This window comes from Hypanus sabinus, chromosome 3 (genome assembly GCF_030144855.1).
Source record: "Hypanus sabinus isolate sHypSab1 chromosome 3, sHypSab1.hap1, whole genome shotgun sequence".
Taxonomy (NCBI): Eukaryota; Metazoa; Chordata; class Chondrichthyes; order Myliobatiformes; family Dasyatidae; genus Hypanus; species Hypanus sabinus.
This window is the reverse complement of record NC_082708.1, coordinates 146,726,198-146,848,093: the sequence shown is the minus strand read 5'-3', so window position 1 is coordinate 146,848,093 and position 121,896 is coordinate 146,726,198. Positions and strand designations below refer to the sequence as shown.

Here is a 121,896-nt window from a genome sequence, read left to right as displayed (position 1 = left end):
GTGGCACCTTCAATCATCATCACTGCGTCCTCCTTGCCCTCCTAATCCTTTGCTGGTGACACTGTTTCACCAACAGATCCCTTCCCCAAACCCGCACCGCGTCACCACTTTTTCCCACCCCAGTAAGTCCCTTCCACCTCTTGTCCAAATCAGGCCGAAATATCACGAAGTAGTACTTCTACTGAAGGGAAACAATCTTTAGGTGGAAACAATGAAGTTAATATTTTCCACATTATGCCACCGCCATCTTGGCACCTCCTCTGCCGGTTTCCAAACGCTTAAAGCCATCAGACAAGATCAGAGCTAGCCCTTTCGGCTCGTCGAATTTGTTTGCCGTTTGATCCTAGCCGATTTATTTTCGCTCTCAGCCCACTGCCACCTCCTCCCCTCAATCCACATCAACGCCGCCGCCGCCTCCTCCTCCCACTCCGGGCTCCGACGTCACTGAGCACCGATCACAGCCAGTACTCGCGAGAACGTAGTGGGCGAGTTCACGCGAGAGTCGGCCGGCGGTTGAAGCCGGCGAGGGAGAGCCGGGGAAAGAGTAACCGAGTGGCGGCGGCGGCGTCCGGCCCGATCATTCCGTCCACAGCCTTCGATTTGCCCGACCAGCGAGAGAGAGTGGAAAACAGGAGGATTTTAAAACAAAATGTCTGAAGTCGAGGAGAAGTCGAACTCATGCCCGACTGAAGGCCAGGGAGATACGGCGGGCTCACCGCCCGCGGAGGGAGGCGAGGACAAGGTAAGCGACTGGGGTGGGGATAGTCGCCGGTGTCTGGTGCGGGGCCGGGAGGGACGTCTCCGGGGAGGAGCTGGGGTGTCCCGCCTGTCGGCTCAGCCGTCAGTCCGATCCCACTCCGAGCCTGTTTGCTGCCGGTTTTGTTCCGCCAGGAGCGGGCGGCCACATAAGACAGGGGAGACCCGACGACATTTACTGGCTTCTCCCGCTGGTCTGTTCCCTCGGACCACCCAACTTCTGCTGCTACTTCCCACCACCATCGCCCCCAACCCTCTCGTCGAACAGTACCACCCACCACCCGGTCTCCTTAGCCATCCTCACCCCTTTCCCCTGGGAGGAGGGGAGCAGGGAAACGACCAGGTCCCCGCGGAAGGCCGGATGGCGGTGGTAGCGCAGGCGCATGCTCCACTCCGCGCTTTCCCTCCTTTGTTTGAAAATGAAAACAACCGCAGATGCTGGAAGTCTGAATGAGATAAGCGAATGAGTGAAACGTTCAGCAGATCGTGCCGCATCTGTGAAAAGTAAAACAGAATTGACTCTTGAGGTCGAAATCTCTTCGTCAGAATTGAGAAGTGGAGAGAGAAATTTAATGAAATAGGGGAAGTCTCTTACGAGGAGAGAGAAACTAGTGTAAACCTGGTCAATGAGTGAATGGGAGCAGTTAGGCTAAAAACGTAGACAAAGGAACCAGAGTCGTTCACTATCCCGACAGCTTAACGAGCTTCTTGATTGTCTCGTTCTGATAAATGGCCTGTTCCGAGCAACATGTAGCCCAGAAGCATCTGTACTATGCTTCACACGCTTCGTACATCATTTCACGTTACTCCCCACGCGTCTTTTATTCTCTTTGCAGTTTGTTTCCATACAATATATTTTATCACGATGCCTCAATTGCTCTTATTCCACATTTCTAACTTCTGAATCCTGTGATTAGACAGTTAAACTCTGTTGAGATTTGCATGGCAATGATTAGATTGACATGAAATTCACAGAGCATTGATAAAATATCCTGCATGAAGGTGAAGCATGAGGTCATTTACTGAAAGTTCTTTGGACTTCTGTGGTTAATATTTTCCCACCTTTCAATTTTGTGGAAATGATCAATTTCTTCATTCCACACAATTATTGTTCATAATCTTGCTGCATATACTATTTGATTCCCTTTGTGAATGTAATCACTTCTTAGGCCGCAGTTCTCTGTTCCCAGACCAGGGAAATTACATTTCATTTTCTTTTACCAGACCCTTGTAGCTATCATTAAATCAGAATAACTATTTCTAAATAGGACTATGTTGGTCTTGTCTAAATGGTTACTTGTTTAACCATTTCCTTCGTTCTCTGGATCATCCTGACAGTTCTATACTGACTCCAAAAGGCATATTCTATATCATTATCCACATCAATCTCCTCCAGAATGCTGTAGTTCATCTGATAATGCTTTCTATAAAACAACTTATGGTTAAAATATTTTGTCTAGTCATTGAGGGAAAACTAGTTCTGGCAGTGGCTGTATGTTTATATACTGGGTTGGTATCAAAGAATAACATGATCAGTAGTCAACAGCTGAAGAAGTCATTGATGTCCCACTTTCATATAGAAGAGCACAGTGCAGGTCCTTCCGCCTGTGATGTTGTGCCAACCTTTTAACCTACTCCAAGATCAATTTAATCCCTCCCTCCCACAGAAGCCTTTCATTTTTCTTCCAACCATGTACTTAATCTAAGGGTGTTTTATGTGTCCCTAATATATCTGCTTCTACCAACACCCTGCCGCTCTGTGCAATAAAAAAAATACTACCTCTGACTACCACTCTTTTATAATCACCTTATAAGTATGGCCCCTCATACTAGCCATTACCACTTGTGAAAAGGTGTTAACTGTCCACTCAATGCCTCATCATTTTGTACACCTCTGCCAAGTCTCCCACTCATTTTCCATTGCTCCAAGGTGAAAAGCTCTTAACTCAGTCTTTTTCTCATTAGAGGTTCTCTAATCCAGACAGCATTCTGGTAAATCTCCTCTGCCACATTCTTCCTATAATGAGGTGACCAGAACTGGTCACATTATTCCAGGTGTGATCTAAGCAGAGTTTTATAGAGGTGCAACATTAATTCAGAGCTCCCCAACTAAAGCTCAACACACTATAAACCTTAACCAATGAATCAACTTGCATATCATCTTTGAGGGATTTATGGACTTTGTCTCCAGGATTCCTCTGTTCCACCACACTTTAAGAATCCTGTTTGAACTCCCAGCTGCTACATCTTAGTCCAGTACTGCATTTGTCGATGTCCTGTTGTATCCTACAAAAACATTCTACACTATCAACATCACTAACCCACCATTCCACTTCCTTGTTGAATACCTTTATTATTATCACATCCACGTTCTACCTTGATCACTTTTTTGCCACTTTTAAATAATCACTCAGACTCATGAGGCATGGCCTGCCCCTTATAAACCCATATTGACTGTTGCTAATCAGACTATGCTTTTCTGTATGCTCAGAACCTGTCCCTGAGAATCTTTTCCAGTAGTTTGCTCACCACAGATGTAAGATTTTTTGGTCTATAATCCCCATGGTTATCATTGTAGTTTTTCTTGAATGAGGAATTACAATTATCATCTTCCTATCTTCTGGTACTACACTTGTGACCAGTGAAAACACAAAGATCATTGTCAACAGCACAGCTATCTCTTCCCTCCCTGCCTGTAGTAAGCTGTGGTATATCCATCCTGTCTGACCTGGGGACTTAACTATCCTAATGTTTTTTGAAAGTTCCAACATTGCCTCTTTCTTAACACTGACATGCCCAGTACAGTGCCTGTTCGACACTGACTTCACATTCTAGCAAATACTGGAGAAAAGTATTATTTTAGGTCTTCCCTTACCTCCTCTGTTTCCTTATTATCCCTAATCAGTCATACCACAACTCTGGTCATCCTCCTGTTCTTCATGTTAGTGTAGGACACCTGAGAGTTTTTCCTAATCTTACTCACCAAGGCTTCCTTATGCCCCTTTCTAGACCCTAATAAGACATGGGAGTGGAATGAGGCCATTCAGCCCATCGAGTCTGCTCCGCCATTACTAGCTGGCTGATCCCAGATCCCACTCAACCCCATACACTTGCTTCTTGCCATATCCTTTGATGCACTGACCAATCAGGAAGCTATCAACTTCTGCCTTAAACATACCCATGGTCTTGGCCTCCAACATAGTCTGGCAGAGCATTCCACAGATTCATCACTGGCTATATAAAAAAAAATTCCTCCTTACTTCTGTTCTAAAAGGTTGCCCCTCAGTTTTGAGGCTGTGCTCTTTAGTTCTGGATAGGAAACATTCAACATTCACCTGATCTAGTCCTTTCATTTGGTAGGTTTCAATGAGATCTCTCCCACCACCACCACTCCCCTCAAATTCTTCTGAGATCCAGTGAGTACATGCTCAAATCTGCCAAACACTCCTCATGTGTTAACACGTTCATTCCCAGAATCATCCTTTACAGAAGCAATGCTAAATTTTGACTTATTTCAACTCATCATTAGTCTCCAAGAACCTGAAACCTTATCCTTAATAACGGACTCCAGCACTTTCCCACCCACTGAGGTCAGGTTAAATGGCCTATAATTTCCTTTCTTTTGTCTTCCTCCCTTCTTAAAGAATGACATTTGCAATCTTCTGGTCCTCTGGGACCATCCCTAGAATCATTTGATTCTTGAAAGATCATGACCAATACATCTGTTATCTCTTTAACAACCTCTCTCAGCACTTTGGAATGTAGTCCATCACATCCTCCTTAAGACCTTTGAGTTTGCCTAGCACTTTTTCCTTTGTAATAGCAATGGCACTCGCTCCTGCTCCCTGACACTCATGTAACTCTGGCACACTGCTAGTGTTTTCCACAGTGAAGACAGATGCAAAGTACCCATTAAGTTCATCTGCCATTTCTTTGTCCCCCTTTACTACCTCACCAGCATCTTTTTCCTGTGGTCCAATATCAACTCTCACCTCCCTTTTAGTCTTTATATAACTGAAAAAAAGACACTTTTGGTATCCTCCTTTATATTATTAGCTAGTTTGCCCTCATATTTCCCTTATAGCTTTTTTTTTAGTTGCCTTTTAGCTTTCTTTTCATCCAAATTTCCACTTACTTTTGCTACCTTATATGCTCTTGGCATTTATGCAGTCCGTAATTTCCTTTCTCAACCACGGTTGCCTACCTCTGTCATTGAGAACTACTACTTCTAAGGGACGTATCTATCCTGGCCTTGTAAACTATTCACAGAAACTTCAGCCATTTCTGCTCTGCCGTCATCCCTGCCAGTATCCTCCTCCAGTCCACCTCTCTCATGCCCCTGTACTTCTTTCGTGGCTCCCTATATTTGCTGTTCAAGCCCCACCCATTTTCTTGCTTTTTTGCAGAAAAATCCCCTGATATAAATTCTTTATTATGTTATTAGATTCTTGTTTGGAATTTGACCCATTTATCCTAAATTTAGCTTCATTGAAATAATCTCATATCTATTTAGAGCCTTTCCCTGTTGCATTTTATAATCTTTATGGGTAGAATTTATATTTTGTTTGTTACAATGAAGGTAAACTCACAAGGTAAAGTTGAAACTGGTGTCATTTCTCAGCTCTTTTGTGTAGGTGATGTGTTTGTACATTACATTATAGAATCCTGACTGAAAAGCAGATAATGTCAAGGTTTGAGTGTGTCATTGATTTGGAGCTGAGAGCAGGGTTATGGCTAGTACTCAGTATGATGGTTGTAAAATGCAGATTATTTCTAATCTGTCAATATGTGTTGATAACAAATTTCAGTAACAGTTGTGAGGTATGTATTTGGATAGATTTAAGGTGACATATTGAGATAGCAAAGCAATCTTCTCAGAATATTAATACATAATAAGCAAAGTCAAGAGACTATAATATTTTAGGAAGTCAATGTAAGTATCAGGGTTTATTTCTAGCAACATGCTGGAAGAACTCAGCAGGTCGGGTAGCATCCGTGGAAACGTTGACTGTTCATTTGTTGCTCCAGCATGTTGCTTTGACCCCAGCATCTGCAGAGTATTTTGTGTTTGGGGTTTATTTCTGCTGGATGGAAAATGCAGCTCCAATCCCTACCTTGCTTCTCATCCAGTACAAGCCATTTTCTAATTGTTCTGTGTTGTCTCCTTCATTTATTTATCCCAACACAGTGAAAATTCATGGAGTTCTTGTGCTGCTATTTTTGCTTTTTTTATTCCCCAAGCCAAACATACCTTCAACTTCCTCTTTATCCGAGATAGGAACTTGCTTCTTTTTCAATACTTTTACCTGTTATGATAACTCTGTGTTCACTTTCAACTTTTTTGATTGTTTCCCTAATAGGCGCAAACATGCTTTTCTGATCCTTGTATTACTGGATGGTGTTAGTAGATCTTGCTCCTTTTGACATTGATTTACCTGCTTTAAATCTCTTGACTTTCTTTCTTCAATAAAACAGTTTTGTATCCTCTGCTCTTACTTCACATCCTCCTATTTGTTTGCATTTTCCCATGCTGCATTTTTCAGTCTTGCGGCTAAGTTTCTTTTCTTACTAGTACAGAAAGGGTTTCTTCATAATCATAAGTGCTGCCCTAGTAAATCTATGATTAACCATCTCATTATACTGCTTGTCTAACTGGATGAACAGAAACCCCCTTTAGCTAAATATTGGGAAGCCTGCTTTTAATCCCAGCCACACTGATTATTCCCTGATGGATGATCCCACCCTTCTTGGCCTGTGTTTTGAGACTGGTACTAAAGTGATCAACATCTCTTTTGCCCTGTGAGCTTCCAATCATGCATTTGTTCTTTAACTAGTTTTATAACATTGTTCTTCTTGAACTGCCTTTAATCTGTTAAAATTATAATGCTTTACTTTAAACATTTTGTTCTTATTTTTTGATTGCAATTTCTTGGCTAGCTCCTTATACCACCAGCTTCATTGTGTCCAAAACTCTGCTATTCATATGATAACTTGTACCATGTATCATTCCCCCTTGTTGACCCCACCTTCGGTGTCGATTTGTTAACATTTATGTAAGATTTTTCTACAACCCACTATTTCTCACCATCAGCACATCCCTACTCACCTTCCAGCTTTGCTGTTGTCCAAAATCTGTGCCCTGATTCTCTGAGTATCATTATTCTACCAAAGGTAATATTGTCTAGTTTTGCAATCCCCAGATTTTCAGCTTTTTAAAAAAATAATGTTCTTTCACTTCTCTAGCATAACACTCTGGCTCACATCTTAGTGGGGCATTTAATTATAGTGGAATTTACACCAAGCTGTGTCTAGTTCTGGTTGCCATTTAAAATGAAGGAGCTGTGGAGAAAATGTTTGATAACAAAAACAAAAATGGTTAAGAACAAGAGAATTTGCTAATTTTTGGTGAAAATTAAATAGAGATTCTAAACATTGCTACAACAGCACCTTGTACAGCACCTTATTCTGTCTGGGTAGTCTCCAGCCTGGTGGCAAGGACATGCATTTCTTGAACTTCTAGTGGGCCCCCCCCCCCCTCACCGTTCCCCATCCGCTTCTCCCTTTCACCTTTGCTTGGATTTTCAGTATCTGCAGGTTTTCTCTTGTTCACCTTATTTTCCTGCCAGCCCATCACCTCCCTCTGGTGCTCCTCCCCACCCTCCCCCATCTTTCTGGCCTTCTGTCCTCTCCTATTAAATTCCCTCTTCTCCAGCCCTGTATCTCTTTCACCAATCATCTTCCCAGTTCTTTACTTACAGTTTCACTTATCAGCTTGTGTTTCTCCCTCCCCTCCCCCCACCTTTTAAGTCTACTCCTCATCTTTTTTTCTTCAGTCCTGCTGATGGGTCTTGGCCCAAAACATCAACTGTATTCATTTCCATAGATGCTGCCTGACCTGCTGGGTTCCTCCAGCATTTTGTGTGTGTTGTTTAGAAAATAATTAACCTGTTTATTTGCAGTGCATTGCAATGGAAGCTTTTTGGACTGACTTGATATATAGCAATTAAGAAGAGAGCTGAGTTAAACTCCAATGCGATCATTTTGGTTAGGTCAAAAAACTTTGACAAATCCACTCATTACATCAGAGCTTCATTTAGAGCCCAATTGCATTATTAATATTTTTATGAACTATTTTTCTTCAGAATTTAGTTGCTTTGCCAGTTTTAAATGCACCATTGCACAGTACTCTAAATGGCATTGGCTTTGTCTCTAGCACATGTATTGCAATGAAATTGTCCTCAGACATTTCTTATATGTTCTCTCTAATAGAAGGAAAGTACTGAGGAAGCATTTACATTCAAGATGCCAAAGCCAGAGGTTAAAGAGGAAGATCCTGCCTATGAAGAAAAAATGGTAAATATAGTAAAGAGCATAGAGCTGTTCAGACAAGATTCAATTATCTGGTGTTTACTTTTTCTTCCTCTCAAAATCCTTCCTTTGAGTATTTTCAGCATTTAATGTTAATGGAAGATTATTAATTCATAGTAGATACTCTCTTCTTTGGCTGTCCATCGATTTCGATGTTGACTGAGGCCTGGGCAGGGTTGTATGGAAGACCTGCAGTTGCCCATTCTGCTGGTCTCCCCTCTCCGTGCCATCGATGTTATCCAAGGGCCGATACAGCTTGGCACCGGTGTCATTGCAGAGTAATGTGTGGTTAAGTGCCTTGCTCACGGACACAACACACTGCCTCAGCTGACGCTCAAACTAGCAACCTTCAGATCACTAGACCAACGCCTTAGCCACTTGGCCACGATTAACAATTTATCAGCAATACTTAATCAAGTGACTTTTAACTTGTATTATCACAATATTTGTAGGTAAGGAAAGCTGATTTCTAAACATTAGCATTTGACAGATGTCATTTTTGATTACATTGGGATTGATTGATCTCTAATAGAAAGGATTTACCTGGAGCATTGCAGATAGTTTTGTCCTGCCTGTTTTGGGATGGATATTCTTGCATTGGAGGCAGTTCATAATAAAAAAAATTAAGATTAATTCATGGTATGAAGATGTTGTGAACAAAGGTTGGGCCGACATTTGTTTTAGGAAAATGAGAAATGATCAAACTGGGAAAATATTCAGAGGAGACTTGGCAAATGTTTTTTTGTGTGGAGGGGTATAAAACCAGGGGTAAATGTTTCAAAAAAAATTGAGTCAATCTTGTAAGGTGGAAATAATAAGGAATTTATTCTCTGAGAATAACGAGACCTCAGAATTTTATATAGCAGAGATCATTAAAAGTTGAGTTACTAAAATATTAGACTAATATAAACTCATTTTTAGTTTATAAGGAAGTAGAGAGTTAGAGGTACTGATGGGGAAATAAAGCTCAGGCCATTGGATGAGCCTTGATCTTAGTAAATGGAAGAGGAGCTTTGGGGACCATTTGCCTTTTCAAAGTAAATTTATTAAAGTACAATTATGTACAAGCCTGAGATTTTCTTGCAGGTATACTCAGTAAATCCAAGAACCATAAAAAAATCAATGAAAGATGCCATAGGGTGGGCACACAACCAATATGCAAAAGGCAATGGACTGTAAATATGAAAGAAAATAAAAATAATGATAAATAAATATCAAGGACATGAAATGAAGAATATTTAAAAGTGAGTCCATAGGTTGTGGGTATAGTTCTGTGATGGGGCAAGCGAAGTTATCCCTACTGGTTCAAGAGCCAGGTGGTTGAGAAGTAATAACTGATCCTGACCCTGGTGGTATGGGTTCCTGAGACTGCTGTACCACATTCCTGATGGCAGCAATGAGAAGAGAACATGACTTGCATGGTGGGGGTCCCTGGTGAACTATGTTGCTTTCCTGTCTGTTGTACTTTTTCAAGTTATTCAGATATAGTACCCTCTTTATTTTTCCCACCAAAATCCTGTCCTTTCCTTCCCCCACCTGCATCTTCATATTAAAAAGAAGTACAAAACACGTTGGTGAGGGTATTTTAGGATTTCTTAAACCCCTTTTTTATTTAAAGTTTCTACTGAATTACAATGTTTTCTCCATTTATACTTGAATGATAGCTTGTAGTATTCAAATATTCTCACCCTGACCCCTCTCAAAGTTCCCTTTGGAATGAATGTTAGTATCTGACATACGAAGGCCAGTTGAATTATACAAATGTGATTTGGAATGTTATGTTTCAAAGTAGTGTGAATAGTAAACATGTTTCGCATATGCTCAGTAGAGGAAGGGTCTACATCATTCATTGTTAGCTTTACAAGTTTTCTGAACCTGGAAATATGGTCACCTGCAGTGGCTACGCAAGTGTATGAAAATGTAAACATAATTAATACCAAATAGGCTTACATGCTGCAGTATAAGTGGAAGTGACTTTCTCAGGGATTTTTTTGTTGCCATAACTACAAATAATCCATCCTGGTTACAGGGCAGTCTGATGTGGGCCAGATAGTTAAATGTCCCAGTGCACAGTATATTTTAATTATTAGCTTAAATTGTATATTTTTCAGTATCACAAGAGCTAGTGTGAAGATGATTTGTGATTTTCTCTTTCAACTTTTGTCCTTTTATTTCATTTTCAGACAATGGTCCAATTAAGACATCTCTAATAATCTATTCGGCATAGTTACAAAAACCGGCCTTTTGGTCCACTAATTTTTTGATGTCCATCAAGTACCCGGTTTTACACCAATCCTTAATTTTTCCTGCTTTTCATTAGATTCATCCCACTTATCCCATATTTTACCTAACACTTAACACTACATTGAGGTAATCTACAATAGCTGATTAACTTATCATCCTGCACTTATTTATAATATGGCAGGGAACCAGAGCATTTGAAAGAAGCTAGCATGGCCTGAGGAGAAAATGCATTCTCCAAATTGACAGCACCTGAGGTCAGGACTGAGCCCAGGTTGCTGTTAATGCAGAATTCTAACAGTAGTACCACTGGTATGAATTTTTTTTTTCTCAAGAAGGGTATTTTTAAATAAGCTGAAAATGGTTGGGTCTGGAACACTAGCCTGAAAATCTGCTATAGAGGAGTCCAATGGGTTGACCAATGCTGCAGCCATCTTTCTTCTGCAAGTGTTGAGCAATTTTCCTGATTTATTAGGTTGACACATTTTTATTGCAGGGCTTTGTCCTGATTCAATTTTGTAGTTTTGTAATATTCAGTAATTTTTTTGTAGTATTGTGATTGTACAGATTATTTTAACTTGTGGTAGCATAAGCAGATTTAAGTGAAATCATGATCGAGGGCATTCTATATGTTAATAATAGTAGCATTCTGTGAGAATGGGGCAATGTTGCTGAAGCATAAAAATAGTATAGATTGATCTCTTGGAAGGTTTTACCATAGCAATTCTATTATTGAAGGCCAAACATAACTGAAGATGTTTGGATGCAGGAGCTCCTTTGAAGCATCCTAAGCCCTATGGGTCAGTTATGTTGTCACTGAATTTATTTAATTTACTTTTTTAACCCAAAAAAATTCTATTTATAAATCTATCATTTCAGAAGGATTGTTTATTGAGAGGATCTTGAGCTTATTGAAAGCTGAAGTAGATATAACAATAAAAATACATTGTGGCAACCCACTTTCTGCGCAGGCGAACCGGCTCAAAAATAGCCAGCGCGCGGGGGGGAGACTTTGGTAATGCACCTCTGACGTCATTTCTGCCAGGAGAGGGCGGGCGCTAGGGATTTAAATGCCAGCGCCGCGAAGTTTGAATAAACTAGTCTCGGAACAACTTACCGACTGTGTGTCGTTATTTCAGCGCTGTGTGTAGCACATCGCTACATTGGTGACCCCGACGGTCCAAACGGGATTTGGACCAAAGATGACCGACTCTTCATCTGTTCACGCAGTTTCGCTAAAACTGCCAACTTTCTGGACGTTGCGACCACACGTGTGGTTTAGCCAAGCAGAAGCCCAGTTCCAGATTCGGCAGATATCTTCTGATTCCACACGTTACTACCACGTGGTGCGCGCCCTTGACCAGGAGACGGCCGCCCAGGTTGCGGATTTCATACTGTCACCCCCGGAAGAAGGCAGATATGAAGCATTCAAAGCGCTGCTCATTGGGACCTTTGGCCTCTCATGGCGTGAGCGAGGTGCCCGCCTGCTTCACCTGGATGGTTTGGGAGACAGACTGCCATCAGCATTGATGAACGAGATGCTGTCCCTGGCTGACAGACACAAGCCCTGCCTCATGTTCAAGCAAGCGTTCCTAGAGCGACTGCCCGAGGACATGCATCTGCTGCTGGCCGACGCAGATTTCAGTGACCCCCGGAAGGTGGCGGCCCAGGCAGACATGCTGTGGAAAGCCAAGAGGGAGAGCGTGGCGTCCATCGGTCAGATTACCAGGCCATGCGCCCAACAGCAGACAGGACCAGGCCCGGCAGGGGGGCGCACACAACACAGAGGCAGGAGTGAGGAGGCCAGTGAACAGTGGTGTTTCTACAACCAGCAGTGGGGCACAAAAGCCCGCCGTTGTCGCCTGCCCTGCCAGGGACAGGGCCAGCTGCCGCTAATGCCTTTGGCGGCTGGCCACTAGGACAGCCTCTTGTACGTCTGGGACAAACAGTCGGGACGCCGCTTCTTGATCGACACCGGAGCGGAGATCAGCGTCTTGCCCCCAACGGGGTACAACACCTGCAACAGGGAGCCAGGGCCGCAAATGGCAGCACAATACGGACCTACGGCACCCGCACAGTGCAACTGCAGTTCGGCGCCAGCCGGTTCACATGGGACTTCACGCTGGCCGCAGTGGCCCAACCACTCCTGGGGCGGGGGGGGACTTCTTGCGAGCTCACAGCCTGCTGGTTGACTTGCAAGGGAAAAGACTGGTACATGCCGAGACTTTCCAGACGTTCTCCCTGGGTGAAGCCAAGTTGCCGGCTCCACACCTGGACTCCATCACGCTGTCAGACAATAAATTCACCAGAATCCTGGCGGACTTTCCATTGATTCTGGCACCGCAGTTCATGGCAGCCATGCCCAGACACAGGGTGAAGCTCCACATTCCGACCCAGGGACCACCCCTCCACGCCCGCGCACGAAGGCTCCCCCCCGGAAGAGCTCCGCCTGGCGAAGGAGGAGTTCAAGAGGATGGAGGAATTGGGGATCGTACGGAGGTCCGACAGCCCATGGGCCTCGCCCCCTGCACATGGTGCCCAAAGCAGCCGGGGGTTGGAGACCATGCGGTGACTACCACAGACTGAATGAGGCTACCACTCCATGCCGCACATACAGGACTTTGCAGCAAACCTGCACGGGGCAAGAATCTTTTCCAAAGTAGACCTCGTCCGGGCATACCATCAAATCCCGGTGCACCCTGAAGACATCCCCAAAACAGCACTCATCACCCCGTTAAGCCTGTTTGAGTTCCTCCGAATGCCGCACATACATTCCAGCGGCTAATGGACGCAGTGGGACGCGACCTGGACTTTACGTTCATCTATTTGGACGACATCCTTATAGCCAGCAGTTGTCGTCAGGAGCATCTGTCCCACCTCCGCCAGCTCCACTCCTGCCTGAGTGATTTCGGCCTCACGATCAACCGGGGCAATACCTCTGCCTGCCAAGGTAGATGCGATCTGCCACTTTGCCCGGCCGAACACTGTCAAAGGCCTGCAGGAGTTCGTTGGTATGGTGAACTTCTACCACCGTTTCCTCCCCTCAGCAGCCCGTATCATACACCCTTTGTACACTCTGATGTCAGGTAAAGGCAAGGACATTACTTGGGACGAGGAGGCCGCGGCCACTTTCGTTAAAGCCAAGGAAGCCTTGGCAGATGCCACGATGCTGGTGCATCCCAGGATGGATGTTCCGACCGCCCTCACGGTGGACGCATCAGACACAGCAGTCGGTGGGGTGCTGGAGCAGCTCATCGAGGGGTACTGGCAACCCCTGGCGTTCTTCAGCAAGCACCTACGACCACCTGAACTCAAGTACAGTGCTTTTGACCAGGAGCTGTCGGCACTGTATCTGGCAATCCGGCATTTCAGGTATTTCTTAGAAGGCAGGCCATTCACCACGCTCACGGATCACAAACCATTGACCTTCACGTTCATGAAGGTGTCTGATCCCTGGTCGGCTCGCCAGCAGCGACATCTGTCCTACATCTCCGAGTACACGATGGACATCCAGCATGTCTCGGGAAAGGACTACGTCGTGGCAGACGCACTCCCCAGACCAGCTGTCCAGGCCCTGTCCCTGGGGGTGGACTATGCAGCACTGGCGGAGGCGCAGCAGGCAGATGACGAGATGCCCAGCTACAGGACCGCAGTCACGGGTTTGCAGCTGCAGGACTTTCTCGTAGGCCCAGGTGATAGGAACCTCCTGTGCGACGTGGCTACCGGCCAACCTCGCCACATCGTCCCAGCAGCCTGGAGGCAGCGAGTTTTCAACTCCATACACTGTTTGGCGCACAACCATCCGGCTGGTCTCCAGCAAGTTCGCGTGGCACGGACTTCGCAAGCAGGTCAGTGAATGGGCCAGAACGTGCACGCAGTGCCAAACAGCCAAGGTGCAGCAGCACACTAAAGCCCTGCCGCAGCAGTTCAAACCCACCCATCGGAGGTTCGACCACATTCATGTGGGTATCGTGGGCCCCCTACCAGTGTCCCAAGGAGTGTGGTACCTCCTAACTATGGTAGACCGGTTCACGAGGTGGCCAGAGGCGGTCCCGCTCACCGACACATCTGCCGATCCCTGCGCCCGAGCACTGATTGCAACCTGGGTAGCATGCTTCGGGGTACCGGCCCACATTACCTCCGACAGAGGCGCCCAGTTCACCCCCAGCCTGTGGTCAGCTGTAGCCAGCCTGTTGGGAATGCAGCTGCACCACACAACTGCCTACCTCCCACCGTCACTTGAAGTTGGCTCTCATGGCCCACCTGAGAGGACCTAACTGGGTGGATGAGCTTCCCTGGGTCCTGCTTGGAATTTGTACAGCGCCCAAAGAGGATCTGCGTGCCTCATCGGCCGAGTTGGTGTACGGCGCACCCCTGGCCATCCTGGGAGAGTTCATACCAGCCCCAAGGGGGCAAGAGGAAGAACCCGCAGCAGTCCTGGACAGGCTACGTGAAAGGCTCGTCAACCTGGCCCCTGTACCAACTTCACAGCACGGACGGACCCCGACCCATGTACCCAAAGACCTGCAGAACTGTAAGTTTGTGTTTATACAAAGGGGCGGACACCGGGCACCACTACAGCGGCCGTACGAGGGGCCATTCAAGGTGATCAACAACAACGGGTCCACGTACATTCTGGACATTGGGGGGAGAGACGAGGTTTTAATGGTGGACTGACTCAAACCAGCCCATGTGGACTTGGCGCAGCCGGTCAAGGTTCAGGCACCGGGGCGCAGAGGCAGACCTCCCAAACAGAGGCTGATCCAGACTGTGGACATTGAGGGGTGTATCACCAGTTCTTGGGGGGGGGGGGGGGGTTATGTGGCGACCCACTTTCTGCACAGGCAAACCAGCTCACAAATAGCCAGCAGTGCGGGGGGGGGGGGGGGGGAGACTTTGGTAATGCACCTCTGATGTCATTTCCACCCAGAGAGGGCGGGCGCTAGGGATTTAAATGCCAGTACCATGAAGTTTGAATAAACTAGTCTCGAAACGACTTACCGACTGCGTGTCATTGTTACAGCGCTGTGTGTAGCACATCGCTACATCTTATTTCCCCACTGAGAAGTGGTGTGGTGCTTTGGTTTGCAAAATATGCAATCAATGCCAGTTCAAGGTGCATTTTATTATCAAAGTACATATATGTCACCATATACAACACTGAGATTCATTTTTCTGTGGGCATACTCAGCAAATCTGTAGAATGGTAGCTATAACAGGATCAATAAAAGATCAACCAGAGTGCATAAGACAAACTTTGCTACTGCAAATATAAATAAATAGCAATAACTAAGGAGAAAATTAGATATACAGGTAGTCCCTGAGTTACGAATGTCCGACTTGAGAACAACTTGTACTTAGGAACTGAGGAAGGAGAACGCCATCCGCCATTTTAAGTTGTTGCCATTGACACTGTGTTGAGTGTATAACTTTGTATTTGGCTTAAATTTTCTTAGCAAGATTCACCCTGACTCCGCCCCCCCCCCCCCCCCCCCCCCCCCACCTTTCCATCCGGTTGGTGGCGCAGTTACATCAGCGCCGGGCTCGAGAATGGAGGTTCCTGTGTTTGATCCAGCGACAGGCTGCTTCCGAGCGTGCTCTCCATCCGTGTCAGGTTGACATCGAGCTCGCAACTCAACCTCTTTTTAAATAAATACTGCCACCTCCAGTTTAAATTCCCACGTGGAATATTGTGGAGGATCAAATACCCAAACCCAGCACAGCACCCACTTGTCCCATTTAACCTGTCTCAGTGCGGTGGACTTTAGGACCTGGGGAATTCAGTGTGGTAGTCCTTAGGACCCAACAGAGCTTGGGACCTGATGCCTGCAGTGTTCCTGTTCCATTGACGGGAAGCGATTGCGATTGAAAATAAAGCAGAAATAAAGCATTGGAAAGAGGTGGAACGTCATTGGAAAAGCGTTAGGCTACAGTCGGTCAACAATTGGAACAATTTTAAAGGATAAAGTGAGAATGATGGAGCATATGAAAGGCCCTACCCCATTGAAAGCTACAATTATTACTAAGCAATGCAGTGGCTTAATTATTGGAATACATACGTTTCTTAAATGTTTTATATGCATAGAAAGGTGAAATATATATTGTATACTAAGATAAACGTTTGACTAACTGATGCTAAATAATACCGGATGTACTTGTTCTGACTTGTGTACAAATCCGACTTAAAGACAGACTCAGGAATGGAACTCGTTCGTAACCTGGGGACTACCTGTAGTCTTTTAAGGTGAGATCATTGCTTGAAGGAATATTTCAATGATGGGTCGTGAGTTATCTCCTTCAATTCAAGAGCCTCATGGTTGTGAGGTAGTACTGTTCTTGAATCTGGTGGTTTTTGTACCTTCTATATGATGGCAGGAGTGAGAACATGATGTGGGTGGTGGGGATCTCTGATAATTGATTCTGCTTTCCTCCAGCGGCATTTCATGTAGATGTGCATAATGGTTGAGTGAGCTTTACCCATGATGTACTTGGCCGAGTCCACCACCTTTTTAGGATTTTTCATTCAAAGGCATTGGTGTTCCTATAGCAGGCCGTGATGCAGATAAATGTGTACAGGCACTTAATATAAAGTTATTTGTTCCAACATCATGTAAGTTTCAGTGCTATTGAAAGCTAATATGCGGTTCCCAATATAAAGTGGTCGCATCTGACGATGTCTGTTTGCGTAATCCAAAAGTAAAATACTGAAGATGATGAAAATTTAAAATAATACAAAGACATGGAAGTAAGGTTTTGATTAAAGATCATTAAACCAAAATGTTAACTATGCTATGTCACATGTCCTGTATTTCCAGTATTTTGTTTTTCATTTCAGTTTGATTAACTAATTTTTGTTAATAGTTCTACTTAACATATCTTGTTTTGTTTGTTTGGCAGAAAGCAGACAGAGCAAACAGATTTGACTATCTACTGCAACAGACCGAACTTTTTGCCCATTTTATCCAGCCCGCTGCACAAAAAACACCAACTTCACCTCTAAAGATGAAACCAGGGCGCCCTCGCGTAAAGAAAGATGAAAAGCAGACACTGCTGTCGGTTGGAGAGTAAGATATATTACAGGAAATGATTTTGTCTTGCATTGAAGATGCACATTCTGTGTAGCTCTACTTTGGAAACTTCACGCTTGAAAGGCATAAAGAATTGAGGCTTGATTAGAAGTATTTCTTTCATTTTTCAACTTTTTAGTACATTAGATCTTCACAATATATCAGGCTGGGATGAAAGAATAGAGAAATGTCATGTTAAGATAGGACATAAATGGAATGCTCAATAGGTTGACAGCTAGTTAAAAGTTCGGTGTAATTCAACTTTAAATTGTGGTTTCATAATGCAACTGATGGATTGAGGAACATTGGTTTTTATCAAGCACTCTGAATAGATTATAATCGGGAACTAGAGTACCACTTAAAAGTTACTTTCAAATTAACAAGCAGAATAACATCTGTCTTAAAGGAAAAAAAATAGTCTGGGAGACAAAAATCTGTTTACGTGCAGCCTTCCCACTAGAATGGGACACCACTGACCTTTGAGAAGATAGGCTGTGAGTTTCACAGTTGAAAGCCATTGGAAATTGGCAAGAAATCACTTCCATTGATTCTTTTCCAAAAATACAAAAGTGTACTATAAGGCCTTTAGTATTTTACCTTGACATTAACAAAATAAGCTTGCATTTATTAAAAGCACCTTTACTTTTGAAACTCCTACATGAAGAACTCTTGATTATTGTGGATCTGAAACTCTTGCCCCAATGTACTCTTCCCCTATTGACACAGTCATTCTACTAACTTGGTTTTCTATAAAGTAGGGTTTATTTGGAGCACAGCTATTGTGATATAGCGGAGCTACGTATGTTGATTTTAATGTCAATATTATAGGAATTATAGGGGTGTCAATATAAACCACTGAAGTTAGTGTACTTGTGCAAACATTCAGCATCAATAAGTGCTAAAATAAAGCAAATTGAGCAATGGTTATTACGTCAATAGAGTTGGTTTGTACTCTATTGTGATGTGCGGTTACCCAAGTTTTGTGGGAGGTGTGTTGCCATTAAGATTTAGTGTGAGTTTCCTAAAATTATATTGGGTGTTAATTACTGAGGACAGCTTTGTATTTTGAACGTGAGGGATGAACTAATTGAGGTGTTCATACAGTACTGTGCAAAAGTTTTGGTATATATTTATTGCACTTGTACTGCTGCAAAAAGAAACACATTTCACGACATGTGAGTGATAAGCCTGATTCTGATGTGGGTCTCTGTTGTGGACTTAGAGTGGAAAGGGGGCAAGGATAGTGGAATCATGTTTAGTAAAAGGGGAAGGGAGAGAGTGGAAAGCAACAAAGAGAAATTCTGTCATGATCAATAAACCAATTGTTTGGAATCAAATTACCTTACCTGGTGTATCAAGGCTGTGGCGTTTGCACCCACGCCACTCCTGCCTCTGGTTCTCCTCTGCCACCCCTTCCAAGGCAACTTTCCCCTTGCCATTGCCAGCATCATTTGCTCCCGCCAGATTTACAAACTCACTGTAGTCCACTTTCACAAATATATATGCTTACAACTTTTGCACAGTATTATAATTCTTAATTGACACTGTGAGGAAAAGGAGAAAAAAGTATTTGCTCGGGTTATTGAGCAATCCAAAACAAAAGGCCATGGTAAAATTTTGGTCTGGTCAATTTGAGAATAAAAATCCATCTTCATGTAAGGGGTACAAGAGTAACAAACATTTTCTGAACTGATCAAAGGATTTTTTCGATGTGTATATGTCAAAAAACGACACCCTTTTGTGATTAAAGGGAGCTAAACTAAGATCCGATTAACAGTGTAATCTGGCAGTTTTTAAAGTTTGAATTGTACAGTATTCACTGGTGTTCAGTGTCTTTTTTAATCATCTAAATATCTGAGAAATATAATTTCTTTCTGATCTATATTGATTATTTCATTTCTAATTTAGTTAAGTGTTTCAGAATATTGGCAGCCAAATCATTATAAAGATCATTTCTAGCTGTTTTTATTTATATTGACTATACTGTTATATCCTTTAGTCTTGATTGGGTTTGGAAAAAACAAGTATTTGTATAACAGCAATTTAAAAATTGTTTAGATTTCAAATTGCCCTTAGTTTCCATTTCCATAGTGCTCCAAAGATCTGTCAAATTTGGCTACAACCTTAATATAAACATCCTCCACTCTTGGATGTGATGTGTAATATTGGCTATTTTACATGACAGTAGACTTGAAGGATTTGAAATTGGCTGTATCAGCATCTCACTAAAAACATTAGAATGGAGTAGTGACTCATTGCACAAAACCATTCACTTTTGATTCTTAGTTATCGGCATCGTCGTACGGAGCAGGAAGAAGATGAAGAACTCCTGTCAGAAAATAGCAAGACAACCAATGTCTGCACAAGGTTTGAAGAATCCCCATCATGTATGTAAAGCCATTTTATTCATTGATCCATACATTTGTTAACATAGTTGTGTTTTCATTACTTCCAGTTGCTTTTACATTTATATTTTTGTTCTGTTATTTGATTTGCAAAATTAGTTTTTATTCAAAGTAGGCCAAATTGAACCGTTGGAGCACATAAATTGTTCCTCCCTTTGCACATATTGTCGTTCTGTCAAGGACATCTCTTGTGGATATCAACAAGTCATGTTGAGGCCACTGAATTATACCAGAATGTTGTCACTTTGACATCTTTACATTTTATTTTGAACTAGGAACATCAATAGTCATTGTCAACATTGAGCACTGAGGCTTTCAGCATGTAGCTCAAAGATTACCCTATTGTTATTGCGAAGTAATGCTTCACAAACCAGCCCTTTACTCTGACTTCAGTGCCACATTTTGCTCAGACTTGTTCTCGAGGATATCAGTGTTTAAATTGCTCCAGTATATTTTTCATGGAGCCATAGCTTCTAGCAAATGGGTGGAATCATCATATTAGTACGGGGCTACATCTAGAAATATTAATGAATGTGAACAGGGAATATTTAATTATGTTCTTGAGGGTCCTGTGATCAGTTCATTTATAATCCTGCCCATGCTAAGTGCCCTTTCCGGATGATGTTATTGAAATTCTGATAGCCATTTCTATGATAATATTATGGCTAACAAAAAACTCTTGCTCTTCCCCAGCACACCCCCCCCCCCCCACATCACTGTAGTTTTCTCACTTTCGTACTTGTCCTGATGAAGTTTATATTCTGCATCTATCTGTGTCCATTTATTTGGCTTTATGTTTAGCATTTAATTTGGATTGTGATGCGGTAATGTTAGTCTGGCATTGTAAAACACCATTTTAGCTTTGGAGTCCTTGTTTAAATGCCTGCTTTCTTTATTCAATCAGTAAAGTCGTAGCATCAAGAGATAATACTGAAACATTTTGCATTTTGCTGTCTTGGCTAAATAATTCTTGGTCATGAGAATGCTTTCGTATCCATCTAAACTGTATTTTGGGTATTTTTTTAATGGCTGGTGTTGCTAACTGTTTGGAATCTCTTCTACAGATATAAAAGGGGGTAAGCTGCGGGATTACCAGATCCGTGGACTGAACTGGCTCATTTCTTTATATGAAAATGGCATAAATGGTATCCTAGCAGATGAAATGGTATGTATCTATGTTAATTGTGGATGCTAGAAATGTTAATTGTGGATATTAACGGTGAAAAGCTTATTGAATTTAAGATGTGGGGTGGTGTTAAGTATTGTTTACATCATTGGACTGAAAATTCTGAGGCCTATTATACTGATCATTCAGATAGGATTTCAAGTCTAGTGATAATGAGACAGTTTTACTTTGTTCACATAAGTATGAAAGTGACTGACACAACCAAGCTGTAAATATAAAGATAAATACATCTGGGTTACTAATGTTCAATTAGGGAAAGGAAATTTTTAGTCTTTACACAACATGACTGACATGTTTCTCCATACCTGCAGCAATGATGAAGTGATTATTAAATAACTTTGCAAGCTGTTGGGTCTTTCCAAACTGGTTCTATAAAGTGGATTAAGCTTGCAACAGGATTAGCTGCCCATTTTTTATTTCAGTAGTGAATTTAAAGACAAACAGGCTTGATCCTGTCAGTTCTAAAGTCTTTAACATTTGGGAAATATTGCCAAAACTGCATGATCTGTACCTTAGACTAGTTGAGGTGCAATTACTGTATTTCTTACTGAATTACCTTTTAGAATAAAATATTATTTCTGCACTGAAGGTCCCTTAAAAATCTGAGGAAACTACTTCACTTATCTATGGATGTTTGGAAGAGATTGTCTTAAAATTCAGTACTAAATTTTAGTGTCTGAAAGCATGTGGATAATTGGTGTTTGGAACTCCCTCCAAAAAGTTGATGAAGTTAGGTTTATTCAGGATTTTGCTGCAATAGAACTTTGTATTGAGCAATAACGAGCCATGGCATGGATATGATATTAAAAGCCATTTAAGCCATGATTTAAACAAACAGGCTCTAGTCTAAGGCTGTATGAAAATAACTACATCTGGTTTACCAAACTGGCTTCGCGTATATTTTTGGAAATTTGTCATGTTATTCCCAACCAAAGGCTAGTGAGATATTTAATTGTACTTAATTTAACAGGGTCTTGGGAAGACTTTACAAACTATTGCTCTTCTTGGATACATGAAACATTACAGAAGCATTCCTGGACCTCACATGGTTTTAGTCCCTAAATCTACACTCCACAACTGGATGCTTGAATTCAAGAGATGGATTCCAACTCTTCGAGCCATTTGTCTAATTGGTGACAAGGAACAGCGGGTAAGATTGTATTATGCGCTAATGGATAAACCAGCAAATGTCTGTAGAGCTTGGTTGGTAGATTACCCAGAAGTCCTGATTTGATCAATGCAGGGTTAGCTGAACCGATCTGCAGAAGCACAGTTAACCCATTATAAATAAGGATAAAGAACTTCATCCTTTTTATTAGCCGACCGTGACATCTGCTAGTACTTTTGTGTTTATAAAAAAAAAAGTGTCGTGCTTGATTTGTTCATAGTGCATCATTAGCTTGAACTGATTTACAATAATTTTCTAAATTTTTATTCAATTAAATTTAACTACATTAAGTTCTGTCTTGGTATAGCTCTGTCGAGTAAGAGAAAATTGAGTGATTGATTAAAGAAACAACTTCTTGCTTTGTCAGGCTGCTTTCATCCGAGATGTCTTGCTACCTGGAGAGTGGGATGTCTGTGTAACATCATATGAAATGTTGATCAGGGAGAAATCAGTTTTCAAAAAGTTTAATTGGAGGTATCTTGTCATAGATGAAGCCCACAGAATCAAAAATGAAAAATCCAAGGTAAGTTTATTTTTTCTCCACTCTGTCCATCATGTCCACCCATTCCAGTAACCTAAACATAATGGTAATGTTTTTTGGTAAGCAGTTACTGAAAAGTGCATTAAGCTGATGCAAGCTTGTTTCACATTGGACAGTTGATCACACTGCTGCCATAACATGTAGCAAAAATACACAGAGAGAAACACATTGTTTATTCCAAGTATGAGTGCTTTTTCCAAGCAAAGTACTTCTTATTGGAAAGACAATGGCTAAATTGTATCTGAAGCATGAAATCTAAAGGATAACAAGAAAAAAAAAGTGGGGTGAATAAATGTAGCTGTACTAAGGAGAATGTGATGATGAAGGAATGAAAAACTACAAGATTGAACATTTGAGGGAGAAAATGAAGGATAATGAAACGTTCTGTGATGGACACAAAAGACAGATGCTGTAATCTGGAGCAACAAAGAATCTCCTGGAAGAACTCAGCAGATAGAGCTGCATCTGTAGGGAGAAAAGAGTTCAGTTGTAGCCTTGATTCCAAGCACTGGTGAAAATGCAGTTATCGTTGATAGAATGATTAAAAAAGAATTGTTTCAAAGTCAACCTTCCATTATCCATCCACTGTCAGAGCATTAATTGTATTAAAAATATTGAATCATTTTATCATTCGTTGTAGGTAGATTTTATAGCAATTGGTGCTTTGGTCTGAGATAGTCTAATGCAAGTGTTTTAACTTGCACCAATTGCAACAAACTAGCCCCAAGTTTTAGAGGTCATTTAAACACATTATTCATTCCTAATTTCTAGAATTCATGGGGGGGGGGGAGGAGTCTTTGGATTTTAAATTTGAAATCAGTTCTATTTTCTTTTTTTGTTCAGCCTAAGATATATCCCATCTGGTACGCATGATTTATCAACTAGCCTTTCTGATACTATCTTTCCAATATTTGTCCTATCCAATATCTTGATTACATTTTCCATGATAGTCCAGCAGCAATATCTTTCTAATTAGATGTCCTATTTGATCCCTCTTTTGTTTTTATTGCATGATTACTGCTTCCATGCTGTTTATAAATTCCCTTTTCGTTATTTCCTTTTTGTGTTTGAGCCTTGTTTCTTGAGCTTCCTACAATGAGCTAATTTCTCACGTGTTGTTGTTCTCTTCCCCCCCCCCCACACACTCAAATACCTGCCTCCTCCCCACCTTTTCTCATTTTTTTAATCCATGTTTTTGGTTTTCTAGGGTGATCTGACTTTAATTTCCTTTCTCCTTTATGAATCAATTCTGTAAAGCATTTATTCTGCAACGTATGGTGTCAATCATGCATTAAAAACATAGTGAAATCATGTTGTAACCATTTGAATTCACTCTGGATCTAACTATTATATTACTGAATGTGATTTTTTTAATGTCTTAAGCCAGTTTGTTTTTTGATGTTTTTGATATATTATTGCAGCTATCTGAAATAGTTAGAGAATTCAAGACCACAAATCGATTATTACTCACTGGTACGCCACTCCAGAACAATTTGCATGAACTCTGGGCATTGCTCAACTTCCTTCTTCCTGATGTTTTCAATTCTTCTGCTGTAAGTACTTAAAGGAAAACTTTCATTGAGATTAAGTGAAGCTTTCTGTGGTTGAGGTTTAATACACATCCATATCAATGGTGCTTGGTTGTAAAGCCTGTATTTTAAGATTGCAAGCACAGCACTGTTCCATGAAATTACACGTAGATAAGAGCTTGGAAGGGAGGTTATTTGTTCCATTGAATCCTTGCTAGTTCATTGTAAAAGCATTTCAGCAAATCACAGTACCCAGCTCTTACTAAGTACAGCTTTTTTAAAATACTTTTATGGTTCTCTTCTACATACTGTGACTGACTGTTTTTATTAATCACTTGGCAATCCAGATTTTAACTGCGCAAAATAGCTACACATTTCTAATACTCTTTATTAACAAGTACATTGATTCTGTATGCCCACCTTGTCCCTCTTCATGTTTATTCATAATACAATTTGAACAATTCTGCCTCCTTGTACAACAATTGAAAATTACATTCAAGACATGCTTGTGGCGATGTGTCCTATTTAAAAACTTGCTTAAACTTTTCACTTATGTATTGTTAACTATCCCGATATGGATGAAAATAATAACCCACATAAACACTACCTGTGGTTTTGCATGTCAGCCACACCTTGAATTTGTATGTTATTCTAATGAGATGTAATGCTGAAAGTACTTTAATGAGAAGCTGCAAAACAAAGTTTCACATTCAGATATGCAGCATCATACAGCATATTTTAAGAAAGGTGTGAATGGAGGATTTAGAAAGCAAAATATTGCTTTAATAAATAAATGATTTACTGTGTGATATAGGATATCAATTATTACAGCTAGTAGCAAATGTGGCCAAACATTAGATTTGGAAGAGCAAAATTATCTTCTTTTTTTTTAGGACTTTGATTCATGGTTTGATACAAATAACTGTTTTGGAGATCAGAAGCTAGTTGAACGGTTGCATATGGTAAGTGATTCATTTTAAATGACAGTGATACTAACTTATAGGTATGTAGATGTTATTATGATTTACCTTAATTTGAAGGAACATTCTTGCCTTTTTTAGAAAAAAATCACCTTAAACTAATTCTAAATAATTTTGGAGTAATGTATCATATCTTATGATGACTTAAATTTTGATGATTTAATATACCTAGATGTTTGTTTTATAGGTGACAAATATGTTTATAAATTAATTTTAATTATATTTTATAAGTTAGTCCTGGACTACTCATGGACACAGACGATAATTCGCCCATTATATATGTTAGCTTGAACATTGTGTGGTAGCTCTATTAATTATCTAGAATTATCCTTGGGTGTAGTAAAGTGCTCCCTTGTTGCTTAAACCAGTCTAACTTGCAACCCCTCCCTAAATGATAAGAACTTAAGAGAATGAGTAATAATTAAGATGTTCTTGCCTCCCTTTGCACATAACAAGATGCAGACTATTTCTGGGTAAAATAAACTTAGCACAAGATGATATAAACAGTACTGTTGAAATTAGCATTAATGCATTTGACCGTTGTTTCTTTTGTGGAACATTAGATGAGACAGTAGGGAGATGAAATTCTATAGTAGGGGTGGTGAACCTTTTTGAGAGCACGTGCCCAAATTGGCAATAACCTTAATAAAAGTTCTCATGTGCCATGATAATTTTGAGCAGAGATTATCATTGATTAATGAATTAGTAACCATGATCATGGGCTTTTTTTTTAGGAAAGAGGATGAATAATGTTGCTTATTTGCTGTATTCATTAGTTTTACTTTTAAAAGTTTAGTGGAGACTAAAAAATGAAGCATTTTATAAAACCTATTCAAAAATTATTAGTATTAATTTTCTAAAGACAATTGGAGATAACATAATTTCTACATAGTATTGTTATTGTACATCATGTATAACCTACCAAAGGGAGCCACAACGACAGGGTCTCTGGCACTGAGTCTGACACAATGGCTCAGAAGGGAAGAGTACAGAGGAGGAATACAGTGGTAATAGGAGATTCCATAGTTAGAGGGATCGATAGGAGAGTTTATGGACTCAATAGAGAGATCAAGATGGTTTGTTGCCTCCTCGGTGCCAGGGTCAGGGATATCTTGGATCATGTCCACAAAATTCAAAAGGGGAATGGTGAGCAGCCGGATGTCTTGGTGAATATTGGTACCAATGAAATAGGCCAGAAAAAAGAGGAGGTCCTAAAGAGAGAATTTAGAAGAGCTAGGTAGAAAGCTGAGATGCAGGACCTGTAGGGTAACAATCTCTGGATTGCTGCCTGTGTCACACCCGAGTAGGATGGGATCCAGAGTGATAGGGCTAAGAATAGGAAATTTGTTTTACAAGCAGAGGGAGTGAGACTGTTGGAAAGGACAGAAAGATGATTCTGCAAAATTGCAGTCAGTAGGATGGGTTGCAGTGTAAAAGGGGGACAAAATTGAAAAGAGTGACAAATACAGGACTGAAGGTGTTATATTTGAATGCATGCAGTGTACAAAATAGCTGACAACCTTGTAACACTGTTAGAGATTGGCGGGTATGAAGTGGGTATCATGGAGTCATGGCTGAAAGACGATTGTAGTTAGGAGCTTAATATCCAAGGATACACAACCTATTGCAAGGGCAGACAGGTGGAGGAGTAGTGGTTCTTGCAAAAATGAAACCAAATCTTTAGAAAGATGTGACACAGGGTCGGAAGATGTAGGATCATCGTGGGTAGAGTTAAGACACTGTAAGTGTAAGAAAAGCCTGTTGAGAGTTATTTGCCAGGATGTTACAATAGTCATGCAGGGTTTCAATATGCAGATAGATTGGATCCAGTTGATACTTGATCCCAAGGGAGTGAATTTATGAAATGCCTTCAAGATGGTTTTTCGGAGCAGCTTGTACTTGACTCCAGTAGGGGATCAGCAATTGTGAAATGGGTGTTGCCTAATGAACCAGATATGATTTGGGAACTTAAGGTAAAGGAACCCTTGGGAAACAGTGATCATAATATGATATAATTCACCTTGCAACTTGAGAAGGAGAAGCTAAAATCAGATGCACAACAGTGGAGTAAAGAGAAACGCAGAGGCATGTGAAAGGAACTGACCAAAGTTGATTTGAAGGGGACACTAGCAGGGATGACAGCAGAGCAGCAATGGTTGGAGTTTCTGGGAGAAAGTTGGAAGACACAAGATAGATGCATTCCAAAGCAGAGGAAGTATTCTATCAGAAGGATGAGGAAACCGTAGCTTCCAAGGGAAGTCAAAGCCAACATAAAAGCAAAAGAGAGGGCATATAATAGACCAAAATTGAGTGGGAAGTTAGAGGATTGGGAGATGTTTAAAAGCGACAGAAGGCTACTTAAAAAAACTTAAGGGGGAAAAGATAAAATAAGGTAAGCTAGCCAATACTATCAAATATGACACCAAAGGTTTTTTCTGATATATAAAGAGTAAAAGAGAAATGTGAGTAGATATTGGGCTGCTGAAAAATGTCTCTTGAGAGATAATAATGGGGGACAAGGAATGGCAGATGAACTGAATAAATATTTTGCAACAGCCTTCATGGTGGAAGACATTAATAGTATGCTGGAAGTTTAAGAGTGTCAGGGTTTTACTAGGGAGATGATGCTTGGAAAACTTGAAGGTCTAAAGGTAGATGGTCCTGATGGACTTCACCCAGGGTTCTAAAAGAGGTAGCTGAAGAGATTGCTGAGATATTAGTAATGATTTTTCAAGAATCAATAGGTTCTGTCATTGTTCCAGAGGACTAGAAAATTGCAAATATCACTCCATTCTTCAAGAAGGGAGATAAGCAAAAGAGAGGAAATAATAGGCCAGTTAGTCTGATCTCAGTGGTTGCAGTTGATTGTTAGGGATGTCGTTTTGGGAAACTTGGAGGCACCTGACAAAATAGGCCAAAGGCAGCATGGTTTCCTTAAGGAAAAATCTTGCCTGACAAATCTGCTGAAATTCTTTGAAGAAATAAGAAGCAGGATGGTCAAAGGAGAATCTTGGATTTTCAGAAGACCTTTGACAAGGTGCCACACATGAGGCTGCTAATCAAGATAAAGCCCAGGGTATTACAGAAAAGTTGTTAGCACGGATAGACCATTGACTGAATGGCAGGAGGCAAAGAATGGGAATTAAGGAATCTTATAGTCTCTAGAAGTGTATGGTCAAGCACTTTGGTAAATCCATAGATTATTTTCTGACGGAGAAAATTTAAAAATCGAGGTACAAAGGAATTTGGGAGTCCTCGTGTAGGAGTTCCTAAAGGTTAATTGCACGTTGAGTCTGTGGTGAGGAAGGCAAATGCAAGATGGTTAATAGTTTCAAGAAGGGAATCCAGAGTTTCAGAATCTCATTGTTGGGACTTCTATAGTTTGATGCAGTTACTGACAAATCCCCTTCATTATTTTCTAGTTTCAGCCTTTAAGTCAGCAAATTCTCTCTCCAAATTCATCTGCTTTGTAAATCAGTCAGTTGTATTAAGAAATTATCGAAATCAATCCACTACAACATTTTGAAATTTAGTTTGTCTAATGTTATTTGCTTGATTTATGAATTTTGCAGTTTCCTTTTATGATTGGAATTTAGTTTATTTTTAAAGAAAATTGTTCAATAGTTGAACCAGTGATACTCAAAAATTGCACTGGAAAGCTCTGGAAGTCTGTCATTTCAGGAATTTGAATATCTGTCATGTGTTTACTTAGGTTTGGGAAATATTTAAAACTGCAATTTTCGGCTTCACGCTTAAATACATCCAGTTTGTTTTCAAAGGCTTTTATATTATCAAGCATAACATCAGTGCTTTGCCAGATCCCTGTAATTTGGTGTTCAAATGTGAAGAGATATCTACAAATCCACACAACGTCATATAATTCTTGATAAGTACATTTTCAACAAAAACAGAAATTTTTCATCTAAACACTCAACAAATCATTTAAGGACAAGTACATGAGTAGCTGTGTGCATCAAATTCACCTTGCTTTGTAAACTAAAAGTTTTTTGAAACACACCTAGAAATAAAATTAAATACTTTGGTTATAATTTTTGTTACTTCCTTATGGCCAGCTTTTGCACAAAACCTCTTTGTGTACTATAGAATGTACATATAGAATATAGAATATCAGTGGATGCTCAAAATTTTTAGCAAATAGTTTGACAAAACCTGCCTCTTTACCAGTCCTGTTGCCCGCACCATCTGTTGTCACAGAAAGAATTTTTGAAAGGTTAACTTGTCATTTATCCTCACATTTGTCTATGTGGCACCCTGCCAGCGTGAGACATTTCCTGTGAAAACATCTCACTGCTGTTGGGTGTAAAATATCATTCATTGCTTCATTTGGCAGTTAATATGAACATTTTTTTAATCATGAGTGAGGTTTAAACAATCCAGAACAGCATTGCATACTATTGCCATCTTGGATATGTGTGCCAGTAATTTGCCACCTGTAACTTGAATAATTCCAGAGATAATATGTTGTAGATCTCCAATATTTATTTTTGTCCTTTTGGCCATTGATCCCCAGTGTCAGCAATGTGGCCTATCAGGCGTGTCCATGGGTTGTCTTGAATTCCAATTATGAATTAGATACTCAGGAAGTGTTTGGGCACTGCCACACTTCTGGTGGAACTGTTGTTAATTATGGAGGAGGGAAATTTCTGAGCTTCAAATTCCAAAACACTTGTTTGGTATTATGGGGTAAACTAAATGGGTATTTTGATTGTTGTTTTTTCTTTAACTTTTTTTCTCATTGCCTTTTTTTCACTTGCTGAAGTAGGGCTAAATTTGTTCACACTATAAGTCTGACTCTGGTCACAGTCTGATGTCTATATCCTTTCTGTCCCCCTTGATAACATTCTGATTGTCCATTGATCCATCAAGTCCACATCTTACTGTCTATAAAGTGCCATTATTGCCTCAGTTATGTTCTAATGTTCTTTTTCCAACCACTTTGCACCAGTATAATAAACTGGAACCTGAATCCCACCTGTACCAAATTCAAGACTATTAATCCTGGTTGGGAAACAACATTTGCAACTTGTTCTCTAGTTATAGTGGTCCCTTATTTAATCTCCTGAGATCTCCATCCTTTTGTTTGTTCCTCGCTGTGCCTTTTCAACCAAACTCTGAATTCTCTTTAATTCTGCCTCTGACCAGAATTTTTGTAATGTTTAATATTTCTTTTCATGATGTAGTACTTTTAATATGATCTTTTCATGATTAAGTACTTTTGAAGTATGAGAAAAGACACTGAAGATTCTCTGTGCTCTACTTAATATAAAAACTAGGTTGGGGGTCTGGGTTTGTTCTGTTGAAGAAAACTCATAAATTCTCACAAATGTATCATTCTAATTATACTCAAACTAATTCCGACTAATTGGCATTGTCTATGGGCGCCATTGCGAATTTCCTCTGCTTTAGAGGCTGTGATCTTGCAAAAGAATAGATTGCACCTAACGTGAAATATTTTTGACCTGAATTTTGACCTGTATGTGGGTGTGTCCATTTGACTGAATTCTTAGCCTATATCTACAGAAGTACTTGAATCCTTGGCATGGTAAAATATATCTTTTCTAATGTTTATATATAGCATTTGTAATTGCTTTCTTTTACTTGCCTCCATTGGCACCATCTGTGTGTAAAGAGTATGTATTCTAACCTGAATTAGGTATTACGACCCTTTCTTCTCCGACGTATTAAGGCTGAGGTAGAGAAGAGTCTACCACCAAAAAAAGAAGTCAAAATGTATGTAGGCCTCAGCAAAATGCAACGGGAATGGTGAGTATACAACCTACAAGTAATGACATATTGCATAATGAAGTGTGGTATAATTTTGCACAATTTATTTTGCTTTAGTCACAGTCATACAAGGCAGAAACAGACCACTTGGCCCACCATGCTTATCTGCACTCATTCTAATTTCTAATATTCTGCTCGCTACCTTCTCTTCCTTTGTGATTTAAGTATTCATTTACATACAGTGCAAATGTCACCACCTCAGACCATTCCAGATTCTAGCCACACTGCTTGGTGGTGGGAGTGTGGGAATGGAACATTTTTCCTTCGATATCCTCTAAACCTCTTTCCTTTAACTTTTATTGACTTATTTTTATTATTATGTATTAGAATGCCACATAACAACAAGTTAAGATAAACCCGATTCTGAGTTTCATGACATATGATGGTGATAGTAAGCCTGGTTCTGATTCTTGATTTTTATTAAACTGTGCTGCCTGGTTTCGTTTGTGGGAGAGAATGTTTCTCACCACTACTTTTTGTTCCTCTCATTTTCTATACTGATCCCCTTTCAGCCTCCTCCACTCAAACAAAAATACTGTCAGTCTCCCCATTCTCTCCTTCATAACTGAAACAGTATCTTGTGTTCTCCAGGATGCTTGTATTCATCCTATAGTATAGTGTGACAACCAGAACTGCACACACTACTCTAGCTGTGGCGTAACCAATGTTCTGTATAGTTGTATCACAACTTTCCTGCCCTTGTTTTTATGCCAGTGCTAAAGGAGGCAAGAATCTTGTTTTTTTTCTTCACTTTATCTATGAAGAACCTTGCAGAACCTTGGGTTTGTACGCCAATAATCCTCTTCCCCTTTATTGTCCTGGATCCTATCATTCATTGTGTATATTGTAGTTGAATAGTTCTGCCAAAACTGTTGCTTCACACTCATTGGGATTAAATTTTATCTTGTTCCTGCTCATCTTTGTAACTCGTCAGTGTTGTCCTAAAAAATAAGGTGATCCTATTATGAAGATCATTTTCATACCACATACAAATTTACTGGCCAGACTTGACACTCACATTGATTCACTTGTGCGTATAATATTAAGCAGTGAGGATCTCAAGACCAATACCTGCATACATCACTAGTCTCAGGCCTCCAATCAGAAAACAGCTTTCTACGATTTCTCACTCCTTCCCCCCCCCCAATTACTAAGCCATCTTGTAATCCAATTTGCCCTTAATCCCAAGAGCTCTTAACTTTTTGGATGAGTCTCCTCTCTGGGACCTTGTCAAAGCCCTTGTTGAAGTCCAAGTATGCTTCTTCAACCACATTATCTTCAATACATTTCATTATATCTTTGAAAATTTTAATCAAGTTGGTCAGACAGGACTCCCTTCCCCCACCTATAATAAAATCCTGTTGACTTTCCTTGATCATTATCTAATGTTCCACATGTAAATTAATCCTGTCACTTAGAATTATGACAGCAAACATTATAACCGGTGATGTTAAACACACAAAATGCTGAAGGAGCTCAGCAGGTCAGACAACATCTATGAAATGAATAAGCCATCATCCTTTTGCTTGCTTATAATTAGTGGGCTTATTCCTGCTGCTCATACGGAATAAAAGTACCACATCTGCTGTCCATGCATTATCCAGTGCCTTAGCTGTGGCATCGTGTCTGAGCCCCAACAACCTCCTTCCTAAAGCTTTCATTTAGCCCTTATCCAAGTATTCTGGCTCCAACCACAGATTGCCCCTCTATTGCTCAATGATTTACACTTTTTCCTGGGCCCCACTCACTTTCATATTTTTGGAAAGGTGTTGGCCCTGGACAGTCACTATTTCACTTTTGAATGACTCCCGCTTGACAGTTGTAGGCTTTCCTGTAGGGAACTCTTCCAGTCGAATATTGTCAGATCTTGTCTTGCCAGTTTTGAAATCTATCTTAAAGTTACTGTCTTCAAAATGTATTCCCACTGATATGCCAACCACTTGGAGCTATGTTCCCTTAGATGAGGCCAAATACTGCCCCTCTTCAAGTAAAATTAGCTCAATTTTGCAAGCTTCATTGTAGTCATGGAAAAGGACAATGATGGGCTTCTGAATTTGAGACAGATACACTTCAAAACTGACAAAACAAGATATGACAATGCTTAACTGGGAGAGCTCCCTATGTGCACTGTCAATATTCCATCCCTTCAAGTATTTCACACCAAAACATTGAGAACATTTGAGGACTGAGTGAACCCAGTGTACTCGGGAATAAAATTATGATTCCATACTGTCCCCTTTCTTTGATCTGTATATTGTTTGTATTTGACTAGTCACTTGATTGATTTCTCTAGGTAGTACCCCTGTTTTTAAATGCGTGGATTTGGACCTTTCCCAGAGTAAAGTCATAATTTCAGTTTTTTAAACATAACTCCATTAAAGTTGCAGGTACTGAGCTTAGCTTCAAAGTTCAAAGTAATTTCTTTTTATTGAAGTACATATACGTCACCATATATAACCCTGGGATTTGTTTTCTTGAGGGCATATACCGTAAATTCCGGACTATAAGCCGCTACTTTTTTCCCACGCTTTGAACACTGCGGCCTACACTACAGTGCGGCTAATGCATGTTTGTTTTTCATGCCGCCAAAAACATTTTGCCTCGTAACAGTAGACCAATAAAATTGATGAGTAGTTCACAGAGGTCCAATGAAATTGTACGATAAATCAAGCGCACTTTCACAATTAAATTATTGTAAATCAGTCATTTGTACTCACCCCCATCAACATGGAAAACACTCGAAGAAAAGCATATGATGCAGCTTTTAAGTTAAAGGCGATCAATCTGGCGGTTGAAGAAGGAAATCGAGCTGCTGCACATAATCTTGGCATAAATGAATCGATGGTGAGACGGTGGAGACACCAGCGTGAAGAACTGAGTCAATGCAAAAAGACGACAAAAGCTTTCAGAGGTAATCATAGCAGATGGCCCGAACTTGAAAACTTTCTTGAAGACTGGGTTAACACACAGAGAGCAGGCGGCCGCAGTGTTTCCACTGTGCAGATCAGACTGAAGGCTAAAGCAATCGCCACCAAAATGAAAATCGAAGATTTTAGAGGTGGGCCATCGTGGTGTTTTAGATTTATGAGATGAAAAGGCCTGTCCGTCAGGGTACGCACGACTCTGTGTCAGCAGCTCCCTCCCGACCACGTGGAAAAGCTTGCGAACTTCCGCACATTCACTCAAACAAAGATAGCGGAGAATTCCATCGGGCCAGATGATATCATAAATATGGATGAAGTACCTTTGACGTTTGACCTGCCTCTCACTCGGACTGTTAATAAAAAAGGTGACTCGTCCATCACACTGAAAACAAGTGGCCATGAGAGAACGCATTTTACTTGTGTTCTGAGCTCTACAGCATCCGGACTAAAGCTTCCACTGATGGTGATTTTTAAGCAGCTGACAATGAAAGTTCAGTGAAAGCTGCCATCAAGAGTACAAACTCAATTCCAGCTGTGATTCCTGGAGGCACCACGAAGTATTTGCAACCACTGGACATCAGCGTGAACCGGGCATTTAAAGTGGCGCTGCGCGTTGAGTGGGAGGCTTGGATGACGAGCGGCGAGAAATCCTTTACCAAAACAAGACGCATGCGAAGAGCATCTTTAACTCAAGTCTGCCAGTGGATCCTAAATGCGTGGAGCCGTGTCACAACATCCACCATCACCAACGGGTTTCGAAAGGCTGGACTGCTGCGTGATGAAGAGGACCGCGTTCGCTCAAGTGAGAGCGACAACGAAGAGACTGAAGTGAGTGACGAGATCCTGAGGTTGTTCAATTCGGACACTGAAGGACTTTGATGGTTTTAGTGCACAGGAGGAAGATGAAGAAGGCGATCAATAACTTTTCCTGGTAGGCTGCAGTATATATATTTTTTTTACCAGTTGTTAGGAGATATTGGAATGTTGTTCGTGCACTGTTCAGTAAAAAAGTATACGCAACGTAATTTGTGTGTTACCGATACGTATGTATATTTAAAAGTAGCTGTGTTACAGGCACTGTTCGAAAAAAAGCATTTGCAATATGTATTTGTTTATGTTACCATACGGATTTAATTAAAAGTTAAAAAATCCTCACGTGTAATATCTTTCTGTGTAAATATCTCATATTACAACGTGGGACACCTGCGGCTTAAAATCTGGTGCGACCTGTACAAGTACAAAATTGATTTTCTTTCTAAAATTAGAGCATGCGGCTTTTAATCAGGAGCGCTCTGTAGTCCGGAATCTACGGTACAGTAATTCCAAGAGAAACAGTAGAATCAATGAAAGACAGTAGCCAACATGACAGACAAACAACCAATATGTAGAGTACAACAACCTACGCAAGTACAAGAGAGAATAAATAAATCAAGCAAGCAGGCAATAAATGTCAAGAGTAGGAGATGAACAGTCCTTTGAAAGTGAGTCCATTGATTGTGGGAACAGTTCATTGATGGGGCAAGTGAAGTTAACCTCGGACTCGGAACCTGATGAACTCCTGATTCTGTCAGTGTGGGTCGTGATGTTTCTGTACCCCTTTTCTGGTGGCAGCAGCAAGAAGAGAGCACGGCCTTGGTAGTGGCTGCTTTGCATTCCTGTGACAGTGGTCTGGCTAGATGTGGGTGAGGCGGCCTTATCCTTGATGGAGTGGGTTGTATCCACCACATTTTGCAGGATTTTCTGTCATTGGTGTTTCCATACCAGGCCGTGATGCAACCAGGCAGTATACTCTCCACTGCACATCTCCACTTCTCATCTCCCTTAAATTTGAAGATGCAGCACAGTAACAGTCCCTTCTGGCCCAACAAACCCACGCCACCCAACTACACCTATGTAATCGATTAACCTACTAACCCATATGCCTTTGGAATGTGGGAGGACCCCGGAGCATCTGGTTAAGGGGAAAACCTATCAATACTTTGCATACAGCAGCAGAATTGAGCCCTGGTTGCTGGCGCTGTCATTATGCTAACTGCTACACTACCATGCCACCTCCATCTGGGTAGTCTCCAACCAGACAGCATGAATATCGATTACTCCTTCCCTGATTAAAAATTCTTCTTCACCCCCCTCCCCCATACCCCACTCTGGCCTCTTTTCTCATCTGCTTATCACCTCCCACTGCGTTCCCTCTTCCTTCCCTTTCTCTTACGGTGCACACTCCTCTCTAGCCCTTTACCTTTTCTGCCCACTTGCTTCACCTGTCACCTTCAAGAAATCCTCCTCCTCCTCCCCCCACCTTTTTATTCTGTTGTCTTCCCCCTTCGTTTACAGTCTCGCAGAAGGGTCTTGACCCAAAATGTCAACTGTTTATTCATTTCTGTAGATCTGCCTGACCTGCTGAGTTTCTCTAGCATTTTGTGTGTGTTGATTTGAGCCAGATAACTTCTTTTCATGTAATAAATGTTTGTCCCAGAATAATTATTACACCTTTTTTTGAGTACGCATTTCTTAATGCTTTCTTCCAAGTTATATCCAGATGCAGTAACACATCCTGTCTGCCTCACTTTTCTACCACTTTGTAGAATGTACTTTCTGTTGAAGAGGGGAGATGCATACTGAGCGCTAGATACAGATCTGAGGGCCAAGATGGGACTCTAGACTTTGTCCTAGTTGCATTCTCAAACAGTTTTAACCTATTGAGTATTCTCCTAAAGAGCTATAGAAAACAAAAATCACTTCTCTAAATTTGAGTTAACTGTAATATTTCTTACAGGTACACCAAGATTTTAATGAAGGATATTGACATCCTTAATTCCTCAGGGAAAATGGACAAAATGCGTCTGTTGAACATACTGATGCAGCTACGCAAGTGTTGCAACCATCCCTATCTATTTGATGGAGCTGAGCCCGGCCCACCTTATACTACTGATACTCACCTCGTGGTTAACAGTGGAAAGATGGTGGTATTGGACAAATTGCTGCCAAGAGTGAAGGAGCAAGGTTGGCTGAGACCCTGTTTGAACCTGTTTATTATATTATTGATCTTTTACATAAAATGCAGTATCTTCTGGTCCTGATAGGATATGTTTTAAAATGGTTGCAGGAGAATTTTAGTCCTGTATTCATAAATATGGTATTCATAAATTTTCATAAATACTATAAATGTAAAGGAGAAATGGAGGATACAATAGATCCAATATTCTTAGGTATAAGGCAGAAGCAAAATAAAATTGGCCATAATGCAGGAAATTAGTTGAAAGTTTTCTATTATGTGAGAAGTGCTGGAATAGCGGGTTAGATTTTTTTTTTGTTCAGACTTGATTAGCACACTGAAAAATGCCGACATGTTTCTTTGGAGATTGCTTTTTTTTAGTGGAACATTAGAGTGTTGTTTTTTAAGAGGCAGATTCAACTATGAAGTCAGATTCTCTCTGAAGTATGATTCTCAAGTGCTCAAATAATTTTATATTCCTTGAAACAAGGAAGTTGGTGAAAAATTAAATAGTAGCCTAGCCCATTTATCCAAAAGATGCCAACAAATATGGGACTTCACCAACCTCCACCTCGCCCCCACCCCCCCAGATCCCTGATCATGTAAATGTGAATGGTCAGCTTTACCAGGCTTCCAATGCATAATACTTGCAGCATATCACAAGACCAAAAATTAGTTGTTGGGTGGGAAGATTTGGAACCAGTAAATGAAGATGGCCAGAATGTTTGGCACAGAAAATCTGTAAGACAAGGTTAACAAAGACTTGGATCGTGATTACTTATTCTACTTTGAAAGTATCTAAAGTACAATGCTTGGAAATTGTTTTTCTTTAGTTCATTGGGTTGCAGTCAACATAGTTTTCAAGGGCTTGATTTAAATTAATAACATGGCTGATAATCAGACATGACATCCTACCTCAAGAAACAGATATGTAATGGAAAGTGTTTAGAGGAGTATTTTAAGATTTTGTTTGAGTATGAAAGCTGGGCTTGTGAATGCAGGAGTCAAGATTAAAGATGAAACCAATGTTAAAAGTAGTATGAGTGCCACATAATATTTATTTGGATAATGAACATTTAGTGGTGCAGATGGGTATCCTGAATTTTCAAGCAAAGTTGAAACTTTAAATCATTAAACTTTTCAACTCCCTATGGAGCTGACTGATTTAGGACCAGAGAATAAATTTTACAAGATAGTAGCCCATCCATTCTCTGGTCTAAATCCAAAAGGCAGTTGGATCAGTATTTGTTCTTCAGATGATTGTTAAGAGGTTGGGAGAAGGAAGAATAGATGTTTGACTGCAATCATTTCTTAATTTGTGCTCTATCCCTGTTGCTCAAGTTATGTTAAGGGCAAAAAAAAAATCCACAAGTTAAAATCTTCCAATTTTCTCTTAATCCATACATTTGGATATATTGTTGTTTTAAAAACAAATTCACAGTCAGTTCAAATACTATGAGATGTATATGCAGTGAGTTAATTGGATTTGGCTAATTTATACTCAACACTTATTAATTAGCTTGCAACAAAATTTTTAGAATTTCTGTCATTAGCATGAGTGAAGAAATTTATTTGTTCTATCTTTCAATCAGTATAAATCTTGAACCATGTCATAATCCGTGCAATGTTTCACATTAGATTTTCTGATATTCAATTTTTATAGGCTCGCGGGTGTTGATTTTCAGCCAAATGACAAGAGTGCTGGATATTTTAGAAGATTATTGTATGTGGAGAAACTATGAGTACTGCAGACTGGATGGGCAGACTCCACATGTTGAGAGACAGGTATATTTCTGGTCTAGTACCTTCCAGAGTTTGGTGTTTGTTTTTGTAAAGTTCCCATCTTAAATTATCCAAAGCTCTATATTTTTATGTTGGAACCTCGGCACGTTTGTCAGGGGATAGCTTTAGCGCTTGCATTATTAATGACCAGCATTTTAAACGAGGCTAGCACTTGCCTAACTTCTGCCTTGGATGGACATGATATCAGAGTATATCCAAAACAGCAGTTCAGCCTGACCTCATTTTATAACCAGGCTCAGTATATCAATGTTGCAGTTATGAACCTTGTTATACTTCATTTATAGAATTGCTGTTTGTATTTTGAACAAAGACCCATGAACATGTAATTTGCAATTACTACCTTTTTGTACTTTCACAAGGACAAATTTCAAGTAAATTGTGACAATTATGCCACATTCTGCTGTGTAGTTCTCTGGTTTGATTTTTTTTTTCTCTGTCATCCCCTCAGGATTCTATTAGTGCATTCAATACTCCTGGAAGTACTAAATTTATCTTCATGTTGAGCACCCGTGCTGGGGGTCTCGGTATAAATCTTGCTACAGCGGATGTTGTAATCCTATACGACTCTGACTGGAACCCTCAGGTTGACCTGCAGGCCATGGTAAGTTATTAAGGAGTGGATTTTCAGGGGGGAAATTGTTCCGTAACCCGTGACTATAAGGTGAATGAATTCTAGCAGTTAATTAGAAGCGTACAGATATTTTCACCCTTCCCTACAAAGGTTGGATTATTAAGTGTTTGAAGTTCCTTTTTTTTTGTTTTGGAATTTTTGAGCAATGCCATAATTTTAGTGTATGATCTGGAGATGAATGTAAAGTTTTATCTTCTGAATATAATAATGAGATAAAGAGTGAACTCCTTTAAAGTTCTTAGATCCCGTCACAGAGTTATACACCAGAACTGCAACTTTTGGTCCACTGCTCTATGCTGACCAAGATTCCCATCTAAGCTAGTCTTGTTTAGCCAAATTAGTGGGAAGTTTGTAAAAGTGTACAGAAGGCAACTAGAAAAGCCATAGAGAGAGAAAATATGAAGTGTTGGGTAAGTTGCTATCACTAAGGAGATGGTGCTTGAGAATCTGAAAAATCTGAGGATAGATAAGATGGACTGCACCTCAGAGATTATGGAGACATAATGATCTTTGAAGAATCACTGGATTCTGGAATTGTTCTGGAGGACTGGAAAATTGCAAATGTCACTCCACTCTTTGAGGGAGGGAGATAGAAAAAAAACAAAATTATACACCAGTTAGCCTGACTTCAGTAGTTGGGAAGATGGTGGCGTCCATTGTTAAGGATGAGGTTATAGGATACTTGAAGTGCATGATATAGCAGGGCAAAGTCACCATGGTTTCCTTGAAGGGAAATGTTGCCTGACAAATCTGTTGGAATTCTGTGCAGAAATTACAGGATAGGCATAGGAGAGTCAGTGGATGTTGTTTACTTGGATTTTCAGAAGGCCTTTGACAAGATGCTGTACATAAGGCTGTTTAACAAGATAAGAGCCCATGGTATTACAGGAAAGATACTGGCATGGATAGAAGATTGGGTGACTGGCAGAAGACAAAGAGTGGGAATAAAGAGGACATATTCTGGTTGCTGTCAGTCACTAATCGTGTTCCGCATGGGTCAGTGTGGGGACAGCTTATTTTCATGTTATACACCAATGATTTGGATGATGAAGTTGACGGCTTTGTGGCCGAGCTTGCAGACCATACAAAGGTTGGTGGAGTGGCAGAAAGTGTTGAGGAAGCAGGGAGTTTGCAGATGGACTTGGACAGATTGCGAGAATGAACAAAGTGGCAGGTGGAATACAGTGTAAGAGGAAGTGTATGGTCATCCACTTTGTTTAAAGGAATAAAGGCATAGATTATCTTCTAGACGTGAGCTTGTGAAGTTTCTGGCATTCCAGTACACAAAATGGAGCGTTCAATGGCTTCTGGAAATAATAAGCAATTGAGCAGCATCACTGTAAAGTGAAACAGTTCATATTTCTGGTTGATGGTTTGGAATCTTGAAATCAGGATATTTTCTGTTGTAACAACAACTGTAAGAAACTATTCTGAAAGGGAACAAATACAATAAATATGAGTTTCGATTTTTTTTCCAAACTCCCACACCACTCCCCTTCTCAATGCAGCAGCTCTTCATTTTACCTGGGAGTATAAAGATAATCTTTTATTCTTTCACACTTTCAGCAGTTTACTGAAGCACACGTAGCTAGGAATTTATATTACTTATTGCCTGTGTTTAAAAACCTTTTTAGGGTTGAGGGATTTTTTTCATAGAATTTGCTATAATTTATATTTTAAAACTCATCTGGAATATATGGTAATGTTATTTGAAAGTAACTTTCCTGCAATTCTTTTTAAGGATCGAGCCCACAGAATTGGTCAAACAAAATGTGTCAAAGTATTCAGATTTATAACGGACAACACAGTAGAGGAAAGAATTGTGGAGCGTGCTGAAATGAAACTTAGATTGGACTCTATTGTAATTCAGCAAGGTTGGTGTTTGCTTATGTTTGGGGGGGGGGGTGGTGGTGCTAGAAAGAGATCCCTGAAGGTTTAAGAGGTACAAGTTCCAGAAATCTGACTAAAAGAAAACTTGTTAACATTTCTGCCTTTACATCTGCCATGGCTTTATTTCTCATGCTAGAAAAAGTGTGACTTGGATCCTTTGTTTTTATGATGGGAATCATGCATGCATCAAATGGCATATCATACTATTCCTATTTATGACACTAGATTATCAATTTTAAGAGTTAGTTTCTCTGATTCCCAATGAAATTTTATCATGATCCCAATGAAATTTTATCATGAATTGTTAAAATATTCTGAAATCTTGTATTTTACTAAACTGTTCTAAATAGATTAAAATTTTATATTTATAACTTGTATAAATGCAAATAGCCCTCTGTACGACCACAGATTAGTGTGTCAATAACCAATTAATATATGCTTTCCACTGCTGTACCTCAATAGATCGCATTTCTCTAGCACTCCTTGGCCTGTTACTCATGCATTGACTTTCACTTTTATAAATTAATTATGTAACTATTCTTTCAGGAAGGCTGGTTGATCAGAATCTAAATAAGCTGGGAAAAGATGAGATGCTGCAGATGATTCGTCATGGTGCTACCCATGTGTTTGCTTCCAAAGAGAGTGACATTACAGATGAAGATGTTGATGCTATATTGGAAAGGGGTGAAAGGAAGGTAAAATCAGCATATGAGTGCCCCAAGTATTGCTCGTCTAAATCTGTTGCTCTTGATACCTTTTGTTGAGTCTTCCCACAATAGTTTGACATGGCTCAATATCTCAGTATTTGTCATTTTAATCTATAGTTGCATAAGTTACTGAAAACTGTGTATTCAGATTATTAATGATGTAGATCTCTTAATTTAACTTGGCCTCATTTGCCAATCATGCCAAGTCATTGATGAAGGTATTATTTTCAGTGTAAACCTTTGGAATGAAGAAACCCAGCTTGAATTTAACTCATGAAGGTGCGGGTTGTTTTGATAGCAACTGGTATTTCAGTCACCCCTGTTGTATTGTATTTTTTATTTTAATTGACTCATTGCTATTTGGTTATTTAGTGTTTTAAACTGCAAGCCAATACTGAAGAATGTAGACAACAGGAAAACTTTGCCATTGGTTTATGTACTGTATTGCTGATAGTCCTGCTTAGCAATTAATCTTGCTTTTTTTGTAAAATGGATTAACAGAGCAAGCTTAATTACTGTCTGGAAGTTACACAAAAATGATACCACAATCATATTGCGTAATTCAGTGTAAAGCTAAGTGACTTTGTAACTAGGCAAATAATCCAGACTCCTGGGCAATTTAATTGGCTGGCAAATTATAATATGGATATAGTTTATTTATTAGTAGGGGAGGATTGCAATGTTAACTATGACACCTCCAAAAAAAGGCTCACTTCAAGGACAGTTCGGAATGGGCAACATATTTCTAGCATTGTTTGAGAGTGCCCTCACCCCATAATCCTATAAATAAATTTAGGGATTGTCTTGAATCCCTAAATATTTTAAATGACACAAAATCATAGGGTGGATATGATCCAGTGCTACGAGGAAACTCAAGTATATGGGGGAAGAAAAAAAATGCTCTCCAGTGCAATAGCACTTAACTGTGATCCTGAAAGCTTTTACATTAAACCTTGGTATCTTTCCACATAGAGGACCCACCCCCTCCAATCATCTCTGGGAACTAGAGAACTCCATCTGGTGGTGTGTTTATTTACAACTTTCTATGAAAACAGCTCATCTTTTTGTTTTTTTTAAACTACAGACAGCTGAACTGTCAGAAAAGCTTGCAAATATGGGTGAAAGTTCCCTCAGAAACTTTACCATGGAATCTGAGGTCAGTGTGTACAACTTTGAAGGCGAAGACTACAGGGAGAAACAAAAGGTGAGTTTTGTCTTGTTTGTGCTTTTACTTTTAAATTCAGTGTAGTATATAAAACATTTTACTAAAACACTTTTTTATCCACAGATGGCTCTAACTGAATGGATTGAACCCCCTAAACGAGAACGAAAAGCCAACTACGCAGTTGATGCATATTTCAGAGAGGCTCTTCGTGTCAGTGAACCAAAAGCACCCAAAGTAAGTCTGATTATTGGTGAAATGAGACCCTCCCGTTACCTGTGTGTTTCTTTACTGTTTAAGGATTTTTGATGTGATAGAAATATATATTATATAGTGGTATTGTCATTTCCATACTGAAAAGCTCACCATTAAAAGTTCAAAGTAAATTTATTATCAGATTACTTTACCAACTAACCCAATTTGTTGATGTAGAAATTTGGAGAATCACCTGTTTGTCAACAAATTCATAAATACCCAGCTCTGTAAGGTCCAACAGTATTGTTGGTTTTCAGCACACCTAACCAAAATGAAGGCAAAAGTGCATTCAAGACAAGTCAGGGAAATGATAAGAGAAGCACAAATCTGGGGAAGCGTACAAGACCATCTCAGACACTGAACATACCTCGATTTCAATGTAGTCCATTGTGAAAAAGTGGGGGGAATAATATGAAATGACTGCCACATTGCCTAAGTCAGGCTGCCCCTCAAACGTGGACACCGGAGAAGAATTGCACTTGAGAGAGGCTACAATCACTCTGAGTGAGCTGCGGAAGACTGGCTGTAACTGGAGATGAAGTTCATGGCTCCATGATCTCTAAGGCCGTGCACAAACTGGCAAGGAAGAGACCCTGGCTTTTTTAAAAAAAAAGAGCATATCTTTGCTCATCAAGGCAAAAGCATCTCTTAGAAGATGCTGTAAAGACATGGAGGAAGGTCTTGTGGTCAGTGAGACTAAAATGGAACTTATTGGCCTCAACAAACAAAATGTAATAGTGCACTTCAGCCAGCTTAACACTATCACGTTTGTAAAGTATGCTGCAGGTGTTATCATGCAATGCGGTTGCTTTTCAGCAGCAGGGATTCTAAATCTTGTCAGGATTGATGGGAAGATGAATGCTGCTAAGTACAAAGATCCTGGATAAAAACCTGCTAGCCTCTGCCAGAAAGCTTAAACTTGGGAGGAAGTTTATCTTTCACCAGGACAGTGACCCAAAGCACACTGCCAGAGCAACCATGGAGTGGCTTCAAATGAATAAAATTGATGTCCTTGAGTGGCCCAATCAGAGTTCCAACCTTAATCAAATTGAACATCTCTGGCAAGACCTCAAGATTGCTGTCCATCGCCACCGTCACCAACATCTTGCATCTTGGCACATCTTGAACAATTTTGTAAGGGGGAATGTGCAAAGCCAGTGGAGACTAATCATAAAAAAACTGTTTGTAATCGCTGCAGGAGGTGGTTCACTGCTGACATTTCAGTTCTTGAATTTTTAGTTTTTCATGCTTAACTATTTCCCTTTTTTTTGGACTTGACTATGGGGGGGGAATAAAAATTCTCAGTTAACTTGATCAAAATTCCTGGTTGTAATACTCATTAATCTCAACAAAGGGTTGGGGGCTGAATGCATTTACAAGGCACTGTATGTCAATATAGAACCCTGAGATTCATTTTCTTGCAGGCATTCACAATAAATACAAAAAATACCATAGAATCAATGTAAAACCACACACAAGACAAATAACCGAATGTGCAAAAGACAACAAACTGCAAATACAAAAATAAACAAAATAATGATAATTAAACAAACAATAAATGTCAAGAACATGAGATGGCGACCTTGAAAGTGAGTTCATAGTTTGTGGAAACAGTTCAATGTTGGGGGTCAATGAAGCTATTTCCTTTGGTTGAAGAGCTTGATGTTGACGGGGAATAACTGGTCCTGAGCCTGATGTTTTTGATCCTGAAGCTCCTGTGCACCTTCCTCTTCCTGATGGCAGCAGTGGCCCGGGTGGTGGGGGTTCTTGATGCATGTTCTTGTGTTTTTTTTTGTATGTTCTCTTGTATTTCTTTTTCTCCTCAGATACCTTGTTTGTTCCTGTCTGCCTATACCTGCTATGCACCTCCTTTTCCTTAACCAGGGCCTCAATATCTCTCAAAAACCAAAGTTCCATAAACCTATTATGCTTGCCTTTTATTCTGACAGGAACATATGAGCTCTACTCTCAAAATTTTACTTCTATAGGCCCCCTCCACTTACAAAGTACACCTTTGGCAGAAACCAACCTGTCCCAATCCACGCATGCCAGATCCTTTTTCATACCATTTGTCCAGTGGCCTTTTGTGCCTTTTGTCCAGTTTAGAATTGCAACCAAGGACCAAACCTATCCTTTTTGACAGTCACCTTGAAACTAACGGCATTAAGCTCATGAAATGCAAAGTATTCCATTACATTTCCCCAACAGGAGACCTAGTATCTCGGGGCTGATGCAAGGAACTTTCCTGAACACATTTGACAAACTGCCATCCTGCCCATTTATGGTATGAGAGTCCCAGTCAATATGTGGAAAGTTAAAATCACTTACGACCACAACTTTGTATTTCTTACAATAGCCTGCAATCTCTCTACAAATTTGCTCCTCTAAGTTCTGAGGTCTGGTCTATAATATGATAGATACAATTTGCATAGTTATATCTTTCTTATTCCTCAGTTCAAACCATAAAACTTCACTAGACGAGTTCTCCAGTTTGTCCTGACTGAGCATTGCCATGACATTTTCCCTGATCCTTGAGTCCTACTCTCCTCCCTCTCTTCTGGCCATGGCAACGTGCCTTTGTCTGCTTTAAGGTGCCATAGCTGCATTGGCAGGTAAGTTTGCCAAGTCCTTCAGAAGATTGTTGCATTGCTTGTTCGTTAAGCTAGTTTAACAGTATGTTACTTATAGGGAAAACACAGGCTGCAGATTGCAGTGATAGTAATTCAGAAGAGGTATATCTAGAAGTTTTGTATGCATCCCACAAAAGGTTGCCACGTGTCAGTAGCACCATTTGTACCAGAGTAGCATTTTAACGATGTTTTATCTGTATTTTAACAACTTTTGTTACATAATAGTCAAGATTCTTAAAGTCTAGACTGTCCCTTCATTTCTAGTATCAGCATAGGTTTTGAATAAGAAAAAAAATCTCTGTGAAACAGCTTAACATAGAGCTTAATTTTTCTATGATTCCTACAGTCCTAAAGTTCTGAGGAAGGGTCCTTAACCGTCAACCTGTATTGCAGTTTGTTGTCGTTTGCACACTTGTTGAACGTCAGAACTTGGAGTGGTGTTTCATTGATTCTATTAAGGTTATTATTCTATTATCGATTCATTGAGTATGCCCACAAGAAAATGAATGTCACAGTTGCATATGGTGACATATGCAGTTGCAAGAAAAGGTCTGTGAAGGTCCCTTTGCAATTACCTGGTTTTCTGCATTAATTACTCATCTAGGTCACATTAATAGACAAACACAATCTGCCTAAACTAATAAAGCACAATTGTACTTTTCATGTCTTTATTGAATACATTGTTTAATCATTCACAGTCCGGGCTGGGAAATGTATTTATTAATGGATAGAACCACCTTTTACAGCAAATAACCTCCGCCAAACATTTCCTGTAGCTGTTGATGAGACTTGCACAACAGCAAGGAGGATTTTTAGACCATTTACCATACAAAACTGTTTCAGTTGATCAATATTTCTGGGATACGTTGCATGAACAGCCCTCTTCAGATCATGCCATGGCATATCAATTAGGTTGAGGTCTGGACTGTGACTTCAATTCTAAAACACACATTTTCTTCTTTTAAAACCATTATGTTGTTAATTTACTCTTTTGTTTCGGATCACTGTCATGTTGCATCATCCAACTTCTGTTGAGCTTTAGGTGACGTACCTCTAACTTGACATTCTCTTCTAAAATGACTTGATACAATTTTGACACGAGGAAATCTGCAGATGCTGGAAATTCAAGCACACACAAAATGCTGGTGGAATGCAGCAGGCCAGGCAGCATCTATAGGAAGAACTACTGTCGATGTTTCGGGCCGAGACCCTTTGTCAGGACAGTGCTTCTACCTATAGATGCTGCCTGGCTTGCTGCGTTCCACCAGCATTTTGTGTGTGTTGCTTGATACAATTTTGAATTCATTTTTCCCTCAACGAGTACAAACTGTCCAGGTCCTAAGGCAGCAAAGCAGCCCCAAGCCTTGATGTTCCTTCCACCATGCTTCACGGTTGGGATGGGGTTTTGATGTTGGTGTGCAGTGTCTTTTTTCCTTCAAACATAGCAGTGTGCATTTTTGCCAAATGTTCACTTTTGTCTCATCTGTCCACAGAACGTTGTGCGAGAAGCATTGCAGAGTATCCAGCTATTCTTTTACAAACTCATCAACACTATTCTTGTTCAGTGTTTTTTCTTATTGTGGATACATGAATGACTTTAGCAAGTTCTAGATTTTTCTACAGGTCTTTTCCTGGTATCCTTGGGTCCTTTTTCACCTCCTTCAGCATTGCATATTGTACTTGTGGTGTGATCTTTGCAGGGTGCCCACTCCTAGGTGGAGTAGCACCAGTACTGAATTTCCTCCATTTGTAGACAACTTTTCTTACTGTGGACTGATGAACACTCAAGTCTTTAGAAATGCTTTTGTAGCCTTTTCCAGCTTCGTGCATCTCTACAATTCTTCTTCCAAGTTTCTCTGAAAGTTGTTTTGATCGCGACACGGTACACATAAACAGATCTTTCCTGAGAAGAGCAGGCTCTGTCAGTAACCTGACTTTGTCCGCCTCTTTTATAGGGCAATGCACCTCTATAACCCACACCTCCAATCTCATTTCATTGATTGGAACACCTGACTCCAAATAGCTTTTGTAGAAGTCATTACCCCAGAGGTTCACATACCTTTTTTTGAATGTAGACTGCGATTGTTTAAAATGGTTACTCATATTGTTGAGAAGTACAGTTCTTTGTGTGGTATTAGTTTAGGCAGATTTTGTTTGTTATTATGACTAGGTGAAGATCAGACCACATTTTATGATTAATTAATGCAGAAAACCAGATGATTACAAAGGGTTTGTGAACTTTTTCTTGCAATAGTGCTTTGATAATAAATTTACTTGGAACATTGACCTGAAATGCTGACTGGTTTCTGTTTTCATAGAAGCTGTTTGCCTCAGAGTTCTTGGACCATTTCTGCTTTGTGCTGTACAATCAATTGTCCTTTGTGTTTGGGGCATAAAGAAATTGTAGATAATAAATGCTGTGTCTCCAGACACAAGATGTAGTAGGCAAATGCTTGGCTGGTGTCTAGCTGGAAAGGTACTAGATCCAGTGTTGGGTTTGGAGAAAGGCTGCAAGGGTCTCATTGGACAATGCTTGTTTACGTGTCCCTTTTTTTGCATAACATTATGTCAAAGTTGTAGGCAGGTGACCAAAACTGTCTAATTTAGAGTACTGCGTGCGGGTTTGGTCACCTACCTACTGAAAAGTTGTGAATAAGATTAAGAATACAGAGAAAATGTTTAAGGATCTTGCCGGGGCTGGAGGGTCTGAGTCACAAGGGAAGATTGAATAGGTTGAACTTTATTCCCTAGAACACAGGGAGATTTGATAAAGTATAAAAATTATGAGGGGTATAGATAGGGCAAATGCAAGCCGGCTTTTTCCACTGAGGTTGGGTAAGACTACAGCTAGGGTGAAAGGTGAAATGTTTAAAGGGAACATGAGGGGAAATTTGTGTCAGGGTGGTGGGGGTGTGGATCAGGCAGCCAGCACAAGTGGTGGATGTGAGTTTTGATTTCACTGTTTAAGGGAAGTTTGGATAGGTACATGGTCTAGGTGCAGGTTGAAGGGGCTAGGCAGTTAAAATGGGCTGACATGTACTAGATGGGTTGAAGGGCCTGTTTCTGTGCTGTAGTTTTCTGTACCACTATTTTGTTTTTAATATTCTTTTATCTTGCCAGGCTCCTCGGCCACCAAAGCAGCCCAATATTCAAGATTTCCAATTCTTCCCCCCTCGGCTGTTTGAACTGCTAGAGAAAGAAATTCTCTATTATCGAAAAACTATTGGCTATAAGGTAAAAAGTTATCCTTTCCTAGAAAATTGCTTAATTATCTCAGTGATGAACATAGTCTCGTTTTTTTGTTAATGCTAACTACTCAAGTTCACAGTACTCACAGCAAAAGCAACCTTCAAAAATGAGGAGAGATGGTCACATTAAAGTTTTGTTTTGGTGTAAACTTGTACTTCTGGCAAATTGATCCATAGCTGCTCCATAAGTGGCCAGCAGGTGGTGCATGAGATTGGCAGAGCTATTTAATTTTTTCCATCAACCACTTCATAAAATACATCTCTTTGAATGAGCTGTTTGCTCATGATTTATTATTTGAATATTTCAATGGCTGTGTGGTGAGATAACTGTCTAAAGATACAAAATTGTGATTGAAAGAGTTGAGGCTGCAGAATTTACTTCTAGGTTTAATGGTTGACTGGAGTAGATTAAAGTCCAGAGAGATGGAGATGACAGAACATGATCGGTAAGTGCGGTAGTTCAGTTTGCTGGATGAAAGAAAAAGAGAAGAGTTAAATTTGTTTTCATGTTAGAAATCAATAGAATTTGAGTAAATTTTAAAAGATTATAATATTTGAAGGTTTCTGATTTGTGTTCAGAGACATGGGTGGAAAGAAAACAACGAGAGGCTAATTTAAAACTTTTTGTGTTACTTTGTATAGGTGCCACGTAATCCTGATCTGCCAAATTCAGCTCAAGTACAGAAAGAAGAACAGTGCAAAATTGATGAGGCTGAACCCCTGAACGATGATGAGCTTGAAGAGAAGGAGAAGCTGCTGACACAGGTACTGTTAATGTTCAAGTGTGTTGGAACTTCTCATAAAAGACGGTTAATGTTTGAAATGAAACGGCGCCATTTTAGAGCAGCCTAAAACATTAACTATTTCTATTACCATAGATGCAATGTGTCCTGCTGCGTATCCCTGGCATTTAATTTTATTATGCATTTCTAGTTACTACATTTTTGCTTTCATTTAAAAGATGGAAGTTGTTGGCCCAGCCAGCATTTGTTGTCCATCCACATCTGTCTTTGATACAGAATTATCACCTTGAATTACTGAAGTCTATGTGGTGAAGGTGCACCTCTATCTGCTGTGTTTAGGAGTGACCATGGTGATTACATTTCCAAGGCATGTGACTTGGAAATCATCTTGCAATAGGTAGCATCTCTTTGTGGCAGTTTTGCTTCAAGGGGTTAAGATTGTGTGTGTGTTTGAGAGTAAGATAGCTAATCTGTTTAAGATTCTGATTCAGACAGAAGGGGTAGTCATGGGCAGAAACGTGGGTCCCAGCTTTGCTCGACTCTGTCAGCTACGTGAAACAGTCTATGTTCCAAGCTTACACTGGTGACTGTTCCACACTTTTTCTACGCTACATCAACAATTGCATTGGTGCTGCTTCTTGCACCCGTGCTGAACTTTTTGACTTCATCCACTTTGCCTCCAACTTCCATTCTGTCCTCAAATTAACTTGGTCCATTTCCAACACCCCCCCCCCCCCCCCACCCCTTCTCAATCTCACTGTCTCTATCTCCAGAGACAACTTAGCCACTTATGTCTATTATAAGCCCACGGACTCTCACAGCTACCTGGACTGTACCTGTTACTTGTAAAAACACCATCCACCATCTCAGCTGCATCTGCTCTCAGGATGAGGCTTTTCATTCTAGAACAAAGGAGATGTCCTCTTTCTCTTCCTTCACCATCAACGCTGCCCTTAACCACATCTTTTCCATTTTATGCATATCTACTGTTACCCCATCCTTGTGCCACAATACTTCAAGCCCTTCATGTACGACGCTTCCAGTAAATGTTACAAATGGGTGGAGTGAGACCCCAGTAATCCTCTTGGCAATTTTACTATCTCCTGTAGGGTCCTGCAGTCCAATGCCTTGTGGCTTCTCTGCCCCACAATGATGCAACTGGGCCAGACACTTGATGAAGCTCCTGTATAAAATTGTTAGAATGGGGATGGGGAGACTTGCACAATCACCTCAAAGTGTAGACACTGCTATGCCTTCTAGCTCGTAATACTGCATCTTCAGACATGAGAGTTTGTCCTGAGAGGTCAGCTTGATCCTATGGTACCATTCTTGCTCCTGAGTTGAAAGATCTTTACTTCAACCTCCAATATAAAGATTAAAGTACAAAGTTTAAGCGGCACATGTGTTGAAACGGTAGCTAAGCCTATATCTACCCTTTAAGGTGGGTTTCAAAAATCCCGTAACAGCACCTGAAATGGAACTTGGGCTTTCCCTTTGTGGTCCCCTGGGTGTATTTATGTTTCAGCAAGTTTTGCAAATCTTTTCTTTCATTGCTTTGAGAATCCCTTAGTTGTACTGAAGTTAGGTGTCTTTAAGTACAGTCTCCATGTATTTTCATAATTCTTCAGGCTTCAAATGTGTTCCATCACTTCACTCCACAAATTGTTCTATTAACATTGGTCTGTTGACTTGTATATTTTTCTTTAAATATAACTCTGTATAAATTACAGGGATTTACTAGCTGGACGAAAAGAGACTTCAATCAGTTTATCAAAGCAAATGAGAAGTGGGGCCGTGATGACATTGAAAATATTGCCCGTGAAGTAGAGGGAAAAATTCCTGAAGAAGTGATTGAATATTCTGGTAAGGTTTTTTCTGCCTGTATTTAACACGTTTAATGTGCACAGTATGTGCCTTTCTTCTTGTTTGTTTGCACTTTTCATAACCCATTATGTCTACATTTTGCTCAATCAATAATTTGTTACTTTACTGATTGATTACTGTCTTTCTCAGCTGTATTCTGGGAGCGATGTAATGAGCTCCAAGACATTGAAAAAATTATGGCACAGATAGAAAGGGGAGAAGCTAGAATCCAAAGGAGGATCGGCATTAAAAAAGCATTAGACACCAAGGTACGTTCATTGATTCCCTTCTTTGGTTTTAGAGCTTGTGTGTATGCATTTGTATTCCGTTGTTCCTATTTTTCAACAGCAATATTTTGTCCTTGTATAGATTGCCCGATATAAAGCGCCTTTCCACCAACTGAGAATTGCATATGGCACAAATAAAGGCAAGAATTATACAGAAGAGGAGGACAGATTCTTGATCTGTATGCTGCACAAGTTGGGCTTTGATAAAGAAAATGTTTACGATGAACTTAGACAATGTATTCGGAACTCTCCACAATTCAGATTTGACTGGTTCCTGAAGTCAAGGACTGCCATGGTAACTGCTTACAAAGATTTTGCTATTTAAAGTAATTGATTCTTTATTTTTGTTAATTGGTTGACTTTGTCTACATCAGGCTATGAAATCATATTTTCAATAAAACATTGAAGAATTAAATTCATTTGTTGCTTCATTGGCACTTCTAGGAACTCCAAAGGCGTTGTAATACATTAATCACTCTAATAGAAAGAGAAAACTTGGAACTTGAAGAAAAGGAGAAAGCAGAAAGAAAAAAACGTGGACCAAAAACAGCATCGGTAACTTTTAACCACTATATGTTGTGCATTGATTATAGGGGCTATGATGCTTGAGAGTTTGTCATGTGAAGCTTCAATTCAGGGATAGTCAGAGGCTTTTCTCTGGAGTTGAAATGGCTAGTACAAGAGGGCATAGTTTTAAGGTGCTTGGAAGTAGATACAGAGATGTCAGGGGTGATTTTTTTTTACGCAGAATGGTGAATGCGTAGAATGGGTTGCTGGAGACAAACTATAGGATAGCCACATGGAGCTTAGAAAAATAGAGGGCTATGGGTACAGCTTTGTGGGCTGAAAAGCCTGTATTGTGCAGCATTTCAAATGTTCAGAGTAAGTTTATCAAAGTGCATATGTCACCATATACAACCCTGAAATTCATTATCTTGGGGGCATACTCAGTCAATCCAAGAAATGTAATAGAGGTAATGAAAGATCATATCCAACAGGACAAACAACCAATGTACTCTCCTGATAGCAGCAACGAGAAGTGAGCGTGACCTGGGTGGTGGTGGTACTTGATGGATGCTGCTTTCCTGTGACAGTGTGTATAGATTTGCTCAGTGGTGAGAGAACTTTACCTGTGGTAGACTGAGCCGAATTCAAAACTATTAGTCTTTCCAGTACAAACGCTGTTCCGGCTGTTGATTGAATTTGTAGTTTTTATTTGTTTGCACTTTTTACAAAATCAAAATAAGGCACGTGTAATAGAGCTAAGTTATGAATTTTTACTAATCAGAGACATCACTCTTTAGCGAGGCTGAATTGATTCCCTTTTAATCAAAATTTTTAACAGCCTGTGCAAGGGATATGGGAGCTGATAGAAACTGCTTTAACAGTGGAGTCTAAATAACGGCACCTGGGCCAACTGCTTTTGTCACAGAATAAAATTAGATGTTGGCAATTGCCATTTTTATTTGAATAGATTGTACCACCTAGTGGAGTGAATCTGTACTACTGTTCTGAACTAAGAATGCAATGGTACCTTTTTTTACAGAAAAGTACGGTCTGAGTGGTTTACTAGGCTATTTAATAAAATTGCTGTGATAAGAGATCAAGGTTTGAGGACAATGATTCTGACCTAATGTTTTTCTTTTGTAACAGTATAAGCTATCTCTCCATTCTATTTTTAATTGAAATTGAAAATGTACATTGGCATGAAATTTATTGATTACTTCAAACACCAGAGGTCATGAGTTGGGGGGGGGGGGGGGGGGTTTAAGTTTAAGGGGAACAGGAGGGCATTTTCTTCATTCAAAGGGTTGAATGTATGGTATGAGCTGCCAGTGTAAGTGGTGCATGTGAGCTCAATTTCAATATTCAAGAGAAGTTTGGAAAGTAACATGGATGAGAGGAGTATAGAGAGCTCCGGTCCCAGTTTAAATGGTTCCACACAGACAAGGTGGGCCAAAGGTCCTGTTTATGCTCTGCTTTACTATGACTATGCCTTTTGTGAATCAAGTAGACGGCATTAACGGCTGCCCACAGAGTACAAATAGATTTGTTAAAATGATCATCCAAATCTTTTTTTTCCCAGGCACAGAAACGCAAATTGGATGGTGGACCAGATGGACGTGGCCGAAAAAAGAAATTAAAACTTTGAATCATCTATGCACATCATGTCTGCATAGTTATTGTATTTCAGTTCTGAGGATGTACAAAGGCTTTGATAGAAATCTCATGTGGTATTCCAACATCATTCCCACTGTGCTAGTAGGAATTAATGTAGGCTAGAGTTTATTGAATTTTGAACAGCTGTGCTGAATATTTTTTACCATGTAATAAAATGGTTTCCATTCAAATCTATGGATTATTTCTACACTTTTCAGTTTTATAGTGAACACAATACAATTTTGTCTTGTTGCCTGGGGAGTTGTGGTTTTTATTTCTTAAACTGCATTTGAAATGTATCCAAGACCTAGCAGGGTTTCTACTCATTCATTTGTACTTTGAAGTAAAACATTTATGATGTGGGAGGAAGACTCGTGTTAAATCTTTAAAAACCACCCTAAAGAAAGGAGCCATTAATCTATATATGAATTGCAGGTATGAAAGCTTTTGTATTCTAGCTATGAATTTGGGAAAGAATTAAGCTAGTTAAAGTCTTCAGTTAAAATTATTCAGTAATTAATCTCTTCTTTACTAAAATGTCCAAAATAGCAATGCAGCAACAAGGGACCATTTGATAAGGTCCTACTTAGGAGATTGGTGGGTAAAATCAAAGCTCAGGGCATTGGGGGGGGGGGGGGGGAGACATTGACATGGATAGAAAACTGGTTGGCAGATAGAAAGCAAAGGGTAGCGGTGAATGGGTGTTTCTTGGAATGGCAGGTGGTGACTAGTGGGTTGCTACAGGGCTCTGTATTGGGACCACAGCTGTTTACAATTTATGTCAACAATTTGGATGAAGGCATTGAAAATAACATCAGCAAATTTGCTGATGATACTAAGCTGGGTGGCAGTGTGACATGTGATGAGGAGGTTAGGAGAATTCAGGGTGACTTGGGTAAGTGGGCAGATGACATTTAATGTGAATAAGTGTGAGGTTATCCACTTTGGGATTAAGAACAGGAAGGCAGATTATTATCTGAACGCTGTAGAGTTAGGTAAGGGAGAAATACAAAGAGATCTAAGAGTCCTTGTTCATCAGTCACTGAAGGTGAATGAGCAAGTGCAGCAGGCAGTGAAGAAGGCTAATGGAATGTTGGCCTTTATTACAAAGGGAATTGAGTACAAGAGCAAGGAAATCCTCTTGCATTTGTACAGAGCCCTGGTGAGACCACACCTGGAGTATTGTGTACAGTTTTGGTCTCCAGGGTTAAGGAAGGACATCCTGGCTGTAGAGGAAGTGCAGCGTAGATTCACAAGGTTAATTCCTGGGATGTCTGGACTGTCTTACGCAGAGAGGTTAGAGAGACTGGGCTTGTACATGCTGGAATTAAGGAGATTGAGAGGGGATCTGATTGAAACATATAAGATTATTAAGGGATTGGACAAGATAGAGGCAGGAAATATGTTCCAGATGCTGGGAGAGACCAGTACCAGAGGGCATGGTTTGAGAATAAGGGGTAGGTCATTTAGGTTAAGGAAAAACTTCTCCCAGAGAGTTGTGGGGGTCTGGAATGCACTGCCTCGGAAGGTAGTGGAGGCCAATTCTCTGGATGCTTTCAAGAATGAGCTAGATAGGTATCTTATGGATAGGGAAATCAAGGGATATGGGGACAAGGCAGGAACCGGGTATTGATAGTAGTTGATCAGCCATGATCTCAAAATGGCGGTGCAGGCTCAAAGGGCTGAATGGTCTACTGCTGCACCTATTGTCTATTCCATTTGATCTGATCTTGGTTTATTCATAAGTACGAGGCTCCCAACATTTATGCCATGGACCAATACCATTAAGTAATGGCTATGCTCCATGTGGAGCCCCTGTTTGAGTTGCTGCTCACCCTTTGACACTGGTTTGAACCATGTTTCCATTTCTTCACAATTTTCCCCTGGACCTCTACCCACATTTCCTGTAATGTACTGCAGAGAGCTCTTTAGGGGGCTTTGTCTGTTTAATGCACAAAGTCCCATGGCTACCACAAGGATGATCATTCAATTCCACAAAAGGGTTAGTATTCAAATGAAGTTAATGACAATGTTTACTTTTGAAGATGCAGCATATGCCGTAACTTTAGTCATCTCAATTTTAAAGAAAAGACATCAATATGATAGTATCTATTCTTATTAGTGAATGTCCCATAAATAAGGACATTTCCACATCGGAAAATGAATGCAGTACAGAAATCCCTTTATTCATTTTTACAAAGTGGTAATACATTCCAATTACATAAGGATCATTGAATTAACATACAAACCGTCTAGCATTCTAAAAGCAAATGTAACATTTCCCTTTTGGAAGTGAAGGGTTGTCATTTAAATTAAATGTGAAGATCCATTATAATGCCTGCACAATGTAAACATGACTTTGAGAACAGTACTTTGGTGCTGTAGATACTTTTCTTGCTTCAAGGCTGGTGACCTGGGTTAACAATGTTTCTCAATCCAGTAATGGCTCAGCACACCACAGCAGCTGAAATGTGTTGTGTTTTGGAATGTTAAGGAGTCTTTTTTTTGGGGGGGGGGGGGGAAGAATGACACTTAAAACATCAAGTTTGACAAACAACTATTAGTCAGGGCCTCTCTCTAAAGTGACTTGTGCATTAAATGAACATCAAGAAAATATTTTAAGTACAGAAAATTTCTTCAATACTTGATAATAAGTGGATCTTTAACATTGCTGAGAAATTTAGTTTTAAAATCAATTGCTTAAGATTCAATATTCCCACAAAAACAATTATATTACTCAAGCATTCTAAAACCAGTCCCGACAACAAAAGCTCTATGCCATTTTCCCCCCCAGTAAAATGAAGTACAGCACTTTATATTTAAGCCACCTAGTATAGCATTCAAAAGCATTGATAACTTCATTTATTCTAACACATTCTGACATTTGCATTTCTCGTAACAAACCACTGAAGTATTATCACCTTAAGTAGCAGATAGCCCTTTCTGAATTCTAAACTTAAACCTATATATAAGATTTAAGTTTGGAATTAAACTTTAAGGGCTCCTTTAACAAAAAACTGAAGAAAGATTTTAACACCCTTAGTCTGAGAAGACAACTAAAGCAAGGTTCAGAGAGAGCACAACTGAAAGCTGTGGCCCCCAGCCTGCAGCTTTACGTTCACCAGAATTCAATTTTAATATTCAATTCTATTTTCTATATAAAAACCAATAGAGGGAGATAATTAGCAGTGCAAAGCATTGCATTAAGGGAATACAATTTATCATTTGAAAGCCAGGTTTCAGCCATTGTAAGTAATACCAAGATTAAAGTGCCAGGGCAATCCTGACAATTTCTCCCAGAAAGAATGTATGAGATAGATTAGTCTTTTTTTGTAAGACTGAACACCAACTCATTTTCCCTGCCAGTTCAAATTAGAAGATAAACAATCACAAATAAACCATACGGTTAATAACAGAGCAATTTCTCAAATCAGTAACATTGCACACAAAATACTGATACTGGCATGAACTTTCATTTAGGCTAAGGATTTCAAACAGTGATCACTGCCATCCTAGGAATGGCAATATAGTATTGTAATTCTCAACACTGCCTACTCTAAAGGAGAAAGTTTAGGCTTTGTTTTTATAATGCAATCCTCCCAAATCAAACAATGGTTTGAAGCAGACAAATTACAGATTTTAGATATCTACATAAGTCTGATCAGATAGAGCAGGAAGCCACAAAACCCACTGAAAATATTTATACAATTCTTGCCTTGGCCAAGTCACAAGACAAATTAAGCAGTCAATACATGCACAAGCAGATTGTGTTGATCTAGATCTCACCACCACAAAAGTTCAAGTGAATCACATAAGAACAAGACACATTCCACCATGGTGAGGTTAGATGGCTAAGAAGTTGGTAGCTGCATTGAGTGGAAATAACATTCACTGAGTTTTGATGTGTTCCTAAACCTAGCATAACACAATGTGTACTTGAGTACAAACAAGCCATTTCTAATCTAAGATAGGGTCTACATGGGCTCAAGGTCCTCCAAGATAAACTGATAACGGAATATCTGATCTCTGTAGCTTTGTAGTACATCATGTTGATGATACACCAGACACAGTTACTAGGTACTGGAATTCTTCCCAACAGAAATCTCTATACCAAAGTCTTAATGGACAAGAAAATTCTGGCTAGAGAAGCATTAGAAATTCATCAGCAATCTGCTCTGTAACAGTTATCCCAAAGTCCAATCCAAACAAGAAAAAAAATCTGCAAATGCTGGAAATCCTTGCAAAACGCACAAAATGCTGGAGAAATTCAGCAGGCAGGGCAGCATCTATGGAAAAAAGGGTCTCGGCCCGAAACATCGACTGTACTTTTTTCCAAAGATGCTGCCTCGCCTGCTGAGTTCCTCCAGCATTATGTGTACCCTGAAATCCAGATGTTTTCTTGCATAATTATTGAGTTCAATCAAATCTTGATTCCAATCTAGCTTCACTAAAATTTTGGGTTCAGGTAACTTCCTTAATAACAAGTTTGCTCTATATATGACAAACATAGGACTTAACAGATAAGGAGAAACAGTTCTAGCATTCAATATTAAGAGGAAGTTTCTACAGCACCTGGTTAATCTGAAAGATAATCTATACATTCCTTAATTTGATGTAGTGTACAATATAAACAAGCTTTTCAGTGGTAGCAGTGACAGATTGGACAGGCACAGGCTAAAGCATCTGATACAAGTCTTCAATTGCAAATGCTTCCTTAAACACACAAAGGCCATCATTATTTCAGTCGAGCATTTATAATTACTCTTAAACAAGCAAGCTTCTCAAATAAGCACAAACATTAATGAGGTGAAATGACTTTTGCATTCCAGTCTTCAAACTTTCCAATCTCTCAGCTCTGCCTATTTATGATTCAATATAGAGATTTGAACTCTGGTGGAAGGTTTGCCTATTAGAAACTTGTATCACCATAAACAGGATGTGGTAGAACTGTTAATAGGAGACACGTCCCTCTCATATCCATTAACAGCTTTTACAAATGCTTATTTAAGAGAAATCTGTTTAATATTAGGGTTAAGATAATTTTGACAAGTAAACAGGAATAAATGACCAGTGATAGATCATGGGGTAAGAAAGTAGAATGAGAGGTAGGCATTGAGAGATTGAGCAAAGTATTGGAGGCTGGAATGGTGAAAAAGCAGAGATTAAATTAACCTTTTGATTTAGTCAATACTTCAATACAATTTCAAATATCACCAATTCACAATGAAGTTAAAAGATCTATCTTGTTGCTCTGCAAAATTGACACTTTTTAAAAACCAAGTAGATTGTAAACTCATGATTACCAGGAAATTGATTAATGAAACACTGATATACTGGCCAAGTGAAAAAATTAAAATTCCAGTGAAATTTGCATACCCATGTTAACAAAATGTACACAACTTGTTCATTTAATTCACAATTATAGAAAAATATACTGTCACTTTCTGTATTTGCCAAAAAAATAGATTCCCATTAGATTTTCCAAAATATTTTCTTCTTGTAAAGAACATAAGAAATAATAACCCAGATAATGGTAGCAACAAGATTCTGGGCCAAGTGTTCCCCATGTGAACGATCATTAAGCATTTTCCATCTGAAAGGAAAGTAGTGCTCAAACACCTCGTGTCCAACGTACACCAGAATAGAGTTCATCCCTAGAGATTGGAGAAAACAGAAAAGATCATTCAATGCTTCAGAGCTGCAATCTGACTGTTAACCTGGTGACTAGACAGCTGGTGATTAAGTGCAACACCAAGTCCAAGTGATACACATTTCCCCAAATTGCCTTAAAAACAAATACTCAGTAATTCTGTGCTTTGCCCTATTATCCAGAAAAATGTTCTCCATTGGCTTCCTTCTCCCACTGGCAAGACATGGGTTTAAGGAGAAAGGTAGGAGGCTTAGAGGACACCCAAGGAGCAATATTTCCCATAGAGCAGGGGCGACTGACAGTGTGGAGGCAGATAATTTCATGGCACTTAAAAAGGATCCAGCTAATTTCTTGAATCGGCAAGTCATAGGCAATGGATTTAATTATGGGTAAATGGGATTGATACAGATACTGTAGGTTCAAAGGGGCTGCTTCTGAGCTGTAAGATTTTATGACTAATCTTTCACCAATGAAAAATCTAAGGGGAGGTGTTGAAAATTGCAAGTTACCCAGATTCACACACCAAGGTTCAGTTCTGCTGGGAAAACGTCTGGCAATGCACCTTATTTACGTCCTTTATGATCTTAATATCCTCGTATCATGTCATGCCTCTTAAGTTCTAAGGAGAAAATGTCCTGGCCTATACAGCCTCTTCTTGTAACCCTCCAGTTTCAAATACGTCCGTGTGACTCCTTTCTACAGGCTCTCTTGCTTAATCACAATCATCCTATAGGGCCACGACCAAAATTACACACAGTATTCCATGTGCAGTCCTGTCAACATCTTGTACTGCTCTAACATGTCCCAACTCATACTCAATGCCCCATTTGTTGAAGACAAGTGTGACTCATCCTTCTTCAGAAGATTACTTTTGTTAAGGGTTGAATTAAGCTGACTTATTTCTTACATCCTTCACACAAATGAGTAAAAATCTTTACATTATGTCTCCGTCTAAATGTGCAATGTGTGATTTATAGTAATTTGTAATAAATAATATGTACAAGAAGACAGTCAATATAGCATAGAAATACAATTGCATCAGTGTGAATTAATCAGTCTGATGGCCTGGTGGAAGAAACTATCCCAGAGCTTGTTGGTCCTGGCTTTTATGCTGCAATACCATTTTCTGGATGGTAACATCTGGAACAGTTTGTGGTTGGGATGACTTGGGTCTCCAATGATCCTTCGGGCCCTTTTTATGTACCGGTCTCTGTAAACGTCCTTTTACAGTGGGAAGTTCACATCTACAGATGCGCTGGGCTGTCCACACCACTTTCTGCAGAGTCCTGCAATTGAAGGAAGCATAGTTCCCATACCAGCCAGTCAGGATGTTCTCAATCATGCTCCTGTAGAAAGTCCTTAGAATTTGGGGACTCATACCAAATTTCTTCAAACATCTGAGGTGAAAGAGGCGCTGTTGTGCTTTTTTTCACCAGACAGCCGGTATCTACAGACCATGTGAGATCCTCAGTGATGTGTATGGCAAGGAACTTGAAGCTGTCAACCCCAGATCCATTGATGTCAATAGGCGTTAGACTGTGTCCGTTCACATGTAGTCCACAACCAGCTCCTTTGGTTTTGCAACGGTGAGGGAGAGACTGTTTTTCTTTGATACCACTGCGTCAGGGTTATGACTTCTTCTTTGTAGGCTGCCTCGTTATTATTTGAAATGAGGCCAGTCAATGTAGCATTGTCAGCAAATTTTCTGTTCTAGTAAGTCCTTCCTGGTTTTAACATCAAGGCAATCTAGTGTTTATCCAAGCCTGTCAGTGCACTCTCCTTAAAAAAGTCCTACTTGAAGGGGAACTCTCTCTTAGTTCACCTTCTGCTGTCTGCTACCTGTACAGCAAGTGACAATACCTTCGTGCATCACTGGCTCTTCACACCAACCTAGCTGAAAGATTTTAGGGACAGTGGAGAAGGGCTTAAGATAGAGGGTGGGGAGAAAACGGGTGGGAGCATAGTAAGCAGAAAGGTTAAGGGAAAAAAGGCAATAGAGGCTCTGGAATAGTGCAATGATGGGATCTTCCATACCTGGGTAGTAAAGTGGAGCTCCAGTCCAGTGTTTCTTTATATCCACCATAAAGTAAATCAGCAAGAGAAGAATGTAGGCAAAGGAACTTAGTGTTGTAACATAAGTGATGGACCTATATGAGAAAGAAAAGCATATTTATTTACAAAAAGTGGCAGATATCATTCTGAAAACCACTTGCTCTCCTGCTAAGACATAGTGATAAAATAGGATCCCATTTCCTTTGTACGATTAATCAGCCAACACTAAAATGGAAAAGAGTGGACTACAGATTGCAAAAAGCTTGTTCAAGATCAATATATCTACAATTCAGTTCAAACCAATAAAGAGTACTGGCATTTAAAATAATGAGGGGGAATCTAACTGAAATCTATAAAACTACTAGAAGGCCTAGATAGAGTGGACATGGAGAGGCTTTTCCTAGTGGGGGGGGGGGGAGTTTAAGGGTACAGACACAGAATACAAGGAAGTCCCTTCAAAACAGAGATAACGAGAAATTTCTTCAGCCAAACGGTGCTGACTCTGTGCAATTCATTGTCACAGGCAGCCAAGTCATTGAGTATATTTAACAGGAGGTTGATAGGTTCTTGATTGGAAAGGGTCTTAAAGGTTATGGGGAAAAGGCAAGAGAATGGGGTTGGGAGGGATAATACATCAGCCATGATTAAATGGTGGAGCAGACTTGATGGACTAAATGGCCTGATTCTGCATCTATGTCTTATGGCTTTATGGTCTGATAAATTGTTTCTTTTTCCAAGGCAAGCCACTTTTTATTGTCATTTCGACCATAACTGCTGGAATAGTACACAGTAATAACGAGACAACATTTTTCAGGACCATGGTGCTATGTGAAACAATACAAAAACTACACTGAACTACGTAAAAACACAAAAACTACACTAGACTACAGACCTACCCAGGACTGCATAAAGTACACAGAACAGTGCAGGCATTACAATAAATAATAAACAAGACAATAGGCACAGCAGAGGTCAGTAGGTTGGTAGTCCGATGGCTTGAGGGAAAATCTGTTACATAAATAAACAGCTGAATGGCGGCGCCCGGGATTCTGTCCGTTTCTGTACTCACACCGAGTATTCCTGTACCACAGATGTAGTCCAATTTAATGTCCATTGGAGAGCAGAATGGACGGGAGAGCCAGCCGGCTAGGGCTTGCTTTTCTCCTGGCCCTGACTCCTGCCCACTCGCCTCGCTTCCGCTTCTTCGCACATTGCATACGACGTCCCCACCTCCGGCCACTGACATCAGACAATTCCAAGGACTGCAGACCCAATTCCCTCAGCAAGCTGAGGTCGCGCAATCTAACCAGCAGATTTTCTTCAAAGGTTTGTTTTTGGGTGATCTCTGTATTGTAGCAGCATCTGGCGATGGTAGTCGCTCTGTTATCCATTGCCCTAAACCCTAATTGTGCCTTAAAATTAAATTTAACTAAATTAAAGGAGCACCAGATCCAAAAGGCTGCTGCTGCCATGTGCCACGCTGCCTACAGGACTTCCAGAGGTTAGAGTTGAGGAGGGGAGATCAGTCATTACTTATTCATGTCCCTCATAAGCTAACTGCACCTCCAGCCATGTTTAAAGGTGCTCACAACCAAATCATAATGATACAGGAGTCTATAGATGCTGGGATCTAGAGCAGAAAAAAAAACAAACTGGAGTAAGAACTGAGGGGATTGTGTAGAATCCAAAAGGGGAAAAAATTTTCGATGCAACAGGAATGACCAAATCATGTCCAAGATACAATTCTTTAAAGATGTTCATCTTAAAATGTCTGTTCATATTAGAGGCAAGATTCACAAAATATGTACTTAACACTATTATCCTACAAATCTAGGACCTCTAGGACCAAGCTCAATCCTATTGCCAGACTGGATACCAAATTATTATCATACTACCTGCCACCTAATTATACACAAGGCAAAAGATCTTCAATCTAAAAACAAACATGCTGCAGAAATTCTATGCCTACGCTCCCAAACCCATTTCTAAAAGCTGCTTCCTCAACCTCAGTTTCACTGTCCACCTTGAGAAGCTGTTTCAAACCCATTTCAAACCCATATTCATGTAACTTCCTCATTCCTTAAGTTTAAAAACTTATAAAATCCATCAAGCATCATACAACACCCCAACCCTCAACAATCCTTCAGCAACTTCTAATACACCTCTATCTCCACCACTAAAACCCTAATCTATACACACAAAACTCTAATAGTCATATTTGTCAGCTACCTGAATTTTAGAAGGTCCAACGTATCAAGCACTCTTACATTGGCCAGTCTTCCTGAAACCTATCTCGTTTCCTCATTTTGAAAATTGTCAATAGTTACTGTGACCTAGATTTCAAAATCCTGACTCTTCTCATCATATTGTTTGCAACCCACCATCTATGTGGGATCCACTGTCTCTTCCTGCATCACCTATTCTAATCACCTTGCTCAAAAACACACACTTCTTTCACACCCCATGACTGGTCAATAACCCTTCACTATGCAAAACCCCCAATCCCAGATTTCTCCAGAACACTCGGCCATAACCGACTCAATTCTCTCCATCTTCATCTGCACCTTGCAGACCTCATCTGCCATTCAGAAGTGAGATTCAGCTTCCATCACCCACTTTGGTTGGACACAGGCCACAAAAAGTGAACAACAACATATAGTCCTGGCATAACTGTAAATAGTTACCACAGCCTATTGCCAAAAGAACTCTGGTACCCCCAGCTCTAATTGGGACAACTCATTCCTCTTTGCATTGCTAGGATAGCAATCTAGATCACAGCATCACTAAACTTGCTACAGTTAGGACAAGTTAGTTATTCACTCAAAAATTGCTTCTACAAATGTATCGGTCATACTGTGGAAATAGTGCCAATACTCGCAGGAGTTCTGCCATCTCATGTTGAAAACAACAACATACATACCACAAGTTCTTGTTGACTGGAATGAATCCATCGTCTTTAGAGCATTTTGTAAGGATAGCTGAAATAACACCCTGCAGACATCAAATCAGATCACTGGGTTAGACAAACAAGGAACATTTCAATAACCAGATGTTCTCTACTTGATCTAATGAAAAGTCTTTTATGTTATACACTTACTTACCAGCAGGATGCTCCAAAATAAAAATCTAAGCATAATCTGCTTGTTTTGACCTTTGTAAATAAGAAAAATCTTTCCAGCCTGCAGAAAAAGAGAACTATGACAAACTGTACCGTATACTTTTGTGAAATTGCACATATTGAAACAAAAGATGAGATAGGCTGTATACACTTGTCTCTGTACTCAACCAATGGCACACTAGAAAGCTACTTACTTTCACATCCCCTTATCCAAGATGTGCTGGCATTGGAGAAAGTCCAGAGCAAGTTCACAATAATTATTCCAAGAATGAAAAGATCAACTTATGAGAAGCACTTGATGGCTTTGGGCATATGCTCACTGGAGTTTAGAAGAATGGAGGTGGGGGGGTAGGGGCGTGGGTGAAGAAACCTCATTGAAACCTATCAAAAATCAAAAGGTCCAGATCGAGTAGATGTGAAGAGGATTCATCCTATAGTGGGCAAGTCCAAAACCAGGGGGTACAGCCTCAAAATTGAGGGACATTCATTTAGAACAGGGATGAATTTCTTTAGCCAGAGGGTAGTGAATCAGTTGCATTCATTGCTACAAACTGCCATGTCACTAAGTATATTTAAAGTGGAGGTTGAAAAGGATAATAATTAGCCACAGTGGAATTGCAGAACAGACTATGACAAATGGTCTAATTTTGTTCCAACGTCTATGGTCACATAACAAAGTGACTGAATTTCAAAGGAACATCATGAGGTCATAAAAATAATCCAAGTCTATTTTTTTTCTCCCCATTCCAAGAACAAATAAGCCCATGCCATGTAAGCATAGGTTATAGGTTATTCTCATGCTAACCTTTTTAAATAGTTTACCACAAATGTATCTAACTTTGTGCTAAACTATCAAAAATAAACTGAGTGTTCTGATTTGAGGAAGTTTTAGAACCCCAGGTGGGAAGAGACATCAGCAGCAGCTGTCCACTAAATTTACTATTGACTAGGAGTCATGAGGAAGCTCTACCAATTGTGATGATTGAAGTGACTTCTAATGCTTTACTGCTGGAAGCCAACAAAAGATTAAATATCTTCTTCAAACTGCAACAATCTGTGGAAACAAATTATAAAGATTGCACAAAGATCCACATGGGTACATCTCACATCAAGACAACTAACTGCTTCCGGACTCACTGGACAAAGAGCCTCCATAGTCAATGTAACTGAAAATTGTTGATACCTGTAGTCCCAGAAATGTCATCACAATTGAATTGATTAGTCCCAGCAAGTTCTCTGGATCAAAAGGCACTGTTGTCTTATAAAGTATCTTAAAAAGAAAAAAAAACATTTGGATGTTGATTACAACCCTGGTAAAAAAAAAGCCTTGAAATATTTCAGAACAGAATAAAAAGGCATCATCCACAGTCTTAACATGGAAAGACCACGTTAGCAAAGATTTCACAGAACATGGGTCATGCTCAAATGGTTTATTTAATTGTGCTCTGGTGCTCCTCTTTAAATTCTTCCCTTTGTGGCTATTCTTACAGTAACTTCCAGGGTGTACCTTTATGCACAGAGTTTGACTGAAACCAAAAAACAGCATTTTCAACATTGGAGTAATTATCTTCCATTAGTTTCAGTCAGAATGTAATTAGCAGAAAACAGTAACGTGAAATAGATCTTGACCACCCTCCTACCCCCTTATTTCTTACCATTTTTTCCATCATGTATATTTTTTGCTTGGTAATTCAACTGGAAGATCCTTCTCAACATTTGGCAATCGCTAAAGTACAAACCCCATTTCCAGAAAAGTTGGGATATTTCCCAAAATGCAACAAAAACAAAAAATCTGTGATATGTCATTTCAAGTGAACCTTTATTTAACTGACAAAAGTACAAAGAAAAGATTTTCAATAGTTTTTACTAACCAATTGTATTTTGTAAATATACACAAATTTAGAATCTGATGGCTGCAACACACTCAACAAAAGTTGGGACAGTTAAAATGAGATTGAAAAGTGCACAGAATATTCAAGTAACACTGGTTTGGAAAACTCCACATTAAGCAGGCTAATTGGTAGCAGGTGAGGTATCATGACTGGGTATAAAAGTAGCATCCATCAAAGGCTCAGTCTTTGCAAGCAAGGATGGGCCTTTGTGCCAAAATTTGTGAGAGAATTGTTAGTCAGTTCAAAAGGAACATTTCTCAATGCAAGATTGCAGAGAATTCAGAGACACCTCAGTGCGTAAAGGGCAAGGTCGGAAACTACTGTTGAATGCACGTGATCTTTGAGCCCTCAGGTGGCACTGCCTAAGAAACCGTCATGCTACTGTGACAATTATAGCCACCTGGGCTCGGGAGTACTTTGGAAAACCACTGTCACTTAATACAGTCCGTCGCTGCATCCAGAAATGCAACTTGAAACTGTATTACACAAGGAGGAAGCCATACATCAACTCTATGTAGAAACGCCGGCGAGTTCTCCGGGCCCGAGCTCATCTCAGATGGACCGAAAGACTGTGGAACCATGTGCTGTGGTCAGATGAGTCCACATTTCAGCTGGTTTTCGGAAAAAAAACGGGCGTCGAGTTCTCCGTGCCAAAGATGAAAATGACCATCCCGATTGTTATCAGCGAAAGGTGCAAAAGCTAGCATTTGTGATGGTATGGGGGTGCATCAGTGCCCACGGCATGGGTGAGTTGCATGTATGTGAAGGTACCGTTGACTCTGAGGCGTATATTAGGATCTTAGAGAAACACATGTTGCCATCAAGGTGACATCTCTTCCCAGGACGTCCATGCTTATTTCAGCAGGACAATGCCAGACCACATTCTGCATGGGCTACAACGGTGTGGCTTTGTAGACACAGAGTGTGTGTGCTTGACTGGCCTGCTGCCAGTCCAGATCTATCTCCTATTGAAAATGTATGGTGCATCATGAAGAGGAGAATCAGACAACGGAGACAACGGACTGTTGAGCAGCTGAAGTCTTATATCAAGCAAGAATGGACAAAATTTCCAATTGCAAATCTACTACAGTTAGTATCCTCAGTTCCAGAACAATTAAGAAGTGTTACTAAAAGGAAAGGTGATGTAACAACAATGGTAAACATGCCTCTGTCCCAACTTTTGTTGAGTGTGGTGCAGCCATCAAATTCAAAATTTGTGTATATTTACAAAATACAATTAAGTTGGTCAGTAAAACTATTGAAAATCTTTTCTTTGTACTTTTGTCAGTTAAATAAAGGTTCACGTGAAATAACATCACAGATTTTTCTTTTTATTGCATTTTGGAAAATATCCCAACTTTTCTGGAAATGGGGTTTGTACTATTTGGGCCCAATTTCTTGCAATATTTAGAGTTATTAAACTAGGGTCACTTATAAGTTCCTCCAAACATTATTCTCTAGCCCAGCATTTATAATCAAAATAGAACACCCATTTATACTGATACAAGGGCCACACTAATCAAGTCCAATAAAAGACACGTCAACCATAGAGATTTGTATCTGCCTCAAAAATATAACCATTGTTGAGTCTCATTCAAACTAGAGATACTAAGGAAGCAAACTTCCTGCAAAGAGTCTAAGCAGTACTTCAGGTGACGCACCATATTGAAGTTGTTTGCACTGCAGCAGAAACTGAACAGTTCTTCAGAGTCCTACAGCACAGAAATGGACCCTTTTGGGCAATATGCCCTTGCCAGCCTTTTTACCTATTAACACAACCTCATTTGCCCATACTAAGTCTGCTCATTCAAGGCCTTGGTTGACAGTTTCAAGTTCCTAGGTGTAAGTGCCACCAACCTGTCCTTGGGTAAGTAGCAGGATTCCTGCCATTCTGGTTATTCTCTTTTCTCCTCTCTCCCATCAGCAGAAGATATAAAAGCCTGAAAGCATGAACCACCAGACTCTGATAGTTTCTATCCCACTATCAGACTCTCAAATGGACTTTTCAGCTCCTGTTTACATCCTGTTGTAGCTTTGAACAATTTTCTTTGCTCTCCACAACATCACCAGCTTTAATGCCATGTGCAAAAGATCCAATTGTATCTCCTACTTTGACAATTAGGTTATAAATATTTGGCCCTGGTCCCAGCACGAATCCCTGTGGTACTCCACTGTCTACAGACTTCCAGTTACAAGAGCATCCTTCCATGAGGTATAATTTTAAGGCGACTGGTGGAAACTATGGAGGGGATAAGAGTGGAAGGTGTATGGAACGTGCTGACAGGGATAGTGGTAGAGGCAAATACACTAGGGACAGTTAGAGAGATAGGCACATGGATTATGGGAAAAGGGAGAGAAATGTGGAGGGAAGTTTTAGTTTGAAATTAGAAGAGGTTAAAAGGTTGGCACAATATTGTAGGCTAAGGACCTGTACTGTGTAAAAATGGTCTATGTTCTATGTTAACTACCAAGCCAAACCTTAAAAATCAAATGAGAAATATACTGTGCCATCACAGAAAACAAAACCCTCTTTCTGATTAACCACAGAAGTGAAACTGTGCTTCCATAAAAAAAAGTGCAATTCTTAAAATGTTACTGAAATATAAAATCCAGCAGGTTCTTACCGCACAAGAAGGGTGTTGGTACATATGGTTCTCTCCAAAGACCAAACGATCAATGTAGCCTGCTGCTCCGCCAGTGCAGTTTGCAAACTGTCCAAAGTCTCCAATCCCTCCAGGGCCAAGGTAACCCCTGGCAAGCAACACAGTCCTTGATTTAGATACAAATTTAACAGCTCCAACAACCTGGTTATGATTGTGAGCTCCAGCACTCTGTGTAGATTTTGTACATGCTCACTGTGATCATGTGGGCTTCCAGGTACGTTAATGGTGCACTGTAAATTATTCTCAATGTACATGGGTGGCAGGAGTATTGGAGGGAATTGATAGGCATGCAAGAGAATACATAACTGAGAAAATAAGGGTATGGGACCAATAGGAATGCTAAGACCACGCATAGCCTTGATGGACAGCACAGCCTATATTTTATGATATAAAATGAGGATTTGGCAGCTCATCCTAGAAAATTAGAAAACCTCAATCTTGACTTGGAATTAAACAATCATACAAAGCCTGGAGCAAAAAAAAGCAAGCTGCTAGAGAAGCTCAGAGAGATAACTGACATTCCAACTTAAGACCCTGTATCAGGACTAAGAGTGTAAAGCAGACAGCCAATCTCTTTCATTCTTACACTATCGTCCTGATGTAGGGCCACTATCTTTTTAAACAGAAAATAAAGTCAACTCTGACATCAAGAAATTAGATTTTCTTCAGGTGATTAATATTTGAATGAACTCCAGAATAAAATATTGGAATCTAAAACACAAATTATAAAAAAAAAATCAAATGGCATAATGTGGGAATCTGGCTTGCTGTGTAATTAACCTGTAACAGCATTTAAGAAGAAGAACAGCCCTTAACTCGGCAGTGGAGTTATCAGAGCACCGTCTTTTGATGGTGTTTCCGTTGCAAGCTATTCTTGTTTTTACAAGGCCAAGTTGTTAGCTTGACGCTCAACCTGACTTGGTTTCGAACTTGGGAACCCTCGCCCTGGAGTCTGGCACTGATATTATTGCGCAACCAAGCAGGTAAGCATTTAAGAACATGGAACCAATTCACCATTGCTGATACTCATGATTTTGTACCAAAACAATTGGTGAATCTCTCTCTCTCTATATATATATATATAGATACAAATATGTTAGCAGCTGCAGTACACAAGCAAAATTAATATCTCTAATCGAAAGAATAATCAGGAGGCAGAAAAGCAAAAAACTTTTACCTAACCTCCTGCACAATCAGGGGTGTGTTTTCTTGAATAGCCTCTTCAAACATTACAACTGAACAATCATAGTATCAACATACTAGAGCTTGTCACATTACTACAGTGTGGGAACACCCACACACTATTGTAGTTCAAGGGGAAAGCCTCACACCACATTCTTAAGGCAAATCTCTGCCACATCCTACAAAAAACCATTAAAATAGGTTGCAGTCTATGTCTGGAGTCTATGCATTACAGAGTGAAGATGAGGGAAGGGGGTCAACAGAATATGGGTTAGTTGGGAATGTAAATCATCAATAGTAATTGAGAATAACATTATTTGGATTACTTAAATAGCAGCATGATGACTGTAAACACTACAGGGCTGTTAGGCTTTCCCAAAGTCAAACGGATTTAGTAACTGGATAACTATGAATAAAGGTGGCCAAATTCCTCCTTTACAAAAAAGAGGGTGTTTCTTAAATGATAGCTTGGTCTTAAGGACAAAGGATAAATCAGTGGGGACAGCTCTGTTAAATACTGTATATCAACACACTCTGGATCCCCATTCCTACTCGTCAGCCCCAGATAACTTAAAAATATAGTAACACTGGAAATTTATCAGTGTACAGGAGAAATAATATTGACAGGATGGAGGACCACCTCCAGCCTTTAAGTGCAGCTTAAGAACCAGTGGAACATGGTCATCCTGCTTCTCACCTCGCCTATTGGTAAACTTAATACAGTAGAAAAGAAATTAGTTATTCCACTGCAGAAATCACAAAAACAAATACTTACTGTGGACAACCTGGTACAGGTAACAGTAATGTCAGACATAGCCAAGCACACTCCAATAGCAAAATAAAGATCCACTGGGGCCAGTAGATCAAAACATCCCTGGCTGGAGACCATAAGTTGTCCTATGAAAATTAAAAAGCATATAAAAAACAAGGCTATTGCAAGAACAATTTGTGCCTTTAAGGACCAAGAATCATTAGCAGAAAACTTGAATGTGGCCAATCATCAACAACCTCAAAAATCAAAAATCTTCCAAGTCCAAACCACTTTCCAGCACTGCATAGCCTGTAGAAAACAGAAGTTAAGCAATCATACACTAGAGATTTTGCAGAGAAAATGCTGGAACTCAGCAGGTCAAGTAACATCTAAGGAAAGGAATAAAGAGTCGACATTTTGGGCCAAAACACTTCCCAAGAAAAGGGTAGTCTTTTTGTCCCCTATAGAAAGAATATAATGCAATTTCATGGTCACTTTTGCCGACATCAATTCCTCATTTGTCAATTTCTTTCAAATTAGTAGTCAAATTTTCAATTGAGGTACTGAACTCACATTCAAGCCTATGGATAATTAGCCCTTTAGTCTATTTCTAAATGATTATCCCCATGCTCTTAGTACTGTGACAACAGTAAAACCATTCTCCAAACAGAAGTTGCAGTGAACTTGTATTGGATTAACTGCAGTATGCCGAAAAGAGCCAGACTAACAATCTACAATTCATTATGCCATCACAACCTACTCAGTGAACTGAGTGCAACAATACAAGTACAAAATGCTGGAGGAACTCAGGTAGTAGCTATGGAAAAAAGTACAGTCAACATTTTGGGCTAGACACTATTTTTTTCTGTATATGCTGACTGGTCTGCTGAGTTCTCCCAGCATTTTGTATGTGTTGCTTGGATTTCCAGCAGCTGCAGATTTTCTCTTGGCAGCAATACAAGTGGAATGTTAATTCTTTTAGCCAAATTCCCGCTTTCCTAGCCAAACTAACTAGGTAGGAACAAGAGCAGTACCACAGAAAATGTTAAGAAACGCCCTCTTCCAGCAATTTCACCCAATGCCCTTAAGCAAGACTTGTAGGAACAGTTGCCAATTTCATGCAGAAATTTATGGCTATATTTTTTATTCATAACTTGAAAATGAGATTGCTTAAAATATACACACACAACAAATAGAATAATTTGCAAAGAGGCAACTTTACAAGTTTCAGCATTGGTGTCCCAGAACTGAAACCATAAAAATAATAAATCTGAACCATTCAACCACTAAAGCAAGGTAAGGAGAAATGTATGAAAACAATTTTTTTTTACCAAAGCAAGACTTTCAGGATATTCTTTTCCACACAAAAGCTCCAGGACAGCAATCACACCATATGAAAGACCTAGCCTCTGAAGTACACCTGGAATCCTCAGAGTATCCCAGGAAACTACAGGGAAAAAAGCAGCAAAGAATTAGAGTTCCTCAGACTGCCAATAATTAATAACTTTGCCAGTGACATCACTCTGCCTGGAATGAGTTCTAAATATTCTTAATCCTACAAGCTATCAAGGACAGTGCACATCTGTTTCAAAAATGGTATTTTCATGATTATACTAGTTCTCCAAATATATTTAAACTAAATATGCTTCTAATCAGCTACTTACCCTACTTACAGTATGTTACAAAATATTTTGGATAATACAATTTTAAGTTGCCTTGAAGCACCTGTACAATACAATTTATTTCTCTTTATGATAAACTAAAGACTGAAACTGAAAATATTTCTGTTTACTTACAGTACAGGTCCTTTAGCCCATAATGTTGTATTGACCTTTTTAACCTACTCCAAGGGTAATCTACCTTTCCCTTCCACCTAGCCCTCCACATTACCATCATCCATGTGCTTATCTAAAAGTTTCTTGAATGTTTATAATGCATCAGCCCCTATCCCCACCTGTAACATAGTATTCCATGCACCCACCACTCTATTAAAACTAACATCCAGAATCAGAATCAGGTTTATTATCACTGGCATGTGATGCAAAATTTGTTGACTTAGCAGCAGCTCAATGCAATAAATATAGAAGAGAAAAAATAATACATAAAATAAAAATAATAATAATGTAAATCAATTACAGTATACATATATTGAATAGACTAAAAAATGTGCAAAAAACCAGAAATACTGTATATTAAAAAAAGTGAGGTAGTGTCCAAGGGTTCAAAGTCCATTTAGGAATCGGATGGCAGAGGGAAAGAAGCTGTTTCTGAATCGCAGAGTGTGTGCCTTCAGTCTTCTGTATCTCCTACTTGATGGTAACATGAGAAAAGGGCATGTCCTGGGTGCTGGAGGTCCTTAATAATGGACACTGCCTTTCTGAGACATCACTCCCTGAAGATGTCCTGGTAACTTGTAGGCTAGTACCCAAGCTAGAGCTGACTAGATTAACAACCCTAGGCAGCTTCTTTCAGTGCCCCCCCCCCCCATACTTCCCTCCAATCACCTTAAAATTATGCCCTCTCATATTATCTATTGCCACCCTGGGCAAAAGGCAGTGGCTGTCTACTGTATCTATGTCCTATTATCATCTTGTATACTTCTATCAAGTCACCCCTCATCATCTTTCATGTCAAAGAGAAAAGCCCTAGCTCACTCAACCTATTCCAATAAGAAAAGTTCTTTAATTCACACATTGTCCTGACAAATCTCTTCTGTACCTTCTCTACAGCTTCTATAATCCTTCCTATAATGAGTCCGCCAAAACTGAACACAACATTTCAAGTGTGTTCTAACCAGAGTTTTATAGAGCTACAACATTACTTCACAGCTCTTGAGCTCCATCCCTTGAAGGCCAACAGACCATATGCCCTCTGAACCACCCTATCAACTTGCACAGCAAACCTGAGTGATCTACGGAAGTGAAACCCAAGAGCCCTTGGTTCCTCCACACCTAGAATCCTGCCATTGCCTTCAAATTTAAACTTGCAACTCACTTCACACCTCTTTGGGTTGAAAACTCCATCTGTCACTTCAGTCCAGCTCTGTATTCTGCCAGTGCCCCTTTGTAACATGGATCACTATTCACAGAACACTATAACATTGAAACTGCCCTTTGATCTATCTAGTCATACTGAACTAACTTTATGACCAACAAAATATGGAGGCATCTTCACAAACTCCCACAGCCTCTAATGATCCTTTGACTTCAATCTCTGAAACCAATATTGACAGCATCCTTCAGGAGGGTGAACCTGTGGTGGTCAACTAGCTGGAGTGTTTACTGAGATCTTTAACCTCTGGCTTTGGTAGTCTGAGGTACCCACCTGCTTCAAGCAAGCTTCAATTATACCAGTGCTCAAGTACCGGTGTACATTGTAACCCACCTCAATTACTATCATTCAGTAGCACTTCGATCCACTGTAATGAAGTGTTTTGAGACAGTGGTGAAACACTTCAACTTTTAAAGGAATGACTTCGATTTGGTCTAGTTTGCCTCATGTCACAACAGGTCAACAACAGATGCCATTCCACTGGCTCTTCACTCAACCTTGAAACATCTGGACAGTGAAGGCATGTACATCAGGATGCTGTTCATTTTCTACAGCTCAGCATTCAATACTATCATCCCCTCAAAACTGATCAATAAGCTCCACGACCAATACCTCCTTGTAAAATGGATCACTGATTTCCTCACTTGCAGACCCCAATCACTTCAGATTGGTAACATCAGCTCCTCCACAATCACCAGCAGCACAGGTGCATCACAAGGCTCTTTTCCCTTTACACTTACGACCGTGAGGCTAAGCACAGCTCCAATGCCATATTTAAGTTTGCGGAAAACATACTGTCATTGGCCAAGTCACAGCAGATATGGTTGCATCACTGTCAGATATGGAAACAGCACTGCTCCCGAACGGAAACATCTACAAAAGGGCGTGGATACAACCGTGTTCATCATGGGTAAAGCACTTCCCCACAATTGAGCATATCTACAAGCAGTGGCGTCGCAAAACACAGCATCCATTATTGAGAACCCCTACATTTAGCCCACATTCTCTTCTCACTACTGCCATCAGGAAGGTGGAACAGGAACTTCATTATCCACACCACCAGGTTCAGAAACAGGTATCATTCTTCAACCAACAGGCTCTTGAACCAAAGGGGATAACTTCACTCACCCCAACACTGAACTGTTCCCACAACCTATGGACTCACTTTCAAGGATTCTTCATTTCAAGTTCTTGATATTTCTTACTATTATGTTTTTTTATTTATTTTTGTTTTGTACGGTTTATCTTTTGCACATGGGGCTGTTTATCTGTCTCGAGGGCAGTTTTCATTGATTCTGTGGTGTTTCTTTGTTTCTGCTGTGAATTCCAGCAAGAAAGTGAATCTCAGGATTGTATATGGGGACATATGTAGTTTGTTAATAGATTTTCTTTGAACTTGGTCCTCAATTTCCTGTTCCCTCAAAACTACCTTTTACTTCTGTTGGGAAAAGAGAATCCAGTTAGTCTTTACTGGCAAATTAGACCTGTAAATATGCAAGACTCCTACACTGTAAACTGTAGTAAAGTGGCCAAGATCATGAACTAGCAGACAGCATTCTGGACCTATTGGTCAAGCAACACTGGCTTGAATCTCAAGATGACAGTTGAGAAACTGAAGATTAAGTAACTAAACATCTATTTTTAAAAATGTTAATCTCAGGAAAAATAAACCAGAGATTATAACTTTAAAACTAAAATGATACTATAAGGATAAATACTAAGTTCACAGACAGCATTAACCCATTACCTCTAAACACAAGAGCATGGATTTGCGGATCAGTAACTGAGAATCATTTTCCACCACCTTTTGACATTCCAACAAGTCATCACCTTCATCATGTTCCTCATAAATCTGAGTACCGTAAATTCCGGACTATAAGCCGCTACTTTTTTTCCCACGCTTTGAACACTGCGGCCTATACTACGGTGCGGCTAATGCATGTTTTTTTTCATGCCGCCAAAAACATTTTGCCTCGTAACAGTAGACCAATAAAATTGATGAGTAGTTCAGAGGTCCAATGAAATTGTACGATAAATCAAGCGCACTTTCACAATTAAATTATTGTAAATCAGTCATTTGTACTCACCCTCATCAACATTCGAAAACACTCGAAGAAAAGCATATGATGCAGCTTTTAAGTTAAAGGCGATCAATCTGGCGGTTGAAGGAGGAAATCAAGCTGCTGCACATAATCTTGGCATAAATGCATCGATGGTGAGACGGTGGAAACGCCAGCGTGAAGAACTGAGTCAATGCAAAAAGACGACAAAAGCTTTCAGAGGTAATCATAGCAGATGGCCCAAACTTGAAAACTTTCTTGAAGACTGGGTTAACACACAGAGAGCAGGCGGCCGCGGTGTTTCCACCGTGCAGATCAGACTGAAGGCTAAAGCAATCGCCACCAAAATGAAAATCGAAGATTTTAGAGGTGGGCCATCGTGGTGTTTTAGATTTATGAGACGAAAAGGCCTGTCCGTCAGGGTACGCACGACTCTGTGTCAGCAGTTCCCTCCCGACCACGAGGAAAAGCTTGCTAACTTCCGCACATTCACTCAAACAAAGATAGCGGAGAATTCCATCGGGCCAGATGATATCATAAATATGGATGAAGTACCCTTGACGTTTGACCTGCCTCTCACTCGGACTGTTAATAAAAAAGGTGACTCGTCCATCACACTGAAAACAAGTGGCCATGAGAGAACGCATTTTACTTGTGTTCTGAGCTGCACAGCATCTGGACTAAAGCTTCCACCGATGGTGATTTTTTAAGCGGCTGACAATGAAAGTTCAGTGAAAGCTGCCATCAAGAGTACAAACTCAATTCCAGCTGTGATTCCTGGGGGCACCACGAAGTATTTGCAGCCACTGGACATCAGCGTGAACCGGGCATTTAAAGTGGAGCTGCGCGTTGAGTGGGAGGCTTGGATGACGAGCGGCGAGAAATCCTTTACCAAAACAGGACGCATGCAAAGAGCATCTTCAACTCAAGTCTGCCAGTGGATCCTAAATGCGTGGAGCCGTGTCACAACATCCACCATCACCAGCGGGTTTCGAAAGGCTGGACTGCTGCGTGATGAAGAGGACCGCGTGCGCTCAAGTGAGAGCGACAACGAAGAGACTGAAGTGAGTGACGAGATCCTGAGGTTTTATTCAATTCGGACACTGAAGAAGAGGACTTTGATGGTTTTAGTGCGCAGGAGGAAGATGAAGAAGGCGATCAATAACTTTTCCTGGTAGGCTGCAGTATATATATTTTTTTTACCAGTCGTTAGGAGATATTGGAATGTTGTTCGTGCACTGTTCAGTAAAAAAGTATACGCAACGTAATTTGTGTGTTATATTTGTGTGTATATTTAAAAGTAGCTGTGTTACAGGCACTGTTCGAAAAAAAGCATTTGCAATATATATTTGTTTATGTTACCATACGGATTTAATTAAAAGTTAAAAAATCCTCACATGTAATATCTTTCTGTGTAAATATCTCATATTACAACGTGGGACACCTGCGGCTTAAAATCCGGTGCGGCTTGTACAAGTACAAAATTGATTTTCTTTCTAAAATTAGAGCGTGCGGCTTTTAATCAGGTGCGCTCTGTAGTCCGGAATCTATGGAAATTTTAAGGCTGACGTGGGCAACTCAGTTGTTTTTCATTTATAAACTATGCAAAGACGAAGTATAGTTTTACAGAGATTTGAGAATTATTATCTGTCTCGTGTCAACAAATCTAGTTCAAAATAGCAATTCTATACACTGGTGAAAGCATCAAGTATAAAGTTAAAAGTCTGAAGTGAGTTTTATATTTTGTCTTTCCAGTGGAATAAAGGAAATTACAATGGCATGAGAGGAGAACTGGCCAAGGTCGACTGGAAAGAGACACTAGAAGGAAAGGCAGTAGTGCAGCAATGGCTGGAGTTCCTGCAAAAAATAAGGGAAGTGCAAGAAAGGTATTCCAAATAAGAAGAAATTTTCAAATGAAGTAAGGACACTACCGTGCAGTGAAAATTAACAAAATATTTAAAGTATTCCATAGATTGAACGCTAATATTATTTTTGCACAGGAGACCCATATTAGGAGGGAGGATAATCAACGTTTTTTTAGGTTCTGGAAGGGTCAACAATTTCACTCGAATAGTACTGCCAAAATTAGGGGTGTGTCTATTTTTATAGACCCCTCAATTTCGTTTACACATCATGAAATTATTTCTGATCCACAGGGCAGATTTTTGTTGATAACTGGTTCACTTTTTAATCGAAAAGTCGTTCTAGTTAATATTTATGCTCCAAATTTTGACTGCCCTGAATTTTTTAAACGTTTATTTACTTCCCTTCCTAATCTGAATGAATATATGTTGATAATGGGTGGAGATTTTAATTGTTGTTTGAATCCTTCGATGGATAGATCTAAACCTATTCGAACTCTTCCGAATAGATCAGCTTTACTTATTAATTCTTTTATGGTTGATTCGGGAATTACTGAAATATGGCGGTTTCTGAACCCTAAAGAATTTTCATTTTTTTCACATGTATATCATAGTTATTCTAGAATTGATTATTTCCTTATTGATCATCGTTTATTAACAGATGTCACTGATTGTAAATACGATTCTATTGCCATTTCGGATCATGCACCTTTGAAGTTATCTATCAAGATCTCGGACTCTTCCATTAATACTAGATCTTGGAGACTCAACGCTACTTTGCTTCAAGATCCAGAATTTATTACCTTCATAAAACAACAAATTGACTTATTTTTTTCAACAAACTATACCGAAGAGATTGATAGAGGAATACTTTGGGACTCCTTCAAGGCTTTTATCCGTGGACAAATTATCTCATATTCCGTTGGTAAAAGAAAACAAAGATATTTAGATATAGCTTTATTGGTAGATAAAATTAAAGAAATTGATAAGATTTACTCCGTTACTCCTACCAAAGAACTTTATAAGAAGAGAGTTGAGCTTCAAATGGAACATAGCTTATTATTATCTTCTTCAATTGAGAATCAATTAATCAAGACCAGGGCTCAATTTTATATTCATAGTGATCGAACTGGTAAATTGTTAGCTAATCAATTAAAAGCTATTTCGACTAAGCGACAAATTATTAAAATTCGTAAACAAGACAGTAATTTAACTACTGATCATAAAGAAATCAATAACACTTTTCAAGATTTTTATAAATCTTTATATCAATCAGAATTTGATGGTGACCTGTCCATGAAGGATAATTTTTTTAACAATTTGAATATTCCTAAACTGATAGATGAAGATCGTAGCTTGCTTGATGCTCCTATCTCTATGGCCGAAATAAGAGAGCCTATCTCATCAATGAATTCAGGGAAAGCTCCTGGTCCTGATGGTTATATTGTAGAATTTTTTAAAACTTTTTCTTCTTTGCTTTCTCCTTGGCTATGTGAAATCTTTAATGATGCATTTGTTAAGAAGAGATTACCTCAATCTTTTTATGAAGCTACTATCTCTCTAATTCTTAAAAAAGATAAAGATCCTACTTTATGTGCATCTTATCGCCCTATATCATTATTAAATGTAGATTCTAAGATTCTTACAAAAATTTTAGCCATTAGATTAGAAAAGGTACTATCACAGATTATTTCAGAAGATCAAACTGGTTTTATTAGGAATCAGTATTCCTTTTTTAATATTAGAAAATTGATTAATATAATTTATACTTCATCACCCACAACCCCAGAATGTGTTATCTCATTAGATGCTGAAAAAGCTTTTGATAGAGTTGAATGGACATACTTATTTGATGCATTGAGAAACTTTAATTTTAGTCCTAATTTTATATCATGGATTAAATTAATATATTATAAACCTGTTATACAATTATACAAATTATCACTTTATGCTGATGACTTGCTGTTATATATTTCTGATCCTAATAGGTCTATTCCCGCTACTTTATCCTTGTTGGCTCAATTTGGTAGTTTTTCTGGTTTTAAATTAAACTTAGATAAGAGTGAATTATTCCCCTTAAACGCGCAAACCTTATTGAATGACAGGATACCATTTAAAGTTGTTACTGATAACTTTATCCATTTAGGTATAAAAATCACCAAGAAATATAAAGATTTATTTAGATTGAATTTTTTACCTATGCTTCATCAAATTCAACAATTTACTACAAGATGGTCTCCCTTATTCCTATCATTAGTTGGTCGGATTAATGCTATTAAAATGATGATTTTACCGAAATTTTTATATTTATTTCAAGCCTTACCAATTTTTATTCCTAAATCTTTTTTTGACAACATTGATTCAAAAATTTCCTCATTTGTGTGGCAAAATAAAAACCCCAGGTTAAGTAAAAGGCAATTACAAAAATCTAAAAAAGATGGTGGTTTAGCTTTACCTAACTTTAGATTTTACTATTGGGCGAATAATATTCGTAACCTAACGTATTGGAAACTAGATTTGGACTCACCATTGTGTCCACAGTGGGTAAATTTGGAATGTAGTGAGGTAAAGGGATATCCTATATTCTCCGTTCTTGGCTCTTTTCTTCCTGCTGATTTAGTTAAATTCAATAAACAGATATCTAATCCTGTTATCAAACATACACTACGAATTTGGTTTCAATTTCGTAAGTTTTTTACTCTGAAAAACTTTGTTCTTGATAGCCCTATTTTACTTAATTTTTTTTTTCAAACCTTCATTGACAGATCAAGCTTTTAGCATATGGAAAAGGAAAGGTATAAAATGTTTTTGTGATCTTTTTTTTGAAGGTACTTTGATGTCTTTTGACCAACTTTCCAACAAATTTAAATTACCTAAATCTAATTTTTTTAGATACTTACAAATTAGAAATTTCTTACATAAAGTTCTACCATCTTTTCCCAATTCAACTCCATTGGATTTCTCAGATTTGATTTTCACCTTTAATCCTTGTCAGAAGGGATTAGTAGCTTTTATTTATAACATGATTATGAAGATACAACCAGAAATATCAGATAGAATTAAACAAGAATGGGAAAAAGAACTTCGATACAATATATCAACAGATAAATGGGAAAAAATTTTACAAATGGTTAATTCCTCTTCTGTATGTGCTAAACATGCTTTAATACAATTTAAAATTGTACATAGAGCTTATATGTCTAAAGATAAGCTTGCTCGATTCTATTCTCATATTAACCCTCAATGTGACAGATGTCATTTAGAAGTGGCTTCATTGACCCACATGTTTTGGTCATGTCCCACTTTACATAACTATTGGAAGGACATATTTGGTGCCATTTCCTCAATTTGGAATATCGATTTAGAACCTCATTTTATTACTGCAATTTTTGGTATACCAAATGAGGATGGTAATCAGTTTTCCCCTCCAATCAGACGAATGATTGCTTTTGTAACATTAATGGCCAGAAGGTCTATATTACAAAACTGGAAAGAAGTAAATCCTCCTACCACGGTCAGTGGTTTTCTCAAACTATTTCTTATCTGAGTTTGGAAAAAATTAGAAGCACTATTTTTGACTCATCAATTAAATTTGAAGAAACCTGGGGACCGTTCATTCGACATTTTCATATGAATTAATTTGGCCTTTTTCAGACCTTCTCTCCTCTTATTCTTGTTCAGGTATGGAGTTCCGGAGTTTTTTTTGACACTATCATATACTTATAAACTGTTATTATTGCCCATGTTAGTTTAGTTTAGAGATTTTTTTCAATATATATTCTCTTTTATCTATTTTCAAATTTTTTTTTCCTTTTCTTTCGATGATTATTTTTGTTTTTTTTTATATATAATTATATAGACTTGATTGATTAATGTACTTTTTTTTGTTGATGTTTAATAGGATATTATTATCCTATTACTAATGTAATTTCAAGTCTATTGCATTTATAACCTATTCATTATTATGTTATGTTTTTTCTTATATATATATATATATGAAACTCAATAAAAAGATTGAAAAAGAAAAGAAAGAAAGAAAGAAAGAAAGAAAGAAAGAAAGAAAATTAACGGTCTGAGGATGGATGAATCTCCTGGACCTGATGGAATGCACTGTCAAGTTCTGAAGGAAGTAGCTGGAGAGATTGCGGAGGCATTAACGATGATCTTTCAAGAATCAATATATTCTGGCATTATACTGGGTGACTGGAAAATTGTAAATGTTACTCTGCTACATAAGAAGGGTGAGAGGCAGCAGAAGGAAAACTCTAGACCTGTTAGCCTGACATCAGTGTTTGGGAAGTTGCTGGAATTGATTGTTAGGGATGGGATTCAGGCACATGCCAAAGCCAGCATGGTTTCCTGAAAGGAAAATCCTGCCTGACAAACCTACTGCAATTCTTTGAGGAAATTACAAGCAGGGTAGACAAAGGGGATGCTGTAGATGTGGTGTACTTGGATTTTCAGAAGGCCTTTGACAAGGTACCACACCTGAGGCTGCTAAGCAAGATAAGAGCCCACGGAATTACAGGGGAGTTACTAGCATGGGTAGAGCATTGGCTGATCGGCAGAAAACAGAGTGGGAATAAAGGGATCCTATTCTGCCTGGCTGCTGGTTACCAGTGGAGTTCCACAGGGAATTGTGTTGGGATCACTGCTTTTTACAACATATGTCAATGATTTGGACTATGGGATTAATTGATTTGTGGCTCAATTTGCCAATGATACCAAGATAGGTGGAGGTACGGGTAGTGTTGAGGAAACAGAGAGCCTGTAGAGGGACTAATATAGTTTTGGGGAATGGGCAAAAAAGTGACAAATGAAATACGATGTTAGAAAGTGTATGGTCATGCACTTTGGTGGGGAGGGAATTCAAAATGAAGAGATGCAAAGGGAATTGCAATTGTGCAGGATACCCTCAACTTTAGGTTAACCTCAGGTTGAGTGGGTGGTGAAGAAGGTGAATGCAATGTTGGCATTCATTTCTAGAGATATAGAATATAAGAGCAGGAATGCAATGTTCAGGCTCTAAAAGTATTGTGTGCAGTTTTGGGCCCATTATTTAAGAAAGGATATACTGACATTGGAGAGGGTTCAGGGAAGATTCACGAGAATGATTCCAGGAATGAAAGGGTTACCATATCAGGAGCGTCTGGCAGCTCCTGGGCTGCGTTCCCCGGAGTTCAGAATGAGGTGGAATCTCAAACATTCCGAATGTCAGAAGGCCTGAACAGATTAGATATGGCAAAGTTATTTCCTATGGTAGGGGAGTCTAGGACAAGAGGGCACAACTTCAGGATTGAAGGACGTACAGTCAGAGGGTGGTAAATCTGTGGAATTTGTTGCCACTATTGACTGTGGAGGCCAAGTCATTGGGTGCATTTAAGGCTGAGATAGAGATGGGCTCTTGATTAGCCAGCACATTAGAGTATGGGGAGAAGGCAGGGGAGTGGGGATGACCGAAAGAATTGGATCAGACCATGATTGAATGGCGGAGCAGACTCGATGGGCCAAATGACCCGCTTCTACTCCTTTATCTTAAGGTCACACTTGTATTGACATTGCATTCGCATATTTTAATATCCTTTCTGATTTCAATTCAAAGGGTGTAGTCATCTGGATTCAGAGAAGAGACTAAGGAATCCATTGTGGAAAGGTGAGAAGTCATTGGCAAATGCAATGTTGGATTGTTGTTAAGACCAAAACAATCCACTAATGTTCTTCGAGGAAGTAAACCTACCACTTCAACACTAATCAATCTACAAATGACTTCACTTACATATTGTGCCCTCATGGAAGCCAGAGATAGGCAATGAATGTGCAGCATTCCCTGCATCAGCACTCAGTTCAAGTCTTTCTTAGAAAACCATGATTTCTCCTAATACAATGAACTCAGATACAAGTCCTCTTTAAAAAAGTATATACACTAATCCATTGCATGTGTGCACTTTACACCAAACAGTTCAGTGTCAACAGGGAAAATCACCCATTACCGCCTTTCCTTTTCAGGTTTACCCATTTCAGTTGCTGACGTACACATACCCATAAATGATTAATGCACGTATTTACTATTCATAAATTGAGGTTTCAAAAACCATGACTCTGAAGGATTATTTTCACTAATTCTAAAAGAAAATCAAACAAAATTTTAAGTAAATCTCTAAATCAGCACTTACGTGGTCCCTTGCAATAATTTGGGTTAATGATAAAGATGCCAAGCAAAAGAAGTACGGCAGTTCTCCAAGCAATTTTAGTCAACAGTTTCCACCTGGAGCGGTTAACCTGTAACACCGAGTTCAAGGACAGCGCAATGGAGGTTCCCATGATAAACACAAACCTAGGGCAAACAGGCATAATAGTATGTTGAAGAATCAACAATTTATTGCTTTCCATATACAGTACATACTGTAGATACACATTACACCCCATTCTTCTTAAAGTTGCTTAATAGCTTAAAACACAAAATGCCTTCTGTGCTGTTAAAATGCGTAATGTGTGCAAAAGTTAGTGCTGGAAATATGAATTCTTAAAAAAATCAAATTTCTTAAAATACCATTCCCATATCTGATGAAAATCTTTCCATTGATACTGTTGAACCTGAGTATTCACATTTGCTTAATTTATCTTTAAGAAATTTCAAAATTACTGCAAAGTTGACAGCAACTATATGCAATGTAAATATATCAATCGATGAAAGTCTCCCATTTGCACTTTTTATGATTTTACCAAGCTATTCAGTAACTTCCTCAAAAACTAATACAGGAAAAGCAAGATACCTAGGCAGCAATGTTCTTAGGGACATTTTATGGTTCACATCAGTCTACACAAGAGTACAGATTAATGTTCTATCAAAAAGACAACACCCCTGAACCCAGAGTAGAATTAAGCTTTCTGATATAGATGCAACATGCTACCAACAGAATTAACACCAGCCTTACTTATAACTGCAAGATAATTATTAATCCAAGACATCACACTCTTGTCTAAAGCAGAAATAACTTTAAAAAACTCTTACCAAGGGAAAACTAAATCTGCTACTGTTAATCCTGTCAGGAAAGAATTCAGAAAATATTAGCATTTTATGTGGAATTACAACATTATAGATTGATAACGAAGTCACACATAAACATGCACAAACTAAGTGAGAACTATTTGCCCATGTTGTGCTTTGAAGAGTTGACATGGTACCCGTGAAGGGGCACCACCACTAACTGAAGCAATCATTGTCAACAAGCTGCATTTATAAAATGCCTTTAACACAGAGTGGCTGGGTGGAGATGCTTCTCTACCAAAGGAAGTACAAGGTGCTCTTCCCTCCACTTGCCTGCAGGTCACCCTTGGGCAAGGTGCAGCACCTGCTTAGCCCCCCCGCCCCCCCCGCCGATCAGGGCTACGTGAGGCAATGGGAGCAGGTGAAGCACATCACAAGTCCTTGTTATGCGACCACTGATACCAGGCGGACAATCTCTGAAAAGGATTGAAAATGGCTGAACATCCACATCTATAACTTTAGATAATATTCCAAACACATCCGTCCAAAAATTGTTTAAACTTACACATGACCAAAACAAAAGAGTTAGAGTAGCCACCTCTGTGTTATATCTGTCACAAATAGGGCTTATATTAGGAAAAATATGCGCCAATTTATCTTTGGACAAATAGACCCTGTGTACTATCTTAAACTGAATTAAGATGTGGCATGCCAGATAGATGAATTATTGACTAAATAATAAATTTTACTCCATTGATTGTCTGAAAGTGAATGCTGAAGTTCTACTTCCCAGGTGCGTTGAACCCTATCATTAGGTGACACGCGAGCAATCATTAACTGTTTATAAATGATAGCTATTAATCATGTGGATGTGGATGTTCAACCTAATTCACTTACAGTAATTTTTGGGATTATTCCAGAGGAAGCAAGCAATGTGTCTGCTTCCGCTCAACATGTGATAGCTTTTTCAACTTTACTGGCTAGGAGCGCTATTTTGCTACACTGGAAAGAATCTAACCCACCTACTGTTTTTTTTATTGGCTCTCCTCCATTATGTCATGTCTAAGCTTGGAGAAAATTAGAAGCCGGACATTTGATACATCCTTTAATTTTGAACAGGCCTGGTGACCCTTTATTCAATATTTTCACAATTTGATTTAATTTATCTATCTATTTATTTATTTTTCTTTATTCTCTTTGGGGAAAATCCTTATCTGTGAAGGTTCGGAGATGACTGGAAGGATGTTTTATTTTCTCTCTCTTTTTTTAAATTTTATCCTCAATTGGACTGCCCAATCTTTCTTTTTCTTTTTTTCTTTCTCTTTTTTTTGCTTCAGTTTAGTTAGTGGGGTTTTTTTCCTTTATCAAATAAAATCTCCAAACTTTCTTTTTATGATTGCTACGAGGAGTCGTCGTGTTTTTTTTAACCATTGTATATATAACAGCGTAATATTTTACATATATGATTTTGACATTATATACTTTGTTTTTATTATTGCTGTTTATATGTCTTTTATATTATCTGTTTGCTAAACTCCTCCTCTGATTTGTATATTTTTTATTTGAAAATCAATAAAAAGATTGAAAAATGAAATGAAATGGCTGGGTCATCAGTCTTATAAAGACACTGCCCAGAAGGGGGCGACGACAAACCACTCTGTACAAAAATTTGCCAAGAACAGTCATGGAGAGACCATGATAGCCCATGTCCTATTACATGGCACATAACAAACATCTCAAGACGTTATCTTTAAAGACACTGTGCAAGGAACAAGACCACAATGAAACATTATGATCAAAAACCTATCAAACACGTAGGTTTAAGGAGACTCACAAGGACAACAGAGGTAAAAAGGCAAGCTTGGTTAAGGAGGGATTTCCAGAATAATTATCGATATTATCAATATAATAATTGAGACAGGAACATGGTAGGTTTTAAATAACAAAACAAGCCTTCAAAATTTGCATTGCAAAGAGCAATTTATTCACAGTATGAACTTGCACCAGAATAGTGATTACAGTCACAAGAACACAGCAAAGTGTCTGACCCACCATTCCAACTTTCATGTTTGAAGAACCAGTATCTCCCACCTCCATAGTTAACAAAGATCATGATCACCAAAGACAACCTAGGAGAACATACAGTAAAATAGTTACATTCTAACCAACAACCCCATTCAAAACAGTTCTGCCCCTATACCTTGAATCTGGTGAAAAACAGGGTCACAGAAACAAGACATACAACATGGCTCATAAAACTCACTTTTAATCATTCTATATCTGTATTTACAACAGGTTAGAGATCAGTTACTTGGGGATTCAAATACATTCATAATTCTGAGGTACAGAAACACAACATATGTTACTGTGACCAGGCTGATTCACCCACCACACCAAGCTCTCAGTTGCAAATTAAGAAAAACAAATTAAATTTCTCTCTTCGGCCTGACTAAACAACCAAAGCTATCATGTATCCTGCATGAGATCAACTTGTAAACTATCAGAAATAATACAGGGAATAACATTACATTACTCTTGTAAAAGGGGATTACATTACGTATTTCCTGACCACCTTCTGGCTCCCAAACAAAGAATCCTGAACGATGAAACGCGCTACATTCAGTTTTCATTTACATTCATCTACTGTGAAACAACCACCGGACATGCAGAGTTAATGTTTAGGTGATTTCAGCAGGTATACTGGGAAAAACAGCCCCATGGTGGAATGATTGATGGCAAGTTCCACTGTCACTACAGGATTTTATATATTTGGCACTGGCCAGCCAAGTATAGGATTACAATTATTGTTAACTGCACGTATAAGCCAATATATACTCTACAGCACAGAAAATAAACCAAGAGTCCAACTAAACCCATCCCAGCTATCTCATCTTAGCACTTGAAATTTCTATTCCTTTTTAATTTATGTACCTATATAGCTTTGCCTAACAACATGTCAAATCCTTTCTATGGTAGATACTGCACATTCTAAATCAATTCCTAATAAACCCACTCATAAAATATCATAAACTTGTAACCATTAAATTTAGTATATTTTACATGGAACTATTTGATCTACCCTGTCCAATACATCCTTTAAGATCCTCCATCAGGTCTCCTCAAATACTTATTCTGAAACAATCAGCCCTAATCTGTTCAGTCTGTCTTTCTGAAATCTCTCAATTCTGAAAACTCACTGCATTCAAATAGACTACCAAAAATCAAAACAACCATTCACACAAAAAAAGGAAGTTTGATTTGAGCTAAGAACGAGGAATAAGCTTAAGATTAGATTTTTAGGTGATTTCAAGAAGCACATCACACATAAAATAAAGAATCATCAATCTTCCCACAGAAATAAAGTTATTTATTTTTTAAACTCCCAAATTGACTGATCTTTGTTTCGTTTAGATCTGTACGGTCAGGGAACCAAGAAAAATTTAGTCATAATTTAATGGATAGCAGGAAAGCAGAAGAAGCTCAACAGCCTGCTCTTGAGGTTATATGTTCAGAGTATAATGACATCAAGCCAAAGGGAAGACATCAGCTGGTATTGTCAGTTCGGTAGGACTTCAAGCGGTTCAGAGAGGGCAGGGGAACAGGGAACCAAAACCAACCGTTCAAATAGTGGACAAAGCTAAGTAATAGCAACAAAGTAACTGTAGCAGTATGCTCTGCGACATAACAGGCACTAGATATCAAGATTATGTAAACCTGTGACAGGAAGCTTCCCTACAAACAGCATGGGGCAGAGAAAAGAATAACTTGTACAGGTTTTGCTCAAATGTACTTTAGGAATATTTACAATATGAATTTTAAAATATTCAAAAAATGCAGTTACCCTCGCAAAGTATCTAGTGAACGAAGCCGCTGAGAGCCTGCACTATGTCCAGGGACCAGGTTATTTTGACCAGTGCTGTCGCCCACACGAATTGGTGATCCCAGCTCCTATGAAACAAAGCATACATATATACTTGATATTAAACCTGCTCTAAATATAATTGCAAAGAGGAAGAGAAATCATGCTATTTCCATAAACAGATGCTATTTTTCTATCAAAAAAAGAATATTTCCCTGCCTGTTCAGAACATGAAGAACTACTCATAACCAAAAAGGTTCATCAGTCTGAATGCAGCAGTAAACCAAGTTCTCACATAGCAGAAGATACCTGCAGCCCTCCAGCAACTGGCAAATTCATACCAATGGTCTTCCAAATGCTCACTCATACGTATAGGCTAAACATTAGTGAAGCTTTCTTAAGCTATGAAGGACCTGTACTGGCTTTGCATGCTAATAAATAATACCCTTCAAATTCTAACTATAAACATTATCTATACAAACACCCATGTTCTTCCTACCTTTATGAAATCTGAGATAAATTTGCTCATTACTTACAGAGTTGATTAACCGTTCCATCTCCACTCGACTTGATAGACGAAACAACAAGTTTTTAAAAAGAGTTAGCCTGGTGGAAAAATAAACCGAAATTCAGCATTTCCCCACTTCTTTATTCTGCATTTACATTAACATTTAAGGTACTTTGATGTGTACCAGGATAAGAAAAGTTTAAGGGATATGAGCCAAATGGATACAAAAGCTTAGATGGGAATCTTGATTAGCTTGGACCAGTTGAGCAGTAGGGCCTATATTGATGCTGTATGACTCTGTGGCTCAAATGATAGAACTTCATCTCCTGCATTACGTAGTTACATTGCCTTGGAGTTTCCATGTGTTATTGTTTTACAACATTGAATCACAGTGGATTTAATTTGGCTTTTTTTGACACGGATCAACAGAAAAATACTCTTTTGTCAAAGTGAAAACAGATCCCTACAAAGTATTAATTACCAATATAAAAAACAAAACAATTTATTGCACAAGTATTCACTCCCATTAATACAACACAAATTTTTACTGGTGTACCCAACTGATTTTAGAAGTAACATAATTAGTTAAGTAAAGATCTGTTTTGGGAGAGCTGTGTGTAGAAGAAGTGTTTCAATTTATTGTAGTAAAAATACACCTGTATCTGGAAGGTCCAACTGCTGGTGAGTCAGTATCCTGGCAAAAACTACACCATGAAGACAAAAGAACATTCCAAACATTGTCGCAAAAAGGTTATTGAAAAGCACAAGTCGGAAATGGATATAAGAAAATTCCAAGTTAACAAACATCCCTTGGAGTACAGTTAAGTCAATCATCAAGAAATAGAAAGAATATGGCACAGCTGTAAATCTGCCTGGAGTAGAGCATCCTCAAAGAAATGAGGGACCATGCAAGATGGCGACTAGTGAGGGAGGCCACCAAGAGACCTATGACAACTCTGGAGGAATTACAAGCTTCAGTGGCTGAGATGGGAGAGACCACGCATACAACAACTGTTGCTTCACCAATCACAGCTTTACAGGAGAGTGGCAAACAGAAAGCCACCAATGAAAAATACTCACATGAAATTTTGGCTAGAATTTGCCAGAAGGCATGTGGGAGACTCTGAAGTCAGCTGGAAGAAGGTTCTATGGTCTGATGAAAACAAAACTGAGCTTTTTGGCCACCAGACTAAATGCTACATTTGGCATAAGCCAAACACCACACCATCCCTATCGTGAAGCAGGGTAGTGGCTGCATCTTGCTGTGGGAATGCTTCACTTGCAGCAAGCCCTGGAAGGCTTTTGAAGGTAGAGGGCAAAATGAATGCAGCAAAATATAGGGAAATCCTGGAGGAAAATCTGATGTAGTCTGCAAGAGAACTGTAACTTGAGATCAGATCTATTTTCCAATATGATAATGACCTGAAGCATAAGGTCAAAGCTACACAAGAAAGCCTTAAAAACAACAATGTTAAGGTCCTGGAGTGGCCAAGTCAGAGTCTAGACCTCAGTCCAATTGAGAATTTGTGGCTGGACTTGAAAAGGAATGTTCACTCACGATCCCCATGCAATCTGACAGAACTTGAGCAGCTTTGTAAAAAAAAGGGGAAAAATTGCAGTCTCCAGACGTGAAAAAACATGAAAACTTGGAAGTTCATGTTTCACTGTCTTACAACATTGAATCACAGTGGATTTAATTTGGCTTTCGTAACACTGATCAACAGAAAAAGACTTGTATCAAAGTGAAAACAAATTTCTACAAATTGGGTCTAAATTTATTACAATTATTAAACACAAAATAATTGACTGCATAATTACTCACACCCTTCAAGTCAGTATTTAGTAGGTGCATCCTTGCCAGCAATTACAGCCTTGAGTGTGTGGGTAGGTCTCTCTCAGCTTTGCTCATCATCTTTATAAAACTGGTGGCCTCCTTTACTAGTCCCCTTCTTGCACGGTCAGTTTTTGAGGATGGTCTACTCTAGGCAGTTTTACAGCTGTGCAATATTCTTTCCATTTCTTGATGATTGGGTTAACTGCACTCCAAGGGATATTCAGTGACTTAGAAGTCTGCTTGTATTCATTTCCTCACATGTGCTTTTCAATAACCTTTTCGCAGAGTTTCTTGGAGTATTCTTCTATCTTCATGGTGTAGTTTTTGCCAGGATACTGACTCACCTGCAGTTGGACCTTCCAGATACAGGTGTATACAATCAATTGTAACATCTTGACTGCGCATGGTGATCTCCGTTTAACCAAATATGTGACTTCTAAAACCAACTGGCTGCACCAGAGATGATTTGGTGTCATATTAAAGGGGGTGAATACTTATGCAATCAGTTATTTTGTGTTTTATATTTGTAATTAATTTATATCACTTTGTAGAAATCTGCTTTCACTGACACAGAAGAGCCTTTTTCTGTTGACCATGAAAACTTCTGGGGGAGCGGGGGGAATACTTTGAAAGGCACTGTGGATGACATTAGTTGGCTAGTCATTTGATTCAGAATGGGCCTGTCCTCTGAAGGCAGAGGGTGGTAGTAGATGGTGATATTCTGCCTGGAGGTCAGTGACCACTTAGGTTTCGCAGGGATCTGTTGTGGGACCTACTACATGGATTATAGATCATGTCTTATGAAAATAGGTTAAATGAGCTACAGCTTTTCTCTTTGGAGCGAAGGAGGGTGAGACTTGATAGAGATATACTGTATAAGATGATAAGAGGTAATGATAATGTGGAGAGCTGCTGCTTTTCTCCCCAGGGTGGAAATGGCTGATATTTTTAATATGATTGGATGAGAGCATAGGGGGAGAATATAGACACTGTACATGCGAACATCTAACTCTAATTTTGCCTGAAGTTCACTGGAAGCCGATTAAACTATATTTCAAATGTGACATCCTTTATACATGCCTTGCAGCATTTCATTGTTACTTAAGAGGAAGACTGTCTCACCCTGTGTACCATCACATCCCCGTCATGAAGGCATTTTAGAAAACATTCAATAATTGGGAAAAATGTGGTAACAATGGAGTTACTTTGTTCATCATCACAAGGACCTACATATAGTTACAGAAATTGCAAAATCAGCAGAGTATTCACATATAACATATAACAATCACAGCACGGAAACAGGCCATCTCGGCTCTCCTAGTCCGTGCCGAACTCTTAATCTCACCTAGTCCCACCTACCTGCACTCAGCCCATAACCCTCCACTCCTTTCCTGTCCATATACCTATCCAATTTTACCTTAAATGACAATACTGAACAGGCCTCTACTACTTCTACAGGAAGCTCATTCCACACAGCTATCACTCTCTGAGTAAAGAAATACCCCCTCGTGTTTCCCTTGAACTTCTGCCCCCTAACTCTCAAATCATGTCCTCTCGTTTGAATCTCCCCTACTCTCAATGGAAACAACCTATTCACGTCAACTCTATCTATCCCTCTCAAAATCTTAAATACCTCGATCAAATCTCCCCTCAACCTTCTACGCTCCAATGAATAGAGACCTAACTTGTTCAACCTTTCTCTGTAACTTAAGTGCTGAAACCCAGGTAACATCCTAGTAAATTGTCTTTGCACTCTCTCTAATTTATTGATATCTTTCCTATAATTCGATGACCAGAACTATACACAATATTCCAAATTTGGCCTTACCAATGCCTTGTACAATTTTAACATTACATCCCAACTTCTGTACTCAATGCGTTGATTTATAAAGGCCAGCATTCCAAAAGCCTTCTTCACCACCCTATCTACATGAGATTCCACCTTCAGGGAACTATGCACTGTTATTCCTAGATCTCTCTGTTCCACTGCATTCCTCAATGCCCTACCATTTACCCTGTATGTTCTATTTGGATTATTCCTGCCAAAATGTAGAACCTCACACTTCTCAGCATTAAACTCCATCTGCCAACGTTCAGTCCATTCTTCTAACCGGCATAAATCTCCCTGCAAGCTTTGAAAACCCACCTCATTATCCACAACACCTCCTACCTTAGTATCTATAGAGTAGTCTAAATCTCAAACCTCTTTAGCTATACTTCAGTACAAACAGCTGATGCTTGGATATTGGTCAAGAGCAGAAATGGTTTATTAAGGCACGTGGAACTGAAAAACTAAGCTTAATTATTTGGATAAAGATAGTAAAATGAAATTCCAACAGAGGGGATCAGAAGATTTGAAATTTGATTAAATTGTTTGGGAAAAATTATGGTTAGTTGGCAGCTAACAAAGTGCAAGTCTAATCATAGGAGTAGTTAGCACAAGACCATAAGACATAGGATCAGAATTAGGCCATGAAGCCTACTGAGTCTGCTCCGTCATTCCATCATGGCCAATTTATTGTCTCTCCCAACCCCTTCACCTGCCTTCTCCCCATAGCCTTTGACGCCCTTACTAACCAAGGACCTATTCACCTCCGCTTTAAATATGCCATAGCAATGTATTATATAGACAGTTATTAAAATGTGGAATGGCTAACCAGGAAACAGTAAAGGAAAAATAATCTATGACAGTTTTTGAAAGCTTACTGATAACAAAAGTTTGACAGAGATCGTAGAAGTGGAGATACAAATGCATATTAGAATTTACAATTCTGCTCACCAAAGGAATCTGTTTTAAAGGACATACTAAATGGACTCATAGTTTGTGAAGTACAGTCAGGAGACTAATTGTAGGTACCAGCTAGTATCAAAGACATTAGTCTGGCTTGATTTTTCTGTACAACATCAAAAATTCATTCATTGAGTAATTCTTAAATTTTCCACTTACCCTTGTATGAACTTTCCTAAACACATGAGAAAGACGATGCCAACAAAGACGAGGAATGCATATAAAATTGCTGTGGGATAAACACAGTAAGTTAATTTTAAATCAGTAAAGCACTGTATAAAAAATTCTGAATGGGGGAGGGTGGGAATGGTAAACCAGAAGGAGAGAGAAAAAAAAACGGGTTTTGTACAGTCGCTTATAGTTAACTTAAGTATATCGTACCAGCCTCTAGTGTATAGATCTGAAACATACGACATACACTGTCCACTTCATTAGGTACACTTTCTCATTAATGCAAATATCAGCCAATTATGTGGCAGCAAAATGCATAAAAAGCATGTAGACATGGCCAAGAGGTTCAGTAGCTGTTCAGAGCAAACATCAGAATGTAGAAGAAATGTGATCTACATGGCTTTGACTGAATGATTTCAGACAGGGTTGGATTTCACCCAAACAGGGTGATTTAAGTATCTCAGAAACTAATGATCTCCTGAGATTTTCATGCACAACAGTCTCTAGAGTTTACAGAGAATGGTGTGGAAAAACAAAAAGCATTCTGTGAGCAGCCTTGTTAATGAGAATGATATTAAAAGAATGGCAAGACTGGGTTAAGCTGACAAGAAGGTGACAGTAACTCAAATAACCATAGTGGTGTTCAGAAGAGCATCACTGAACTCTTAACACATCGATCCTTGAAATGGATGAGCTACAGCAGGAGTAGACCATGAACATCCACTCAGTGTACAATTTGTTAGGTACAGGAGGTAGCTCATAAAGTGGCCACTAAGTACATATTCTGCATATTGCTGTATAAAGAAAGCCTGCTCTAATCTTGTGTTAAATAAAAATACCTTGTTCCTGTTCTTGACAGAATTTGCTCTAAAACAGATTAAAATGCTACCTCTCTTTCTTCGCTTCCTATAAAGAACATTCAGCTTCTGACTTTAATATAAAATGAGGCAACACTTGTACATACGAAGATTGCTGTTGATGGGCGCTTTGTCGGTAACGATGTTACAGGTCACTGTCCCACTCGCATTACTCCGATTGGCCTTTCTCACCCATAAGGAATAGTGTCCAAGCTCCCCAAAGCTTTCATGAACCCTGCAAGAGGCATACAGAAGGGCAACTATAAGAAATCAATCTATATTTACCTTCGGTGCTCAACCATTGAAATGGTTTTATTTTGTATTTGCATGTTACATAGAAACATAGAAAACCTACAACACAATACAGACCCTTCAGCCCACAAAGCTGTGCCGAACATGTCCTTACCTGAGAAATTACCTAGGGTTACCCATAGCCCTCTATTTTTCTGAGCCCTATATACTGTCCAGGTGTCTCTTAAAAGACCATATTTTATCTGCCTCCACCACCATCGCTGGCAGCCCATTCCACGCACTCACCACTCTCTGCATAAAAAACATACCCCTGATATCTCCTCTGTACGTACTTCCAAGCAGCTTAAAACTGTGCCCTCTCATGCTAGCCATTTTAGCCCTGCGAAAAAGGGCTGATTGAATCTTTACATTGTACATGACACATTTAATAAACGATGCTCCAGTATTTTCTATTGTATTGTTCTTACTTTGAAATATAAATATTTGCACTTAAATTAGTTAAAATCAGTATGATGATAATATTGAAGGAATAATTATGACCTTACAAAATAGGAACAGAATTAGGCCATTTGGCCCATCATCATCTCCTCTATTTCTGATTCATTTTCCCTCTCAGCCCCAATCTCCTGCCTTCACCATGTATTCCTTCAAGCCCTGACTAATCAAGAATCTATCAACCTCTGCCTTGAATGTACACAGTGACTTGGCCACCACAGCCACCTACAGCAAAGAATTCCACAGATTCACTCTCCAGCTAAAGAAATCATCTGACATTCCAATTTACAGTTCTCAATCCATCTTTTGATTACTTGTCTTCACACTTACTTTTGACTTGCCCCATTATATGTCACATTACCTTTAACCACCACATTACACAATTTTCCGTTTGTTTCTTCCTCCTCTTACTCTGCATTTTAAAACCCGTTTGACTTCTAACTTGTTTCAGTTCAAATAGGTTATCCATCTAAAACATTACTAGTTCCCACTCTATGGATGCTATATATAATTTTTAAAAATGGAGTAAGTGGTGCACCTTCTCACTATTCGACTGCTATGAGAAGCAGATCTTTGACCTCATCCATTTTGCTGCCCAAACCTCTTTTCTCTTGATTCCCTTGCAATGCAAATATTTATTACACTATGTCTGAAAACTTACAGCTTCCTAAAAATTTCAAGGATTCACAGCCCCTGGAACTTATTCTGTAGAGTAATCATGATCTGAAGTTCTGCCCATGAAGGGCAGCAGCAGTTTCAATGGCGATATTCAACAGAAATGGACAGATAGCTGAAGGAGAAAATAATTTCCAGAAAGAGCTAGGAACAGGATTGATAACATTGCACTTAAACATAGAAGACTTGGTTTTGAAAAGAGAAAAACTGCATCTACTCTACAGTTCTAAGAAATATTCTTTCAGTTCTAGGCAAGTGGCCCCTTAATCTGAAACAATATCATGACCACCAACATGATACTGTTCCTTCCAACCCCACCCAAGTCTGAAGAAAACAGGCCCTCAGTCACTAAACTGTCGAACTAAAAATCTGATTTATCACATCAGAATCAGGTTTATTATCACTGGCATGTGGCATGAAATTTGCTAACTCAGCAGCAGTCCAATGCAATACATAATATAGAAGAGAGAAAAAATAAAAACAATAATAAATACGTAAATCAATTACAACACATGTAGATTAAAAACGTGCAAAAAAACAGAAATACTGTATACTAAAAAAAGTGAGGTAGTGTCCAAGGATACAATGTCCATTTAGGAATTGGATGGCAGAGAGGAAGAAGCTGTTCCTAAATCACTGAGTGTGTGCCTTCAGGTTTCTGAATCTCCTATCTGATGATAACAGTGAGAAAAGGGCATGCCCTGGGTGCTGGAGGTCCTCAATAATGGACACGGCCTTTCTGAGACATCGCCCCTTGAAAATGTTCTGGGTACATTGTAAGCTAATACCCAAGATGGAGCTGACTAGATTTACAACACTCTGCAGCTTCTTTTGCAATCCCCACACCATTCAATAAATTCCAGGTTAATCTTTTACAGCACTAAGCAGCTGTACTGACCAGTAACACTATTGCCTTATAATCTAAAAATCTTTCAGATTCTTGCATGCTCTGTTCCTAACTGCCAGAGTTACAAACTCAGGGCCAGAGCAGGCATCAAGATTTCCCTCAAGACAGAGATAAAACAGACCTGACCTCACCAATATTATCCTTACACCAATACCCTGCAAGCCTGCTTTCTCAGTCTTTGCATTACTTCCTCCACACTCACAACTGCATGGTCAGATTCTAATCAAACTCCATTTATAAATTTGCAGATAACATCACTGTAATGGGCCAGATCTCAATGATGAAACAAAGAACAGGAAGGAAATAGGGAAGGTTTGTGGCATGGCGTCAAGACAACAACCTCACCCTCAACGTCAGCTAAATGGAATTGCTGGTCATTGACTTCAGGATATAGGGTGCAGAATATACCCATCTGTGTTAAAGCTGAGGTGCAGGAGGTTGATAGTTCAGGTTTCTAGGTGTAAATGTCACCAACAAATTGCCCAGGTCCAATCACATGAAAGCACACCAGCGCTTTTATTTGCTCAGAAGGCTAATGAAATTCAGCACTTCCTTAAGTCACCTAATTTTACAAATGCACCACAAAAAGCATCCTATCAGATGCAGCACAGATTGGTATCGCAAGGGCTCTGCCTAAAAACACAAAAATATCAGTCAAAATGCCGGAGGAACTCAGCAGGCCTGGCAGCATCTATGGAAAAAAGTACAGTCGACTTTTTGGGCCGAAACCCTTCAGCAGGACTGGAGAAAAAAAGATGAGGAATAGATGAAAGGTGGGGGTGGGTGGGAAGGGAGAGAGAAACACCAGGCAATAAGTGAAACTTGGAGGGGGAAGAATGAAACAAAGAGCTAGGAAGTTGATTAGTCAAAGAGACAGAATGCTGTGAAAGAAAAAAGGGCGGGGAGTAGGCAATGGGCAAGGAGATAACATGAGAGAGGGACAAAGATGGGAAATGATGAAGGAGAGGTGGAGGCATTACTGGAAGTTTGATAAATCGATTAAAAAAGGATAAGTGCCAGGAGGGAGATCTGTGGGGAGTCAAATGGACAAGGGAGTCATGTAGGGAGCAATCCCTGCGGAAAGCGAAGGGGGGGGGGGGGTGGAGGGAAAGATGTGTTTGATGGTGGGATCCAGTTAGAGATGGCAGAAGTTTTGGAGAATTATGTGCTGGATGTGAAACTGGTGGGGTAATACGAAACCTATACCTGGTAGCGTGGCGAGAGGATGAAGTAAGAGTAGACGCATGAAATGGAAGAGATGCGGTTCATGAGTGTTGCTGATGGTGGGGGAGGAGGAGGAAGGAGATTGAAAAACAAGTACATCTCCTTTGTTCTAGAATGAAAAGCTTCATCCTTAGAGCAGATGCGGCTGAGACAGAGGAACTGGGAGAAGGGGATGGTGTTTTATCTTACAAGCAGAACAAGTGTTTTACCTGCCCCTACACCACCTCCCTCATTACCATTCAGGGCCCCAAACAGTCCTTCCAGGTGAGGTGACACTTCACCTGAGAGTCTGTTGGGGTCATATACTGTGCTCGGTGCTCCCGGTGTGACCTCCAGTATATCAGTGAGACCTGACGTACATTGGAAGACTGCTTCACCAAGCATCTATGTTCTGTCTGCCAGAACAAGCAGCATCTCCCAGTGGATACCCATTTTAATTCCACTTCCCATTCCAATATGTCCATCCATGGCCTCCTCAACTGTTAGAATAAGGCCGCACTTAGGTTGGAGGAACAACACCTTATATTCCATTTGGGTAGCCTCCAACTTGATGGAATGAACATCAATTTCTCAAACTTCCAGTAATGCCCCCACCCCTTCACCATTTCCCATCCCCTTGTCCCTCTGTCATGTTATCTCCTTGCCTCCCTCTAGTGCTCTTCCCCACCCTTTTTGCTTCTGTGGCCTTCTATCTCTTTCACCAATCAACTTCCTAGCTTCATTCCTCCCCCTCCAAGTTTTACCTATCGCCTGGCTCTTCACTTCTCTCTCCCTCCCCCTTCAAATCTATTCCTCAGTTTTTTTCCCCTCCAGTCCTGCCAAAAGCTTTCAGCCTGAAATGTTGACTGTACTTTTTTTTCCCCATAGAAGCTGTCTGGCCTGCTGAGTTCCTCCAGTATTTTGTGTGTTGCTCAGATTTCCAACATCTGCAGACTTTCTCTTATTTGTGACTTAATATCAGAGTGCTGTGAACTAAGCCAAAGGAGCAAGTCTCGTCACATTGAGTTTCACTTGAACCAATAAAGTTCGGTTTAAATAGAATCAGCCACTGCAGCACAAGGTTAGAGTGGCTCAAGCAGCTTCAGCAAAAACAGGTAGAGGTTTAGATGAGTCTCTGGCAAATTTCGCTTTCTTATTATTATTGCACAGGTAGGGTGTTGAGAATGGAAGCCAGGGCATGATGCTGGAAGTCATGGAGATCTCTACTGTCCCTGATGACAACACCTGCGAGTAGTGTATCCAGCCGCTGCTCCTTGCAGATCATATTAGGAAAATGGAGCTGGACCTGGATGACTTGCAGATCATTTGGGAGAATGAGGAGTTGATAGACAGAAGCTATAGGGAGACAATCACTCATAAGTTGCAGGTAGCTGGGTGACTGTCAGGCGAGGAAAAGGGAACAGCAGGCAGCACAGAACACAAATGAGAAAACATTGTATGCAGATGCTGGATATACAAGCAACACACACAAAATGCTAGAGGAACTCACCAGGCCAGGCAGCATCTAGGAAAAGAGTACAGTCGACATTTCAGGCCGAAACTCTTAGGGGCAGGACTGAGCACTGAGGACTCAAGTACATTGCTTTATATACTGTTGCTAAGGACAGGAGCAGAAGAGGGGGAGCACCCTACCAGGGAAAGCCACAGTGATCAGGCACTGAGTCTGGGTCTGTAGCTCAGAAGAAAAGGGGCAGAAGAGGAGAGCAGTGGTAATAGTGGATTCAATAGTCAGGGGAAAAGACAGGAGATCGTGGATATGAAAGAGATGGTATGTTGCCTCCCAGGTGTCAGGAGATCTCAGATCAAGTTCACAGTATTCATAAGGCAGAGGAAGAGTAGCCAGAAGTCATGCTACACACTGATACAATTGGTATTGCTCAGAAAAGGGATGAGACCCTAAAGAGCAAATACAGGAAGGAAGTTAAAAAGCAGAATCTCAAAGGTAGTAATTTCAGAAATGCTGCCAATGTTCTCTCTAAGGTGCGCATGCACAGATTTTTTGCTACTAGTGCACAAAGTAATTGCACAAAGAATTTGCGTCATGATAGACTTTAGGACCTGGGAACTCACCACTGCCCACAGCTGCTGCTGACTGAAGTCGGGGTAATTCAGTGTAAATATAAATTTGCAGAGTGTGAAATAAACACGATTTAGACATTGATCCATTAATTTTAATACATTAGTGGCATCAATCAACGGAACAGAAGGTCTGCGAATTCAGCAGCAACCACGAGTGGCTATTCCTGAGCTCCCTGGCTCCCCCAGCTGCTGAAGTCCATTCTCACAACACAAATTATTTGTGCAGTTCTTTTGTGCACTCTTGGCAAAAGATATGTACATGGCAAACTCCTTAGAGGGAACATTGATTGCTGCCTGTGCCACACGCCAACGAGAGCAAGAATAGGATGACAGAGCAGATGAATGTGTGACTAAAGAATTGGGGGGGCAGGGTTTCATGTGGATTGTTGGGATTTCTTCTGGAGAAAGTATTTCATACAAAAAGGGACAAGTTACACCTGGATTTAGAAGAACAGATGTCCTTATTAACAGATTTACTAGAGCTGCTAGGGTGGGTTTAAACTAGGCTGGAAACCAAAGTGATAGGTAAGAGGATGGAACAGGTAATGTATATGTATAGAGGCTATAAGGGAGGATAGGGGGTGGATAGGACATAATTGTAGTCAGTTGGATGGGTTGAAATGTGTTTACTTTAATGTGAGAAGTATCAGGAACAAAGGTGATGAACTTAAAAGCATGAAACAGTATTTATAGCTATGATGTTGTGACCATTACAGAGCCTTGGCCATCAAAAAGGCAAGATAAGCAACTGCAAGTTCCAGGGTTTACATGTTTCAAAAGGGACAGGGAGGGGGGTAAAAAGAATGGGGATATGGCATTGCTAATCAGGAATAGTCTGCTCCACTGAGTCAGACTGGTGGAGGTCAGAAACAGGAAGAGAACAATCAATCCACTGGAAGTATTTTTGAGCCCCTCCCCCATTTTTGAGCCCACTCCCATGGGAGGGAGTGGAAAGCATCAGAGAGACATTCTCCGATGATCAATAAACCAGTTGCTAGGAATCAAATGATGTCTGTTGTCTCAGTGCTAGGTATATCTGCACCCATACCAACCCACCACCCATGACACTCCTTTGCCATCTGTTCCACATCCCTCCCACAGTGCTCCACCCTTGCCATTCCCAACCTCCCTTTGTTCACACCAGATTGACAAACTCTCTGCTCCACAGCAACAAGTACAGTACTATTGCAAAAGTCTTAGACACCCTAGCTACATAGTGCCTAAGACTTTTGCTAGTACTGTAGGTTACCATATGACATCGACAGCATGCAGAGCAAGGCTAAGAGTAGCAGCTGGAGTTCAATCTGTAAAAGTACGAAGTAATATGCTTTGACAGCACAGTACATTTAATGGCAGGATTCTTTGCAGTGTGGAAGGGCAAAAGGATCTTGAGGTCAAAGTTTAGGAGGGGAGGTTAAGTTTAAAAACTGCAAGGCAATGCTGCAGCTCCACAAAACTCTGGTTAGACCACACTGGAAGTACTGTTTTACAGTTTTAATCACTTCAAAGGAAGGATGTGAAGCTTTAGAGAGTGCACAGGAGATTGTCCCTTCATCACCCTGTACACCTCTGTAAAGTTTCCTTTATTCTCCTTTGCTCCAGAGGAAAAAGCCCTAGCTTGCTCAATCTTTCCTCGTAAGACATGCTCTTTAATCCACGTAGCTCAAGGACAGCTTCTATTCTGCAGTTATAAGACTCTTGAATGGACTTAAACAAGAAAGATAACTCCAGAATTCTCAGTTTACCTTAATATGCCTCTTGCACTTTGCAAAACACTTTCTCGGTAACACTACATTTTGTAGTGAAAGTTTGGTACTTCAATGTACTCGTACATAGAACAATATATTTGAATGGCATGCAAATTAAAGCTTCTCAGTATACTTCAATACTGTGACAATAATAACAAACAAATTAACAGCCATTCTTAATTAAACTCCGCAAACTTTAATATGCTACTTATGTACCAATAACCTTCAGAAAATCACCCTAAAGTGGATAAAACGCTACACCATGTCAGGCTTTCTGGCTCGACTCGAGGAAATTAATTCAGCAACATTCAAGCATGGACTAATAAGTGGAAAATAACATTCACACTAAGTTAGTACCATCTCCGATAAGCACCATTCACCCTTGATGTTCATTTGGAATACTATTACCAAATTCCTTCAAGAAATACCTTGGAAGTCACCAGTGACCAGAAACTCAAATGGTGCAACAATATTAACATTGTGACAACAAGACTAATCAGCAATTAGGTCTTCTAGTGAGTGGCTCGCCACCAAAACCTCAGGCTGTAAGATAGAAGCAAGAAGGTGACAGAATATTCTCAATCTGAACAAACAAATGTTGCACCTACAACTCTTAAGAAGCTTGACACATTCAAGCTAAAGCAGTCTGTTGCACTGCCACTACCCAAAACATGTTTATCCTCCACCACAAGTGCACAGCAGCTGTTATGTGTACTATCTATAAAAGACATTGCAGTTATTTACCAACAGTGCCTTGATAGCACCTTCCAAACCTGCCACTGCTGCTACCAAGACCTCGGGCTGCAATTGCATACAAACACCATCACCTACAGTACATGCAACCTGACTTGGAAATATCTCATTGGAGCATCATCATTACTGACGTTGCACTCAAGGAGCTGATTGTGGATTTCAGGAAGGGGAAGATGGGAAAACACACATCAGTCCTCGTGAAGGAGTCAGCAGTAGAAAGGGTGAGCAGCTTCAAGTTCCTCGGCGTCAACATCTCAGAGGATCTACCCAACATGCTAATGCAATCACAAAGAAGGCACACCGGAGGCTGTACTTCATTAGAAATTTGAGATTCAATATGTAGCAAGAGACATTAGCAAATTTATAAAGTAGCGTGGACAGCATTCTGACTGGTTTCATCACTGCCTGGTATGGAGGCTCCAACGCACAGAATCAAAAAAAACTTAATAACAGGCACAAGCCTCCCCACTGTCAACATCATCTTCAAAAGGTGGTACCTCAAGATGGCAGAATTCATCATTAAGGAGCCTCACCATCCAGGACATGTTCTCTTCTGATTTCTACCATCCGGCAAGAGATGCAGGAGCCAAAAGATGCACACTCAATGTTTTAGGAACAGCTTCTCTCACCATACCACTCCCCTCCCCCCACCGCCATAATCACACTTCAGAATGGCCTGTGAACCCACAAAAGCTACCTTATTATTTTGCTCTCTTTTTGACTTATTTTTTATATTTCTCATTGTAAATTATATTAATTTTTAATGTATTGCACTGAACCCAATGCCACAAAACAACAAATTTCACAACACATGTCAGAGATAATAACCCTGATTCTGATTATCACTGGGTCTAAACTTAGGAATCACCCCTCTCCTACTCTTCTGCTAATAGCACTGTGAGTGTATCTTTATGAGAAAGACTTCAGTGCTTTCTCAAAGTACTGAAGTCCATTCATTGTCCATTGGGAATTGGGAATGGACAATAAGTAACAGCCATACCAACACTACACATAGCCAAGAAAGAATTTAAAAAACTAACCTGCACACCTCATCTGTGATGTTCAACTGCAACAAAACTGCATGTTTAGTGTCAATGGCAAATGTTGAATTCCCAGGGGGTTTTTGTTGAAGTCCCAAATGCTTTTTTGGAGGCACACTACCAAGTTTCTGAAACTTGCACTGAGAAACAGGATGAGAAAATCAGAAGGAAAATGTTAGCTATTGATTCATACTTGGCTTCACAATTTAATTTAATGTATTCTAAACCCTATGACTGAAGCTGTAACCAAGACTAAAATCAATCAAATTAGCAACAAGAAAATTAAAACATACTTAAACACACCACAAACCATTTACATATGTATTTCCACACTATTTAAATTGGGTCAATTCAACAATTTACAGGCGACTCTACATTACATGCTCTGAGGTGGGAGCGGAGAAGGGGTCACATTCTAGGAAAAACATCCATTCAATCTCTATTTTCTGTAACGCAAAGCCACATCTGTGCACGTATCAAGAAAAGTGAGTTGCAATAATATTGATGTTTTTATTCCATTATCTCAAATTTTTATTCCATTATCTGTTATCTGAAATGTTGTAAAGCAGAATTTACCTGTTACATTGCACATTTAGAAATCGTAAAGCACCATACAAGTGCTTGATGCTGTCATTCATGGGGGTATTAGGACAGATGACAAGAAGGTTGGAAATGAGGTTGGTTTAAAGGAGTATCTTAAGAGAAGGAAAAGTTAGATGGGCAGAGAATTGCAGAGGTTTAAAGTGAAAACTCACATGGGACTTTGTATTGACAAAGTGATGGGACACTCAGAAATAAACAAGAAACAATTAGAGAAGCAAAAGTTGGATGTTTATAGAACCTGCAGGAATCAGTGACACAATTCTTATTGGTAAATGCCAGCAAGATTGGCACTACACTAATTAAAAGCAGCACACAGATGGGAATCCAGCAGCAGAGCTTGATATTACTGGGATTTCCTAAAATTTTACACTGGGGAAAAGTAGGTTTTCAAATCCTGCACCAGGTCAACCTATGCAACAACTATTGCAACTCTGATTTCTTTGAGCACTGGAGGGATGCAGAGGAGAAAGAAAACAGAAAACATTAAGTCCTTCTTTTAGAACTATTTGTGTTTGTGTTTTATTTCCCCAAGCTGCTTCATTTGTTTTTAAAATTCAATTGTTTAAAAATGTCTCAAGTGTTTAGTTCAATTTTATACAATGGCCACTTTATTAACCACTTCCTGTACATAATAAAGTGGCAATTAAGCACATGCTCAAGGTATTCTGCTGCTGTAGCCCATCCATTTCAAGGTTCGACATATACTGCCTTCAAAATGCTCTTCTGCACACAACTGTTGTAACATGTGGTTATTTGAGTTACTGTCGCTTTCCTATCAGTCTACCCATTCTCCTCTGACCTGTCTCATTAACCACTCAATAGATCTTTTTTGGGGTTTTTTTTTGCACCATTTTCTGTAAACTCCAAAAACTTGCCTGTGAAAATCTCGGATGATCAGCAGTTTTTGAGGTACTCAAAGCAGGCCATCTGGCACCAACAACCATCCACAGTCAGTCACATTTCTTTCCCATTCTGATGTTCAGTCTGAACATCAACTGACCGTGCTTTTATGCATTGAATTGTTACCATATGATTGGCTGATTTAACCATAACATAGGAGCAGAATTAGGCCACTCGACCCATCGAGTCTGTTCCGCCATTTCATCATGGCTGATCCATTTTTCTCCTCAATCCCAATCATTGCATTTCAATTCCTCACTACAGACTCCACCTGCACATAAATGTCTAGGTAATCTTGAACAAGGACTCCCAAATACGTTTGTGCCTCAGAGTTTTGTATTTTCTCTCCATTTAGAAAATAGTTGATTTTCATTTCTTCTACCAAAATGCATGACCATGTACTTCCCAACACTGTATTCCATCTACCATTTCTTCACCCATTCTCCTAATCTCTCCAAGTCCTTCTATAGTCTCTCTACTTCCTCAAAACTACCTGCCCCTCCACTTATCTTCATAGCGTCTGCAAACTTCGCAAAAAAGCCATCAATTCCATCATACAAATCATTGACATACAATGTAAAAAGAAATCGATCCCAACACAGACCCCTGTGGAATACCACTAGTCACCGGCAACCAACTAGAAAAGGCTCCCTTTATTCCCACTCTTTGCCAGCTGGCTAATTTATCTATGCTAGAGTCTTTCCTGTAATACCATGGGCTTGTAGCTTGTTAAGCAGCCTCATGGGTAGTACTTTGCCAAAGTCCTTCTGAAAATCCACAAAATCAACCAATTCTCCTTTTTCTATCTTGCTTGTTAATTCTTCTAAGAGTTCCAACAGATTTGTTGGGCAAGATTTTTCCTTGAGGTAACTATGCTGACTATGGCCTACTTTATCATGTGCCTCCAAGTACCCTGAAATGTCATCCTGAATAATCAACTTCAACATCTTCCCAACCACTGAGGTCAGACTAACTGCCTATAATTTCGTTTCTTCTGCCTCTCTCTTCTTGAAGAGTGGGGTGAAATTTGCAATTTTCCAGTCTTCCAGAACCATTTCAGAATCCAGTGATTCTTGAAAGATCATTACTAATGCATCCACATTTTCTTCAGCCATCTCTTTCAGAACCCTGGGGTTGTACACTATCTGATCCAGGTGACTTATCTACCTTCAGACCTTTCAGTTTCCCAAGAACCTTCTCTCTAGGAATAGCAGCTTCAAACATTCATGACACCTGACACCTAGAACTTCCACCATACTACTAGTGTCTTCCACGGTGAAGACTGATGCAAATCACTCATTCAGTTTTTCCATTATTTCTTTGTCCCCATTATTACCTCTCTAGCATCGTTTTCCAACAGTCCAATATCCACTCTCACCTCTTTTACATTTTATGGATCTGAAGAAAACCTTGGTATCCTCTTTAATATTATTGACCAGCTTACTTTCATATTCCATCTTTACCTTCTTAATGACTTTTTCAGTTGCCTTCTGTTGGTTTTTAAAAACTCCCCAATCCCCTATCTTCACACTAATTTTTGTTCTATTATATGTCCTCTCTTTGGCTTTTATAATGGTTTTGACTTCTCTTGCTAGCCAAGCTTGTGTCATCTTTAGAATACTCCTTCCACCTTGGTTTGTATACATACTGTGCCTTCTGAATTGCTTCTAGAAATTTCAGTCATTGCTGCTCTGCCATCATCCCTGCCAGTGTTCTTTTCCAATCAACTCTGTCCAACTCCTCTCTGCCTCTGTAATTCCCTTTACTGTACTACTGATATATCTGACTTTAGCTTCTCATTCTGAAATTTCAGAGTAAATTTAATCATATTATGATCACTTTCCCCTAAGGGTTCTTACACCCTAAGCTCTCTCATCAACTCTGGTTCACTGCACAACACCCAAATCAGAATAGCTCTTCCCCCAGTGGGCTCAAACACGAGATGCTCTAAAAACCCATCTCATATGCATTCTAGAAACTACCCCTCTTGGAATCCAGCACCAACCTGATTTTCCTAATCTATCTGTGTATTGAAATCCCTCATGACTTAGTAACATTGCCCTTTCGGCATGCATTTTCTAGCTCCCATTGTACTTTGTAGACCACATCTTTATTACTGTTTGGGGGTCTGCATACAATTCCCATAGGGAGTTTTTAAACCCTTGCTGTTCCTTAGCTCTATCCACAATGATTCAAAACCTTCCAATCCTATGTCACCTCTTTCTAAGGATTTGATTTCATTTTTTCCACCAGAGCAACAGGCTGCCTTCCTACCTGTCCTTTTGATACAATACGTATCCTTAGACATTAAGCAAAGATTAGACAGTTGTATTAACCAGCAGGTGCTGATGTTTAGTCTAAATAACAACTGAACCACTTGACCATGTCTGTATGCTTTTATGCATTGAGTTGCCACGATTGTCTGTGTAGATTTTTTTTAATTAAAAAGCAAGTGTACATGTGTACCTAATAAATTGGACACTAGCAGTGTTTGAATGTTCTGAACGTCAGCAACATTGAAAAATATCTAGAAACTTCCAGTCCAGCTTTGGGATCAGGCCTCCTTCAGATTCCTCACCAACATTCAGATAACATAAAGGTATCAGCAAAGTACATTTGTTTCTCCTTCCCATCTTGCCTAGTTAACACTGGGTGTGGAGCCACCAGTTGTGATGGACATATGCCAGCAAAGTCTGCCCCTTAAAAGTTAATCAGAGGCAGATAACTTCAAAAATGATGACATCTCCAATTTAAAATTAATGGGAGTAACACAGGGAATGCTCTTCAGATAACAATAATTTTCTTTATATTATTTTCAAAGTTCTTTCAGATCAAAACATATGTATTTAGAAAGTAACCAAATCACAAAACAGAAATAGATTTTGTTATGGCACAAATGGTAGCTACAGTATGATACTGACACCTTTTTTTAGCATTCCCTTTAACCCATAGAACTACAAACTATTTCCCTAAAGTCCTTTTCCAATTCTGTTTTGTAACTACCAACTATTTCCACTATCTTTACATGCAGAGCAGAATATTTATACTCAAATATAAAAAATTATTTTCACATCCTGCTTATTCCTTTAGGTTTTCACTTTGTTTATGCTATCTGATACTTGAATCAGCTACAAATGGAAACTTTTTTTTCCACTTACCACTGAAGTTATCAAGTGGTTCAATGGTTCAGGTATTTTCAGTTACTTTCAGAAACGTTAAGATCAGATTACATATAAATGGAGGATAGAATGCTGTGAAACACATTCAACTGTTGCTAAAATTTTAGCAAGTTGCCAAATTTGAATGCAGCTAGTGACACTTTCCAACTTAATCTGAAAAAAGTGTACCTATGATGTAACCCTTGCCTTAGTGATTGCACAAATGTACTTTGCTTGAAGCCTTGTAAAACAATACAATTTGAAACTCACCCAAAAGCAGCAACTGCACTCATAGATGTATTCAAAAGTAGAACAAAAAAAAACCAATGTTTTCTGGGTACAAATCCCTGAAATTTGGCCAGATCTGCAATGCCTTCTAAAGTATTCAGCCCCCAACCCTTTGCTCAGATAACTAAGTATTACAACCAGGGATTTTAATCAATTTAACAGAGAATTTTTATTTGTGAATCACATGTCCTTTTTTCACAGCAGAGCCAAAAACCAGAGAATATTGTAAAGCATGAAAAAATAAATATCCACAGCTGAAATGTCAGCGTTTGTAAGCATTTGTTCACTACTTAGTTGAGCTGCTATTACAGCCAGTAGTCTTTTCAGATTAGTCTCTATTACCTTTGTACAACATGCTGCAGCAAGATTTGCCCATTTCTCGTTGCAAAATTGCTCAAGCTATACCAAGTTGGTTGGGGAGCACAGTGGACAGCAATCTTGAGGACTTGCCAAAAATGTTCAATTTGATTAAGGTGGACTTCAAATGGGCCAATAAAGGACATCAATTTTCTTCATTTGAAGTCACTCCATGGTTGCCCTGACAGTGTGCTTTGGGTCGTCCTGCTGAAAGATGAACTTCCTCCCCAATTTAAGCTTTCTGGCAGAGGCTAACAGGTTTTTAATGTAGTCTCTCTCTTTGTACTTAGCAGCATTCATCTTCCCATCATTCCTGACCAGATTGTTTTAGTCCTTGATGCTGAACAGCATGCCCATAGCATGATATGACCTCCACCATACTTTACCTGGATGGTGTTACCTGGCAAATGTGTATTACATTTACACACAAGTACCGCTTAGTGTGGAGGCCAAAATGTTCCATTTTAGTCTCATCTGACCACAAAACCTTCTTGCACATCGTTACAGTATTTTCTAAGCGACACTTTTCAAAGTGCATTTTTTAAAGCTTCTTCCTTGCCAATATTCCATAAATAACATATTTATACAAGGCCCTAGAGATTGTGGAACCACGAATCTCATCTCTAGTGATAGCCACTGGCTGCTGCAGCTCACTTAAGAGTGACTGTTGGTGTCACAATAGCTGAATTTCTTACAAGTACCATTCTTCTCCAGCAACAAAGTTTAGAGGGGCAGCTTGACTTAGGCAGTGTGGAAGTAGTTTCATATATTTTTCCACGATGAACTGCACTGAGCTCCAAGGTAAGTTCAGCATCTTTGAGATGGTCTTGTACCCTTCCCCAGATCTATGCTTCTCTATTATTCCTCCAATTTGCTCTTTTGTCTCCATTTTGGTTTGAAAGCTGAAAATCTACCATACTGTCGGTTCTTACAAAGCAAAGGAGTATTTATTCTTATGAATTAATTGAAAATAGTTATCCTCCAATTTTCTACATCAACAAACTGGGTGAGTTGGTGAGGTAACACGTATATTGCATCTGAGGAAAGTTAGCAGAGCAATTACAAAAAGGATGAATACTTTATCAGCCTCAACTTTAGTTTTTAGTTTTCAGTAAACAATTGGAATTTTTCTTTTGATTTGTCAAGATGCACAATATTTTGTAGATTAGCTCAAAAATTCTACTTCAATACATTGTAAATTGAGAAAATGAGAAAATAAAATGTGAAAATAATTGTAGGGACCAAAACGCCATTGTATATGTGAACTTCGTTTTGCTCCAGCAAGAACATTCTCATCTGTACACCAGTGAACCTAGATGCAACAACTGCTGGGATACAACTTAACTTACCGTAACACTCACCTGGTAACAGTGATCTGACAGCCAGGAAACAACCAGCACCTCAGACAATTCATTATAAACACTTAAAAGTGCCTGGTCCATCTCAAGTTTATAATGCTTTCTGTCGGGAGACTCTGTAATGACACAAATAAACTCAAAAACTGATATGATTATGCAAAAATCCCTGAATTAGCTACTTCCAAGTTTTTCAGATACAAGAATGGTTCAGATATTATGAAACAACAAAATAAAGAATGCTAATTTGCCCATTTTAATAATTTCAGTGCATTTCCAATGGCTTATTGAAAGCCTGATCAGAAGCTACTGCCAATGTACTATGCTTGTGATGTTACTCAAGAAACACTACCTCAAATGCTGTCAGTGTTGCAGTGCAATTTCCTCCAAATATGCACACAAAGATACACATGTAGTTTTATCCCAGCTATTACAATTTTTTAAAATGGTCTAGCCAAATTTTATCTAAATAGCATAATTAGTTGCAGGTTGCCCTAGTCCACTAGACTACTGGAATGTGTCAACTAAATACAGAGACAGCATTTTACTCACATAAGCACATTTTAACAGAAATTTACTCAACTACGCTAAGTACACTTCCTACGTTTCTGAGCAATTGATAACCAAGGAAATAAAGCTCTTACAATCAAAAAGAAATTTGCATTTCATATTGAAAATCAATACAAATGTTGATACCAAAAAATTGTAAATTAAAGTACTGGAATTGGAGAATTTTACAGATATTTTAATCGCAGTGATATTGAGAAAGAAAATACAAGATTATTTAATTAATTTCCCTTTCTACAACTGTCAATATTACAAATCAGTAAATTATGTATAATTACCCAGTGAACAATTGGTGTCTTAACTACAACTTGAAGACAGCCAACAAATTTGTAGAGACACATGACTTGTGTCCCACTGAATTATATATTGTGTTAGTGATCACTGCACATTATAATGTCAAACAGCACTCTCATTTGACTTCACTCCTGGTAACAAGCTATCAGCTATTTAGCCAATCAAAACTTCAGACTGGATCAATTATAGCAAAATTCATTGCCTAACAAGTTACTAAACATCCACAATTTAAAAATAAATAAGATGCCTTCTATAACCTCCTCCACTGTCCTAATTGAGAACGTGCAGCAGCTAATTTGTATATAGAAAGATGATAAACAGCAAACAAAATAAACCGCTTACCATTCGGTCTTAGATACTGGTTGAGAGTTATACACTCTCAAATGAGTTAGGAGACTAGGATACAAGTCTGAGTCCAGACTGAGATCTGGAAAAAAACTGATCTCGGCTCTCTTGCGGGTACCGGGAATGCTATGCTGTCAAATCTCCGTCTCTTGATTTAAACATTAAATGCGTACTCTTCTGCAGGAGGAAATTGGCATCTTATCTTCAGATCACATCCTAAGATGCTACCAGTTCTATGTCATGAAGTATTTGACGATTTTTTTTGTCAACAAAGACTCCTGCATTTTTTTTTAAAAAGATGTACTGTACATATGTGGAGAACATTCTGACTGGTTGCATTTCAGACGGTTCCAATGCACACAATCTGCAGGGAGTTCTAGACTCAGCGAGCTCCATCGCAGGCAAAATTCTCCCAACTAGGTGACATTCCCAAGAGGCAGGAAGGACCCTCGGCATCCAGAACATTCCGTTTCGTTACTTACATCAGAGAGTACCAAAAGCCTGAAGATCCACAATCAAAAACAGCTCCTTTCCATAGACAGACACTACGCCATTATTCTTTCTTTGCAACACTTATTTATTTTGAAATTTACGGCAAAGTACTGCTGCCCAAAACAACTAATTTCACATCACATAAACGTGATAATAAAACTGATTCCGATTGTCTTGAGGAACAGAGACTGCTGCTTCCCCCACATGTAGGGCAGCGCAATCCAACTACAGCGATCACACTTGCAGTTAACACTCTTAACTAAATCCCTCTGCATTTAGTCTACATACCCCCACTTTCCACAAATCCATCCACTGATCATTGGTACCTGTTGTGCCCCCATCTCTATCCACCCACCCACCCCACCACCATCGTCTCACCAAGAACTCCATTCCCGCCCGACCCCTGATGCGTACCCACTGCTCTCCCAGCCAACCCCTTGCATTCTTGTCCTCCTCCCCAGGGCTGAACTATTCACCTTCAGCCACCGTCAGCGAATTCACGCCGCCCACCATTAGCACTGACAGAGCGACAATCAGCGCGGCCACCAGGCCCAGGCTCAAGCCGACCACCTCCATTAGTTCTACCGCCTCGGTCCGGCTGCTCCAACGCCGTCCCTGTGCTCCGAGCGGCCGCAATAAATCAGGCTGCTGAATGCCCCGTCTTCTGCCTTCAGCCGCCTTGCGCACTCGTCGCTTCATCCGTCGCCACTTCCGGTATCGACTCCGCCTCGTGGGACAAGGTGAGGGGGCGGGGCTTCTGGTGGAACAAATCAGTCTGCAAGAGCGCGAAGGGCGTTCGTCATTCGGGGCGGGACTAAGTGTGCTGGTCAATAGCGGGGCGTGGCATAGGCAAGGAGGTGCAACTGGGGCGGGACTAAGTGTGCTGGTCAATAGCGGGGCGTGACATAGGCAAGGAGGTGCAACTGGGGCGGGACTAAGTGTGCTGGTCAATAGCGGGGCGTGGCATGGGCAAGGAGGTGCAACTGGGGCGGGACTTCGTGTGCTGGTCAATAGCGGGGCGTGGCATGGGCAAGGAGGTGCAACTGGGGCGGGACTAAGTGTGCTGGTCAATAGCGGGGCGTGGCATAGGCAAGGAGGTGCAACTGGGGCGGGACTAAGTGTGCTGGTCAATAGCGGGGCGTGGCATGGGCAAGGAGGTGCAACTGGGGCGGGACTTCGTGTGCTGGTCAATAGCGGGGCGTGGCATGGGCAAGGAGGTGCAACTGGGGCGGGACTAAGTGTGCTGGTCAATAGCGGGGCGTGGCATGGGCAAGGAGGTGCAACTGGGGCGGGACTAAGTGTGCTGGTCAATAGCGGGGCGTGGCATGGGCAAGGAGGTGCAACTGGGGCGGGACTTCGTGTGCTGGTCAATAGCGGGGCGTGGCATGGGCAAGGAGGTGCAACTGGGGTGGGACTTCGTGTGCTGGTCAATAGCGGGGCGTGGCATGGGCAAGGAGGTGCAACTGGGGCGGGACTAAGTGTGCTGGTCAATAGCGGGGCGTGGCATAGGCAAGGAGGTGCAACTGGGGCGGGACTAAGTGTGCTGGTCAATAGCGGGGCGTGGCATAGGCAAGGAGGTGCAACTGGGACGGGACTTCGTGTGCTGGTCAATAGCAGGGCGTGGCATAGGCAAGGAGGTGCAACTGGGGCGGGACTTCGTGTGCTGGTCAATAGCAGGGCGTGGCATAGGCAAGGAGGTGCAACTGGGGCGGGACTTCGTGTGCATCGAATGAATGTATTAGAGCTCTGAGGGGGGATCGTTTGCTTTACGAGTTGAAGTTGGAGAAAAGACAATAGGCGGAAAATCCAAATAGCTGCAATTCTAGAATTCTGAAAAAAATTGCTGGAAATGCCCAACAGGTGATGTTGCATCTTTGGGAAGAGAAACAGATTTAACCTTTCAATTTGAAGACCTTTTTTCAGAGTACGGAAGGAGACACAAAAAGATAAAACTTAAGGGAGGGTAGATGTTAGTCCAATGTTTAGACTAAATCTCTTAATCATAATCTTCCCCAAAACTAACATGCTTACCAATTTATCTTAATATCCTAATTCTTGAAAGCTTCAGCTATCATTCTTATAAATTTTAAGTAGTTTAAGCTGTTTGCCCCGTAAACCAATGAATAGAGAGAATGGGAGCACATCTCTGAAGAAGAACATTAGAATATGGGCATCATCAGGGTAGCAAGGTTTCCCTCATGGAATTGGCTTTTAATACAGGAAAAATAGAAAAAATAGTCCTTTCTATCTCGTCCATTTTTTTGTTATTCAATAAACAATTGAAATATTCATTATCCAACTTAATGGAGATGAGGTTGGAGGTGACATCGTATGTATGACAACTCCAGCATGTTTTGCAAGACACTACTTCCTACAAAGCAAAAGTCAATAGGAAGGGTAAGACGAAGGAACATATACCAATCCTTTCGAAGTGGAGAGAGTGAGCAATTTCAAGTTCCTGGGTGTCAGGATCTCTGAGGATCTAACCTAGTCCCAACATATCAAAGTAGTTATAAAGAAGGCAAGATGGTGGTTATAGAGTATTTCATTAGGAGTTTGAAGAGATTTGGCTTGTCAACAAAAACTTCTATACATTTACAGTGGAGAGCATTCTGACAGGCTGCATCATTGAATGGTATGGGGGAGGTGGGGTGCTGCTGCACAAGACCAAAAGAAGCGGCAGAGGGTTGTAAATCTAGTGAGCTCCATCTTGGGTATTATCCTACAAAGTACCCAGGACATCTTCAAGGAGCAGTGTCTCAGAAAGGCAGACATTATTAAGGACCTCCAGCACCCAGGGGCATGCCCTTTTTTCACTGTTACCATCAGGTAGGAGATGCAGAAGCCTGAAGGCACACACTCAGTGATTCAGGAACAACTTCTTTCCCTCTGCCATCTGATTCCTAACTGGACATTGAATCCATGGTCACTTTTTAAACATATATTACTTCTGTTTTTTGCACAATTTCTAATCTATTCAACGTATGTATACTGTAATTTATTTATTATTTTATTTTGTTTTTTTTTATCTGTATTGCATTGAACTGCTGCTGCCAAATAAACAAATTTCACACCACATGCCGGTGATAATAAACCTGATTCTGATCCTGATTCTTCCTTTTGGCTCCATCATTCAAACACAAGGCAAAGGAATCCCACCAGGCCAAGGATGTTCACAGCAAATCAAGACCTCACCGGGATTCCACAAAATGTGTGGTATCTAAATGTGCAGTGAAAAGACCATGCAAATCACCCTCTAATTTCCTTTTGAAACATCCTATGGTATCTGCTTATCTTCCCTGAACCTCTGACAATCTGGACAATATTCCCAGATTTTGAATCTCCTCATAATAAAGATTCTTCTGGTGTCGGGCTAGTAAATATTCCCTGCACTCTCTGCATCCCTTCTCATACTTTAATCTTATCATTTGAGTTTGAGTGCTCACGTGTTCAGACCAAATGGTATAAGGGCAGACTAAATAGTAACAATTCTTCTATCTTTCATAGAAACACAGAAAACCTACCTTTCATGAGACACTGCATAAGCTGAATTAGTCTTCTTCGGAGCAGAAAAGACTGAAGGGTAACTAGGATCAGATAAACAAAACTAGATATTCATATTCATGCATAGGTTTAAGTTAAGAGATAGGGGATTTAGAAAGATTTTTTTTACATAGAGGACAATTGAACTCTGAAATTCACAGGTTGAGGGGTAGTGGAATCAGGTATTCTCATATCATATAAGAGGTAAGTAGCACTGCATATGCATTTAAAGCAACACGTCATAAATCTTTAGAGGTCCAATGCTGAGAAATGGGATTAGCAGAGGTAGTTTTTGATGACCAGTCTGGTGGTCACATTGCTTCCACCTTGTGTGACTCTCTGACATAGTTAAAAATTTTAAACTGGTATCTCTCAACAGTTCAGGATAGAGCAGCCCATAGGTTTGGATTTCAAATTATATGGAGATTAAAACTCAACATATGATAATAGAAAGACAATATACTTGTCCAACTGAATAATTATTGGTATGTGGATGGCTCTTGCTACAGTGCTTCACGCGACACAGAAGTTAACATGCAGATAAAAGCAACAATGAATATTGGCCTTCATGACTAAGGAATGGACTACAAATGTAGAGAAGACTTACTACTATTGTATAGGGGCTTGCTGAGACCACTTTGGGAAAAGTTGAACTTATAGTCACTGGAATTAACAGAAGGCAAGTGTCTTTGAGGGATACTGGGTTGATTGTTAGGATGAGAATAGAATACTGTGAGGATATCGGTTCTAGATTAAGAAGTGATTTAATTGAAATGTTCAAAATTCTTTGCAGCTTGGTGGAGTAGTTGCACGGATGATGCCACAGTCTCTAAGACCATAAGATATAGGAGCAGAATTAGGCTATTTGGCCCATTAAGTCTGTTCCACCATGTCATCGAGGCTGATCCATTTTCCCTCTCAGCACCAATCTCCTGCCTTCCACCCCCCCACCCTCCTGTATCCATTCATGCCCTAACCAATCAAGAATCCATCAACCTCTGCCTTAAATATACATAAAGTCTTCGTTCCACAGCTGCCTGTGACAAAGAATTCCATAGATTCACCACTCTCTGGCTAAAGAAATTCTTCCTCAGCTCCATCCTAAAAGTACACCCCTCTATTCTGACACTGTGTCCTCTGGTCCTAGACACCTCCATAATAGGAAACATCCTCTGCACATCCACTCTATCAAGGCCATTCACCATTCAATCTGTTTCAATTAGGTCACCCCACATTCTTCTAAATTCCAATGAATGCAGGCCCAGAGCCATTATATGCTCTTCAGATGACAAGCCATTCAATCTTGGAATCATTTTTGAGAACCTCCTTTGAACTGTCTTCAGTTTCAGCACATCCTTTCCAAGATAAGAGGCCCAAACCTGCTCACAATACTCCAAGTGAGACCTCACTAATGCTTTATGAAGTCCCAACATTACATCCTTATTTTTATATTCTAGTCCTCTTGAAATGAATGCTAACATCGCATTTCCATTCCTCAGCACAGTCTCCACTTGCAAATTAACCTTTAGAGACTCCTGCACAAGGATTCTCAAGTCCCTTTGTGCCTTTGTTTTTATATTTCACTTTTATGTTGGCTTTGATTTATCTTGTTAACCACACTTGTACCTTCTTGCCTTTAGAAAATGTCTTCCTATTTAGTATGTATATATCCTGTGCCTTCTGAATTGCCTCCAAAAATTCCAGCCATTATTTTCCAATCAATTCTGGCCAACTCCTCTCTCATACCTCTGTAATTCCTTTTACTCCACTTTAATACTGATACATCTGACTTTAGCTTCACCTTCTCAAATTTCAGGGTGAATTCGATCATATTATGATCACTTTCCCTTCTGGGTTCTTTTACCTTAAACTCTCTCATCAATTCTGTTTCATTGCACCACACCCAATCTAGAATAGCTGATCCCCTAGTGGGCTCAACCATGAGCTGCTCTAAAAAGCCATCTCATAGACATTCTAGAAATTCCCCCTCTTAGAATCCAGTACCAATCTGATTTTCCCAATCTACCTACATATTGAAATCCCCCATGAGTATTCTAGCATTGCCCTTTGGGCATGCATTTTCTATCTCCCGTTGTAATTTGTAGACCACATCCTTACAACTCTTTGGGGGTCTGAATACAACTCCCATCAGGGCCTTTTTACGCTTGCAGTTCTTTAGCTCTATCCATAATGATTCAACACCTTCTGACCCTGTATCACCTCTTTTTAATGATTTGATTTCATTTTTTACCAACAGAGCCACCCATTCCCTTTGCCTTCCTGCCTGTCCTTTCAATACAATGTGCATCCTTTGACATTAAGTTCCCAGCTATAATCTTCCTTTAGCCATGATTCAGTGATGCCTACAACATCATACACGATAATCTGTACCTGGCTACAATCATCTACTTAAGTTGCGACCAGTGTCAGTGTCATGAGCATGTAAATACATGAGAAATAAAATCAGGAGGAAGACAGTAGGCCTCTCAAAGATCATGCCTGGTTATATTACATTACCTCAGCATCACTTTGTTGTACTAACCCTTTGTTCATTGACTCCCTTAATGTTCATAAATTTACCAATCTCTGTCTTAAATATAATCAGTGTCTGAGTTTTCTCATTCCTCTTGGGCAAAAATATACATAATTCTTGTCAATGTTGATGGCTGGATGGCTTAGGTGAAAGCATCTGCCCTGCTGTAGCAGCCAGAGAGACGACAAATATCCCATCAGGCCCTGAGAGGACTCTCTGTTGATGAGAAAGAGATGTTGGGAAACAAGAACAAAGAAGCAGTTAAGGTCACATGATGCAGATTCACTCAGTGCCAGCATGAGAAAGTAGCAGAGACAGATTTACAGCCCTGCAAACTATCTCACAGTGAGCCACCCACAGAACAAAACACACAAATGGGAGTATTTTGAAAACCGACAATTTGTGGAAGGAATGGTCAAATAAATTGCAAAAGGCACAGACACTCTGATAAATAAGGAACCAAATGGTCAAGGTTATTGTGGAATGGCATTAGCAGGAATTTGAATGGGTTAACAGAAACATATTTGTATGGATAAGGAAGTGGATACGTGACTACAAATCTTTAGGATCTATGGGAGGCTGAGCAATTAAATGCTGTCAGAAAACAGATGTGAAGGAAATAGAAGTGAAGTAAAAGAGATGACTGAATGTGAATAACAAAGAAAGCTTTTCAAAGACTCAAAGCAAAACCTCATATGTATAAGGATTGTTGAAGACATCAGGAGCAGTGACTGCAGAGACCAACAAATGCAAAACCTTGAATCAGGTTCTCAGAAAAGAACTCAACAACATCGAACCCTGGGCAACAGTGGCATAGTATCTCAATACAAGTATAGGTTTTGTTAAGTTATTGAAGTACATGAAAGAGTTGCATAACTAAAAGAGTTATGAAACAAGTTAACGAGTCTGGTTTGAAACCATGTGGTAAATCATTAAATTGTTTGAAATAATTGCGTTAATAAAGTAGTTGTTAGATAAGTCCTGACGAAGGGTCTCGGCCCAAAACGTCGACAGCGCTTCTCCCTATAGATGCTGCCTGGCCTGCTGTATTCCACCAGCATTTTGTGTGTGTTGTTGTTAGATAAGCTGTTGTCTGGTGTGTTTTGTCATGTGCTGCAATTAAATGGTAACATCGTTAAAGCCCAGAAGAATGTACTCTATATGTTTTAATCAAGTCATCTGTCAAGTCTGGAGAGTTCAAGCCTGGTGTGCTTAACCTCTCCTTTTAATACAACCTTACCAACCTAGGAAACAGTCTGGTGTACACATTTTCAAAAGTATAAAATTACTTCCACATTAGTGTTTTATGTAGAAAGCAGTTTATCCACTTGGTGTAATTCATAGTTTACACATAATTTTAACTGAATATAGAGGCATGGGAGGGCTGGGCTGTTGATCACGGGCAAGGAAATGTTCTGGGGTGTGAATGGAGAAGCAGAGTGGAGTTAACGAGAGTTACCTAACAACAATACTTACAGAAAGAGCAGAAGAGTCCTACGGTATGGCAACACCAGGGGACATTGTGGTGGTTAGAATGCGTACGTGTCTAATGAAGTCCAGGCAGAGGGATAACAATCAGATGAAAATGGGAGAATGCAGGGAAGGTGTGGATGCAATGGGAGTCCCAGTTCATGGGTGTTTTGTGGAGCACAGTGAGAGTAATACCATTGGGCATGACAATACTGTGGAAAGGACTGAGTGAAAAAGTATGTTATAGTATGGAATCAGGCCTATCAGCCCACTGGATTCATGCTAGCCACTAACCATTTAAATTAACAACCACATTCATCACATTAAATTTTTCTCAGCACCCTGCTTTCTCCACCTCCATACATGCTGGAGGAAATTTACAATGGTCAGTTAACCAACCAACCTACGGCTTGGCACGCAGAAGGAAATCAGAGCACATGAAGAAAATCCATGCATGGTCACAAGGAGGCCATGCAAACTCCTCACGGACAGCCAAGGTTAGGATTAAACCCATGTCTCTGCCACGGCAAGGCAGCAGCTCTTCTAGATGCACCACTGTGTCATCTCAAAGTCCTGATGGAAGTGGAGGAAGGAGGAATTCAGTTGCAGGCTCTGGATATAGTATGTTGAGTGGTGTGATAATCGGTAATCAGACATCAAAGGGTGGGACATGAGCTGAGTGGGAGAGGGGCATTGGCTTAATATGCCACAAGGTCTGATCATGTATAGAGGATAAGGGTCTGTGGATATAATAGCTGTTGGATGGAGTGAAGAAACATCAGAGTTGTCAGTTAAGAGAGAACATTAGATTCCTGTGCAATCTTTAATGGATAAGATTAGGCCTATCTGCATGCAATTAAGACAACAAAAATTGGTGTCAAGAATTACTCAATCTTTGCCTTGTCCTGTAATGACAAACAGAGTCAGTTTGTATTGAAGGGAGTTTATCTGAGGTGAATTACAGCATTCTCAAGAGGAAGATCACATCATTTATTATAATTCATGTAACATCTGACTGTGAATACCAAACAAGTCCGACTCTTGTATCAGTGAATCATAAACAGCTTTGTAAGTCTTCACAACGTTCAGTATTGATGGTCGAAGCTGTGGCTTATTTTTCTTGCAGTCTTGATGCAACTGAAACAAATGAAGTCTGACCACATCACTTCCTCCAACTTGGCCCAGCAA

General features: G+C 39.7%; 3 protein-coding genes across 4 annotated transcripts in view; 1 reads left to right on the top strand and 2 right to left on the bottom strand.

The window, feature by feature from the left end:
- Positions 1 to 473: 473 nt before the first annotated feature.
- On the top strand, positions 474 to 54,595 carry LOC132391755 (SWI/SNF-related matrix-associated actin-dependent regulator of chromatin subfamily A member 5). The gene is made up of 24 exons (XM_059965332.1): positions 474 to 742; positions 8,026 to 8,109; positions 17,263 to 17,429; positions 19,719 to 19,819; positions 20,902 to 21,002; positions 21,994 to 22,173; positions 22,559 to 22,714; positions 24,154 to 24,285; positions 25,155 to 25,223; positions 30,916 to 31,025; positions 36,747 to 36,973; positions 38,629 to 38,750; positions 39,217 to 39,369; positions 41,141 to 41,273; positions 41,836 to 41,984; positions 43,081 to 43,200; positions 43,285 to 43,395; positions 49,164 to 49,277; positions 49,934 to 50,056; positions 51,765 to 51,897; positions 52,048 to 52,166; positions 52,267 to 52,479; positions 52,629 to 52,739; positions 54,271 to 54,595. The coding sequence occupies exons 1-24, from the start codon at positions 650 to 652 to the stop codon at positions 54,334 to 54,336; spliced, it is 3,087 nt and encodes a 1,028-aa protein (XP_059821315.1). The 5' UTR covers positions 474 to 649; the 3' UTR covers positions 54,337 to 54,595.
- Positions 54,596 to 56,509: 1,914 nt separating this feature from the next.
- Positions 56,510 to 114,068, bottom strand: LOC132391753 (heparan-alpha-glucosaminide N-acetyltransferase-like). Its single transcript, XM_059965331.1, has 18 exons — positions 113,639 to 114,068; positions 111,471 to 111,583; positions 104,804 to 104,943; positions 95,738 to 95,865; positions 94,762 to 94,831; positions 90,009 to 90,078; positions 89,455 to 89,561; positions 87,666 to 87,742; positions 85,638 to 85,668; positions 84,799 to 84,959; positions 72,984 to 73,099; positions 71,677 to 71,798; positions 69,681 to 69,807; positions 66,348 to 66,434; positions 65,148 to 65,225; positions 64,967 to 65,037; positions 62,029 to 62,141; positions 56,510 to 59,998 (listed from the first exon to the last, which is right to left on the bottom strand). The coding sequence occupies exons 1-18, from the start codon at positions 113,859 to 113,861 to the stop codon at positions 59,817 to 59,819; spliced, it is 2,016 nt and encodes a 671-aa protein (XP_059821314.1). The 5' UTR covers positions 113,862 to 114,068; the 3' UTR covers positions 56,510 to 59,816.
- Positions 114,069 to 120,386: 6,318 nt separating this feature from the next.
- Positions 120,387 to 121,896, bottom strand: part of pomk (protein O-mannose kinase) — an 8,979-nt gene continuing 7,469 nt past the window's right edge. For both annotated transcript variants that reach the window (XM_059965330.1, XM_059965329.1), the window contains exon 3: positions 120,387 to 121,896. This exon is cut by the window's right edge. In XM_059965330.1, the coding sequence (XP_059821313.1) occupies positions 121,702 to 121,896 (195 nt within the window). In that variant the 3' untranslated portion in view covers positions 120,387 to 121,701.

Bases quoted from the DNA above. Each gene is read 5' to 3' on its own strand.
- LOC132391755 (XM_059965332.1), top strand. From the start codon at position 650: ATGTCTGAAGTCGAGGAGAAGTCGAACTCATGCCCGACTGAAGGCCAG. The intron at 25,224-30,915 runs GTAAGTGATTCA...AACCTGAATTAG, and splicing joins TAGTTGAACGGTTGCATATG to GTATTACGACCCTTTCTTCT. The intron at 52,740-54,270 runs GTAACTTTTAAC...TTTTTTTCCCAG, and splicing joins GTGGACCAAAAACAGCATCG to GCACAGAAACGCAAATTGGA.
- LOC132391753 (XM_059965331.1), bottom strand. From the start codon at position 113,861: ATGAAGCGACGAGTGCGCAAGGCGGCTGAAGGCAGAAGACGGGGCATT. The intron at 111,584-113,638 runs GTGAATAGTTCA...GTGTCATTACAG, and splicing joins TTCGCTGACGGTGGCTGAAG to AGTCTCCCGACAGAAAGCAT. The intron at 71,799-72,983 runs GTAAAAAAAAAT...TAATTTTCATAG, and splicing joins ATCCTGAAAGTCTTGCTTTG to GACAACTTATGGTCTCCAGC.